Source organism: Coloeus monedula (genome assembly GCF_965178545.1).
Source record: "Coloeus monedula genome assembly, chromosome: 7".
Lineage (NCBI taxonomy): Eukaryota > Metazoa > Chordata > Aves > Passeriformes > Corvidae > Coloeus > Coloeus monedula.
The window spans coordinates 33,806,768-33,931,186 of record NC_138787.1 but is presented as its reverse complement, the minus strand read 5'-3'; the positions used below and the strand labels follow the sequence as shown (position 1 = coordinate 33,931,186).

Below are 124,419 nucleotides of genomic sequence, written 5' to 3'. Positions count from 1 at the left end.
CTAACCTCTTCGACTAAGAGTATCTTACATAGAGTCTGGACACCAAGAGCTGTGTTGCTTAAAACACTTAAGTAGCTACTTCCACCCTCTTGTTGAAATAGACAGCCAGAAAGAGCAGGTACGGCCCTTTCTGTGATCAGAGAGATATTGCATTTTAACCCCAAATTAACCAAAACTATACCTCTTCAATTTAAATTCTATTTTTTCTTGATGAGACACTGTTCGTAGCTTTGCATGGACCAAACAAGCACACACAGTATTACTGTACAGACCAAAGCCAAAAAAAGTCATGCAGGGAAGAGGAGCTGCTCAAGGAATGGGATTTTCATCTCCTATTTTACCATATGCAGCTGTACCAGCGTGTGTGACGTTGTGGTTGCTCTGTAGTCTGACAACGGCACAGCAGTGGCTCAATCTCGTGGTGAGATACAGATCTATTTATTAGATTTAGATTGTCCTGTAAAGTGTTGCTCACTTTCCATCACACATCTTATATATTACTTAATAGCAGGTTAAATGATCAAAGAATCTTGATGTATAATCAATAAAACTGGTATCTATTTTATACAGTATCTGTAAGTAACATTTGAAAACTATTTCCAGAATGTATCATAGAACAAAGTCTTCCTGTATAGCAGCCTATTAAACTGGATTCTCTGGCTATAGCCATTTTCTCTTTATTTTATGTATTCCAGGTCGGTTTTCACAACAGAGAATCAGTGTTGTTGCTTCTGTTTATCACAGGTGAATAAAAAATATGTCAGTCAACTGCAGAGATTGAAGTAAGATCGCAGTAAGTAGCTGAGTAGCTGGAAATGCCCATTTCCACTCCAGAACAATAGACTACAGCTATGAGAGTAGATGTACAATTAGACTGATCAGTGAGGGCTGTAGAGTGGGGACACTGCTATTTTCACAGGTATGATGTTAAAACTGTATTTCCCATCATCTGTGACTTGATCAGGTCTTTAAGGATCTCTAGTAAAAGACAACTCCCACTGATAGGTGTTGGAAGAGACCCCCCTGCAGTGGTTTCCCTGACCTGACAGTACCCATATGGGGGGCACAGTATTGGAAAGAGAACATGCCTTGCTACAGGATTCCTCATGGCAAAACTGCTGCTGCAGTTTGTTTTCACATATTTTGGATCAATTAAGTTTGTATAAGTATTTGTATGCAAAGTGTTGCTGTTCATGCTGATGCTGCTTGTGCCTTGCTGTCACAGGATGGTGTCACTCAGCTGTAAGGTGCCAAAGGAGCTACTTCAGAGGAGCATTCAGCAAGGACTCCAGAAGGACTGGAGAGTGTAGGAGCGCTCACTGTACTCAGCACAGGTGGATTTTTAAATATCAAATGCCACCCCAAGACCCTGTCTTCCTGCACAAGACCCTAATGTCTTATACTTTTGCTTTTCCCATTATGTTTCTCCTCTCACATCAGTTCCATGAAGGCAGCTGTGGAACTGGTATTTCCTCACTGATTAACAGTGTTTATCAGGCATCTTCAGCCTCAGAATCATAGACCCAGGGCCTGAATCTAGCAATATTAGACATTTCATGGGTTTGTTAATTTTCTTGGTACTGCTTACCCTTTTCCACCTCCCTGAGGGCTTTATTCCCACTCCAGCCCCATTACTAGGTTTGAGAATGACACTTGGGAACTACCCAGAAGTGTTGCTTCCCGGGACCATGCAGTCCAGCAGCCTGTCTGTAGCCCACTGCTGCAGAAAACTGAGGAGAGGGGACGTGGCTGAACTCCTGATCCAACCTTTGCCACACCAAAGTCCTCAGCCACTGAAAGTATGCAGGACACTCAAACCAACACCCAGCTCAAGCATTAAATAATTCTGTTAAAATGCTGCGTGTAAACAGGAGCACAGATGTGCTCAGGCATGAAGGAAGGTTAAACACTCAGTTAATGAAGTTTCACAGTTCATTCTGGAACTCTGGAATGCTCCTAGGATGTTTCTAAGTACAGATACCTGAAAAGGAGCTGTGGTTTAACAAGTTAATCATACTCTTATCAGATTAGTTTAAACCAATTGCAGAAAGTTTTCAGGTGCTTCAAAGCATTGCTGGTGTTAGCAGGTAAATACAAGAAAAGAACAGAAATACTTGTGAGACTTGAAAAAGTCCAGGAAAAAATGATTCTCAGAAATGAAAGCAAACAGTGATAAAGCCAGCTGGCACTGGAGAGATTCTGTGTGGTACGTGACAACAGCAGAGAAAATCCATCTACTGTGACACTGCTTGAGCCAGCCACCCTCAGAGAGAACAGTTTCTATAGTTTTCTTTATTAAATGTTAGTGCCAGTTGATTTTTTCCAACTATGAGATGGCAAGTGTGCTTCCAGCCAGGCTAAGTGAAGGTGGACTTTTCAAAAGCTGCAACAGCTCAAAAGCACTCGGACTAATCACCTGAAACTTGGCACTGGCCAACATAATAACCTGTCTGGTGATCACAGCAGCCCTCAGCACTGCCAAGGGCTCTTTGTTGTGCACAGGACGTGAGGAAGGAGCCTCAGCACTCACCCAAGGAACAGCACTGGCCAGAATGAGGCTGCAAACTGACACTTATTAAAGTCTGGCCAAGCTTACAATTGCAAATTAATCCCTGAAAGTGACTGTGACACTGAGCAGATGCTTTGAATCTGGCCATATTGTTCAGCAGCAAAGGGAGCTATCAAAAACTCTGTCAGGATTACACCAGCTGCAGTCTTGAATCCCCAGCCATAACCCACACACACCAGGTAGGCATGGGAAATGATAACGTTCACTTTTAGCTAAAAGCCAGATTTTTCTGAATCCTGGTAGTCATTAAAAAATCACCAGACTAACAGCTGCTGCTTATTTATTCCATTTTACTTCTAGCTATAGTAGGCAAACCATAAATAAGCATCATGGTGAGGCTCTTTTTCAACCATGGTGGAAAAGAGCCTCAAAAGACACTCCCTGATGTTCCAGGAATGAACATGAAGCAAAGATCCCAGACAAGAAGCTCCTCAGATGTGGGCAAATTCAGCTGTAGATACACCTGCAGCTGGGAATGTACCACAGAGGTGTTCACCACTGTCACTGCCACTTGTATTTCTGCAATCCCAGCTGCCTGGGAAAAAGTGTAGGCATTTCTGGCATTCTTTTTTGTGGGTCAGCTCATGGAGATGCTAGGCTATGGGAAAAGTGTTAACAGAATAGTTTTGGGTGGAAGGGACCTTTAAAGGTCATCCAGCCCAAGGTCATCCAGTCCATCTATTAAGCCTTAATAAATATGCAAACCAGGAATGTTTGTTCCCAACCTGACAATGCATTTTTCCTAGGCAGTCAAATAAAGAGCTAAGGAAATGCTGAAGCTCCTTGAACAGAGATTATCCCTGGAATATACAAACTTGTGTAGATGCTTCACACACAGGTTGCATATAGTTTTGCTGTGCTGGCAGTGTTTTCTCACCTCTCAGCCTGTGCTGTGTGTGCTGCCACTGAGAGGTGCTGTGAGAGAGCCCATCCCTGTCCCTCTGGATGTGTTTATCCAGGACCAGGAACTGCACAGGAGTAGCACACAAAAACACATTCCTGCGGCCTGGCATGTGGGGCCGGGTTATGCAATGTGAGAGCATAATTAATTCAAGTAACAGACCAGCCAGGGATATTTCCCTCTCCTGTTCCCCCCAAGATTGGGAGCTGCTGTTTTCCTTTCATCCACAGGATTGGTATTGGAGGTAGCACTGAACAGTTCCCCCTTTTTCCCTGTTTAGTGGGATCAGCTGCCCAGTGTGGCTGGCACAGCTGCTCCAGAGCCTCCAGCCCACTCACCAGGAGCTGCAGAAGGGAAGCTCAGAGTTCAGGTCCTGCAGGGACTGACACCAGCACCAACATGCAGCTGCAGGCAGGCTCAAAGTACATCTTCTTCCAAGTTAGTCTGGGAAGTAACTAGCAAACATCCCATTTTGTCAGCTCCCACTGCTGGCACCAAACCCAGCACCCTTCTGAACTCACCTCTTGCTGACACAGGCTGTAGGGATTATTGTCACCCTTCACCTCACCATGGAGAAAGGAGTGGAGGCAAGAGGACAAGTGACAATGCCAGCCGCCTCTTACTGGGCAGACCCATGGGGCAGAACCCAAGCCTGCAGTACAGCCTTGGGCTGATCACATCAATTCCACCCTCCTATGGAGGTGGGGAGGAAATTAAAGCCAAGAGGGGTCTCTAGGGATTTGGCAGCTTCCCTTCCAAGATCCCCTGTATGTACACTGGAAGCACCAGCTGTTACCTGCCAACCTACCAAAGGCTCTCACCTCAGGACATTTTCTGTGGAGTTTTCATTCTTTCACCATTTTTGTCCAGCACTGGTTTGTTCTGATGTTTCTCTCCTCACAAAGGTGCAGGAAGCTGGTGTCCCCAGCCAGGCAGTGCTTCCCTGAGATCCTGCAGGAGCAAGGACCCCCAAGCCAAGGCTCCAAAGCAAAGCAGGACACACAGTGAGACCGAACAGCTGGAGTCTGTTCTGTGCAAACTCTTCCCAGGTTTTTTTGCTGCAAAGATTTACTGCTAGATTTTAGCTGAATGCAATCTCCATAATCAATAAAAGAACAATTCCAGACAAGCATAAACACAAATTCAGGGGAGTGTGAGGCAGCAAAGTGGGTGCTCCAGCTCTTGCACACTGAAGGGAAGTCTTTTGAGAGTGGCACAAAGTCCCAGCAAAATGTTTCCATCTGTGGACTCTCTACCAGCTGGAGGAGTTTGACTAAACCCAGTCTAAACATGTGAGAGTTGAAGTATTCAGTATTTAAGCTCCCCCAAATGAGCTTTCCAATACAGCTGCACGGCATATTTTGATTCCAAGTTCCGATTTTCGTAGATTTTTTTTTTCTATCATGTGACTGCAACACAGCTCACATCTAACTCTAGCTGCTCACCATTTTACAGATGTCTCTTCAGCTTTTTAGATATCAAAGCTGAACAACAATTAAGGGAATGAAACAGGAAGGAAAACGTTTCCAAAAATAGGCAGAACAAGAGCCTGAATGAGCAGTGTCCTCCACTAACTCACTTTGATGGTAGGAAACATTTGGAAATTGTGGTATGTTGAATAGCAACACAGAACCAACAACGTTTTCACCCGTTTTCATCCAAGGGGAAGTATGCCAAGGACCATAAAAAGGGGCAACTGGTGAAGGATATTCACATCCTTTTCCTCACTGAAACAGCCATAAAAGGCTCTTGCAGCAGCACTGCACAGTGGAAAAACCACCCTCTGCATCCACAGCACACTGAACTTGCCAGGGAATAGACTGGATATCCAGACCCATGTCACAAACCCTTTCTCAGCCTGCAGGCATCTGTTTGACATCTTTATGCTCTTGCTTATGAAGGTGTGTGTCATTAGTTGGGACAAGGACAATACAAGGCATCTCAAGCTGATAGTTACTGACTTCTCTACTCCACTGATGCTACATTGCTCAGTTAAGTGTGGCCACAATAAAAACAAAAAACGAAAAGCTCAGCAAAGAACAAACTTGGAAAAAGGTAATGCTGGGAAAAAAGTGAGCTGTTGCTTCTCTCCAGTGTAGTTGTGGTTTTTTTTTTTTTTAAAGTACATAGCAACTGTGCTACAAATGGTTATTTTTGTACCAGATAAAGGAGCTAGTCTTCATTTGTTTTTTTTACTATTATTTTTTCCACTGCATACTCCTCCTGCATTAATTGCTCTATTACTCTTGGACACCTCCACCAAAACCTCTCCACATTCCCAGCAGCTGACAACAGAGAGCCCTTCCCTCAGTCTTGGCTGGGCTAACAAAACCTGAGGTGGGCAGAAAGAGCCTGTCAGCAGAATGGGTGCCCCTGAAATCCCCTGACAGCTTCCTTGGAGAAGTTTCACTCTGGACATTTGCATTTATTTAGAGCTGCCAAGGTGATTTCATGTGGCACCTCTCGAGTGCACTGAATGCACACCCCAATTCCATGTGGGCCAAAGCTTCGTGCCTGAGCCCTTGTTCCACATACAAACGTTTCATTAGTTCCTGAGTGCTTTGCATGTTAAATTGGATCCTGGAAGAGAGTATTCTCTAAAGCTGCTATTTTATCACTGTGTAGCTCTATCTTTCAGCTTCATAGTGTATTGTGTCAGTAAGTCTTGCAGGCCTGAGAACCACTGTGCAATTCCAGTCTCCCTTTCTCCCAAATTTACAGTGGGCTGTAAATTCAGTGAGTGCTGTAATTGCGTGTGCTGTAAATTTATAGGAAACCAGGAATTCCTAACTACTGCTGGTGCAGAACTGCCTTCCTGAAGGGAGGCTCGATGTAATTCATTATCCAACTCAGGTTTAAAACAAAACAAAGCAAACAGGTCATTACTCACCTGTTGTTCTTCTGGCTAAGGTGGGGACTTACCTGTGCAGAGGTGGGGCAGCAACAGAAACACCCAGCTGCAGAGTTGGAAGAAGAAGCCACACAAATGCAATTTGGGATAAAAGGCAGCTCACGGCATTCCCATTTAAGCACAAAGCAATCATAAATCCAAATCACACAAGAAAAAAGTTTATTGAAAAATAAATTCTCCCTAGTTTTTTTCTACAACAGTGAAAACAAAGCATTTTTCTATGCCATTAAAGTACAGACATTTACTGTTCTAAAAAAAAAAAAAAATTAAAAAAATCCCATCTTATTGAACCCCAGGAACTTGGCAGTATCTGAACCACTGCGTTCTGTTCTGTTTGAATCCAACTGCTTGAACGTAATATAGTGGAACACAACCATTGAAATAAAACAAAGGATCAACCTATTAGGGAAGAATTCAAACCAAACACCCCATAGTACCAGCCTGACCCTGAAGTTCTTGTGTACATTTAAACCCCCTCATCGACTCCACATTATTGTTTGCAAAAAGCAATATTTTATTTCCTGTGATTTCAGTAGGGTTTTTTTCCAATTTACACTGCTACAGGGCTTATTCAGACTCTGACCCTCTCCACCCATGAAGAGGGAGACTCCTCCAGGGAATGATGCAGACCAGAACCCAAAGAGTTGCCCCAAATTTCACTCTGAAGAATCTCCCTGCAGTGGTCAGCTCAGCAAGCTCAGGGGGATCAACGTCTCCAAGCCCAAATTAGCTTTGTAAATATTTCCTGATATTTTTCTTTTAGCTCTCTTAGAATCTTCAGGGTAAGTTTTCTCACAAAATCTACTCTTTTTTTTCCTTTGGTAAAAACTGCCATTTCCTCCTCCTCTGCTGCATTCTTTGCAAAAACCAAATTAAACCCACGACTCCTTAAAAATATTTTTCACTGTCACTGTACTGCAACAGACCTGTTAATGAACATAAATTAGTTCTGGGTATTACACTATTAAAATTAACTGCCCTCAGACAGCAATTTAGCTTGATTTATCGTGTGCCTATTTGATAGTTCAAACTACTTTGCAGCTGCTGGAGCCTGAGCCAGGTCGTGTTGCATGCACTGGGTGGCTCCAGGAAATGCCATGGCGTTATTTACATGCTCTCCTTAAAGCCAAGGATTTGGTGGCTCCTGCAGGCCCCAGGCTCTGCACTGACCCAGGGCTGGTATTTGCAGTGACAATACAGATGTGTTTTCGTGCACCAGAGGCAGCCACGTGCTTTGGTGGCCATGGGGACAGCAGGGTCCTCAGTGCTTCGGTCTGTGAGCCCTTACATAAGGTGACAAATTCTGGTCCCATGCACAGACCACTTAAGTAAATGGCACCTGCACTGATCTGCCCAGCAGAGAGAAGGGTTTCAATCACTTGAGCACAACTAATTTTTTAAAGCAGTTTCTGCATGTTGAGGGTGAAGTTATTACTCATTTTATCAAAACTTCGAGGACCTGGTTTTATTTACTCATTTAATAAACAGGTGGCTTAGTGCTCTTGAGAGAGGTCTGCTGAATTAAAGCACACTTTTGTGTGTTCCTAATTACATGAATATGCAAAGGATGACACCTATAAAAATGGATAGGTCCCAACGTGCAAGGCACATCAGCAATGGTTGCACTTTGTGGCTTTTCCTGGAAGAAAGAACAATGAATGATGCCTCACACCTGAGGCACTCTGGGATCCAGCCTCTGGTATTTTCAGCACATTCCTACAGTAAACATTTTACACTTGATACATTGAGTGTATCAAGTACACATTCCATTTAAATATAATTATATTTGGAAATCATAAACTAATTTACAAAAAACCTCTATAGAACTGCTTGAAAATGTGTAGATGAGATTTAAGTCACTGCCCATAAAATGGTATGTTTTGATGTTACATTTACAGTGACATTATTAAAGCAGATCTCAATAAAATCCTCCATGTCCCTGGCCTTTTTAGCCCCAATGAAAACATATATCTGTCAGTGCATTATTTTCCTTGACTTTACAGCAATCCCTACAACAATGGGGCCAAAGGAAAACTACAGATGGAAAGAGATCACAAGTGAGAAGCTGAAGGTATAGCAGCTGTAGGACAAACATCGCAAGGAAACAGCCATGCCAAATGTTAGCACCCCTGGAAATCAGAAACTGGTAACTCCTGGTCTCTCTAAGAATAAACAACAAAAGTGCCATCCCTCAAACTCCCAACTGTAGACTGAACAGCAATTTAACCACATTTTGAATTGATACTTTAATAATGAATCAGTAACATCAACTTAGAGCTGATTTAAGTCATTGCAGCAAGAAAAACTGGCTGTTGATACATGTACAGTATGTCCTGTAAGTGTTTGGTCTTTATCATGTAAGATCCAGTGCTTCACACTTATTAAAAAGGGCGGGCTGATTTTTTAATTTCAAGAAACATTAATGGAGGAGTTGTGCTATCACTGAAGCCAGTGGGAGTCATGAAGTTAATTGGGCTTGGACGAGATTGTATCCAGCCTGATTCATCCCATTTAATTTATTTTACTAGCAAAATCTGGTCCTGAAATGAACTCTAAGCAAAAGACATACCTGAGAAAGCAATTTGGGTTTTGTTTATGTGAACAGTGCTGCAAACTCATAAATCAATTCAGATGGGCCACACACTCCTGAGAGGGGAGGGCATGTCTTTCACGTCAAGGACAAATTGAGGATGCTGCCTAGGATTTTAAAGGACAGTGGTACAACAGCTGATGATATCAAGAGAAATTTTCAATGAGTCTGAATTCCTGACAATCAGCAAGGTGCAAAAGCGACACAAGTAGCTGGGAGCAGAGTGGAGCTGGGAAGGTGCAGAGTCCTGGCTCTGGCTACAACCCCATCCCAACTGAAATCTGATCAGCAGCTGTTTTGCAAAATACTATTGCAGAAAAGCAGTAGCATAAAAAAGAAAAGCCATCTGCAATAAGCTGAGCAGTCCCTCCCCAGCGAGAGCTGCCAGTTCAGCTGTGATAAAAGGCCTGTATTCTCTGGGAGCACCAGGAACCGCCCTGGGTACATCCATGCAGAGACATCTTTATCTGAAAAGCCAACACCTCACAAACCTCAATGTGGATCCTCAACTTCCCTGCCCATCAAATCAGATATGGCCGTTCCTGGAGGTTTTCTGTTATCATGGTCTCCCTGGGGAATGTTAATGGCTTTCCTTTGCTCCCTGGTCATTGAACAGACATCCCGTCCCAGCAGGAGCTCTCATGCCGAATCACAGATTCTCAGTAAATTGCATTCTGCTTGCAGAAGCAATGTTTTGCAAGAATTATTAAAAGTTATAGTATCTTTTATCTTATTAAGCCTTATAGTCTTAGAACAGATTTCTCCACTACTTAAAAACATTCAAAATTTACACCAGTAAGTTGTAGAGTCATCAGCACACTTTACCTGGAATTAGTGTTCCATTATACTTGTTCAGACAGTGTCCATATTCCAAACACGCATCCAAACCCCAAAGAAAGTAAAAAAGGCACATAAACATTAAATATTTGTAGAAACATAATCTGAGATAAACAAGCAAACACACTGCTGCAACTATAAATTACAAAAAGAAACATAGAAACTAAGCAAAAAATGCAAAAAGCAACTCTATTTATACATGTGCAAATCAACTTGCATATATGAAATAAATGAGGTTTTTATTGGCATTTTTAAACAGTGTGTATTTACCAACTTTACCTTTCAAAGGCAAGCCTTTTATGTTAATTTTAATAAATATGTAAATGCTTCTCTCAAGTTTTCTAATCCCGTAGGAATAAGATTTTTGAAAAAAACTAGGTCACATACAAAAATACAAAATTTTAAAACAAAGAATGTCTTGATATGAGAGATATGTTTAAAAGCTTGTAAAATGGTTTTGTATTCAACTTTTAACATTTTTTTCCCGTCAATCGCAGAGCAAAATATTCAAATGCAGTCATGCAAAAACCTGACTTCTGAGCAAAGGAAGCTGCAAGCTCTACTGTCAGACTGAAAACAGCAGCACGGTCCCCTCTCTGATGTCCTTGCTTGAGTGCAAGGATTGGACTACACCTTTATTCTTCAACTAGGAAAGAAAATAGTTATGGAATTTGGACAGAAAGCCACCCACTATCCTGTGGATATCTACTATAGGCTTTAGCAAATAATTCAGACTTTTCACTAGTCCCACATGGATTTGCCTGAGTGTTTATCTGCAGAAGGAGTCTCTGATTTTGCACTGCACAAGGGAACGCGGCTGTGTGACGGGGAGCGTGTGTGGAGCTCAGTGAGCAACGCTTACAGAGTCTATGCACTTACAGTTCTCATGATAGTCTCCTTTTACAGGAATTTAGACTGAAGCTGTAGGTCTTGACTCTTTATTCTTCAAGCTAAATGAGTCTTCTCTATAAGTTTCAGTGGAAATAAGATCAGAGACCACTGACTCTGAAGCCAATTTGGATGTTCTGCCCTGGCTGAAACGCAATCGGTGCTGCTGTTTCATTTTTGCCAGAATGCAGTAATTCAGTTCAGCAGACTAGAAACAGTGCTACAGCATGAAAAAACAGAGCTTGTAATAAACTCTCCCTGCTGTGGTAAAGGCAAACTTAGCATTGAGCAAAGCACTAGACCAGAAAATCTTATAATAACAAATACCAAACCCCTCCCATCTTTAAAGGTTTAGAGGCAAAACCGAATGCAGTATGTATTGCCATGTGGGCCTTACAGCAGGGGAAACCAAGCAAACACGTATTTACAGCAAAGAATTACACTACAGCAAAACCCACATGTTTTGCATCCTTTAAGTGCACACACACAAATCTTTGTTTCCAACAAAATTCTGTGATATCCCAGTTCGAAATCAATTCCTGCCTGAAGAAGCTCAGGCTGAACTGGTGAAGACAAGTCCTGCTGTTGCCTTTGCTTTCAGCACCAGCTGGAAGTTCATACGCTGTGATAGGCAGGATTTTCTAGTTGCACAAATATGCACAGGTATGCAGGGGATATTTTATATAAATACAGAATGAATTGTTGTGCCTGCTCAGACCCATTTCCCGTTGTCCTCCCCCAGCTTTTCCAGGGCACTAAAACTATGGTAAACTACATTTGTGCTGACTGAAGCAAATGCTGAGCTATGGCAACGGGAGGGATTTTCATACTGGTTTGCATTTGTTTTCTTTTCATACAAAAATTTTGCCTCCCATTAGAGAACCCAGCTGTTCTGTTTCTGGAAAATTAATCTGAAATACAGCAGATTTTCACATCATCAAACCCAGATCCTGGTGACCCTGCTGTTCAACAGCTCCCCCAGACCCTTTTTTGGATACTGAACAACCTCCCAGGATTAGGCTCCTGTGTAGTGCAGAGCGATGTTATGGAGTGTTACAGGGTAACACTGTCAGGAGTGTTGAGGCAGGAAACCAAATGATTGAAAAGGCTCATTCACTGCTTTTAAATTGAAAGTTAAAATGTAGACTGTTCTGGAGGATTTATCCACGGTGAAATAGCATCTCTCTTGCCTGGTTTTTGGTAGGTCACTAGGTCCATCAATATTCCCACACAGATTACAAGAACACTACTTACAAGAAAATTCTGAACCAACCAGATATGTCCAAGAAAGGAAAATGTAAAGCATCTATGCCTTTCATTACTACCTGGTAATGTTTATGAAAAAAATATTTGTGCTGATTTGAGGCCTTATTCCAATATGGTGAGAGCGTATCCAAATTGCAAACCTGCAGACTCTGACTGCAGATTTGTTTCTCACTAATCTTAACATGTAACCTTCTGACTACAAATGGTGCTGTCAAGCATGTCACCTTCTGCTGAAAATAACAAAAATTACCTCTGTAAAAAGAAGGCAGTTTAGAGGAGTTAACTTGCTGCTCTCAAAAAAAGAGTTTGATTTGAATTCTGAACTCTTGAATTGTTTTCCTCTAAATTTGTAATTGGTGGGCCTGCTAAAAAAAAGGGAAAATTAAACAAACAGCCGCCTAAAAACAGAAGACCAATCAAAGAACCCAAGAGGACTGATTGATTCTTTTCTTTGCAGTTCTTTATCTCCTCTTACTTGTTCTCTAGAAAAATTTCTCTTTAAAAACCTAGCTAGTTATGAAGACATTTTACATTTCTACCATACAATAATTATAGTTAGCTTAGTTTAACCTTTCTATGTCATTCAGCAACACTTCAACTACTGGAAGCCGTAGCAAACTGAGGCTCTAATGATAATATTGCTCCAATGATGCTGAATACTTTTTGCTTCACACAGTATTTCTAGTAGACAGACTACAACAGAAGCGTGGGCAAATTCCAAGGATTACTCTCTAAATGGGACCAGTAAACTGTGATGAGTCCATTCCAAAAATGGTTGTGTGGTTTTTTTCCACACTGAAGAATGCCACAACCCCAGTGAACTGTGCAGTCACCAAGATGTATCACACGCTGGCAACTGCCTATTTGCTCATTTGTGACACTCTGCTTAGGCTGCTCTGGTGCAGCAGCTGTGATGCAGACAATACCTTGTTGTATACAAAGATTTAATTTAAAAAAAAGGAAAAAAAAAAAAACCAAACTGGGCCCAAATAACCCAATAGGTTACAGAGTACAGGGTACAGAGCTCTCTCATTCCAAGTTCTTGTGAAGTAAACCACTTTTTAGCCATTTGAGTCAAAGCTGTACCCAAACCAGTGCACCTTGAATAAAATGTTAGTCCTCCTTTCCCAGCATCCCCTCCCTTAGCACACTTTTTTCAGTTTTCTACTGGAATGAAGTTGAGATCCTTTAGCTAACCATGATGGGGGATGTCCTAACTCATTAAAAAAATAGAAAACACTTCACCCAAACAACAAAAACAGAAGTTTGATGGGTCTGAAAATTTTCTACAAACTATTCTGTGCAGTCATCTTCAAACCATTGCAGAACATGAGACTTGTTTCTCTTCGCAAACAGCTGAAGGAATCTGAAGAGTGACACTGCAAAGGTCCTTACAGGAAGAAAAGATCAGTTATAGCTGTTTATTATGAATCCCTCCTCTCTTAGTAGATAATTCTGCCCAGCAATGATAGCTCTGCCTGCAGCGGAAACCAGGACCAAAGTGCAGGAAGTATGAAGTAATTCTCCAAACTACTCACGTTGTCCCCAGCTGGGAGCAGCCCTGCTGCTGCTATAGGCAGTCCTTGCAGAGTGCAACCTGCCCCTTGATATAGTCCCTGCAGGGGCAAATCCTTCTGTGGGTGGGGTGGGAGCCTGCACAGCTGAACAGTAACAGGTCACCTTGGAAAACACAGTGCTTCCTCCTTCCATCAAAAGAGGGAACCAGGATATCATTTGCAGACTCCATGGTGAGACATTCGATATTGTGCCTAAAAAGCAAAGCACATGATCTAAATCACACCTGAGTTTACAGGAGTTTGGTACAGTTTTCATCCTTCCTCGCTAAAAATAAAATCCTTGCTCTATTAGATCCTAAATCAAGTGCATTTACACTTGCAGCTTTCCAGAACGTGACTTTTCTCCTGTACAGATTCTCTCTGCAGAGGGCAGTGCAGCCTTTACAGCTTTACTGTTTTCTAAGGATTAATAAAAGAAGTTAAAGAGGAAAAAATCACTTTTGACTGTTCCCCAAAACCTAATATTTAAATACACCATGGATTTTCAGTAGGACAGATTCAAAGAATCTGAAATCAGGAGATACTGTCTTTGATTTCAGGAGGACTCTTCCCCAGGGAAGCCCCACAGAGCCAGGCAGCCCTGGGCAGCTCGAGGTGGGTGAGCTGGACTGCAAGGATGAGGGATGCTGCTCCTGGGCTACAGGGAGCAGGGTCTGCAGCTCCCAGGAACCAGCCAGCACCAGCCAGTGGAAAAATGAAAAATGCCAGTTGCCATTTTCTGACCACAAAGCTTAAACACAAGGGTAGCAGTTCCAGCAGAGCCTTGTTTTTCACTTATCCTGGAAACACTGGTAACTTTCAGCATTTAACAGAGGGTTTTTTTTCCACAGGATTATGATTTTGTCTAGACAGCTAGAAAAGAAAGTTTTTATATGAGCTGCTTCTGAACTCCACTGGAAATTACAACTTTTCAAAGAAAATACAAACCCAAAAATCTTCTACAATGTAATTTAGTGAAAAGTGGGGATAGAAAACCTGGAAAGCAGATTCCCTAGCAGTCATTTGTGGGAAGCTGGTTTTGAGGGCTTTGTTTTCACTCTGAAAGGAACACAGACACATTTCCAGAGAGACAGCACCCGAAAGCAGCATTCCTTTCCTTAATGCATAGCTGAGTTTTATACATCTGCACCAACACCTCCAGTGTACCAGGGTTCACAATTCTTTACCCAGGACAATACTGACAGAAGGTTTTTGGCCCCCTGTGCTCCTGGCACAGTGCTCTCAGCAGTCACCACTACCATACAGTGCACAAAGCACTGCCAGGCCCTCACTCACAGCTTGCTTCAGCCAGACAGAGCTTCCCTCCCCACCTTCCCTTCTCACAGAACTCGTGCTTTAAATTCCAAGTGTGGTAAAACCCAGTGCAATAAAGAGACCAAACAACATATTTGTGCTATAAATACTTACCTAAGCAGAGCTTTGTCCTTGTTAAGATGCTGGAAGAAGGAAGGCTCACAGATGAGCTGGCTTTCCTGACAAACTTGCTTACAGGATTTTCCAGGTTCAGCAATTTTTACTTGAAGGGCACTTAATGGGGGCCACATCACCTGCCCGTGACAGAAATCCTGCAGTGACAGATCATGTTTTATTATGAAGTGTTCAGACAACATTTCACAATACTCAGAGTGTATTTTAACATTTGGCAACTCTCATCAAAAAGTGATCAAATAATTTGGGCCTGATCCATCATGGTTTGCTTTCTCTGGACAAAACCAAAACTTGTGTGAACTGATCCCTCACTGTGACCCAAAGCCCCAAATCCATTTACCAGTTCTCAATATCAGCTTGAGCTTTTTTTATTCCGTTTTAATTTCCTCTGCTGAAGGAGGAGGTTTTTATACTTCCAGGTCTAACCACAAATGTAATATTGTACAGTCATGAATCACAAAACATCATGGGTTGGAAGGGACCCACAAATTTCAAGGTGAGACCAAAGGGGTGTCCTCCTTCATCTGTCTTTTCTTGGTCTTGGGTGAATGTTCTCACTCCCTTTGCCAAGCTCTGGGGCTCAGCTGAGTCTCTGCTGAGCCAAGCCAGTTTTCTGACCTCATAAGAGTCCTGCCCCAAACATTTTCTGCTGGGTTGTCAAGTTCTCTGCTTGGCCACATCTTTCAAAGTCAGTGTGTCTGTTCCATCAGCACAGCCTGCCTCATCCAACAGCTCCCAGATTTGCAGCAGGGAATCCCTGCTGTTTTGGCTGCGGTTGCCTGGCTGCTCCTTTGATGCCAGTGCCAAAACTGAAGCAGCCCCCCCCCTCTGGTTCCCGGCCTCTGCTGCTGCCTTGTGGAGCAGACACAACTGTGTGTGCAGCCACAGAGCAAACAGGATCAGGGCATGGATTCACCAGATGGCAGGGAGGCACCAAACAGCCACACTGGGCACTGGCAGGACAGAGCAGCTTGGAGACACAGCTGGTTTAACCCAGCTGAAGGTGGCACTGCTGGGTGTGAAACCACAGCTCACAGCAGTTCTCTTACCTCCGACTGTAAAGGCCTTCAGCCCAGGTGTTGGATCTGAAGGTTCAGGGAATTCACTAAACCTTTCTTGTGAATATTGTCCTCCCTCCTGACCCTAAGCCAAGGCCCCAGAAGGGGAACCCTGGACGCCTCCTTTAAATGCTACAGTTTCACTGTCCATAGAGTGACTGGTGGGAGAGAATATCTGAACACATCCTCTTCACACTCAAACATCCCCTGAAGACCTCACTGTCATGGTCAAGGCACACAGCCTCTGAAACAGATCAGCTCTTCATTCCAGCATCTTTGTTCCCATTTCAGGCTTGCACTGCTTTCTCTGTTCTTCCTGCCTCCACCACAAACTCATCAAAATAAGGTCTCAATCTTTATTTTTGCTTTTTATTTTTGTTCATCTGACATGTTAATTTGGCAAAGTGCTAAGCACATGCAGCTAAAATTGTGCTTGAACATCCTGGGAGCTGTGAAACACCACCAGCTTTTGACAATTAGTCAAAGCTGAACAAAATGACAATACTTTGTGGATTTCTGAGAAGCACAAGGCAGGGCTTAGCCCTTGGGGGAAGGCCACAGGTTTAAGCCACAGGTGCCATCTCTTGATTTTCTCTTTTTCTCCCTTACACTGAGCTCCATTTCTTCCTGATTGACAAAAACTCCCAGTTATAGCTAACTTCGGTAGAAGAATCAAAAGCAACAGAGATACTTTTACAGGTTTTGTCATCATTACAGCAGCAAAAAGCTTAAAGTGTTTACTGGCAGGAAAGTGGAAATAGTTGTGCGGTGTTAACTGCCCTTCTGACCTGGAGCTGTGTTATTCTTTAGGACTGTCTTTAATAGCACCTACCTTCAGAAATACAAGTACAGACACATGTCCAGTGCCCTTGAAAGAAAACCTGGCAATTAAATGACATATCAGAGATAAAGGTTATTCCTATCTCTCTTCTGCAGCAGCCAGAACAAAAGGCAGAGCTGGCTACTGCAACAGATCTGGCTTGGGCAGAAGTCCAAGCAGGCACACAATTTCTAGAAACCAGGATCTCATGTAAATCTCTGCAGTTTATTACTCCAATTCAACATCTTCTGCTGCTCTCAGCTGGCAGTAATGCACAGGGACCAAAAGTCCTCTAAGTAACTAGGTTCCAAACCATTTAAATCTTTATTGATTGAAACTAAATACTTGAAAAATTTGCCCAGAGGCTGCAGCCCGACTGCAATTCTACCAAAAAGCACCTCTGTGTTTGAGTGATCCTTTGTGATCCAAAGCTTTTTTGTGTGTACACAGCTAAGGAAGTCACATACACACTGAAAAAGTGCTTTGCCTTTCTGCTTTCATATAATAACAAGGTCTGCACAGCTACTGTTTCTACTTGGACAGCAGTGACACTGAGAAGCTTTAAAATGGAGATGGTCCTCCCTTTCCAACATAATCCAAAATTCACCCACAATAGAAGTTCATACCTGTCTTTCAATAAAGGCGTTCATCCTCTGGAGCATTCCCTCACAGGTAAATTCGTAGGGCAAGTAAGGGTCAATCTGTGGAGAGAGTGTGTTAAGGTTAGAGGGGTTTTTGTTTCAATCAACTTCATGGTGTACTCTGTGCCAGCAGCTTCTGTTCCAAATACTCCATTATAGCTCAAGTAGCAACAAAAGATACAAATAAACTTATTAACAAATAATAATTTTACAAAACCATCAGCAGTTTTAGTTGATTTTTGCTCCTTTTTAAAGGCAATAGGAGTTGCTCCTTGACTATCTTTATGGAAACTCGAGGTACACTGCAAAGTGGCAGATGTAAGGCTAGTCTGAGACCCTCTGGGATTCCAGAACTCCTGTTTTAACTAAGTTTCAGTTCTGAACTTGAAACGACAAAATAGAATGTGATACCTTTGAAAATTCCTTCAAACTCTTCCCCCTCTTGAAGTACCCTCATTACCATTCCACACTGTAAGTGCACAAGCACTTCTGTGGGAATGTCAGGGCTACAAATTCAGAGCTGAGCAGGGCAAAGTCTGCAATGCTCTAAGAATCAACAATGAAACTTCCTCACTGAATGCACAGAAAACACAGATTGCTGTATAATTCACACGTGAAATTCTCATTTCTATACAAATTCACCCACTCGTTCTTTTCAAGTAAGAACCTGACATATCCAGTACTAAAACATGATAATTTCGATACCATTGATATGCAATCATTTTTTCTTCAATATCCCACTAAAATGCAGCACTCATTAGACTAACATTAGGAGGCACTCTACATGCAGTACACACTACACCCTCAAGTGCTGATAGCAAATTGAGGACACATTTCTCACCTTTTGATTCAAAATTGATTTCACAGCCTTCTCAACCTCAGAAAGATCATTGATGTCCACAGTCCACACATGGGGCTTCCCAATGTAAACTTCAGCATAGGGATGCTGAGATGTCAACTGTAAGAAGAAATTATACTGGTAAAAAGTAATGTTCAAGATAACCTTGATTCTCACTCTCTTTATTAGACTTTTTGGATGAAATGCACTAGGATAGTGCAAAAATTCAGTTAGAACACAACAGTCAGCATCATTCCTTCTGAGCTACCTTTCAGATTTTCTCTTTAAATTTAGAGAGTGAATTTAATTGGAAAACTGAAAATCAGATAACACAGATCATAAATAAGATATGGGCACCTCTGTTTGTGGCTTCAATCTTCCCAGTGACCCACATCACAGAAGACTTGATTACTGAAATTACTTGCACCACGACCTTGCTTCCCCACAGCTCATTCACAGAGCCACCCTCCTTCTTCACAACCTGTCACTGCCACAAGTCCTGCTTATACTTGCATTATTGCCTCCCAGAGCTGTCATCCTCACCCTGAGTCCTTCAAATTTCAAACATTGCCAGAGTTCTGTGAGCAACAGTGAAGAAAGAATAATTTCTATCACAAAGAATGAATTCTGACTCTCATGGCTGAGAGTAGAAGAGTAACCTGACCTCACCAAGAGTGTTAACCAGTATTTTGCCCACCACTTTGTTAGAAAATAATATCAATGAATACCCAAGAAGGTACCTAAGAAGAGCTGTATCAGAGCTGCTTTCAGAACTACCAGGACAGCTCAGTAAGTATTTTTGTGACAGGTCACCCAAGAGTGAGAACATGCACATGAAGACACAGAAGCAAGCAAAAACTACAGAAGAGAGGAGTGGCCTCAGAGGAAAACTGCCCTTTCAATAAATGCCAAAAAACCCCACAGGACAGGTTATTTATAGGCAATGTTTATACAGCTGTCTCTTTATGCTGTCTTTACAATAAAAAGACGTTGCAGAAGATCTGAAGCAGGAAGCAGTGTTTGTTGGGAAGAACTTTCTCCTGCATAGGCATACACTGTACCTGATCTTCTTCTCAAGTGAGTGCAAGAAACTGTTGTATTCACTATTAAAATTATTAAAAACCCCATTAAAAAAAAAAAAATAGCCATTGCATTTTGTTTGTGGAGAAATAGTAACTTGCAAAGGTTACTTTACAAAACTACTTGACACAGACTTCAAATTCTTGTATGGATAATCATGTCATGGAACTACACAAGCTCTTTTTGTTCTTCTTTAGCACCTGAAGAATGGAGAGGAGCATTTAAGGACTTTTTTAATCTCAAAGAACCAGCACATGGATTACTGTCAATCAGATCTAAATGCAGTTGTGAGAAAAGGTTACTCTCAGGATAGGTCAGCAGGGCATGTGAATGCAGCAATATTCCTAATGGATATACACTATGTACTTTGGACTAGAGCAGTCAGTAGGGATTATTGTTCTGTACAAGTCAGGTGCACAGCATTTCTGTTAGCGCTGACACATGCCGGTGGGATTTACCATGGCATTCCAAGCCCTGAAATTCCTACTAAGCACTTGGATGGCTTCAGATTATGTACTGAGCCTGACCAGTGATGGTGTTTGGGCACAGAACAACTGGAAATGAGACAAAAACTGAGGGACTCACAGAAGAAAAGCTTTGAAAGGTGCCAAGCCCAAGGAGAGAGTTTAAACCTTTATTCCCTTATTGCTGTCTCCTTTGTTAGCAACACAGACTGAGACAAGGGACAAGCTTCAGCTTGTACAGGAGATGTGTATAACAAGAAAGGCAATTACAGTTGTGGATCACAAAATTATAAGGAATTTATGTTCCTGATTGAAAATGGGAAACTGTCTTTTGTTTATCAACCAGCCAGTGCTGCTCAGGACACAATTCCCATGGCCCAAGCATAACCTGAACTGGAAGTGTGGCTGTGCAAGGTTATCATCATCTACATGTTACCTGAGAGCTTTCCCTTGATGTAAATACATAAAGAATATAGGTACATACACCTGTGAGCAAGCCATGGCCACAGACACAAGTGCTAATGTCAGAAATGGCTCTGTGACTATTAAGTGCCTACAAGTATAGGCTGAATTTTACCTACACTGAAGGAAAAAAAAAAAAAAATCCAAATTCAGGGCCAGGATGAGGGGTTAGTTTACCTAGCCTCAGTTTTCTCTCACTAGAGTCTAAACACACAGACTGTTTTGAATGCTTGGAGTTTGGTTTTCCTGTTTTCCTCAAGAGTCAGTTCTCCAAAAGTCTTCAGCTTCTAACCACAAACACGGTGGGTGACCATTAATACCTTAACTCAGCAGTGCCTTGAACAGGTCTTTTCTGAAGAAAACAAAATCCCAAAGCACACGCACTACCACCCACAAATGCCATTTTCATGCTTTACTTAAACACCTGTTTACTTCCCGCACAGTACACTGCAATGTCTGTTTCTTCAACAAAATAAAAACCCTTTCAAATGATGCATCATGTATCAAAACAACACGATATGTTCCTGGGCAGAACACCAGGTTTTCAAGAGAAACTTCAGTTTATGATGTCTCAATAAGAAGTAGCAGAATGTACCCATAAGTAAATCTAGAGGTAAGGCTTGAAGTCTGCTAACAAAACCACTTTGATTATACTATAAAAATTAGGACTGATAGTCGCACCAAAGGCTACAGAAAAAAGCAGTTGCACACCTCTGGCAATAAACCTTGAACATTAATGTAATTTTTCCTACACTCTGTTACTAAAAAGAAACCCACAAGCACTTTCAATAAAAAAATTATCAAGATTGATAGAGCTTACCTCTCGAAGTGTAGGTTTGCCTTTGAAAAAATCCGTGTTTTTGCTACTTTTTGGTGGGTTAAATCTTAAATTGAGGAAAGCACATCCATTGGCAATAGCCTCCAAGGGAGCTGGCCCCTCATACGGAAATCCAAGACCAACAAACAGCTGTAAAATAGAAAATGAGGGATTTCTTAATTTTTGTTATTCACAAAAAAGCTAAGAGCTAGCTTAAAACAAACAATAACCTGTTCTAAATGTACCAGCCTAAAGAGAACGCAGTGCTAAGAAGAAAATGGGAGAAATTCAGCAGTTCACCCCCTCCCACCCAAGCAGTAATGGAATGTCCTGTAAAACACATCTGACAACCATCATCTGTAATGAGCTGAGGTGGTTTTTCATGGAGCTGAGGAAACAACAGTCCCTTTCATGGCTTGTTTTGGGGGGGGCTGGGGGGAAATTGGTGGTTTGATTGGTGCTGAAGTGGAATTTCTGGGGCTTTCCTACAGGTACAGGTTCTAAGGCAGCTACCTCCAGGAACAGCTGCACCAGTGTTTTCCCCACTCCCAAACCAGCCAAGCCGCTGGCTTTGCCAACAGGAACATGCGCCTGGCACACTAATTAAGCCTCCTAATTAAAACGGTAGGTGGCAGCAAACAGCAGCTCACGACACTGGACCGAGGCAGTCAGAGCTCGCAGGGGCTTCCAGAGGGTTCAACGCCTCCAAGGGAAACCGGAGCAAAAATCCATCCCAAAGCTTTTCCTGCACCTGCTGAGATTACAGGTGCTCTCGAAAAGGCACTGCTCTGTGCCAGTGAAACACATTAAATGGTTTTTTCGGAGTTGTTGGAAAAAATCTTGACCCCTTTCCTGGCCAAAGATAATGAAACCCCCTGAATTAAATACAGGATTCTTCATCTTCATTTGAATGTCTGTGTATGATGGGAGAATCACAAGCTCTGAGCTGGAACAGCAATTTCTCAGCACTGCTGCATAACAATGTGTACATATATATATATATATATATAGCTACTGCTTTTATCAAGAAAATAAAGCACACCCTTCATAACTATGAGAATCATGCAATCAGGACACATATTCAAAGAGGCCAAGATATACTATTCTGCATTAAATCTTCTGCAACACAGAAATGAATCCCAGTAACAGAACATTCACAGCTGGGGGCTCTTCCTAGGAGCTGATCCTAACATGGAAGCATAAACTTGTAGTCAGCCCTGACGTGCACAGGCATTGCAGCATCAATCCTCCCCAACCCATAGCAACAACAGTATAAATTCAGAGTTGGCTCATTTTAGAAAAGCAAGTTAACACTTCTTAGCATAGCTGAGGATATACAATTTTCACTGCATGGAGCTGAATATTGTAATTTCAGTTCTCAGCATTCAGGTTAAAGAAGTTGCCTACTTGCAAAAACTTTCTCAACTATCTCACACATTTAAATCTTACAGAAACTCTCCAGTGGCTGATAATAAAAAGATCCAGAAAATGAATTCTACTAAAGACAGATAATCTAAATTCTCATTTTATATATGGCATAAGATAGCCCACCTTTCAGTCAGAAAAAAGCATGCTAAATATAATCTCAAAAGAGGCTGAATTTACAGCAAGATAATCTCTTGGAAATAACGAATTAAGGACATGAAACCATTTCATGCAGTCTGCACGTAAAATATTATTTATTTAAACTACTCCTTAGTTCAGGCAGAAAACCAGCTGAGAACCAGCAATTAAATCTATCTGAAGTATCAATTCTCCTATGATCCTGTGTTTGTCTGTTATGTAGGAGTGCTGGGTTGTTTGCTTAGTTTTGCACTTTTTTAATAAACCACTGCTGTGCACTGCTGAGTTCTGTGTCTGACTGGTCCATTTATTTAGGAGGAAGCTCCATGGGAAAAGAAACATGGGTTTATGTTTTGACAGCACAGAGCACACTACCATCACTTAATCTATAATAAATAGCTTACCACCTGTTTCACATCCATTTTCCAACCTCACCTCTAAGCAGCACTGTTCCTTTGAAGGAAGAAAGAAGGATGTGTCTGATCCCTAGAACAGGGTGCGTGTGTGTGTGCTGCCTGGTGGCCTGAGGTTGCAGCCTGGCTCACAGCTGCCTGCAGCCCCTCAAATCCTTCTTTCAGCCCTTCTATCACCCTCCAGCACATCATCATCAAGCCAGCTGAAATTCCCAAACTCAATCCAGACCCTTCTCCACAAAACTGTCCCTTATAAAGTGTCCTTGCCCATGGCAGGGGGTGGAACTAGATGATATTTAAGGTCCCTTTCAGCACAAACTGTTCTGTGAGTCTCTCCACGATTAATGTTCCTAGGTTAGGGAGTCAGTATTTTTGTCTGGTATAAAGAGCAAAACAGAAATATCTTACATGCCTCAAGAAAGTCACATTCATTACGATTAAAAGAGCAAGTATTAGAGAACACAGGCCTTTTCTGTAACTCACGATGCTCTCATTTGCTAATCCTTTGAATTACATGCTTGTTATTTCCAGAAAGGCTAAAACAATCTGTCAAGGTACTCCCTAAGAGTATGCAGCAAATACTGCAAGTCACTAACTGAAAAAGAGCTGAAAAAAAGAAAAAAGTCGAAACAACAATCAACCACTTTCAGTGATGCAAACATCCATCCTCAGTACAGACAAGGCTGTGGGGAAGACAAGGCTCTGTCCCACAGAGTAGATTTAGACCAGGCTGTGTTTCCCCTAATTTGTGATGTAAGTGTGCACTGCTGCCTCCCATATGGAAGGTGCTGACTATGGCTCTTAGGGTGATTTCTCATCAGATGTAGGTCTGGTAACCCAGTCCAGCATGGGGAGGTACCCGCACCCTAGGGCTGAAGATCCATATTGCAAAACTCCAAATGTGACTGTGTTGGTAACACCACAGTGGGCACATGTGGCTAAAAATATTAGTCCTGATCTTACCCTGTTAGCTGCAGCAGAACTGCTGTGCAGAGTGGAATTTATGCTTTATGATTTACTGGTTGATTAGTGCTTGGAAAAAATTCATATTCTGTTTGTGAGCATTTTTTTCACCTTTCCGATGTTTCTGAAAGCAAAAGCCATAATTTTTACTAGAGAGCTTTAAGTGGGCACAGGGCACTGATGCCTTAAGAGGCCTCCTAGAAACAGAGACTAGACAGGAGTAAGGGAATAAAGCAGGTATTTGTTTGAAAGGCCTTCAAAGGTACCCCCTGGGGCCAGAGGCTACTGCCAAGGCAGACCCCAAGATGGACCACAAGTCACGAATTCTTCACACTTTAATAGGTTTGGTTAATTTGCATATCAGGATTAATTCTCCAGTTAATTTAATTCAGTTTAATGATGTAATTTCCCCTCTGCTTGCCTCCTTAGAGGCTCTTTGGTTGATACTTTTTGGGCCTAGGACAGTCTGGGTGTCCTTGAAGAGCGGGCCTGGAGATGGTTTGTTATGTCTAACTACCATGAGAGAGCAGAAACTAACAGGCTACAAGAAACTTCAGAGTTACACACTAAGCAGTACAGAATTTGAAAAATATAGTTAAAACCTAAGGCATCAGCACAGCCAGCTCTGCACATTGACACCCCACAGAATGTGGTGATTGCCAGAAGGAAGTTACACTGTAAAAGTCTATCTAAAAGAGATAACTGCCAATAAATACAGAAGTAGAATGATCATGGAAACAGCAGTGTGGGGTTGGTTTTTTTTAACCTGCTCCTTTTTAGTAAGGTCTGCTACCCATGTGTGTCTGTGCCTGTAAGCCTGCATGGACCAGAGAAAGGGATTTGTGTCTGCAACATCACTGGCCCAAATTGAGCAATGCAGGTGCTGAAACCCTTAGAGTTTCATTTTCATAAGAAAGGCTCCTCAGGAACCTTTTCTGCCTTTGTAATGAACTGAGCCTCTGGTTTGGAGTGCCAGACTTTTGAGTTGGCCACCCAGCATCACACCAGCCAAGACACCACTCTTGCTGCTGTAATGTAAATGGTCCTCTCCCAGTGCAGTAGCTAAATGGAGACATCTCTGACACAAAACGTGACTCACAACCCCTCTCATGAAAAGCAGTATGTTTTTTGCTTTTTTTTTTTAGACTTTCAACTAATACTAAGCAATTTATTTGTGGAGTTTACAGCACCACATCAGACTACTATTAAAATAAGTAAGTAAACAATCTTTCTAAATTATAGCCAAAAGTATAAAATAAGGAGTGAATGCTTTACTTCACTGACTGTAATTATGACTAGCTGAATAGCTAAGAAAAAAAATTCATATTCCAGAGACTAAATGCTGTAGTTCCATGCACAGGAGTGTTTATCTTCTCCTCTCCCCTTTCTAGCATTACTGAACTTTATCTAATTTATTCTGTCAGGCTGGTAGGTTGATCACCACTTTTATATGCCTCCTTACTGAACTTATATATTCTCTTCTGAACTCCAGAAAGAGGAGTATAGCAAAGGTTAAGTGTCTTGCCATATTGTGCTCAACAATACAAAATACTTTCTGCAAAAGCCAATCTCAAGTCGTTTGTGATTCAAACAACTTGAGAATAGAATCACTAGTTAAATGTCTTTTCAGCTGATTTTATGAAGTGTGTGGAAGTAAATATATATTCCTTCATAAGAGGCAATATGAAAACAAAGTTTATTTGCCTATGTCTGTCTAAGCAGGGTGTTACTTTTATTAATCCCCATACAGAAATTGCAAACCCCACTTAATAAAATAATTCAAACTCTCTCAAAAATTCACAGTGACTTGAAGGAAGAAGTTGCATCTGAAACTTTTTTGAAAGGAGAAATATTTCTCAATAATTCAACACTGGTTCCTCCAAGAGAGCCTGGTCCAACTCCTCCAGCTGCCCACTTGGCAAGGAGCCCTGTGAGTTGGCAGGAAGGCTGCCAGCTCGCCTACCCCATTCTCCTCCGACGTGATGAATGGCTTTACATCTCCTCATTAGGAACTGGAGACATGGCTTGTTTTTGTCATGCTCTACACAGCTGAAGCAGCCATGATGAATCTCAAGCAGCCCCTCCTGCCTGCAGAACTCACTCCCTCCAAAATGTGCTGCTTTATAGTGCACACAGAACGAAATGGCAGCTGCATGCTGCCCAGAATAACTGTGTCCTACCAGCTACTGCAGGGACCAAAGACATTTTGGGAATGCAAAGCTCTGATTAAGAATCACAGGGCTGAGCTGTCACCTATTGGTATTTTGCTGTCTAAGGACAAAGTGAAGCAGTGCAGCATAAGCTGACACTTCTGACTAGGCTGAACCACGTGATCTGTTAAATTATTATTTAGCTCTCCCTTTCTCAAAATCAGAACATTTGTCAGCTGACCTAACAAAAAACTGCTAACACAGTGTTGAAATCACAACCAATGACAGACAATCCTTGCCCTTGGTCTCAACACATCCGAAGGCTTCTGGAAGTTTAAGAACAAAGGTTGCTGTCTCCCTGTGATGCTCCAGACGAGCATTGTCTCCACAGATGTTCCCAGCCCAGAGTTATGGCCCTGATTATTCACACATTTGCAGCACATGGACAGTCTGGTGACAAAACCCCGTAACTAAATTCATTAGGGGGCTCTGGTCATGTTGCCTAGTGAATAAAGTGATTATGATTAAAAATTGTCCTTGAACATCACTGCATGCATGTGTACACACACACACGGGGCTCCTCTGGGCACAAAGCTCCTATCCAAGTCAGCCTGATTTTTGTGAAAAACCTGCACCTATTTTAGCAATTCAATCCATGATCCATCTGATACAAACACAATTGACCCACACAGACAGCAGATGGCCACCAGCGACAGGTGAGCAGTGTTTTGTACTAAGCTGCATTCAAGTATTGCCTCTTAAAGGGTATCAAAATCTGGAACTGTGAATATATGGGCAGCAAGAAGACTTAGAGCAAGTGTGTCTGTTGATCAACACTGACAGGTAACCATATGCTGAGGCAGAACAGCCAGAGTACCTAGGAGATACTAAGCATCAGCCAGCAAAAAAAATAAAAACCTCACCCACTCCCCCAACCCCCCTCCAACTGAAATGGTTCAAACAAATTAGATGGGAGATCTCAGTTTCCACTTTCAGTTCCAGATGCTGCTGTTTTACTTTTTCTGTTCAATTAGATATATTGAAACTGTATTAGACAGGAATAATAAGCAAAATGCATGATGCAATAAGCCATATTTAATTTCATTTTGTTGCAAAATCAGAAATACATTGCACCCTCATTTCCCTGACATATATTACTAATACTTATGTATTAGGAGAAGCAGATGGACTATTAACAGCTTATCATCAGGGCAAAGTTTTTTTAGCCTGGCTGTATCCTAAATAAATAATTTCCTAAAAAGAAAAACAGCTTTTGTCATTTGCAAACCTGCTAACAAAAGTTCAGAAAAGCCATATAAAAATACTGTTTGGAGATGTAATTTTTAAACCCCTGACTTTCTGATACAGGGTTCTGAAACATATTGATGATTTTCTCAGTGCCATCTACTAAGAAATGCAGCAAATTATGAAAAGGCTTTTCCCCAATGTTAAGAAAGAAAAAAAAAAAAATCAACCATAACCACTGAACAACAATAGAATAAAAATCACTAAAATCTAAAATGCTCCAGGACTCTGACAACAGTACAGCACAGAGCCATACTTTTCACCAAATCCTTTTTGTGGAAAATAAGCAACTTACTGTCTCAGGAGCACTTCACAATCCCAACAGAGTCTATTCTATCTGATGCTACAATTACTACTCAAATTCTGAGCGAAACAAGTCTGCTACCCCTGTGTCACAAAATCCATATTACTAAATTGCATAACACATAGATATCAACTTGAGTTTGTCCTAAATTGAATGTCTTTACATTGCATCTTAGAGCAAATATAATCAATAACAACTAGATGAGAGATCTAGTTAATACTGAAAAGCAAGCTTTTTAATGTGATACATGCAAGATTGCTGACAAAAAATTAGAGAAAGACTTAGTTAAACGTAACTATTATTATGAACTGGTATTTGTATAGGGACTTCAGTAATTCTATAGGAAGTCCATTTGCTTATTTTACTATTTCAGTGAATAGAACACATGTTTTTTTAGGAGGTAGTCACTGTTCACGCTCAGGGTTATTACAAGGTCAATATTCTTCTCACATTATGATGAATGCAGGGATTTCATACTCCACACAGGCAAAAGCTGTGTAATCTCAGATTATCTATGATGAAAGCAAATGTTGACTTTTTAATATGCAACATTATGTGTGTCTGCATGCATCAACACACAGTGGGTGCCTTTAAAAACTCATAATTTACCAACAGCTGTCACACAGAGATGTCAAATTACCACCATTTGCCTAAGTACTTAAAAAAAGAAGATCTCTGCAGTTGTGTGGGAAGCCTAAGAGGTGCTTGCTTTTTTCTTTTCTTTTTTTTTTTTTTTTTTTTTTTAAGAGATTTTTCTGTGAAAGTGCACAGCAAGAAACTATCAACAGTGGTGCACTTCCACCACTGTTCCACCATTTAAAATTAGATTTTGCTAATTTTAAACATACAATCCCCTTCTTTCACCAACTTGAAGTTAAACATCCTATTTAAATGCAATCTACTGAAGTGTTTTAGTGCTGCAAAGTGCCAGAAAGATAATGGGAAGGGCACAGAATCCAGACAAAGCTTTCTAACTGTGGGGATGAAAGTTTATTTCAATGTATATCCCATCCCTTATCTTGAGTTCCCTTGACTCTGGAGCCACAGGCAAAGCACATCACGAAAAGCCACGCTCTTCTGCTCACTCTCTGTGCACAGCTGAAGCAGAGGAAGGACATGAATGGCAAATGAAGTGCAGCTTTGCTTTTCTCCCTGAGAGAGCAGGGTTGCTCTGGGTTAAAGTCATTGGGAGGGCAGAGCAAGCATGCAGCTGTACAGCTTTTGAATGTTACCTAACGTTGACCTCAGGGATGTAAACTAGAGCACACTCTCAGCTGATAATCTCCTTGAGCTGAATATCACATTCAAGAAAATGAAAAATGCATTTATCCCTGTTTCTCAAGCTGGTTGTTAAATGTGACTGTGGGTTGTCATCCCAAATTTCTAATTCGAGCTGTCAATCCACCAAACACGGACATGATGAGAAACGTATTCTTGGCACACAACTTAAGCTCCTTTACACATGATAATTTTTTTCCAGTGCTTTTAAATTAAGAGCTTATTCATAGGAGGTGAAATGCATGCACTTCAGACACCCTCTATCTGGAGCTATTTTTTGCCACCACTCCTGCTTGACGAACTTACTTTGGTTTCTCTCAGCAGAAATTGCAAATCCCGCCCACTGAGTATTCCATGGTTCTTTACATAGCCAGGAATGTACATGGTGCTTGTCCCATGAACAGTCCCATGGACCTCCATATAGGTGTGGATGACATCCAGATAAGCCTTCTTGTCCTGTAATGGCAAGGAAAAAATATTTTCAGTCATTACAAATTTGAACAAGCAGTATTTAATCAGAGCTGTTCTTTATCTCCTGTACCACAAAAGCCAGGAAGAGAAGAAGTTAATTCATTCCTATTTGATTTCTATAATATTTGATCTTTCATTATTTTATTAGTTTGGTTTTCTACTAAACCGGAAGAAAACTGCAGCTTTTCACTCATAGTCGAGGTATAAAGAAATCAATACCAAGGCCCTCTTAACTTCTAATTGGACAAAAAACAGGACACCATCAGACAGCTGTAATCTCTGCATGCCTCAACAATACTTGGCTTAAAATTACAGAAAACTCATTTTGAAATATCAAATTTTCACTGATTTTGTCAAAGATGCAAAATAATTATCTTCTTTGTGAAGAAAAGGGTGAATATCACCTTAGTCAGATGCAGTCTTGCCAACTGAATAACTGAACACACTCCTTTATCTAAATACCCAGTGTTTGAGTTCCATGAGAGACCTACAAATATTCCACCTACCTAAAGTTTTGGAGGCATTTTGGAAAAGACCCAGAGAAGAACAATGGCTTTAATGTTGCAGTAAAAAAAAAAAAAAAAAAAAAAAATAGTACACCATCCTAGTTTGCACACAAGAATTACTTTAATTTTCAGTGCCATATGTTTTTTGAGTTTTAAAGACTACTGGCATTCCAAGGCAATTAGCTGAAGACTGTATTTACACGCAGTCTGCAACACAGATCAGAAGACTTTCCTTCAATATTTGCACATAGTCTTAGTAATAGCTCTAAAATCAGGCAACAAGTCGCCATACTTCTTGGCAGCAAGAGAGTTTTTACAAATTCTACTTTCACTCACTATTTTTGTCATGTAAATTCTGTGCAGTGTTCCTCCACAGCCCTGTGGGAAACCTGGCCAACAATTGTACTGAAGTTCATTCAAAGGACAAGTTAGGCTGATGAAAATCCTGTCTTTTCCAATCCTGGAGGAGCAGATATCAGGCCTAGGTGGATGAGTGCTACTTCTTACAGCTTCCTTGCTGAATTAGTTGTTGCAGAGGGTATTTAATGTCCATAACAATGGCTTCTCCCTTCAGCCTGCACTGCTGGTGACCTGCCTGTGCTGGGGAGGATGGGCTGACTCATCTCTGAGTGTCCCTCCTGGCAGTTCTGCCAAGGCTGCACCAGCCAGACACTGTCCTGGCCTAAGTGTTACATAAAACAGCCAACAGATAAAGATGCTTTCTTGTTCAATGTGGCTGCTGTTGTTATTAATTAACACAAATTATTCAAACAACTGAAAGGTTGCTCCATTTTTCACTTTAAATTTGAATTACTCTGTAAGACATGTTCTCACGTAATTGTTAAAATACCATAATTAGGAACTTTGAGAAACTCATACACTTTGTCAAGAGAAAATCCATTTAGAACTTTTTTCTTTGGAAATGAGCAGGAGAAATATGAAAGGAATGGCCTGGTCTTGTTTCCAGAGGATACTTTAATCCTGCCTGCCTGGCTTTTAATATATCCAGAACTTTGGAGTGTTCAGGGTTCTGAATGGAAGAGAAGGCAAGGAAGCAACAGGTACTACTGACATGATCCACCTGCAGCAACAAGATCAAGGCACTTGCCTCAGATTTTACTGGCTCATGACACAAACCCTGGTGACACAAATGCACTCTAAATCAAGAAAAATTTGACAAACAAGCAGCTTGAAAGAACAAAACCAAGATTACCTAAAATTGCACTTCTTTTCAAGATTGCAATGACAATTTTACAGACCTTTTACAGAATATTTAGCTGTTTTAAAATGACATTAACCATGCACAGCCTTAACTGGGAATATTGCTTAGGCATATGACTGAGTTCTTTCCCAATTCAGAGTCTAAAACCACAGATAAAACATTTATTATCCTAGACAGAATCAAAGCCCAACCTTATTTACTTCTAGTCAAAACCAGCTGCTTTCATAATCATCTATAAAGTACCACAAAATACTATTACCACCTTATACTTTACCTCAAGCTCACCAACATTTGCCTCCTTTTGCAATTAAGTAGTCCTGAATTTCCACATTCTTTGCAGACAAGTGTTATTTTGGATCATAAAAGTATATATTCTAGGAAGCCACCTCACAAAAATAATCAGGACACATAATCAAATTCTAGACATTGAAACCAGTGAATTAGAAAATGAGAGAGTGCAAAAATGGCATTTATAAATAGAAAGGCTACATGTAAATAAAGCAAGGAATGTGACTTGCAAACGAAATATTAACATTCCTTCAACTATTTATCCACTTCCTGAGTTTGCTCACTTGGGAGCAGATATAATTATTCTTTTATCTTAAACCACTTGAACTTTACTTTCTCCAAGATGAATTCAAAGAGACAAGGTCATGAGCTGCTGGGGAGTAATGCAAACCTGACATTCTCTGCAGTTTGTATCAGACTGCACTGCTCACCCTGCTGTCCATACTGCAAACCTAGACTTAGAGGATGGAAGATAATCACATTTAAAAAAAGGCAAATTATTTCCCCTCAGAACCAAAATGGAAATGTAACAGTGAGTAACAGCTACACAAACCTTTTCTGAAACAATTTTTCAGCAGCTAAAATAAACATGCCATTCAGGAAAGTACTTTTTGTTGATCACTGACTGCATAACTGTTATTACTGTTCATCAATCATTTCCACCTACTTTTAAAAGCATCATGATAAGGCCTTTCTCAGCAAAGAAATCAAGTGACAACTGTTTGAGAAGTCTTTCCCTAGGACAATGTTGACAAGAAGACACAGTATGAAGAGGTGAAATTTTAAGTTTGGTGGGTGAAAAATTTAAATATAAAAGCTACAAAAATATGTGGTGGAAACACAATTCATCAAGAACTAAACTCTGCTTTTAGTTCTCTCAGTGTAGTAGCTGGTGATAATTAACAACTCTGCTTTACCAACAGTTTGCCAGTCCAAGGTAATGACAGTATTTTGTAATTTTGGACCATTCAGGTGCACTCACAGAACACCAAAAATTCAGCACTTAATGAAACCAAGCACTGCTACAGGCCAACTACATAGAGAAGAGCTTGATTTAGGGTTCTCAACTGCTTTATGGCTTGAAAGTTCAGACTGCAAAACATATGTAAAACAGCCCATATATCCAGCCTCGCTTCCTTGCATTGAAAAATTCAGAAGGCAATGGTTTTATAAAGCTTGACAAATGTAATTCAGAAAAGCCAGTACTGGGATACATCTTTGTGTGTATCCTAAAAGCATACTGTTAGAAGTCTTATCATTTGGGTGCTTATGTGTGGAAGTGTCAAGTCAAAAGTGAGCCAAAATGCAGTGTATGTGCCATGTATGACAATCGAGATTGTGACACAAACATAATCTCTGCTTGAGAACTGTCACCCTCTCAAAGACTTCTCAAGACATCCCTGAATAAAGAAAATTCTGTCTACCAGGGAGTTAGAAGAGAGCACAAAGGCTGGGGAATATTAAGAGAGTCAAATACATACAGTGTTTTACAGGGGTAAATCACAAAGACTAGATTAATTCTCCTGGAACTCAAATATGAAAGTTTCAAACTGCCCTGAATTCATAAATGGATGTAGAGAGGATTTAGTGATTCATGGCTAGCAAGTATGAACTCTACACTGAACAAGTTATCTGAAATTTAAATAAAGAGTTAACTATGTAACCACATAAACCCATCAAAATTACAGTAGTCAGTTCTTCCTGTCCAAGGAAATCCTCTCTCACCAAACTGGTAGTGTTCTCTAAAGAAGCCAATCAGCTTGTAGGAGTTCTTTGAAGTTCTTAAAGGAATTAAATCTCTTGGAGAGAGATTGGGAATCACTCTTGTGAATTAACAGTCATCATGTGAATGAGAATGGAGAAGTGACAAAAGCATGCTGTCATTATTCACAGTAGCAAAACTCAAACTAACTTCAAAATGTTGCATAAAAACATCATAATATTGAACACCTGGGGCTTTAAAGCTTTTGAAAAAGTCCCCTCAGTAATCTAAGGGACAGAGAGACTAGAAAAGAGACTAGAGAGTTGATAAATTCAACTGTCACCAAACCCGGGAATAAACTCTCCAAGCAGTTAGTCAGGTTAGAAAGCTGACATTACTTTATTAACAGCACTGGATGCATGGGGAATTCTCCCCAAAGTATGCATGCCCAGTAACCTAAGAGACCAGATTATATTCCTGAAACTAATACATATTCATTACATTTTCTAAATACATGTACATGTGCTAATTATTGCCATGGACTTGTTTGGATATGGTTCTAGATCTTTTGATGAATTTTTTTCTCCTTGAGAGTATCTCAAAGATGTCATCAGGTCACGATGTAGTTCTCTTACCCTTCTTTTCTCTAACACACAACCCTCATTCCCAAAACTATGATATCAGCTAGTACATATTAATCACTGATAGAAATAAACAAGGAGGCATTAGCTGGCACAAGATTTATTAGTCTCAGACACAGGGAGTTAACACAAGGCCACATTAATCTCTGGCATTTGTACTAAGCACTGTACGGTACAAAACTAAGCATTAACCATGAATGTGAGGATCACACACTATGTGCTAAAGTTAAAAGAATTTTCCGACATTTTTCCCCATTGCTGCATAGACTTCACAGAAATAAAACCTGTTTGCTAACATAACTAAAGTGACACAAATGTTAAAAACCAGCCTTCACTTCAGGTGTGGAAAAAAACTCCTGAGCTAACCAGTGTTACTCAAGAACAAAGACTTTGCATTATACTAACATATGATTATGGACCATGAAGAAAATCAGTCCATTGTTCAGTAGCAGTCAGTCCACCCACCAACCAAGTAAATGATAGGAATTATTTGGAAAGAAATTCAGAAATAAAGAGAATATTATTGAACTATTCTATAAAAAACATTCTCTCCCTCCTCACACACTGCTGCACTTCTGGTCCATTTTCTCAAAAAGAAGCTGAAAACATTGGACAGCGTTCTGAGAGGGGTAAGAAGGATCCAAGATACAGGACAGTGTCCACTGTTACACACAGAAATCTGCAAGAAATTCTTTAACAATTCCTCAGTTGAAAAAGACAAATTGTCAGAATATGAGGGAGGTTTACAAAACCACAGTTGGCATAAAGAACATGGATAGTGTGACTGGCTATTCAAAATGTCCTATAGAAAGAAACCCAAAAAAGCTCTTCGGGGGTAGGTTTAGAAAGATGCCCAGGTTAGCAGTTTCTCCTGCAAAAGGTCATAGATTTGAGGGACTCCATTACAGAGAAAGTTGCAGAGGCAAAAAAAGTTTGCATAGGTTCATAATCAAACAAACACTTTGAAATCACCTCTTACTGAGATCTCAAGAATGCGTGAACAGACAGTTTATCAACAGAGAAACAGATTCAGGAATTACCCCAAGTTAGAAAAGCTGGAAAGAGAGAGAATTTGCAAGGGAAGTATTATATAACTTTGCCATGCTCATGCTCTTCCTGAATGTCCATTTATGGCTTCTTTTTTAGGCACCATATATCTCTGAATAAAACACACATTGGCACATATTAGTTTTGCACAAACAATGAATAAAACATCTCAGTGAAGACTCAGGATTTCTGGCAGAGCTTGAAGAACCCTATCCAGTTCCCTATCCTCATCTTTATCTTTTTCATCCATGAAGGTTTGGGATTTTTTAAACACCGAGGTTTTCCCAAGATTTGACAAATCTCATTGTCATGCAATGCACACCAACACCTAGGCAGCAATTTCCTGCCCTTTGAATGGAAATTTCCAGAACCAACAATGAGATATCCTTGTGCACTGTAAGTGCTGAAGGAGAAAAGTGAAGGAGTACAGTTGAAAATAGGAAGTGGACCACAGGAAGAAAAGGTTGTGTTGGTTTTGTGCTAGCCAAATAACAATAGATGATTGTGTTAATCAGTGCTGTAAGACCTCATGAATTCATTTTGCAGCTGAAGAGTTCTGCAAAGTGAGAAGCTGATCACTGACCTGACAGGTAAATATCCACAAAAAAGTAGTTTTCATTCTTTCTTCAAAATAAATTAAATTCTAATTTTCATATTAAATGTTAAAGAATAACCCTTTAAAAGAGTATGCTTATTTACTGCAGTCATTTGCTTTGATTGACTTGTTTCTGATCCACACTGCTTTCAGAAGGAAACGGTGAATTTCAGAAATGTTGCTGAACTAAAGTGTCTGGCTCATTTCAATTTGTTATATTTGTGGCATAAGGCAGGACAGTGCTCCGGGTGCCAGGCCTTAGGGAAACTTTTGATTGATTGATAAGCCCCCAGTGTTGCTTCACATTTTTGGAGGAACATAAGATAGTACTATCAAGAAACAAGTTTGTGAGTGCACTGACCACATGGGAGAAAAGGTGAGAAGGAACTTTTGTCCCTTTACTTATTTTTCTTTTATGCTGGAATGAAATATTTATTCAAAGTACAATGCTAAACATGAAGTACAAAAACCAACCAGAAGGAAGGGACTTTCCACCCACTTCATGCAAGAGGGCATATGATGGGGAAATTACATTTCATTACATGTCCCCTGGAGCTATAAAGAGGAGACATTAGTGTGAACAGCCTCGGTGATGGGCTTTCCCATTGAGAGCAAGCTAAAGGTAACCATTTCCAATGCAGTTCTTCAAAAGTTGCTGTGCAGGCAGTATGTATTTAAGAAGAATGCCCAGCTTGTCAAGTGGCATTAGTAAGGAACTCACGCATTATTTTGCCTCTAAACATAGAAATATTTTCAAGACAGCTCCAATAAACTATAATAAAATACTAAAGCAATACACTTATGCATTGATACCTATTTTCTGATACAAGCAACCTTCTGACTTCTCTCACAGAACCCTACAAAAAAAAAAATAGCAAATACTGCAAAATGAATCTTGACTCTTTCTGTCTTCTAGGATTAAGGGTCAAATTAGTGGAATAGTATAACAGTAAGTTATAGAAAAAAGAACAAAGACTTAGAAAAAGGAGCTAAGGCAACATGAAAGGCTTCAAACATTCTCTTTTAATTGGAATGTTCTGTAATTAAAGCCAATTTTGATAATGGAGAGCATTATGGGTTTCACACACATTTTATTATCTCCTTTTTTTCCCCTCACTTTGGCATAGATAGGACTCTCTTGTACTGCCAAAAATCTCAGACAAAACCCCAAACCTTTAATCCCAACAAACACTTTTCCAAAACTTGGCAAATGTTGCCCTTCGTAGCTTACCTCTAAAGATAACCTTTAGAAATGTGGCAAAATTCTTTACAACCTCCTGTCTGTAATCCTTAACCCACCTAGGACTGATTTAGGCATTAGAGGGAAATAAATCAGATTTGTCTTACACCCTCTGCAGCACATCCTTCCTGACCTCAAGAGGTATACCCAGACTTGGCCACTGTGATATGGGATAGATGGCACTGGGCTCAGGCACAGAAAAGGATCCATATCCATGCCTATATAAACCCATGGTGGTTTATATACCCCCAGGGAGAAGAGGCCCTGTGCATACTTCAGTTCCACTTCAGCCTGCTAGGTTTAAAATTAAACAGTTGATTTGCAGCTGCTATTCCCCAAAAGCACCACAGTCTGGGGATGGGAACGCTCTCTCCTCCATGCTGTGCTCCTCTAATGACTGATCAGCCCCAGCAGTGACACGTGTACTCTGTGCAGATTACACTTCTTGTTAATTGGCCGTGTTCAGTAGAGAGAACAGGAGCAGGATAAATAGATTAGTCTGGTTCCATACAAGCCGTGGTGGCAGATGAAAAGAGCACTGAACAGGGAAAATGAAAGAAACGTGGAAAAAGCAAATTACACAGACACAAGATTAGTTCAGGCTTTCCCTTGATCACAAGAATTGGATTTTATCACTCCAGATAAGAAATCCCACACTGTAACTGATTCAAAGTCTATCTGCAGTGATTTGCACTTTATATACCAGTGCATATGGGCATGACTGCAGTTACAATCTGCAAGTTACAGTTTTAATGTGCTCGATGTTACCAGCATACAGTACACATATTAATATGGCCAGATACCAAATCAAACATCTTGCAAAAACAAGACAGGCAATACTGATAGAAACACAGCAGTAACCTGAAAAGCACCACTTTAAAAAATGATACAAAGGTCTTGGCTGAGAGTTCCTAATGGTGGAAAGGGGACCTGCCTAACAATGAGACAGTATTTCCTTTTGGATTTGGTGCTGGTATGGCCCACGTGCCCTTTGCAAACATTCACATTTCAAGAGGAATGTGAATAATCTTGACAGGGTTCAGAGAAAGCAGACATGTGAGAACACTTAAGGATTAGAAAGCACAAAGCTCTCAGGGGTTCAGCATATACAGGCTTTTCAGGAGATGACTATGGGTAACTTTGACCTCAACCTATATATTCCTAGAGGGCAACAGAACAGAAGCATTATCAGTCCAGTTGAGAAAGTCTATAACTGCCACTAAGATGGGAAACAACCATATGGAAATGTGTACCAGAAATAATGCAAAGTCTTAAGGGAGAAGGCAATTATTGGAGGACTTCACCAAAGGAAACAGTGGGCTTTCCAGTGTGCTATTTAAAAATCAAGACTGGATGTTATTTTCCAAAAAGCTGTGTTTTAGTCTTAATCCATAAATATGCTGTGTGCCATACAGAATCTGAGACTAATCACTGATCTTTCCTCTGGGCATATAAACTATCAATACATATTTCTGAATCCATGCAGACTGAATAAACCAAGGAAGGTATCTGTGTCAGTGAGAAACATCCCAGTGACTAAGGAGCTGTCTTGCTCCTTAAATCCAACTAGTATTCAACAGGTCCTTCTGCTGATGTGCACTGCAAGTCAGTCAGGAAGTTTAGATGATTATTCCATGCTGCTGTTCTTGAGAGACTGAGATCAGTCATAAATAAAAGTACAAGTAGAGTCACAAGCAAAAGTAAAAGAGCCTAAGCTCAAAAAGTCTCAAAGAAAGGATCCCAGCTCTGCTCCAGCACTCTGCAGATATGAGAGACTGTAGACAGGTCCATGAGCTCTATACCATGAGCCAAACAGAACAAATACTTTCATAGTATTTACTATGTATTTTTCTCAGCGCAGTAGCCAAGAAGCATCCAGCTCTACCTGTTCTGCTACCACTGCCAACATTCTACTGTTTCTATCAAGTTTTAGATTTGTTTTGTCTCACAGATGGACTGTTTACTTGTAACTATCATCTTTAGACAACTCATTCTGTATAATCTCAGTCATCAGAATGAATGTTACTTCTGTGGTTTGAAAACTGTGCAAGATCAATATTCTCATGCCAATAAAGAGAAAAGGCATGAAAATGTGAGACCCAGGTGTTCTCACACTGTTATATTGTGTGGTCCTATGTATGGCACTGATAAGTTCCTTTTTCAGTTGACAAGAGGCTTAAAAATAAGGTCTTTTTAGGCAGGAGGGAAGGCACACAGAGGATATGGGCATGCAGAGCATTTGGGCAGACAGAGCTGGAGGTAACTTGGAAGAAATCCAGTTACTAGTAAATAATCTCTTTGAAAACTGCATGAGAGACTCATTCCCAGGTGTGCCAGCCTGGAAGAAGGAGCCACAGGAAAGGACAGTGGGTAAAAAAAAAGAGACCGCCATGACTTAATAACACAATCTACTATAACTTGTTAAAAATATAACCAAGCCTTGGTGGTGTTATTCTGCTGCTCTCATCTGCAGATGAGAGAAAATACAATAATGGCAATATTAAAGAAACAAAACACTGATATTATTACAGGGAGATAAAATGAGGTTGCATACTTCTAGAGCCTTTAGTGAAACAGAATTTCCACCTCAAAATGCAGCACATTTTTGGCTGTAGATATAAGAACAGAAGTAATTGAAAGACAGGTTTGCTTATGATTGATGAAAGTTCACACCTTCAATTTTCCATTATGTTTACCAGCCTTCTGCATTTTCCAAAATTACTGAGACATTAAGACTATATTTTTTATTCTACCACAAAGGTGTACAGAAATAGCAAAGGATCCACATCAATCTAGATGGAAGTTTCCCTAACAGAAAGACTTCAAAATGTTCAATTTAATTATTCAAATACATTTGTTTCCAGAAAAAGAACTTAATGGGTTTAGACAGATGGGACACTTTAAAATTTCTAATTATGCTTTATTAGACTTATCAATATAAATTTGCTCAGGCATATGAGTATAAAAAACTCACCTTCCAGAAATTATCTACTTTGCCATAAACGAGAGATTGATTCTGCCTTTTGATGTCATTAATGTGTTTAATGTCACTGGAATTCAGATGCTGCTCTACCACAAATCCAAGGAAACTGTTATCTGGAGTGTGAGCTGTAAAAAACAGAGCAGATTCAGCACCTTTGAAAATATCAGTTAATGCTACATTAGAGTGAATGTTGTCAGAAAAGAGTTATAAGTTGCTATGCAACTGATCGCCTCCTTCTTATTCATACTGGAAGACACATTTGCTTGCTTTATTTTCCAAAATAGTTTTTAATTTTAAGTCCTGCTTCATATGCCTACTGAAGTAAGCAGCTATTTTCTGGCTTGTTTCTGATAATAAAAACTCTGTAGTTGGACTGAGTCCAATGGTAATGAATTTTTTTGACTTGTGTGCTAAGCTTTATTATTAGCGATAAAAGAAACAGAAGAAATCTAGCCTGACAAATCTCAGAGATGCAATACCAACAGTTTGAAAACCCCCTGGATTTATGCTTGTTAGCAAAGCTGATGTTGCTCAATGGCATAAATAAATTTCAGCAAATTTCTTGGGTCCACCTCTTACACTGGAATTACCATCACCAGCCATCCAACTCACTGTGTATTATGTATCCATACTAATTACTGGCCTACCAAGTCACACTATGCAAATCAGAATACAAATTCCATTGCCTAATTCACCCACACATAATGGTCATAAAATATTTAAAGGTGGCAAGTGAAGTTGGCAAAACTGTTTTTAATCCAATCCAGAAAAAAAAAAAAAAAAAAAAAAAAAAGTGTGTGCAAAGGATATGTAATTTACTCATAGTTTTCTATATTATTTTTAGCCCCTGTTGGTCTTTTTTCCAGCAGTGCTGGTCACTGTTCTCCCCCTATAAAGATATTTAGGCTCATTAAAAGGAAGGAGTTTTGTTGTTTTGGCTTGTTTGTTTTTGTAGATTGGGTGTTTAATTCCAGTGATGGACTACAACACTCAATGCTTCAGGTAAAAATCCATCCCTACTATATAAAAGCTACTCCAACATGTAGGATTATTATTTTCTAAAAGCTGCCATAGCCTCACAAGTGCATATAGAAAAAGGCTGCAATGAACAGCAGGATCTCCTCTCTAAGCCTCCTGTTAAATTCTGGCACACAAGCTGTCAATTATTAATCACATTTTGAAAAACTTAAGAACTCAAAACAAAACAAAAAACCCCCTAATCCAAAGATAATGCTCTAGGCATTTTCGATACATGCAATGCTAAATCTCTAGTAGACTTATTTAAAAAAACCCCTTCTATTGCAATTATGAGGTTTTGCTTTTTGGTTCCTGAGAATCAGCCAACTGGATAATGCAGGAGAACAGAGAAACCATACACAGTGTACACGTCCCTCTGCCATTACATTTAGTCTTTCAAATGACAATTACTCTTTTTCACAAAAAATGCCTCAGCAACAGCCAGGCACCCACTTAGACCCAAGGACTTTTTAGAATTTTACATAGCAAACAGCACATTGCAAATATGTCTGAAAAGGGGCATTTTTCCATCCTTTGATAGTTTTGGATGAGAGACTGCATTCAAAGGAGAGGCAAGGCAGTATACACTCAAAAGGAAAATAAACCTTTGTTAAAGTTAGAACTGGTGGAATTCAGTGCCTCAAACTATACTGAGAGGAAGCCCTTAGATGGATTTTTAAGCAAGACCATGCACTTTTAGAAGTACCAGTGCTGTTATTTCGCACGAAAGTACTTGGATTAAAAGCACGGAAAACATAAAAAAGGGGGAAAGCTCTCACACTTCTGGAAAACTCAGAGAACAGTCAAGCACTTGATAATATGCCACAGGTTTGAATATGACTTGCTTGTTGCTCAGGAATAATTTTCTGCCCTTATAATCAGAGTTCTCAAAACATAATAGAGTCTGTGGATCTTGGGAAGCTGTCCAGGGTTCCAATCTGCCATAAAATCTCTACTGATGCATAATATGCACTTTTAATCACAAGCCCATAAAGATGGTGCTATCTCTGCAGCAGAGAACAAAACAACAAATATAAACTTTAAATATCACAAAACATGTTGACTCTTCTGCACCTAATCCCCCCCCCCCCCTAAAAAAAGTAAAATCCTTGAATAAACCACAGCACTGGAATCACTCATGCTTCAGAATTAGTTTGCCTGCAATCTATTTACCACTTTTCCTGCAGAGGAAGACCCACAGTCATTTCCAGCAGCAATAATTGGAAATGGTTATCTACTAAAATTCCAATACAGTCATACTCTTTGGAAAATTCATTATGAAGCGATTTTCTCTGCACAAGAGACTGTACCAGTGTCACAACAGAGATCTCTGGAGAGAAAATTTCCTTTCTTCTGCATTTCATGGAGTGGGACTGAGTAGTGCACACACAGAGCACACAGCTGTACCACCAGCATTCATCCGGCAATTTTCATTGAGTGCATCATCACCCTTGGTGCTCTCTTGAACAGGACCTCACATCTGAATTTCCCAACAGCTGGACTACTTCAACAAAGCACAATTGAGTTCCTTTTCCATTTAGGACATAAACCAATAAATATTAGCAAATGTGGATACAGAACAAGCTCTGCTTACTAATATCCAGACACAACCTCTGCAACCACTTCCAAGTCACATTTCACCACATGTTTTGTTACTTGCTTCCCAACAACTGTGAATACAGCCTTTTATCTCTTGAACAACCTTCACTTATATTTCACTGGAAAAACTTGCACAGCAAATGTTGACAGACAAAATATGCCTCTCTCAAGAATTTTACAGGGCAACTAAAATCAAAAGCATGTCAACCTGACAGCAGCATGTATAATTCTGCTGTGAAAAGCAGGGAAGTTTGAAAGACTGACGATGAAAGCTGATGAGAGAGAACAGAGCCCTTAATGGTCTTAATGTCAGACAGGGAGCAGCACCAAACTCTGAAGGTGGGCTGGTCACCATGAAGTGTTTCCTTAGACTTGGGCTGAGCAGCCTCTGCACACAGCAGAAGGCACTGCCCTGAGCCTCCCTTACCCTCCAGCCAGCAGCAGTGACTCTGCACCTTTCAGAGATAACACACTTGAACTGCTGCTACAACAGGCAAGAGAGAGATCCCTTGATTCTGGAATCTACTGCCATAAAGTCAAAGACTAGGTGTAGACCAGGTCACACTAATAATTTAATCTGACCCAATTTATAGAGAATTTATACCTTTTTTTGTGCCTGTTCTGTTTCTTTTTTAGGTTTGGCTGGGGTCACTTCATATTACATTAATATCACATATTTATCGATGCTTGAAAGATCTACAGCAGTGCTGAAATCTACTACTTATTTTTTCAATAGCTTTGTACACTGCTGGCAAATAAATGTTACTCAATTCACCTGAGGATAAATACTCACAATATGAAAACAAGCTACGTAAAAATTTTTACAAAGCCATAAAAAAGTAGAGACAAAAAATTTTTGCTGAATGGTCATTTATTAATCCTAAACGCAAAGAAATAGTGAAGGGATGGTGCTGCTGAGTTGCTGAGGAACAAAAGCAGAAATACAACACTATAGCTAACATAGTTCCAAACTTCAGTTCAACATGATGAAATGCAGAAATGCAGTTTATAAAAATGTAACCTAGGAAGTTCCTCAGAAATCTGTTGCTTCATAGTAAGATTAGAGAAAGCAAAACTAACAAAAACAAACTCCCTGACATTTGAGGAAAAAGCCAAGCACCACTTTCCACAGGTACCCAGAGCATAAAGTTCCCTACCACTATTTATATTAGCTCAATATTCTTATTTTCTCATTGCTGGGTGGAAGAACAATAGAGCTTTTGCAGTCTACAGACACTGATACAATTCTTCTCATTTAGCAGCTGTATTTTATTAAACTGTGAATTTGTCCTTCATAATAAAAAAAGTCTTCTCAATGACAGCATTTCTTTTTAAAGCCCTAAATTATTTACAAGCACAGAGGTACTTACGGAACATTGTATAAAACTGCTGTGGATTAAGGTTCCACTTTCCCCATGGTGTCTTGTGGCCTTTAGACTGGGCATAGTGGGCATGGTTAAACTCTGGTTCAGTTCCAAAGGAATCCAGAACTCTCAGCATACACCTAAAAGAGATAAACAAATTTACTGTAGGTACACCTACATATGTATATACAAGAATGTGTGTATATATACACAGTTATGATAATTAAGATGTGTTTTGTCTTTGTGCACAGCTGTGGAGGATGTATAAACTGAAGGTACATTTTAATTTCAAACATTTCTGCTTATATTACATTCACAAAGATGTTATGAACAGCGAATTTAAGGTTATATCAGATATTCAAATAACAACCCTGGAGCTTGTTTTGGGTTCCTTTGTCCTTACAGAATGAAGTTATGCTTTAAAATCCAAGTAGAACTTATGGGAATGCCACAGTGGTCACCTGCATTTCCTAGGGCTCTGAAGTAGAATTTAAGCAGAAGATGAGAGGATTTTCCATCTGTTCTCTAAAGTTCTCAACCATTATTACAAAACCAAATGCAGCAGCCAGGGGCAACATGCCAATAAGATCAGAGCAGAACAGGACATTGTCTTTAGACAATTGTATTTGTTCTCCCGGTTCTGACTTTTAGACCTACTGGAAAAGCACTGAAGATGGTTTAATTTGCCGAGTTCTTGCAGTCAGATCATTTATTTGTTTATGAAACATTCTGTCACAGACTTTTGAAGAAACAATATGAAAGTCAATTACCTGCATCAACCTGCACACAACAGAGAGAAACCCAGACACTGGATTACAAAGGGCCTGGGATTAGAGAATCACACTCACCCTTTATGTAAAATCCTATTAATTTCTTGAAAAAGAAATCACTTTATTTATGAGCGTCTCCTTTCAGAAAAAGGGCCCATAGTGCATGACAGGCAGAAAAAGGGTCAGTATGAAGACAGTACATGTTACAGGACAGAGATTCTAGAAGTCATGTTTCCAAAATGCAGCCTGCCAAATCTTTGATATGACTTGGATGTACAGATCACTGCCACTAAAGTACATTATAGGGCTCCAGAGCTGCTGGCCCTGCCATTCTTCACCCCTCCACAAACAAAATTGCAGAAAAGACTTATACAGGAATTAAACATCATGTGCAATTGTGTTATAAACACATGAACTCTTATCACTGCATATTGTATCACTGGGTTCATATGTGCTAAGGATGGGACACAACCTCATGGGTACCAGAGAAGGGAGGTAGCTGCAAAAGTTACTATTAAAAATGTCTTTTTTCAAATGTTTTCAACATTTCCCATGCTCCAAGCCTGTATATACATTCTGTTCAGAAAAACACCAGGATTTTGGCTTTTATATGTGAAAGAATTAAGTTCTTTCACCTTTTGAGGGCTAATATCCAACCATTTTTCAGCTTTAAAAATAAAAGATTTTGGTCCCCAAAATAAATTTACACATTACTTATATATTGGTCCTTTCCCAAAAGTATTCAATAATTTGGGAAATAGAAAAAAACCCCAGCAACTTTTAAACTCTTATATGAAATACTACCTTTGTATTTTAAAGTACAAATTGAGCAAAATGACATGGTTTTTTAAACCTTCACAGAGATCTTTCAAACAAAAAGAAAGTCAAAATATACAACACATTATGATTCACCAAACAACAAAGCTGACAGATCAGTTTCTGTGCAGTGTTTTATGTCAACTGTTCTCAATGAAAATATTTTACAACAGTGGCAATTATCTCTGCATCACACAAAATACTCCAGAAGGACCAAAACAAGTTCTGCGCTGATGAATCATTCAGCAATAAAAGCCCTCTTATTTCTTGGCAACACTTGAAACAAAATTCCTCTCAAGTATACAGCTTTTGGCCAGGTACTTGAGCACAGGAGAATGAAAAATACGAGAAAGCTACTGAAAAACTGCAACATTACTGGAGTTTGTCAAGCGATATATGTAAGGAGCACTCCATTGCTTTGTTGCCTCTCTTTTTCCTGCATTCAGATGTAAGATAAGTAGCACTACTGGTTCATTGGGATATGTGGAACTATGTTCAATACACACAAGGTCTCTGAATCAGGACAGGCAATGTGATGCAACAGAAATCTAAACCAGAAAGCAGGAAAACAACAAAAAAAATTATATAATTTGGCACAAACTAAGTCAGAAGAAAGATGACAGCAAAAAGTGCAAGTGTGTGCAGGAATGGTATGAAAGATCAAAGCTTCAAGTGGTGAAACTAATCCCTGAAATGCAGCAGAAAAGAGTTGGTAAAGATTTCAAATTTAGAAATGAATGCAATTAATACCAGTTATGCTGAACTGATATTTTAATATATATAGGAATGCCTTGATTGTCTACCCTCGTACCATATTCTCCATTTCACTTAATAATTTAAATGCCTTCAATTTTTTTTTATTTCTGCATACAATGCATTAGCATTTCTAAAGTGAAATAATTAATTTTGAAAAGGACAAAACACTTTTTTTTTATAAATCAGGGATATATTTTAAATTAAAATGCTAATTTCTTTCACTTCAGTTTTCCCACCCTTCCTTCCTAAAATGTCACCTAGCTTTAGCAGTGAAGCTGCAGAGAATTGCAGCATGTCCTGAAATTGGTGTCAGACTAAGTGTATTATCTGCCTAATTAAAAAGAGGACTGGTAGGTAGCAAATTGCTTTAGTAATATCCATATTAGTCTTTTTTGTCTAACACATTAGAAGTGACAATTTTAGGGCTTAAAAAAAAAAAACGAGACAAAAAGTAAGCCAGGATTATTTAAAGCGAGCTTTTCCCCCCATAAATATCAGGCAGAAGCACAATCTTAACAGAGCTGACCTAGCAGAAGTATTTACACACATTTTTTTTGTATCCTTCTCCCACTTCATCAGGCCACTTAGGACTTGCATTTAAAATCTTAGGACAGAAAATAACCCTCCAAAAACAGATGAATCCGAGAGAACACGTATGAAGCAGGAATGTTGCTCATTTTTCAGGATAGCTGCCACGTTAATTTATTTCAAGAAAAAAAAGCCAGTTGGATTTTTGGCATATGGGAATGAGTCATTGCTACAGACTGTGGAAAAATGAAAAAAATACCAGATTCTTATGTGCTGCATGGAGGATGAGGGTACTAAGAAAGGCTGCACTTCTTGAACTATATTAAGCTATTAATTTGTATGTTGATTCATTGCACACAAACTGCATTCAAACATCCAGACCTCAGAACTGGAAAAATCCAGCACGTCCAGGCATTGTTCTGCTTGGAAATCAGGTGCACTCCAAAAAGAGATGTGTTTTGCTGTGTTCCTGCTATTTACAGCACCAATTATCCCACAGATAAAGCAGGTACTACCAAAAGTCACTGGTGCTCTGAGCTGTACAGAAGAGTCTTTCAAAAATACTCACTCCCAAAGCAGCAGGGTCATTCTTTCGAGCTCGCAGTTCCAGAAACCTGATTTGCAACTACCAAAAATTTCCTCAGGGCTCAAGTTCACCCAGAAAGATTATATAAAACACTCTTACCAAGTGACTGTTCTGAAGGCAGAGGCTTATTCTGCCACTCTATTCTGAAGTGAATAAAAATGTTTTAATTCATTTGTATCTGAGTCTGGTCTGTATGAACCAGACTGAGCTGACCTGCACATGTCTACTGAAAAACCCTTCTTTTGAGACAACCCGTTATTCCTACTGACATTAAATACAACTGAGAGAAAAAGCAAAGTTTGTAAAGAACAAGGGCTAAAAAGCAGCTTTATTTGTGATAATGTTTATTTTATTGGAATTAAACAGAAATGGATGCCTATGCTGTTATAACACACTTAGTGGTTTTAACTTCAAAACATTTAAATGACAAAATTTATGAGGTAACTCATGATGCTGAGAGAAAAAACAATGATTGGAAGAGGATCCTGAAATAGGAGCAGCATGCATGCAGCTACAAATTAATTCTCCTGCTCTAATAAATTCTGTAGTCTCTGCTAGTCTGGACCCTGTTTTGTACACTGAACTTGAGAGAAATTATCACATAATTAGAGAGATTCACAACAAATGCAACAAGTTTCATGAAAGGTATACAAAAGATGAAATGTAAGTAATGGTTTAAACCCCTAAATTTATATATTTTAAAAAAGCAAATTGAAGGAAAAGCAGTATAGAAGACATACTAGGAGCTGGCAGAGCAGAAGAAGGAAGTAATTTATTCTCCATAACCTTATTAGAATAAGCAGTAATGGGCAGTTTGCAAGAAACCAGGCCAAGAAAAACACTTTAAGAAAAGCTTAACTATACAAAACAACATGTTGGGGGCATCTTTTCCAGTCTGCAGTAAAAGATGAGGCAAAAATCTCTCATGAAGGACAAATGCACCATTATCTGTTTTTCAGTCAGGCTATGGACTAGATGAGACTCCCTTCCAGTCCATGAAATTTAATGTTGTAGAAGACAGGCATTAAGATAATTTTTTCTCCCTCAAAAGCCTCAAAAAATTCTATACTACCTAAGGCACTTGGAGTTAAATGTAATTCTGCTCTCCTAAACCAGAAAATGCTAGCCATTACCACAAAATAGTAATCAATAAGAAGCAGATTGATAATTCAAGATTTAATGATTCTATGAAGAAAGAAAAATGGAATAGCTATCTATAATCTCAATATATATTTCCATACCTTTGTTACAGGATATACCAGACAGGAAATTGCAAGCAAACGGGAAGAGACATTTAAAATTTATAAGAAGGGTTTCATATCCTGACCACAATGCTGGATGTGATCTCCTAGTGACAATTACATCTGGCAGACAGACGAGCAACTGTTGCTCAGTGGAAAATGGGATTATCTTTATTAGCAGGCTCCTAAAAACTAGAATATCCGTTTACTCCCCTGCTTCAAAAAAGAGATTAAGAGTAATCTAATCTGATATGTTGATCACAGTACTCTCATTTAAAATTCCACTGGAAAGATCCAATGCTCTAGAAAATCCTGAGGCTGAAAGAAGACAGTTTCTCTCCGTGAACACCTTCCAATGCCTTCCTTCAAGTAGGATTTACTGGACTTTCTGGATCATGAGACACAGCTAATTCAATCAAAGTATAGAAAAATCAAAGTAAGTAATTTAGATTTGGGTTTATTTCATGCTGATATGTATTTGTACAACACATGGGAGGCTTAATGATTTAAAGCTATCGACAAAAAAAAAGAGGTTTTAAAACTGCATACACTAAGAAAAGTGCACAAAGTCATTTCTTGTGACCCTCATCTTCTAATGGAAAGAAGTTTACAGATTACAGAAGCAACAATAACTGCAGTTTATTCTTCAGACCTGTCCCTGAAGACAACTCTCTTCCCAGTATCTTAAGGAATGGAATAGAAAATTGCACTGCAGTTGTTGGGCAATACAATTAGAATAGATAAATCTCCACAATCACTGATCCAGTGTGGTTACAATCACCAACAAAAAAACCATGCCTCTGGTATTCCAACTAAACAATAAAATGCAATAATCTCTCAGCTCATCTACTAATTTACAGAAAAAAAAATGGGGAGGAGAAGTGTGGGTAAAGAAAGGAGGGAAAGAGGGGCAAAGATGATGATTTATCAAGAGGATAATTAAGATTTTTAAGATTAAAAATGCTTGAACCCAAGAATCTCAAGCTTGCTGGGGGGGATAATGATGGCATGCAAATAACAAGTAATAGCCCCTTTAATCCTAAGAGTGAAAGACAACAGAAAAGTGCATTTTCACTTTTAAATAATTTCAAGTTCATCTGAATGGATTTATTTCAGTACTTTGACAAGTGTTATTCAACAAAAGCTCTTTAAAAAAGCAGTTTAGAGGGCGAGTGAGTGTTATACTTACTGGTAATGAACCCATGATGGACCAAGAGTTTTCTTAAACTGAGTCAGTCCCACAATATCAATGTAAATGAGTTCTACAATTTTATCCCCCTGGGTAGGGCAGCCAGATCTGTTACCTACAACCTTCTTCATAATCCTAAACAAAAAGAGAAGCAATATGAAAAAGCATTACTTTCCAAATACCTTGAATTGATGCTGTAATAATACTTACTCCAATAAATCCAGCTTCAAAAAAAGTTTTACTCTTTTCCTCTGTTTTGAAATCATGAACCATGTAAGAACTTTCAAATGCTCAACATTTATTAAATGTAAAGCACTAATTTTCACTAAAAACCCCATCTGGTTTAAGCAAGAGAATAATATGTTTGAAATGCTTAAAAATAGTGTGCTTTGAAATTATCCAAAATAATTTCTGGCTTCTATTGACAGCTTTATAGTATAAGAGCTCTCTATAAAACAATGTTGTCATGTTTGTAATTAAGAAAAGAAAGCTGCAGAAAAAGTACATGTGCTCAAGCTTCAAACAGATGTTTTATGTCTGGTGCTGAACTAGTTGGCAAAGCAGGACAACGAAGAGCGAGGAGCAATTTGACCTAACACAAGCAATTAACTACATCAAAAGTAACATGTTTAAAGAACTTAAATCTTTATCTTAAAATGAGATACTGAGTGAAGAACAACAGAAACTGAAGCAGAGGACACAGAATTAGGCTAGTCTGTAACATTTCCCATTGCAGCTGGATAAAGCACCTGGAATGTTAAAGACTAAGCTGCTTAGTTTGAATTTTACAACATTCATTTATGAAGTCCCAGGAGCCTGAAGCTACAATGAAAACACATTATCCTTTCCATGGCACATATACTCAGCTCATGAAAATAATCTTATCGTCTGTTTAGTGAATTATCACTTTCATTTTATGCTTCAAGAAATTATATACTGTTAATAGAAGCTTCAAGAGTTTACAATTCTTTTCTTTTAATTCCAGTTTCAAAAGCGAAAGTAATCTCCTTACTCCTTGAGCTCTGCCAGTGAAGCTGAAATCCTGATGTCATGGCCCAGTAAGTAGAGAGATGTAATTAAATCACTCCACTGGACTAATTCACCAAGTGGGCCACCGCTAAACGCATTTTCTGCAATCTTGAATCCAGATTCTTTTGTCAAAAGCCCCAAATGAACAAGGATCTGGAAAAGAAAGTCATACGTTTGAGTTATCACCATTAAACATGCAACTGTTGTACCTTACAGCAGTTTTTCTTCCCATTAAATTCCAACTATAGGAAAAAAAAAAAAAAAAAAAAAAAAAAAAAAAAAAATCAATGAAAACAATCCAGTACTTCCACCCAAATAATTTAATTTTGTAATGAATGCAAGGACTGAGAATCTCCAGCAAGGAGCTGAGCCAGCCAGGCTTAAGAGAGGGTAGAAATATGAACATATTTCTACATATTTCTATTCCGCTGCCACTCAGGACTGGCTCCAGGAATAACAAGGCAGGAAAGGAAACCTGTTGTCGTGTTTGCAACTTGTGGCTTTATCTTAGCTACTTGAGGTAGTTAAAATAAAATAAAAATTAAATCAAATGAGCTACACCTTTTCACTTCAAGCATCTCATGGCTTTAAAACCGAACCCATTACAGGAGGTCTAAACTGATCCAGTCCAAAGTTGTGGTTAACTTTAAGTCTACTCAAATCCAAACCCAAGATAAATCGTTTAGAGTCTCAATTTTGGACAACAAAGATGTACAATTGTTGTTTCCCATGACTACATAAAACACTCCAGTGTCATTAGCTTGCAGTAAATTCACAGTTTCTCCCTTTAGAAACATCTACACAGTCTCTATTTTATCCAAAACTACAGAGGTCAGGAAACTCACTCCAAGACTGACTCATACAAAACATGTAAAATTCCCTGTAAAGCAAACACCCATTGCAACATAATTTCAAACAGCAAAATACTTCTTGAAAAGAGGCACAAGTATAAACACGACCCTTTTAGACATATTTTCTATTTCCACTCTGAAGCTACATCTCGAACAAGAAGCTTGAAAGAGCCCATATAACAGCAAGTGACAGGAATAAAAATGTTCTCATTTACCTTTTTTCGTTTTCTTTTCTCCAAATTTTGTTTTTCTGCAAGAGATTTAATTGCTTCAATCCAGGTATCAGCCATTCGTCTGATGCGCAACATCATCCACCTGAATTCCTCATGCCTCGACATCATTTTGTAGAGATTATCAAAGTTGATACGGATTTCAGCCTTCAAGCAAAGCATTAAGAAACACCCCAAACATTAGTTATTCTTCAGCATTCTTTCCAGAAGCGAAAAAACTGCTCAAATGTGAGCTCTGGGCTTTATATCCCTCTTTTTAAAAAAGAAATAGGAAAAAAGATGCACTCCTAGCACAAGTTAAGACTTTAGTTCAAATATTAAAGATATACTTAAACAGACACTTCTAAGCTACGTAAATGACTGTTATTTTTATTAGTAGTACTTGATAGCCCAGAATACGTTCACAATGTTTCGCAATGCATTTATTTCTGCAAGATAAGATCTGGTTTTGTTCATGTGCTTCAAAATGAGGTAAAGGTATATCTAAATCACAGTACAGAACAGTAGGCTCAAGATTTATGTATATCATGAATCTTCCAAATACAAGGAGTCTCCCATTATACCAGAAATGAAGAAACATTACTAGGGTATAAATTTTAAAGGAAATACTCATTTTAAAGCTAGACTGTTCTAAGATCAATTGGTTTTACAAAATGAGACAGTCTATATCTATATTATGTAAGTGGTGCTCATATGCAGCCCAGCAATTATCTTAAATTATCTTAAAATCCTAATTGCTACATAATTAGGCTGTAACAATTTAGAAACAACTCTGTGTGCTGTATAGTTTTTAAAGGGAAAAAATTAGTAGTAATCAAAATGTTACTACAAACCTGAAACGGATATAAGCCTTTTCCATTAAGGCAGTTTTGTAAACAAGGCCCAGATTTTTGGGACAATAAAAATGGATATTTTCACATATACTTAACACTGGTGAGCAGTCTGTGGATTTATAATTTTTCTCAGTATCTGTGTACAGTGTTTCATAAATTTAAACAGAAAAATGTTTTTAATGAAAACCAACCACCAAGACTGGATCCATGAGCTACACATGTCAAGGAGAATACCTTTCAGCCTTGAGGAGTAAAATTGTAAATTCTAGTCTTTTTAGCATTTATGTGGCACAGGATTCCAGGGTATTTTGCATGAATCACAATTACTGAATTATTTCTCATGTTTTCTCTATTAAGGACATGGGTGCTCTTACCACTGTTTTTTGATCGGTTTCTTCATTAGGATTTTTTGCTCTCCAAGGTAAACGAGGACACCAATTTTCAACCTGTAAAACAATCACATCAAAATAAATAATTCTACTCTACTCTCAGCTACTTGACCAAAGGCTCCACTCATCACCTTTATATGACACTTTTATGTTAACCTGATGGTTCAAATAAGGCATCCGCTGAGAAGGTGATCACTTCAAGGTAAAACTGCTTTTTTGCAGGAAAAGCTTAAGATGACTTTTTGCAATTCCATGCTCTTTTAACCCAGCAAATTTGCAACCAAAAGTCACAGTTAGATATTCATTCATGATAATGAAAATGGAAGATCAAGACAGAGGTCAGGTGTTAAATGCTCAAAATACAGTTTCTCTGAGCAGTTCTTAAATGTTTTCAAGAAGTTTTTTAAGCTTCTAGGCCTTACAAAAATATGTATTTTGGAACATTTCCATCTCCCTAGAATATCTTTTTATAAAGACAAAGCCTGCTAAATCAAAGGATCAAAGTTCTACCTTGTAGCAATTTAGACCCAAAAAATAAAAATCATCATAGAATCAAAGCCACATGTTTGAAGGCTATAAATAAGGTAATTATAATGTCAGTAACAATATTCACAAGCATCAACAGCTGTGATTCTTAGAGAAAAATGATCAATGCACATGGAATACTTCTACTATTGTCTACTAGAAAATAAAAAAGTACAACAGGAAATAGTCAGTGAAGAAATAATAAATAGATGCAAATCACTGAGAGCTCCTCAGCTTCCCCAGGGATCTTGCCCATCGTGCAGAATCCTTATTATTCATGTGCCTTAAGAAATTTGACCATTTGCCTTGGGAAAAGAGGAATCTCAGTTTTGGAGGCAAACCCATGAAAACTGAAACATGACTGTACTGTGAAATAGGGGAAATGTAAAACTATATCAGCTGGCTAAGATACCCCATCATTACTGATTAAGTTCACAACTCCCAGAGAATTGGAAGTCAGAGTTGCCCTTATGGTTCTTCCAATCACAGACCTGTCAAAACACACTTTTAGCTTAATCATACTGCAGCAGTAAGCTTGGAGCATTACAGATTAAAGGCTGAAGATTACACCATATGATTTCCTAGAAGGCCAATCACATGAAAATAAATGAATAGCCATCCTAACCGCATTAAAGAGAAGAAATGGATCAATCTTGGGTTCCTCAGACAAATTATAAAAAAGCATTTTGAATGCTATGACTTAACCTACTCAAGGTATTTAATACAATGTTTGAAAGCAGTGACTTATCCACCTTCTTTGAAAACATCTGATTCTTCAGCGGTCTCCAGCTGTGGAACCACACCAGAAATTGTAGCAATTATCAATCCTAACTTTTACAACTATAAAATTGTGGCACAAAAGAGTTTCAAGCTCCACGTTACAAATCATGCACAGTCACAAACTCTCTCTGGTTTTTTTGTTTGTTTTAATAGTACAAATTTTGCATTATACCTAGCATTAGAACTGATCTAAATTGAGATATGACATTTCAAGGACTGTTCGTGCCCCTTTTCTGACTTCATGTACTTTGTATTGCACCACAAGGCATCCTAAAGGAATTGCAGAGTTTTCAGGGCTGCCAAGGACAAATAGCTGCATGCCACACTGACTGAAAAACAAATACAGTTCTTTTGTGCTTTTAGAATTATTTCCTCTAGTCTAAGTTAAATTACAGTAGTTCTCATCACAAATAAACACTTAAGGAGTAGATTCAAAGTAATATCAGTGTCTGCAGTTGGTCTGGCTCTCATTTTTTCCTTATTGATCTTTAGCACTGATGGCAGCAAGGATTAGGATATCACTAAAGTGGGTTTAGATGAAAACTCCATCGGAAATACATAAATACTTTGGCTTTGTATTTGTTTCAGTACAGAATATCTACATACAACAAGCCCCAGTTTTGAGCAAGCGCAGTGATGCTCATTTGGATCCTGCTCTTTAACTTATTCATTTGATAATTTAAGACCAAACACTAAAGTTGCCTCTGAAGAAGGAACCAGGACTCCTCTTCCCCATTTCCAGCACTACCTTCCTCTCACTGGGTTACCATCAGTTCTTTCTCCAGCTTATTCTCTCCACGGCAACCTACTGTTGTACTGTCATGTAAATGATTAATAGGAAGGACGTGATACCAGACAGATTAGCACTTAAAGACGACTGTTGGGAAGCAGCAACTGCATATTTGAAGACAGACCATTTTTTGGATGAGTGACATAAATGCTAAGCTATTATTCAGAACACACTATATTTATCTTTGTACTGTCATATTTTTGAATAAGACCAGCTATGCCTCCTGTTCCTGGTACTGAATTCAATGCCAGTCAAATGCAGTAGGTAGTATTTGATCTTGCTCAGGAAACTGTGTCCACCTGAGAAGTCAAGTGTTCCCTGCTTGGTTTGGAATCACATTAGTCACAGCACTGCCTGGAGTATAAATAGCCAGCTCCTTAAGGTTAAGCTGCACAGCAGTTTAGAAGTTCAAAATTTAAGTGCTACATGATTCCAGATACTTGAGAAAAGCTGGTGTTCTGAACTGCTCTGAGGTGTAAATGGCTGGGTTTAGGATGAAAAAAAAACCCCAAACAAACCTAATAAATTTGAAGAGTACTTGCTTTATAGAAGCTTTGCAGGTATGTGTTCCAGTGACTCTTGCTCAGACACACTGAAACCGAATGCAAGGCAAGATTGCAGCACTCGACTGTATTACAGAGCAAGTACTTCAAGCAGAGTTTTAAGAACCTGGCAACATCTGTAGCACTGGAGTAGTCTGAGCATCTTCCAAATTGAATCAAGGCATACTCTGCCAGCAGCTCTCCACATCCAAAATGTCAGAAAGACCTTTATGTTTTCAAAGAGTCGCAGCGGGAGTTGAATAAAGCTGGAGCTGAAGCGTACTCTCTGAGCACTTGGGATAATCTTCATTTTGGACTCTGCCAAAGTGCAGGTGCAGCCCATCCACAGGGAAGCTAAGATAACTTTCTTTGCACACCAGGTGAACACACTACTGCTCAGTGTACTTCTATCCATGGTACAGTGCTGCTGCTAGTGTCTTAAGTCAGTCCCAGAAGGAAGAATACACAAACAAAAATATCCACTGCAGTATCTGTGGAAAAAGGTGTATCTTTAAATTTATTACGCAGTATGAAGGCAGGCAGAGAACTTGTAATGCTACAAATGCCTTTGAGAATTTGATGCAAAAGAACTGCTCCCATTGGGAAGGTGACTTTTTCAACTTGGCACTTCCTCAGTGACAGAATCACTTTGAAGGGGTTACAGAATCTGTGGTGTGCAAGATGACTGCCTGCTTGGTGAGTGAAATGGAGTAGGGTACAGGTAGGTTTGGATGTGGTTGTTTCCAAAAGCAGTCTCAAATGTTGGGTGTGAGACACCCACAGCCCTGGTCACACAGCAACACAACATCTCACACATAACATCAATCAACAAATGGCCTCTTGTCTGGCTTCAATAATGTGCACTGCATTTGCTTCATCTCAAACACTGGCATTTATGTCTTTTCCAATAAGTCATTAAAATACTAATCCCAGTTTAAGGTAACAGAAGAATTAAAAATAACTTAGCCCAAATCATCCAAATTCAGACCAATACACCAATAGATAATTCAGGGACAAAGTGCTGACTATCCTTAGCATTTCAGTTTCTTAGGGACATGTGTAAGATGACTAAATAAGTCTGAACTTTTGCCGATTTACATTTCCGACAACAATGCTGGTTTTGTCAAATTTCTAAGTATTTGCATAGAATGGAAACAAGCTGGTTTGATTAACATTACACTGAAGAAATGCAAATCATTAACTCAATGTCCAGGATTAGCAGCAGAAGTTGTGGAAAGAGGACTTCCCCATAGATATGAGGAAACTGCAGTAAACTAGAAAAACCACAAGGATTTAAGGAACCTCTGTAATTATGATTCCCAGGAATTTTCACGAAAATGTGCCTCAGACTACAGCTTGCATGCTGGAAACAAACCCATGTTCAAAATCATCTTTGGTTTGTGTTTTTCTGCTTTAGCCCTCAAAGCAGGAGTGTGAAGAAAAATACTCCCATAACCAACTATGCCTTGTATTTCCATCAAGTCTGAAGGACTGAAAACAAGAATTCTCTCCAGCAGTGTATTAGCACACGTGCAAAAGCTACAGGAGTCTCAAAGACTGGAATTTCAAACAGTTTTAAATCTTTGGAAGTGTTGGATTTCAAGGTGGGTACCAAAAATTATGCATGCACCTGAAAAGAGAGCTGGAGATCCAAAGCATGGGATTTTAGGGAGACCTGCCCAGCTCCAGCAGGTAAGCACCAATGTAATGGGAGGTGATAACTTGCACCACAGCTACCAGTTGACCACCAGGCACAGCACCAGTCCCACTCCTGCATGGAAAGTAGTCCTCTCAAAGAAAGACATATGCAGATAAAGAAAAAGAACGAGCTATAAGCCCCCTCCACTTTTTTTTTTCTTAAAAGCTTGAAAACGGTGTGAAAAACTCATTTTCTAGAAGGTATTTTTAAAAGCTTCATTCCTAAGCTGCAAACTGACATTTTGCAGTGAAATATATTTTTGTACTGCCTAGAAATTAATTTTTCACATTTCTCCCCAGAGGCAATGCCACCCATGAAAATGGTAACTGTGCCAATGCCATTATAGTGTTAAACAACTGTCTTTTTCAAAACTAAATGCTAAGTTTAAAATAAAGTAACTCTCCTCTGTGGGCATCATGGTTAAAAGGAAGCAAGTTTAATTTGCTTTTTAATGTTTGCTATTTCTAATCCCTGTCTGGCTCTGTATTCAAGAGAAAGTAAATCTGGTTTTGCTATTCAGGCCATTTGTATCTCCTCCACTCTTCAAAGACTCCAGCAAATTCGTGTTCTGAGGATCAGAGGGTGGTGAGGCCCTGGCACAGGTTGCCCAGAGAAGCTGTGACTGCCTCATCCCTGGAAGGGTTCAAGGTCAGCTTGGACAGGGCTTGGAGCAACCTGGGATAGTGGAAGGTGCCCCTGCCCAAGGCAGGGGGTTGGAACAACATGAGCTTTAAGGTCCCTTCCAACCCAAGGCATTCCATGAGTCTATGACCCCACAGTTGTGTATCACACCCCAAGAATGATCCAGTGCCTGCAGCAAAACAGCAAGAAAGAAGTGCAAAAATTCTTTCAGTTTCACCTGCAAGTTTGTACAGGGGACAGCTTTAAATAAAAGACAGAAGCCTGGAGATGCTGGGCTGCTTCTTGCTTTCCTTGGGCTGCCACACTCGCCTCCCATTCTGCTCAAGCAGCCAAAACACAAAGCAGTGGAGAAGAGCTGTTCCTGAGTTCCTGCAGGAGTGCCATCCAAAGCAAGGCAGAACTGCTGATACCTGCACTTGTGCAAGCTCTTCAGGAGAGAAGACCTGGGGCAGCCTGGATTTTGTCAGCATTGTTTCTATTTTTCAGGCACTCATGGGGGAAACATAACAAGAGCACATGGCTGATACCCAAAGGCTGAGGTTTAGTCCAACCTTTTGTTTCTGAGCTTTTACATACATTGTGGACAAGTTACTTTGTGTCTCTGTGGTTGGGACCCATATTGCACACCAAAATGAAATGTTTTGGGCTCCTTTGTTTACAAGTTTAAAATTCCATTACAAAGAGTACTGGATGAGCATAATGTAACATCCTAACTGAACCACTTCAGAAGAAAAAAAGTAGATCCCAGCAGAGTATGAAAGAGCACAGACACTTGTCACACTAGACTGCTGAGGTGATTTTAAGAGTGAAAGTAGATATACACGTAATTTGATGCACATCATTTTTCCAAACTGAGCTTGTACATGTGATACATTTATTGCCTTTTGAAACATGCACGTACACAACCATCTCACTCCAATAGTCTAACCTTGAAGTAAAAAAGAAAAATCTTAACAGTAATATCCTTTCCATTACCCTAATGCATTTTAAAATTTTAAATCAGCAGTTCTGACTCGAGAGCTCTGTAGATGCATTTATCATTCAGCTATGCAACCACGCTATAAACTGTCAACTCTTCATCACTGTCCACTTTGACAAATTACTCTTGCAACAGCATTTCCAAGTTATCCCTAGCAGCCAACACACCTCATAAATCCACATCATTGTAGTGTTATTAGAATTTCATTTCATGCTTGCATTCGCAAACATTTAAGCTTTCAACCTCTGCTGCTGGACATTAATCATGAAATTAATCATAGGATTAAGAATGCCAAATTTAAATTCAAGGTTACTAACATACTCACCCAATATTAGTTTAACATTCTGTCATAAGAAAACACTCTACAAAAAAAAAAAAAAAAAAGGACAAGACCTTTTCCCGAAGTTAGGAAATATGCACACAGGCTAATTGCACTTCTTTTCCTTCATGAAATGAAAATTGACCAAATTCAATATTGCTGCTCAAAGAAAAATTTCAAATCCCAAGACCCTAGAAAAAACAACCATTCAGCCTCTGAAAGTCTGCTCACAGTTGGCCATGAAAGATCAATTATGAAAGAGCTAACAGCACCAACTGACTTTCAAAACTGATGATCAGAGAAGATTGTCATGTAAAAAACTGTGATTTAATAGAAATGTAAAATAATAAATGTCATTGAGAACATTAGGTTCTCACATTCAGTTGAGATACATCATCATTTTTAAGATATATCTGCATTAAAACCATGAAGCACCTGCTGGTTGACAGAATACTAATGACCAGGCATAACTCTGCTGATGCTAAAACAAAATCTTCCAGTAGAAACCTTAGATCAACTTCAGATGATTATGAAACCATATCTCTAGCTTCTGTGATAAATAACAAGATAAATAATATAGTCCTCCTGTACCTTTTCCTTCCCCAGCTTCACAGCCCATAAATAAATCAACACTCAGTGCTAGAAATGGAATGAGTCAAAACTGTGATTCAACCCAGCCTTTGTTATGTCTTCAGATAAATGTTTTGGATATGCATTTAACTACTGCTGCTTCAAGCAACACCCCCAGAAGTTCAATTACAGTCAACTGAGTAAATCAACAGAAACTGCTTTGATTACAACCACGTTATTTCTTATAACAGACTTACTGTTTTAATCTCAGACACATAATTCAAAATCCCAGCCTAACCCTCCCCATCCCACAGAAGCTACAAAATTAATATTAGTTGCAATCCTGCAGCCGCATTGGCTCTTGCACTTCTTTGCAAGCAGTGAGCCACTGGATATCCATACCACTTCTAAGATCAGTTGCCCTAAGTTATCAAAATTTTACTTGTAAGAAAGAAGAGGCCAAGTGATCAAATACACCTGCCTATTTCTGGCACACACACTTCAAGCCAGTAATAGAGCTCATGATAATTGATTGACAAAATTAATTCTTGGGAAACAAGTGTTACCCAGGAAATAAGAAAAAAACCACACCAGGACAAGCACCCTACTCAGTTGTGTACAAAACGGCTTAGGTTGTGCCAGGTACCAAAGGCTTCAGCCAATATAGCTGCAACTTCACTCAAAAATGTGACATTCAGGTTTTTTTATTTTCTGTTAACAGATTTCACAATTCACAAACAGTCTCAGAGCAGGAAGTGGCCATACTGCTTAGGACCATGTACCGTCTAGTTCCACTTTCTGAATTTTCCATTCCAAATGCTTCCCTCAGCAGCTGCATTAAAAGCAACAGAAAGAGTGTTTAAAGGCAAAGATCTCTGACTGAACTTCCCACCCAGGTTTAACAGGATACCCAGCATGGACTCCCTGCAGAGCTGCTGCTTACATCACTGCAGTTACAAACATGAGAATTCTCAGGCTAGAAACCCCTACAGAGTTTATGAATAATGGCAACACACTTAATAACTCCGTTACAGTAACTTTTTCCTCTTTACACAATTTTTCTGAAGAAAATGATGATTTCTTTCAAGAAAAGTACAGTTACCAAATCTATGATGGTAATATGATATTCCCCTTCTGCAGATTGAAAGATTACTGACCTCACTGAGGTAAATAAAAAAGGAGCACGTGGACCCATCTACACCGTAACTTGCATAACAGGGATCTGATCGCCACATATCTTTCATCCACTGTAACAGAAGAAAAGACACAAAAGTCTGTTAGGTTAAAGCACAACAAAATAGCTGTGTTTCACACCCAACCCAGGAATAATGGAGGAAGTGGGAAAGTGACTACAAACATCCCAAATAATAAACCAGAAATTTTATTAATAATACACACTGCATCCCTGCGTTCAGTAATGCTGGGGAAGCAACAACATAGCAGATGTGAACACAGCTTATACAAACCAGCAGCCAGGCAAGCAGAGACAAATATGAAAAGGAAAATAAAACTGGGATCCAGACATATAGCTGTGGCTGGAGTTGAATGCGTTGTGTGTTCCCCACCATGATATGCTCCCTCTAGAATTTCAAAGATATTTCAGTTACCAAGACTGAAATCTGCCAAGAATCTGCCATGTCTGCAGAAGCAAATAATTAATTTCAGTTCATATTTTAATATTCAAATAATTTATTACATAGTCACTATGCAGCCAGTTTGCCAAAACAGATCAAAACACAGACCAGAGATTCAAAACGTAGAGACTTTTAATTTCACAACTACTTGAGCATTTAAGCAATCAGAAATTTTACTGTTGTCCCCCACTAATCACATAGAATCACAAAATGGTTTGGGTTGGAAGAGAGCTTAAAGATCACCTCATTCCAAGACCCCTGCCATGGGCAGGGACAGCTTCCACTAGACCAGGCTGCTCAGAGCCCCATCCAACCCGGCCTTGAACTTTCAGGGATGGGGCATTCACAAGGATAAATCAGTATCCCTTACATTTGAAACATATCTTGGGGAAAAAAAGCCCTTAAAAACCTCCATCTCTGCAAGTTTGGTGGAGTTTCTTCGGGTTTTGTTGCCTTTTTTTTCCCTTTCCAACTAAAGTCTGATACCTTGTAATATTTAGCCTTTCCAACTGCATTATTAGTAAAATACAGGATTTTTGTAGAATCCACTGTGAATCCCAAAGTTCTGGTTGCACACTCAGGCACTGCCTGCTCGTGAGCAGAAGAGGCAGAATGCTTCCAAGAGAAAAGGGGAAGAGAGGAACCACACAGAGCTGTGGGCAAAGAGAGGAAAGAAGTGCAAAGAAACATCATGATGAAAAAGGGGCTGGAGTGAAGTACCCACATAATCACAGGCCTGGGGCAGGGGAGCACCAAATTACTCATCACAGGGAAGAAAACAGGGCTTTTTCAAAAGGAGAAGTTTCTGAATAACAAGATAGCATTCAAATAATAAGGCATTTCAGTAAATAATATAGCATTTTAATATCACAAATTTTTCCCTGTCTTGTCAAAATTTGTCTTAAGAGGATGCCACTTTATTTCTCAGCAGCAGTAGTATTAAAGGCTTGAGGTGAGCAATGCTGCAGTGACACACAGTCAGTCCCAAATAGCCTATTTTTGACTTAGTTGTCCCTGTTTTATACCACTGAGTAGTGGCCTCTTGAAACATAAGTTCCATTTTTAATAGAATGCACATAAGATTAAAACCAGTTCACTTACCTTTATTTTCCCTTCACAGTGAGGAAAACCATCCATAGGAGGCAATTCACACTGTTCCTGGGCTCCATTTATGAGATCTAAAGAGAAACACAGACCATAACTGAGCTGCATTTTGCAGTTATGACAGAGAGCCTGATGAATCCTTCCTTTTATTTTCATGAATCTACAGTCCAGACTGACTGAAGGGTCCTACTGGGTAATATTTGTTATTACATTAAAACTGAGTGTGCTCCATTTTGACCATAGAAGAAAATGGTTGCATAGATTTCAACACTGACTTGAAGTAAAAGTGCCGAATTACAAAAACCAATCTATGAAGACTTAAAAATTAAGCTAATCCATACTGAAAATAACAAGAAGAAAATACTTTCCTAATCAGTGTGCTTAAAACTACTAAATTGCAACAATTTGTTTTCATTTGTCAAACATTTATAGGATGTTTATTGCTCTTAAACATAAAACTAGTTTTTCAGGATCTGTTATCACTTTATCAAATACCCACAATTTGAAACATGGCACTAGATATATATGACCCAATTAATAAATGTTGCAATATGATCTAATTTAACAACTGAGTAGCACTACATCACATCTCACAAGAAGTATTTCGTATGGTCTCCCAAGATCTTTTTTCCTTCTTTTTTTGCCCGTTTTAATATTCTTTCATTCTAGATTATTGCAACGCATTAAAGAGTGTAATACAGAGTAAGATTTCTAGCCCATGAGCCAAGCAAAAAGCAGCAGTTTTAAAGGACATTACCCCTTCAGCTTCAAGGGACTTTCTTCTTAGAAGAACCCTCTAATGCAGGCCTTTAAGGCAAGAAAAATTATTACCATGGAGGAGATATTCTTGCCAAAGGCAGTGGGGGATAAGGTTTTCAATTTAGGTAGCTCATCCCACAGTTATCTAAATTATACCTGCATCATTTCTGGCTTTTCCTATCGGCAAGAATCGAGATCATTAAAGTCAGCCAGCCATCAACCCAGGAACACTTTATGCTGTGGCAGTAACAGTGCACAATTTCACCCAGAATATGCTAATTAGGGAGCCCAGAAGAAAAAACATAAAAAAGGCTGCAGTATTAGAATAGTGACAAAAATCTGTAGGTAAAAGTTAGAATGTTGCATTATATTATTATACGCAAACGTCACGACCTGATCTATCTACTTTCCAATTTTTTTGCAAATAGCTTCTTTTAAAGATAAAACTTGTGATGTGAGCCAAGCATTGCAAAGTGAACTTGATGGGGGAAAGAAGAATCATGCCAGGAAGTCACCACTTCTTTGTCAGTCTCTGCAGTGGGAGTGATTTGACAAACTGAGCTGTACTGCCAATGACAATAGCACTGAAGCAAAGCAGTTTGTACAATGACTTTGTAATTTCAAATCAATAAGCACTTTCAGAATATTCTGCCTATCTTCCTAACCTTGTGGGATTCTTGCAGACCAGACCACCGACACCTAAGGCTCTGATTTCTGCTCTGAATAAGAGCATACAGAGCATGAATACCGATAGCAGCAATTTAAAAGTATATTCTCAATTCAGTCAGTACAGCTACACAATAATAGGACATTTTGCTTTACTGCAGTTCAGGAATCAGACCTACCACTTGAATCACACCAAAATCAGTACCTGAGATCAAACAGTAATAAAAAGGCATTGTTACTATTACAGTAATTTTCAATAATCAATATAATTCCATTAGAAAGCTTTATGGTCTAAATGGGTTTGTGGGCTTTTCTTTTTTTTTTTTTTTCCCCTAACTCCTAAGTCTGAATGCAAAATAACAGCTTTACATAAGGCACATAAAATTCAAGATCTTCCTAGAACAAAAAAGACCTCTGAAGTCTCTGGTACAATATCAGAGATGCAGCTCAGCCATAGGGAAAGTTCAACTTTCAGCATCATACTGCATTTAGGGTGAAAATGCTGAATGTCTGGGTATAGCTTGCCAACAAGAATGAGCCATGATTTCTGTAATTTAAAATTAAAAAATGCCATCTATCTCAAGTTAATTATGCTATCATATGATGGCTTTCCTCTTCAGAGGGTTAGTCAAGCAAATCCTCTCTTCTTCTTAAGTCCTATTAAGTACAGGGTAATACATAAGCACAAGCTCTAATTCTTATTTTACAGCACACAGTGCCAAGTCTATCACTTATACCATATTTCATTTTAATGGGGATCTCATGGCCTGTTAAAGAAAGAAAGGGTGGAGGAAACACCCAAAATATGGACAACAGCCTGATTTTTGGTGGGCACACAACTGCAGTCTACATGTTTGCTTTTGTCATGTGTAAACATATTTTCTGCATCCCAGTGTGTTTTTGTAGATGGGCAGAGTCTTTGCTACTGCTCATTTCTTGCAAGGTCTTACAGGAACTCTGTATTTGCAAGATCTATTTGCAAGAATAAAAACCCTCTTCCAACAGTCACACATTGCACCCACCTCACACTTCCACAGCTCCCATCAGCCGTGGCAGTACCACACGCAGATACTTCCCAAGCAGAAACCCTCCCAGCCCTCCCTGTTCCTGTCCATTCCAAGAAGTAAAAAGTAAAAGACAGACATTTTTCTCAGCAGAAGCTACAGACTTTCTCAGGCATCTGGTCTCCCCTGTGGCCAGTTGCACTAAGGCTTTTCCAGAGCAATCCCAGTCTTGATCTTCCACTGGAATGGGTTACACACAAACAGAGCATGGATCTCTCCAGGATAACCTGCTCGTATAGGGAACACGGAACACTAGTGCCCACCTTTATCACCTCTGTCCATGCTGAAACACTAGTGTGTCTGGTAGTATTACTTAGAGTATCTGACATCTTTCCCCCTTCTTGCTGGCAACACTAAACACTCCTAGGATTCCCCTTCCTCAAAATGCTCATGTTTTTTCTCCACCATAGTCCACAGACACAGGAAATGCTTTACACAATCACCAGCTCCCCACTTCCGTCTTCCCGTTCAGCTTTACCATGGATCTATATCCCAAGCACCTACATCAGCTTTCACTTGCTTTATTCTCAGCTATTAATCAGGTAATAGCACAGTGAAAGCAATTCTACAAAGCTTAAATGTAAACTGTCCCAATAAACAATTTACATACAACTATTACCCAGAGCAGAAAAAAATGCAGCAATATGTACATACAAGAGGAAATGAATGTCAAAGAATAGGAGACAGAACACAGAAATGCAACTCTGTTCCATCTGAGTATTCCCTAGAGAAGCAGTCTTTCCTCTGTGCCCATGAACAGGAAGCCAGCTGATGCAGTCAGACTGGAAACACATCTACATCAAAGACTGCTGCCCAAAGGAACAACTGCCTGCAGAAATGGGCAAGTCAGTGCTGGTTTCCACACATAAGCCTGAGAATTCACTGCAGAACTCTGAATTCACCTGTGAATAATCCTGACAGTTCCAGTCAACTACTACTTGCCCTGGTTGTATCTTTTCTTCTTGGCCACAGCCAGTGCCAAGTTCTAGGCTGAGAATCATCCCCCCCCCCAAATTTTTTTTCCTCAGTGATCAGACCCTGTACAAAGAATTACATTTCTGCTCCTCTTGCTGCTTATTTTAACTCAGCATGGAGGGTGTGCTGGAGCCTGCTGGTAACACCTCATAGCTGGCTCCTCTTGAACAGGAATCCAGAGCTGAACAAATCTTGTGTTTCCCACGAGCAGCTGAGACCAAGCTCAACCAGATACCAGCAATTTACACTTCTGAGTGTGATCATAAAGACACGGGAGATAAAGAAGTGGAACCCTGGGGATGCCAATCTACACATGAGGATCTTCCAAAACGTGAAAAGCATTAACATACAAGTCAAGACTTAGGAGTTTTTCATCATTTGGAGATAAAACCCCAAACCCTAATATCTTATGAGGATTCTTCTTAAAAAGTCTGGATAGATGTCTTAATGCTGTTAGCAAGTTCACACTGGATAATTCTTTCCTGAAGGGGAAAACTTCATTAAGCCAGACATTAAAGTTACTTTTGTTGGAAAATAGTATTTGAGAAACCACAGGAATTTTTATCCTCATTTAGGATTTATGTAATTTAAAATGCAAGTTCTGAAATCTCCTTTCCCAGCCAAAACTTTAACTTAAAGCCAAAAAGTTAGAAATACAACTGTCAAGTTAGTACAAAGCAACAGTAGTTAATAAACACACGTTTTTCTCGTAAACTTTGTGAGCCATTATATTAATTTCTCTTCTACACACACCTAAGTATTTTTGAATTCATGCATAGCTTATCTCCTCTTGACTGCTGTTATGAAAAGATGTAATTATTAAACACTTATCTCTTATGATGTTACATTAAAAGTCAATGCACTGACAAACTAAAAACATGAACATAGCTTATTATAAATCTAAGAGCATGCAGTTGGTACTGATCATCCTGGAAAAAAAAAAAAGAGAAATATTGATAAAACACCAACCAACTGCAAATTTTAAAAATCCTCTTTAAATACCGTGTGAGGTCCTGGGATATATAAAATATAACTAACAAATTCCATCCTCATGTTTAGAAGGAAGCCATATGTTCCCTTCACAAATGATCTACAGCTTTGCATCAGACATCGTTAGAGCACAGCAGGTGAACCTGAACTTGTGAACAGCCCTCAGTTGTTTCAGTGCAAAGTCTGGCACGTTGTAAGATTTGAGCTAAGCCACCAACCTTGCACTGGAAAAGAAGCTTCCCTCTTGTTGCTTGCTAAGAGCAACTGCACCTGCTAAAGCTCCAGGCCTTCAGCACTGCTCTGTCTAAACACCAGTTCACAGACACAGGTCTTCATTGCCTCCTGCATTTAAACTCCATGTTCACAGGTTTTATTTGTCATAGTGAAGGTTTACAACACCCACGTGAGAATTATGTGGTTAAAAGCACAGTCTGTGGTAGGGATTGATTTTTGTTTGCTTCAAAGTTACTCTTTAATAAAACAGTAAAAATGAACAGTAGTGAGTGCTACATGCATATTTTCTCCCTTTCCTATATTGCACATCCTTCAAATAATGTTCTTTGGAATAGGCTAAAAAATTCTGCTTCAAGTTTTCTCCATTAGACAGTTAGGAAGTCTAGAAATATTCCACTAAGACAGTACACTGAATAAGGGTTATAATTAGTGACTCAGCAGTGACTGCTGTTTGATAGGTGCTCTGTTTGTCATAAGAGTTTTAAAATAGTGATATTGGTTAAAGCAAATGAAAAGGCTGCAATACAGCTGAAATTGCAAGCTGACACCAGCAGCCTACCTTCTCTGCTAAGGACCAGCCTGGTGTTCTTCTGAGAACAGAAATGTATTAAGAATTTAACATGACACTAAAAATGATGTACTTTGGAACCTTGAGGCTTAAACTCTGATTTTCAGACTAGTGCACATTAAAGTATTTTTTGATGATATATAGGACAGATAATAGCTCAAGTCAAAAGTATTCCCATCAGCAGATCTCATAAAATACAGAACCTCTCTAGTATTATAAGGTCAGAGTAATCACACCCAATGAAATCTATGCACCAATTTTATCTCTGTTCTCCTTCTGGTTTTGATCATTAAATATAAGTACTATTCTAACTTTAATTCATGAAACTGTTCTCTTGTTTATATTTCAGTCCTGAAATCTGGTATCTATGGTTAGACACAGACTGTAGTTAAGGCTGGTTTAGTTTGTATAAGGTCTCCTTTCCCTTCTCCCCCTAATTAACACATTCTCAATTCAATTCACATTTTTCATCTCCAGCTGGTAAGATTTCTTTAAAGAGAGAATTTGCAGTGTGAGCTGAAAGCACTAACAACATATTCAATCAAACGAGCTAAAGGTTTCAAGATTTTAAATGCAGAGCACAAAATGCTTTCTACTAACATTTTAGAAACTTCTGTAGCAAACTGTTGGTATGATTTAAAGAAAATGAACTTTTCTACCTCTAGTCCATCCTCACACAAGCTGTGCTGCTGTGTTCCATTAGCACTACTGAAATCAATGCAGTGTTAGGAGAATTCAAGTAGTAGTCAAGTGGTTAATCAAAATGCAGCCCAGGGGACCACTAAGAGCCCCCTTCAGCATTACTAACACAGCTTTGCACTGCAGTGGAAAATATTCACCTGTGGTCTTCTGCACACACAACACTGTGCTGCGACAGCCAGGTTTGAGGGCGTACAAATCTCCCCAGCTCCACACTGCTGCCTTTGTGGGAGGGGGAAAATCTTAACACATACACATATACAGTGTGGAAAAAGAATATAATGAATAAGGCTCAATAAACATGAGTCACAGCAAAACATCACCTCGAGGAAGCTGCAGTCTTGACTATCAGAGCCAGGGCAGTCCCACACCCTCTTACAACTGGTAGACACTGGTGCTCTGTGGGGACAGCTGGTTTGCTTTCTGAGGCACAACACACCATATTGACTGAAGAAAAGCCTACTCTAGTCCTCTTAAGACAGGAGGGCAGCTTTGGAATTTAAAACAATATGCAGCATCTTAGCTTTTTGAATCTGTGCAAGTACAGGACTGTGGTGGAACTGTGGTTGCAGACTGCTAAAACTGATGAGGCTGTGTAACAACATTCATCAAAATTCATGGAAACAAATCCACTGATCCTGAGGTTACCTGAGTCTTTCCATCCCACCTAAAAGGCCTCAGTGTAGCAGCCCCAAGTCTTCAGGAATAAGGACATGGAAATACCAGGACAAAGGTCCTTCTCACCATAGTAACATTAAAAAAAAAAAAGCCTTCTTGTAGCATTGCCAAAGCTGACTTTTCAGCCTGCCTTGCTACATATTCACGAAGGATGCCAGATATCTGACAGGCATCCAAGCCGTCATGTCTTAAATGACAAGTATACACTGAAGTCTGCATCTTAATGAGCGAGTTTAAAGATGTTAAAACTAAAGTTGTTAAAAGGGAACTGAACAGCCAACACAGCAGAACAAGTTAATGCACAAGGCAGAAAAGCTATAGAAACTTTGAGCAGATACACCAGAAATGTCCTCCCTCCCTATGCAGTGTTGTATGCAGCACCTGAGCCTGGGCTGTTCTTAGGCTTAGCAAGAGCCCTCCAAGCACCAGCTGTGCACAAAGGGAAGGCTGAGGAGGATTTAACATAAACCTTCACTTGCTCATTTTTGTGGGATCAAAGATACACAATTAAAATCATTCAAAGCAGCACTTTTCAAGGCAAAAGAACATTTTGTAAACAACCAGTCTGGCAGAGTTTTCAGTACAATTTTACTGTCTGGGGCATTAGATGGTCAAGCTTATAAAAAATTTAGCTTTTCACTGAACAAGCACAGAAAGAGCGATGACAACCTCTAAAGAAACCCATCCCACAACACAACACACTAACCCCACCCCCACTGCTTACAAAAAAAAAATCACATGAAGAAAACAGAGATCAGATTCTCTGATCATGTTTGTGCAAGCAGAGTACCCTATCTGATGAACTATGATAGTGCAATTCTGTCCCAGAAAAGTCAAAGATTTATTTTATCATTGTCTTAGAAAAGCACAACTGTTAAATACCAAGTTGCCTAAACCAAACTGATCCTGTGCCTGTCACATGGAACCAATGATGCAGCTACAACAGTAGAGCCCTGTAGACAAGCTCTCCTTGAAAGTGCCATGGTTTTGTATTTCCCCATTTCCGTTTAATCATCTCTACAACAGCAACTTTAAATTTACTTAGGGTGTCATTTGCGGCAGTGCCTCACAGCTTCCTGTTCTAAAGGCTGATGAAAACTCTTATCTCCTAGACAACCAAAGTTTAGATTAATACTTTCCGGTGTGTATGGGAATATATTACTTCCCACAAATTCAAAAAGGATGGCTATCAAATATCTCAGAAGCTTTTCAGATAACTTAGATTAATAGAGAGAGAGAAAAGGAAAGACAGCTTTATTGCTTTCAAAACCAATCAGCCAAAGCTTTACAAGTATCTTTATTAACAATTCACTCATAAACAAAATGGAGGTTCTGAAAAAGCAGTTGAAAATTGTCAGGATCGAAACTACCAGATTGTTTGATGGTTTTATGGAAGGAAGAAGAAAAAGCAAAATCTGCTTATGATTTTACACATGGATCTAAAAAGGGGGAAAAAAAATGTAACACCTAAGCTCCCACTCAAGCTCCCCACGTGTTCACAGCTTTGCTTTTTAACATATTCTCTACAGCCTCACCCTGTAGCACAAGTCCCATCCTCAACTCCTCTACGATTAAAGATATTTATGCTACTAAGAGCTCATGCCCTATTATCCTGTCATACAGCCAAAAAGAGAAAGCAAGCTGTTTTGCCCTTTGCCCTTAATGAAAGATTCCATGAAACTAACTTCAGAGGAAGAACTAGGTGTAGTACCACCCTAAACACACTAAAGCTGAACACAGTAAGGGTATGAATACACAGGACAGTCTACATATACATAATTAGATTGAGAGTCACCAAATCAGACACTGATTTGGGTTGGCAGGCACCTTAGAGACCATCTTGTTCCAATCCCCTGCCATGGGCAGGGACACCTTCCACTAGATGAGGTTGCTCCAAGCCCCATCCAGCCTGGTTTTGAATGCTTCTAGGGATGAGGAGTCCACAATCTCTATGGACAACTTGTGCCAATGCCTGACCATTCAAAGAGTTTGTTGTTAATATCTAATCTAAACCTGCCCTCCTTCAGCTTAAGGCCATTCGCTTTTGTCCTATCACTCCACGCCCTTGTGAAAAATCCCTCTTGTACCCCCTTTAGGTGCTGGAAAGGGCTCTAATGTCTCCCCAGAGCCTTCCCTTCTCCAGGCTGAACAGCCCCAGTCTCTCAGCCTGTCTTCATTAGGAGAGGTGTTCCAGCCCTGTGATCAAAAGTCAGGATTGAATCACAAGAAAGTTTGAGTTCACCTACTTCAGAGACAGTTAAGTTACAGTCTGCTAAATCTTCAATAATTTCAACTACTGTTATCACTTTCTTATCATGAAGGAGCATAATCCAGATGGATTTTCTTCATATCCCTTTATCTGCCAAAACTCCACACCACCACAGAGTGGTATTTCCATGGCAGATTTCACCACTGCTGCCTCAGTTCTACACCACACTTGATAGCCAGATGCGGAACAACTTAAAAAGAAAAAAAACTTTCTTTCATAACTCAAAACAAAGATAGGTATTTTTTTCCAAACTGCTAAACAACTTGATTATTTCCCATGCCAGTGCTTCCTTTTTCTTCTGCTGTCAGGCTCTTTCAGAGAAGTTCCTGCTCATTCCTTCAGGAAGTAGATTACAATGGATTATAAACTCCAAGTTTCAACATGTCCTGGCTCAACTCTGAACTTCCCCAGATTTTGTGGCCCACCTTGCCTTCAGTCAAGACTACATTCTGTTTTGTTGAACACTGTTTAAAAAAAAAGAAAAATAATCTTTGATATTTGTTAACTCTATACTTGCAGAGGGGCCTCAGAAGGAGAAATGCTGATTAATCATCATAATTTCTGTTCTTCCTGGTTTGCACATGAGTACTAATTTTTTTTCCCATGAAAGTGTTATCAATACTTAAAGTACACAATGAAGAAAAGCTTACAGTATATTCAGATTAGCCAGTCTAGCCTGCCATCATAGTCAGTTTTAAATTGTAAGAAAAATACTATGTTTTGCTCTTGAATTTGTCATTAGCAGCAGTGAGGATAAACACAGCATAACCACCTTCCTGTCATTCTGTCTTATTTTATCATTCCTATCTACTCCAGTAGTATATAACCTTTACACAAGGTCAGTGAGGACAAAATGCAAATCTCAGGATGATTTGTGACTCCACTCTTTACTACCAAGGTTTACAAGCAGTGTCAATAGATTCCAGGGTGAACATGAAGCCTCACTTATTTCAGAAAGGCTTTCCATAGGTAAAGGGGCATGGCTGTACAAATTACAGGACTGTAGGTCTCAGTGCACTGTAAAATCCCAATCCAGAAACAATAAATGCATGATGTAGCTCTACTGGAAGCAAGACTCTTGTAGGACAGTCTGCTAATGACATTGCACTGTTTCACTGACAAATGAGGCTATAAAATGCTTAATTTACTGCAGAGTTTTAAGCAGCAACTCTTGAGGCAAAAAAAAAAGTAAACTCAAGAAGCCTTCAAAAAAGATTACCAAAATTATTAAACATGATGTTAATCAGATGCTCCACAAACACTACAGTTGTCCAGACAGAAAGACCAAAATTATTGACAATAATTAACATGAATTTGTCTAAAGTCAGCATTAAAATATTACAACTGCTAGAGAGAGGAAAGGTAATCCTAACATGCTTGCTTTGTGATCACAGTGTAACAGCTGAATGTTATAAAGAAAAGTATTATCTGTATTTGTATACGTACGTGTTTCAACTTCAGTAAAATGACAAATTGTTGGGTAACAAAATGCCTTTACCACAATTTTCAGATTACCTCAATTGCTCTAACACAATATACAAGGGATGTTGTTGAAATATTATAGACAAAACCAACACTGGTATTGTAATCACAATGTCCTCACCTAGCTTATTTTCTGAACAATTCCTTCCTAACAGAGAAGATATTTATATTATGATTATGCTGGAATCATATGGCTTCCAGAGTGTGCTGTCAGGAAACTGCCACAAAGGAAGAAGTAGAAACAAGTTTTTCATTTCCATTTGGCTGCCTCTGATCTGAGCAATTGCCACTGATTGCTTCAAATGGATGAAGAGCAGGCACTTAACACAGGGATTAGCTTCAAGCTCTACTCTAACCCTTGGTACTATCCAGCCTGGAGGTACCTGAGCAGTGACATTATCTAGTCATCAGAAAAATACATTAATCAAACCTTAAGAAACTCTTACCTAAGGGTTTTTCCTGTTGCTGCTGTTAAATGTTCAGACATTTTAAATTCGGTGTACCAAGAGTCAAAGGTAAAAAACCTGCAGCTCTAATAAGAGGAATTGTGTTTGCCACAGAGCAAGCCTCAGGCAGCACTAAGTACTGCAAACACTGCAAATGGAAAACTCTGACCAGTCTCCTTCAATGTTGCTCCTGAATACCAAAACTGTGAATCTATCCCACTCCAAGAATAATAAACAACATTCAAATCACCCTAAGAACTGATGAAAGACATTTCCTATTCAGGTAAGAACAATGAACCTTTGCCTATAAACTTTAAAGCAACAACATGAGTATGCCTGTTCCAATTATCTGCAAGTCTAAGGAAATAACAGCACCAAGTGTCTTTTGTCCAGCTACGAAAGGAAACATACAGGGATGTTTTTCATTTTATATACGGCCCAGACACTCTTAACAGCACTGTACTTGCTCACTTTCCATCTCAGTAGAAGTTTTTCCAACCAAGATCTTGTGCTGGATGCTTTGTGGCAGGAACGTGGTTTACCCTGTCAGCACCCTGCAGGTGCTGCACCTCTTCAGGTATTTGTTCCTGATCTGCCTTCAGTTTAACCAAGACAAGACAGACGGGGGGAGGGAAAGGTCTGTCTGACCAAGAGATAACATGACTTTAGCACCCTGGTACAGACCAATGCAGTTAGGACTGAGCAGCTGAGAGCAACTCTGCTGCCATACTGTCATCAGTCAATCACTTGCAAATCTGCTTTCCTACACTTGTTCCAGTGGCATTTTCCTACCAAAGGTAGCATTTGCTTCTCTATTTTGACCAATTTAAGCAAGTAACACCTTCTCAACAGAAGTATTTGTTTTTGCAGGAAACCCAAGGACAGACAAGACATAGGAGCACAGTTATCAACTTATTTGCCAAGTTGCCTTAGCTTTTCTGGTCTGTTCTCTTTTTGGGTCTGTAAAGATCATCAGACTTAGACTCAGACCTTCCTATGAGTCAGGACTGCCAGTATCTGTGTCGACTTGGTGGCAGAACAAAACAGTCCATTCATTGAAGACAAAATTAGTGACTTCAAATGTCATCTCAAAACATGTTTTTATTTTAACTGAAGTTACCAGGTAGGTGATCTCTCTGTGTCAAATCCTAAGAGCCATTAAACACTGTAGGGGAAGACATTTTTAAATCATGATGAACAAATATAATAAATGTTTTCTTTCCATTAATAACCAATAATGTGCATATGGTAGAATGGCAGAGTAGATTGATACCAGCCAAAATAGTTAGGCTTAGAAAGAAAAGATCTCCTCAGTTTCATCATTATGAAGTGCAACCATTTAAAGCATGAAGCATCTACTATAAATGGGTAGACTATTCCCTTTAGCAGAGAATCTGATTTTTCTAATGTGGTCAAGTTAGCACAGAAGAAAGATCTTCCTCTGAACTTGGACTTCAGATTGTCATTGATAAAGCTGACTTTGAATTTTGTTTTCTAAGACATTCCAAATATCTAACACTGAAAAATCATGTTATGGTCAAGAGAGAAAAGGTTCCAATTAAACAGCCCATAAATAATTTCAGTAATTGCTGTACACACCTGCTACATTAAGCTTTTCAGCTGCTCCTAAGCTGGGAGCAGAAGTGGTAGTATTGTTGGTCGAGTTTGCTCCTGTTCCATTAAGTACAAGATTTTCCACCTTGGACTCCAGCTTCCCAATGCGCTGCAAGATATTATCCAACAGGACAGCAAGTGTCTTCTTCAAATCTGCAAATGAAAAGTTAAACTGCTTAATAATGCAATACACACTTGTCAGACAGAATCAGAAAATAGATACAAGAATGAGACTGGAGATAAATATATCTAGAGAGAGAGAGAGAAAGAGAGAGGGAGACTTTCTCAGTGCAAATCTTTGCTATTACCAGCTCTATACACTCATGTTCCCTACTTTGTTCAGCCTGAGATACAAGTTTCCCTGGCCATGGAACTTGTCAGCCTGTCTATTTAACAAAGTACACTGCAACTCATATAGATATTCAAGGTGAAATGTGAGTCTTTATGGGAACAGAAAAATGCTTGGTTTGCAATGGCTCAAGTAATAAGAAGCTGCTTAAATAATAGTGAGTCTAAACCTAAATCCGTATTCAAGCACCATCAGAGGAACAGTCTGTTGATACTCAGTCACGAAGGGAACAAAAATCCCCTTCCCAGAAAGGACATCTTTGAGCCAGCACAAAAACCTTCTCCTGCATCTCCTCCACATAACCAGCTTCTGAACTGGCAAATTAAAACAAAACAAAACAAAAGTTAAGCTCAACCTTTCTGTTGTAATCACAAACCACCAAAATCATGTTTCCTTTCTTCAGTCTGTTGGTGATTGTCTCTGTTTGGTCTGACACAGCACTTCCTTGGCATGGAAAGCAATGAACAGTAACAGGAATTTGCATATCAAATGACAAAACGGAAAGAGTTCTCTGATATTTTTTTCCTTGGCTTTTATTTTGTTCAGATTCCTTGAAGGAACACAAGACAGTTTGGCAAGTTAAAAGAACTGTGGGCAAGAGGAGTAAACTAGACCACTATCAGATTAAACTCTATAATTATAATGGCAACAAGCCAAAAAAGACACTATTGTCCTTTGTTCATTTATCCTTGTAAAGACTAAAGAATTTGGTATGAGAAATTTACATTATTTTTCCATTTAATTACATAAAATAATTGCATGTGTACTGGTATAATATATTTTCTGTTTTACACAACTTTAGAATCATCTGTAACAGAAAACTTCTCCATACATCCGTTGTATTTTTGCCACGTTCATTCTGTGCTTTTTTTATTTTTCCCACGACTATCTCAATTCTTGTGCAAATGAGAGACTAAATAAGGAAATGCTATTACTTTTGAAAACTCATAATTCTTTTCTCCAAATGAGAGTTATATTTATTCCTTGATGCCATAAAGAAAGCCTTTCTCATTGTTACTGTGTTTTCCTTTGTCCCGAAAAGATCAGAAGATGGAATCTGAAGCACTAGTCCACACATTCGGACTATTTTAAACGGGGTCCAGAAGTCATTTAATGCCATAGTGCAGAAGAAAAGGGAAGAATGGACTTAACATGAACAAAACCACAGTACAGAAGGAGGAAAAAAATCTAGGAAAAAAAGTAGTAAAAATAATTTAGGAAACAGTGAGGAAGAAACATAACTTACATAAAGGCATACACAGATCAGAAAGACAGAAAAGGTAAAAATTTATTATTTTTTAGTTCTGATACCAAAACACTGATATGAGAGACAGCTTGTCAGAACAAAAAGGCAAGTGGAGGCTAGTTTGAGAAGGGGAGGGCAGAAGCACAGATTCATAGAATTTTTGTAAAAGAACTCTTTACTGCTATAAAGAAAAATCCAATATTCACTGTGTATATCTGAACTATACCTTTTGAAAGGAAAATGTTTGATCCACCTACCTGACAGGTAGAAAGAAAAAGTGAGAAAGTAAACAAGCTGTGCAACCACAATAAGGAATGACTGAAAACCTTTCAGGTGGGTAAAAGCAGCCAAATCAAGTAAACATTAAATTTATTCCTGAACATGGAAATCATGACTTTGCTCACTTAAAGCAATCAGAGGATAACATTAAGAAAAATAAAAAGGCTAAATAAGCAAGAGCAATAATTTTCACAGAATACTGAAGAAACCTCTACCAATTATTATTAACATCCATCATTAATGTGCTTATTTCTGAAAAGCTAACCTGATTATTTGCTGGCAACAAGTCATTTGGTATGCCAAACAGGACAAATTAACTTATTAAGTAATTACCTTACCCAGTTTCATAAAGTATTATTTAATATGGCGTTATTCACTCATCAGAGTGCTTTTCCCTGAAATATTTCAAATAACTGCATTACCATTATTTTGCGTCTTTCCAAACTACTTTGTTAAAAACACCTGACCAAATTTAAAGTCTTTAATCTTAAAAATCTTCTCAGCCATGGACTTGAAATTTCTACACAAAACTTATCTTTCCCTTCACAGAAGTGTTAGAAAGTTATTTCACCTGCTTCCAAATGCAGTTTAACTTCTCCTCAGGATCTTGACCAGTGTTTGGAGGCAAGTCAACTATTCCTCAGCAGGATTTGGAACAGGAAATTAATGCCACAGGCAACAAGCTGCAGGGGGAACTTAGCTTATGGATATCCTGTACCCATATTAATGCAGTTACCTTCAATATCTGCAGCCAGATTGTTTGGGGTTTGTTGTCTATTTTCTTCAATTCACCTACCATCAAACACCCTTGGCACAGTAACAGGACACTGGTGATGGCTATACAGCAGATAAAGTTTTGTTTTGAGCCTAGTCACACAATCCTCTAGGGATCTCTACTTGCTTGGACAGCCTCAACTCAAGTATTGATCTAGTACCACTGTTTTGCTTGTGTTGCTTTGTAAGGCTACAATTCCATTGTAGTTCAACATGCAGCCACAAACGTGGAGGTACAGAATAAGGGCAGGTTGTTATTAAAGCAATGAAGCAATATAATTGTTAGCTATTGGGGAAAATAATCTCAGGCTTACAGGCAAGCAAAAGCACACAAACTCTAAGATTTGGTTTTTAGAGGAAAAAGGAGTGGTGACAGAAACAAGACACAGAGAGAACCTTCCAGCAGGATGTTTTCATTGCATGAGCCAAAAAGTACAGAGCATTAAGAGAAAACTGGAGAAAAAGGTGCAGCTTTTCTATCTATCTGTTGCATCCTAGTCTATATTCTTTGTCTAAGCATACAAAAACTATCTACTCAATTTCTTCAGAGCTGAATATTAAGACAACTATAAAAGAAAACAAATCTAGATGACTGATTAGTTTTCCAGACAGCCTGGAAGTGCATAGGTAAGTAGGAAAGAAAGTGAGTCTAAAAACTGCTAAACAAGTAAGGTGTATTATGTGATCTTAACAGAATGGAAGGGAACAACACGTAACCTGAAATTTGATTATTTTATTTAGTAATATTTTCTGGTAATAGGCTTCATTCTTTTCTGCTTGCTTTGTCTGACACATGCACAAAAACTTAACTCTCCTGTACAAACTGGAAGAGAGTAAGCATTAAAACCTATTGCCAAAAAAAGCACTTAAATTCACGGAGTTTTCCGCCCTGAGGCAAATAGGATATATTTAAGCTTAATTTAAGATTATACCAGATAAATAAACTTAAACATTAAGTAAATTGACTGAACAAAGAAGTTAAATGGGAAAGAAGAAGAAATAAATACAGCAGGTCTCCATTTTATAACTAAGGCAAGTTTTTCCACAGGGAATTTCTTAGATCACTGAAATGAAAACTGAAAAGCCTCCCAAGTTTCTTGCAAACACCAAAAAAGTTTTTTAAAACTGAGTTCTAACAAATAACGTAAGGCATATTAGATAGAGCTACTAGACAGATGCAATAAAAATTAGCTGACAGCTTCATTTCCAAATGATTGGAAACATAAAATTTGTCCCACTTCATACTTACAACGGAAGAGCATTTTCTCCATCTGTACAGAAAACACACAGGGTAAAGTACTGCCAATTGATCGGCATTATGAAGTAAAATGTTTGGACAATTGAGGAGAAAGCCTTAATCAGATTATCAAATAACCCAGAGAACACACTTACCATATGCTGTCACTGTCCCAACATAAGGCCCATCAACAACATTTTTATTTTCTTCAGCTAACGCTTTGATGTATCTTTTGCTGAGATCCAAAATTTGCTCACGCAGGACTGAACTGCTTTCGTGTTGTGTTTGTTGCTGAATAGTAAAATGCAGAAGCATCATTCCCCAAATAAAACCAAATGTCACCAGAAAAAAGCCAAGTTTCTGAGAGGACAGCTTCCATGGAGAGAATGCCATGATTCCAACAGCTTCACACAGTTACTACAAAGGTTCCTAAAGCATGAAGACAAACAGCAAGTTCATGGTCCAGGTATATAAATATCACAGAGCAGGACTCAGTCTTATTCCAACTCCTTTGTCAACACATATCTGTATTTCAGTTCCATCCTGTTGCAAGAGAAGAGAAAAAAGCATAGTTAGCACACCTGAAGTTTTTACTGGCCACACTAGCTCTTCCCTCTAAGTGGTACAAACCAGGAGTAGACAATATGCTTTCTTTGTAAATGCTTAATTTGCATATCTCATCATTGTACTGGAGTAGCCAGAGCAAAAAGAAGCTGAGAAAAGCACTGGAAAGACAACAAAGGAGGAGCAATACACCTGAGCAGGAGGAGAACATCTCACAGGATCTGGATCAAATTCCCTGCCTGAAGAGGTTTCTAAGGTGTATTTCAAAGTAGGGCTGCTGTTACATATTTATTTGTGTGTGTGTATGCAAAACTTTGCGATGTTGCCAGTGCAGCAATTTAAGACAATTCTCAGTGTAACTCAGTTCTCAGAAAACAAGTAATTTTAGCTGGCAGTGACACTGCTCAGGGTTCCTGGCAAGAGCTACAGCATATGGCTAGATAGGTGATCAGGAAATCAGACTCCCTCAGGGGTAAAGAGGAAAGAAGAAATCTACATTATTTAAGCCAATACACTCTCGTGGCTTCCACTGCAAGCAGTTGGGAGGCTGCAATAATGTCCTGCTCATGTGTGGCCTCTGCTGTGCATAGTTACTCCTCATCCATAAAACATCCTCCAACAAGTTTGCTCTTTGCAACTAAATTGAAAACACAAACTTCTGAATGCTGCAACACGTCTTTTGTACATAAACTAATATTCTCAGAGCTTTCCATACACAAGGGAAAAAGAATTGCAATAAAGGCCTTCAAGATACAGTAGGACCAACTTTTCAAGGTAAACTTAATTATAAAATCTGGCATAAACAATCCAAAGGCAAGAAATGGTCTGTGATGAGAGTTAGAGGACGGGTCCTTAGCTTAAAGTCCAACTAGAAGGGATGTAATTAAAAGGTAATAAGTGTAACCTATCATGTTAGAACACAGATTTGGTAAAATGTTATCCTTTTAACTTCATAATGCTCCCAGACAGGATTAGAGAACATAATGTTCCCTTCCATTCTGCACTTGCACAGATAATGCAGATGTTGCTCTGCCTTAATAGGATAACTACTCAGATGCCCAGTGCTCCCTGCTTGTTAAAATTCCCTATGGATCTTCTGCTTCCAGCTGAACCAGGAGTTTTGCAGCGGGACACAAATACTTTTGGAGCACTTATCTTCAACATGTCTTGAGTGTGCACATTTCACATCACTGATTGACTGCAGAAGTGAAGGTGCGTTACTTGAACTAAAAGCAGGCAAGGCAGACACTGTCCTGCGCACTCATGTTGCTAAAAGAACAATCTGCAGGCATCTTTTGCTTAAGGAGGAATGGGGCAGAGAAATTAACTGCAAGTACAATGAAAAACATCATAAAGCCCTCAAGCAGACTTTTTTCACACAGAAAGTATCTCAGTAAAGAAAAGGAACAGTCTCAACAGGGAAAATTAAGGACTCTGTTTAATGCTGCTCTCCATAAATTTCAGTTAATTTTCCAAGAAATGGCAGGGAGAAGTTTTACTTCTTTCTGTTTATTTAACTATAGCCTTGGAATATTTTTGGGCTGACTGAATGGTAGAATATTGTTATTTCATTAAAAACTGAAAGTTCTACTATTCTTTTGCAATATGGGGTGTGATAAAATATAGAAAATTCCATAGTTTAAAATAACATCACAACTTTAAAAAGAAATCTAAAATATTCAAGATAAACTCCCTCAGTGACAACTTTAAGTAAGCACTGACAGCATCCTCTACAGCAATAAGATCTGTAGTTAAACAGTCAGTATTTCTTCCCCAATTACCACTTGTTTGTGAAGCAGAAAACACTGAATAAGAAAGTAAACCTATCACCACCATATTTTAACAGACAAGTGTTAATGATTATTTATGACTAGTTGTTTAGGGAAAAAAAACCAACCTCTGAACATAATTAACACTAAAATCAGCAATTAAAAATGCAAGTATTCCACAGTCTTCTTTTTAAAGTTCTAGAACTGAAACAAAGATGTTATAAGAAACAGCATAATGACACTGAACTATGAGAATGATTGACTTAAACAGAGCTGTTGACTTTTCTGTTCTATTTATCAACAGAAAAATAAATCTTAATTCCACTCAAAAACAGTAAGAAGGTAGACAGCAAATATTAAGCTTTTGCCATAAGAAAGGACTAAAACTCATTGACAGAGAGAAGAATGGCCCCCACTATTTCAACAAACAGAAAACCCCAAACCCAAATGTCACCAACCAGCCCTATTTTTCCACAAGCAATTCCAGTGGCCAGCAACTTGAGTGCTCAACAACAGGTAGTTAACTAATTAACTTTACAGCAGTGCTGGTGGCCATGGAGGTTTATAACGTGCACAGCAGAATCCCTGTGCTTCCCAGCCCTTCCATGGCCAGCTGAACTGATTTGGGTATATATTTAATCCCAGATTTGACAGCTGTCAAGGACTGCAACACAACTATTCCCCAGTAAATGATTACCACGTACCTATAATGAGTCATTATTTGGTATCTAAGTGGACAGTGGACAGAAGGGGTGATGTGGAATGCATGAAGACGGCAGCACAGAAATGTCTCTGTGTATTTCTGTTTTGACAGGAAATTAATAACTGAACTGAGCAAGAGCTGAAGCAATAAACACACATTTGTCTACTATAATCATTGATGGATTTTGACTGACAAATTATCTCTCTGCCCATACCAAGACATTCCAAAACTTCAGGTGGTGGTATATTTCCCTTATTCTCCCGCACACCTAATAAATGTTCCCAAAGGAGGCAATCCTGTTAACTAGTAAGGCATCTTCCTAGTCTAGTCTCCAGACGCACATATCTAAAGAGGATATGGGAAGCTCTAAAGAATGACAGGTGCTTTTTTTGCACCCACTCCCCACCCCTTTTTTAAGCTTTGGAAAGACGTGGTCCCACTCTAAGACATCTCTTGAAATAATTCCAGCCACCCTCTGGAAACTGGATGTTACAGTGTGAGTTTGTTTGTGAAACTGTTAGGAAGAGAATTCCTCCTGACTTAGTCAGAACAGCTAGTGTACAAAAACTAAACAGAAAGTGTGAAGAACAGGATGAAAGTGAAAGGATATACAAGGCAAGAACACTTCTAATAAACAGCATCTTTGTTATGTTTTTTCTCAAATTCAACTCTAACCAGCCAAAATCCCACCACAACTGAAACAACATACTGGGGGATGGAAGGAAGGAGGTTGTTTGGGGTGTTGGGGGTTGTTTTTAAACAGTCTAGTTACATCTTCTGTGAAAAACATGCCACAATTTACAACACAACTGCCCCTACCCTGAACAAAAATGATTCACTTATTTCTTTGAAAAAGGGCTAACCTTATACCCATTTACACAGGCACAAGAATTTTAAAATACTAAAAGTACTATTATATAGCTTCATTAGAAACACATTTTCTCTATTCTGTATTTAATAAACCCCTGTTCAACAGCTGGTCAGTTCACTAGTTAGAGAGGATGACATTACCATGCTGATGTCATTGGTATAGAAAAAACCTCACACTATTAAGAATCATCTCAGATAAGTATTCCAATGTTAAAGTGATCCATCGTACATCAGGGGTGAAAAACACACATTTCACATTTCTCCGCATTGTAAGATTTAATTTTTTTTTTTAATGCTCAAATTAGAGTACAAACAGCTCATCTTCATGTGAACAGATTTTGGTGACACATATCCACATATTCCTCTTTAAGTTTTAAAAAGGAGAATTAATCATCTACAAGAGATTAATCAAAGTCTCTTTATAAGTATGTACGTAGACCCAGCTTGATATTCTCTGTCCAATCTGTACCTATATTAGAAATAGTACTTAGGGTAAGCTTGGAATACCACTATCCTCAGGATACTCAGGATTAAATCAGGATACTCAGGATTAAACTGTTCATGAGTTGAATGCACCGTTCATCAGTAGTTACACAGTTCTAAAACCTTAATTGTCTGTAGTCAAAGAAGAAGCTTTTGCACCCAAAAAACCAGCAGCTTGAGTGGAATTTAATTATTAGTTTGTTACAAACTCAAACATAAGCAACATTACACATCATGACTAGTAAAAAAATTATATACATTTTTGTACCAAGTGGCTCAGTAAAAATAGTATTACCACTGCCAGGAAAAGGTTTGCATTCCAATGCCAAACATGCAAGCCCCAAATTCTGGCCTTTTATGCTTAAGAAATTATTCCAGGAACAATTGTATGAGCTAGAGCTGTGCACCAGGTGCCTCTTGTTACAGCAAACAGCTTAGACATGAGATAAGAACCAAGGGCTGGAAAACATGGGCACAGGTCAAAAGGAGAGGTCCCAAAACTGTGAGCTACTCAGTGATGGTCAATCACTAGTCACTGATGGGGTGTAACCCTGAATTTTGGAAAAAAAAATCTGCTTTTCTTTTAATAGGAGCAAAAGCTGAAAAGGAGGCATAGGATTGCTAAGCAACAAGAAAAGGCCCATCAAGGCCTGTGGCACCAGTTCTGTGGTACCCTCTGCTCACAATTTATGGTGAGACTTTTACAGACTAATTGCTTTGACTGTGCAGTGGTAATGAGCAGGAATGAGTAAAACCCAGCCTTTAGCAACTTTAGCAGTTTTAAAACTGCTTTGTTTCATCAGCCTTCTAAACCTTCAGTCACAGCAATCTCTCATTCTCCTCTTACATATATCCATCCAGACACAAAAAATGTGTATTCAGATGCAGCCTCACGCCACCCTGCCTGACTCTCCACAGTTTGTTATTGTCTCATAACCAGCTCCAAGAGGTGCTCTTAAACCCCTCACATCAGGATCCTAATGAAAATACTGACCTATTTTCCAGATTGTTTCCTGAAGAGGGCAAGCTGCCCTTCTGTTTGCAGCTGTTTGATTCTGTAGGACAAGTTGTTACAGACCAGCCAAGGACAAACATCAAGACGTGACCCTCCTCTATTCTTACCAAGGGCGTGTTAACCTAAAAGCTGATGATAATTCAAGTGTGAAGCCAGTGGGCTGCCAGCACACTGGAGCTACAGCCAGCAAACACAGGGTGAGTGAAAACACCTGCCATATCCCTGACCTCCTCTGCTAAGGGATGCCAGGAGTCATGCCTCATGCAGAAGCTGATGCAATACGTCCTAAAATGGATAGGCAATACTCTAAAACCTCTTTTCCAGGAATAATGAGTCCAAACTGGGAGTGCTACGTTTTAAGAGTTTAAGCCAGACAAACTTCCAGTATACATAAACTAGAATTCCAGGCTGATGTTAACCACAGCCTTCTACTGCAGCTGCATTGCCTAAACAGATGTGCACCATAACTCAACTGAATGCAAATTAATGGATTTCCTGGTATTGCAGTTGTTTATTCCTGCGGGAATATCCCAGCTGATGTCTCACCCCAGCTGGCCAATCTGTGTTCTGAAACAGTGCAGTCTGTGCTGTGATTGTGAGATGTTGGCTTCCCTTAGTCCTTTTGGAGGCTCAATCTACCTTTCCTTCTTTCAAAACACAGCATTAACAATGGGATAAGCTACAGCCTCCTACTTAATGCAGGCGAGTGAAATCAAAGAACAGTCACATGCTCTGTTGGTAGAAGATAAGACAGGATCAGAGAAGAGAAAAAGAAGCCTGATTTCTGATAAGATTACTTGCATTTAGACACAATGTGTGCTCATACCATTGTCAAGTGTCTTTGTACCACACACATTTTGACTCCAGTACTGACACTGCAATTAATTAACCAATATAGTTAGGAAACATACTCCACTAACATTAAACTATCCACACCTAAACAAAACTTAGGGTCCTCAGTTACAAGGAGCGTTCAGAAGCAGTTTAGCTGCTGTTCAGCCACTGACCATGTCAAATGCATAAAGCAGAGGTCAGACAGCAGGACAACCAAAGGCCAAATCCACACCTGCTCAGGGTGCCACGTGCTGTATCCTGCCTGACTGGGTCACAGAAACAAAAGAACATTCATTTCAATAGATCAAGTCATAAATTTGAAGGCACCTCAAAGCATTTTTGTTAATTCTAAAATAAACTTTCTTAATTCAGTTGTGATCAGTCCAATAAAAGTCACCTTTTCTGATAGAAAAGGTGATAGAATGTCCTGGGAGGAGCAGAAGCATACCATCAAAGCTGATAATACTAACTCAGATCTGCACGTCCTAAGGCTAGGTGAGGGCTTCCAACTGGTTGAAGCTGTACATATTCCCTACACACCTCACAGGCTCCTCAGGAAGAAGAGGTAGCTGAAAAAATCATGCAACTATACCAGATTTATGCACACATTTGCTAACTACACATTTTATAATTTACATTCCTTAATATAGAAAATAAATAAATGCATGAAACCATTTCCCTTAACTGTATTATGGAGTCTTGGTTTTGCTGTTCCTTCTGCTGCTCAATGTTATTTTCAGCAATGTTTCTGCCAACCCATTCTCTTCCTCTAGCTGACAGATGTCACTGTGTCTTCTCGCTCACCACCCATCTACAGCTGATGTGGCACCATGTACTGTGCCTGAAGAGGCAATTTGGGGTGTAATCCCACGAAGTGAGAAAAGCAAAACAACACTGGGTCACAACAGAAGCAGCAGGACAGATGGACTGAGGGAGAATAAGAGTATAAATACTCCAGGTTTGGGGTTTTTTTAGGTTGGGGGGCCATGTTTGCTTTTGTGCATGTGCATGTAGTACAAATTGGCAGGAGGTGGTGGGATGAAAGTTGAAGGAAGGGAAAGCAGTCTCTGATAAGGTGCCATAAAAACAAGTAAATATTCATCTTGAGCAAGCAGCTTTCCTTCTCTTTCAAAAATAAATTCCCCCACTTAGAAAAAATTTGGGAGGCATCCCACCTTAATTCCCTCATGTGGGTCTGTGCTTTCGCAGAGCACTCTGAAGTGTTTCCAGTTTTCTACCTAGCACATCACTTGCTGTAGTTCAGTCCTACAGAAATTAAATCATCTGATGTTCTTCCTTTCATGCAGTTTGCTTACTGTGATACTTCAGGGAGGAAAGAGCAAAAAAGGGGAGAACACAGCAGATGAAGGGAAAAAGGATTAGAGGAAAATCCGTAAGGAAAAATCCTTATGCATTGAAATCCTTATGGTACACATACTTTTTACTGGTTAGAAATGCTCCAAGCAATGCATTTAAGAACATAATCACAAACTCACTGGATCTTTCTATAAACCAAATGAATGTTAGGACTAGGAATAAGACTTCAGTGAACTTCGAAAAATCAGAAACATTCCTGACCTTGAACAGGCAAAAGAAGTGTACATTTTTACAGCCATTTACAGTCAAAGGACAGGGAATATTAATAACCTTCATCTTGCTGCTGCATTAAAACCATATGCCCAAAACAGCATTTTCTCACTGAAAAGAACATTTTGGTCAGCATGCTGACCGAGAGATTAAGAAACAGTTTTTGGTTTTTTCTGGGTTTCGGTTGAGGTTTTTTTTGCAAGAAAGTAACTTACAGAGCCTGAGAGTCCCAGTCATCATCTACAAAATCCCCAAAACCAGTGAAAAAAGTATCCACGAGACATGCTTTCATGGCTTCAAGAGTCCCTGAAGTCCACTGCACAAACAAACCTTTAAGCTACTTCATTAATTTTAAAGGACTCATGGCCAATAAGTTTTATCATATTTCTAGTGTGCATAAAGTACATTTATTTTTCTCTTCCCCTTCTTGCAACTCCCCTCACTCAAAGACTAATATATGACATCCTCTTATGTCATTCTCAATTTTACATTTGGCATTTGGCCTCTGAAGTGCAAAACCCATGGCACCTGGAGAGAAGCAGGGCCTCACACTTTTCAGATCACCTGGATGATCTCCAAAGTCATGAGCAAAACATCCTTGGTTCCTACACAGCAATCCCATGTGTGCTTCTGGTAATGCTCTCCCATTTCTTTAGGGCACAGGGTACCTGTGCAAGAGCAAGAGCTGCAAGCATTGCTATGAACTTATGCAGAAAACTTTATTTATTTTTAATGAATAATAAAATTAACTTCAGCTTATAATCAAAGCAACCAAATTATGAGGTACTCCAAGAACAACTAGGTTTATTATATAGAAATTGGATCCATTAGCTAATTTCTTGTGTCAAGCTGATACTCCAGGCTCCAATCTCACCCTCTGCTATTAACCACAAATCAGCCTGTTACATCACATCTTGTGGTCTGTCCAAGAGGAAAAACAAGCAACTCTCAAAAGGAGCTCTGTCCAACTCTCAGAGGAAAGTCAAAACCCTCTTTGTATTCAGCAAGAAAGCTCTCATCAATGTGGATGCCCAGGTATCATCTCTTGTCAAATCCATGGTCAACAAGCTAAATGCGGTCTTCAGCAATTGTGCTGGACCCCAGACAGACAGCCAAAAATAAATACAAGTTCCAAGGAAAGATCCAAACATGTTCATGCTCAAAATACTCACTATACCTTATGAAAAAGTTTTTCAAAAATAGAAAACAGATAATATAGAATATAAGTACATCTGTGTAAAAGAGTTAACTTTCTTGAATTTTCTACCATTTGTTGGGAATTGTGGATAATCAAAACAAAAATAAATTCTCATTAAATTGCATTTAAATTAATTTTTGCTACAGGGTTCTACACACAAACTTTTTGCAAAGGACAAACACCAAGGGAAAAAACAGCAGAGTCATATTAAAATAGAGGAAAGCAGAAATATATATATAGAAATTTTTTATGTTTGTACTATTAAACAAGTGCATATCAGATCACAGGGAGGACAAAAAAAGTAAACAGCTAAGCTAAACATTAAAAAATGTTCAGAAATATTTATCTTTTGTTGCTTTAGAATTTCTTGAACTTGGGTCAAAGTATAACATTTCTTCCAATGGATTTGTTCTTGGCAAGCATGTTGAACGCATTCCAGCCTCTGTGGCTAGACAAATGGCTGGAAGTACAAGCTGCATCTCCAGAGTAAAAAATTTAATGGAATTAAAATTTCAACACTGTCACCTGTTTGGAAGCAACAGTGCTGCTGATTATTCCATCACTCTGCATTTAGGACCTTTGCTTTATTATTGAAAGGATGAAATTGTAATTTGCTTCATATCTAATTCAAAAGTTAGTAGGGCAGCAAAATATTTTTAACCTCTTTCCTGCATATATCCTGTTGCTCAACACTGATATTTGTCAACAGCTGTTACCACCAAAGATTAGAGAAGCACTTTTAATTGAAATGAAAGAATGAAAACTGCCAATATTTCTAATTTCTCTTTGTAAGTAGCAACAATCTGTCACACAGAGATGTTAAAATATTTAAAGAGACATAAATGGAGTTCTGTACATATGCAATGAAGCCCAGTTAGAAACCTACAGTCACAGGACTTTACAGCAACGGGCTTGAAAATAATGTCAGAGGAAGCATTAGACAAAAGTTTCACTATCTACACAGTTCTGATCCATCCATCTGGCCACAAGAAAACAGTAATAACATGAGACTTCAAAAAACAAAACCTCTCTGCACATGATTCTCGCAATGCTGCTATGCATTTTAAAGCTTTGTGAGAAAGTACAACAAATATTGAATGACAGTATTTTCAAAGGAGAGCCAGTGAGGGCAAGCTTGACCACATTTTAACCTGTCACTGACTATAACCACTGCACTGCTGGGAGGGCATCAGCTTTCCAGCCATGTGCAGGATCTAATAAACTACACAAGTTTCCTTTGCAAAAGAATCAGCTGTACTTAGTTTATCGTAGGGCACAACTTCTGAACTATTTTGAGTAGGTGGAAAACAGCCTCCCCTCTTTCAGCATCCCTAGACAGCTGTAGAACAACTTGTACTGGCAAACTCTGAGGAATAGCTCTGTTTCAGATGTAGCTCTAACAAAGCTAAATGGGGGAAAAAAAGAAAGAAGTGCTGGGTAGAAAACAGCCGGCACAGGCAGCAGAAGGAAAATGAATTAGTAATAGGCCTTTGTGGTTTCTCTCCAGACTACTGCTACGCAGAGAAAGGCAGGACAACACACAAGCCCACTACCACGATAAAAAATAATGTGAAAATGTCCTAGCAAGCAGCATGGGTTTCTGATATGATGTTTTACACAAGACAGTACTAAAGGATGCATACAGAACCCCCTAAGCTCTCCTCATTGCTTATACCCCATCATTAACAGCAATGTTCCTCTTTTTAGCCTCTCTCACTCCCAGGTTTTCAGGTTCTCTAGATAGTGATAATCTACTCTAAAAAGCTATTTATCTGCTGGTTCTGGTCCACAGTGCAGTAATGGCTTGGGTAATGAACTTCCTTTAATGCCTCAGTACTTTTTATAAATAATCCTAATTACTAGAAAGGCCTCCTTTCCAAAGCATGCTTTGTTGAAGCTATTATCAATACTCCCATTCGAGGTTTGGTAGCAAAAGTAGCTTCATTTTCAGTGCTGAAAGCAAACCTTTATTCCCCCTGCAATGCAGTTTCAAAGTAAATGTACGTTAACATCTTGGAAAATTTAATTATTTACAATACTGAATGCTTGAATAGTCATGAGTTTCCGCTTCCTTCTCCAAGGTTCTAGTTAAACTCAAATAGGAGAGTTATCCTTAAGTAGACCAGAAAATAAAGTCTGAGGTCTGTCTTTAATAGATAGAATCACACCTTATCTCTTGAAATCTCTCTTTGTGTGAGCAAATATCACAGCGGAACAGGAATACATCTGCAAAAGAACCCAATAGGTTTTGAGGATGTGACATTCACACCAAAAGCATTTAAGCTCAGACGTGTGGGTGTCAATACCGGGAGGACGGTGCTGTGGATTGTATCTATTCTGGTTTTAAAGATGAAATACCAACCATTCGAGGATATCACTTGCATTCCTGGAATATTTTCATTACAGAGCAACTCAATTTGTGCTCTCCAAGAGTACTCCATTAAATATACATATATATCTGTATCAATATATCTATATATCCATGTGTTACCAATTCACTTCCAAAAGCATGTCTCATGCAAACCTATGTTTGAGAACATGTTAAACTTCTCTGAACTACAACACTCATTCACGTTATAGATATGCATCAAGGAAATCGCCAAGGAAGTAAACTCATAAATCAATTGCCTGTAGTTCTTCTCTCTAGCAACATAATGCAATTTGTAATGTTAATGGCCAAGAAGATATACAAAACCCCTATCACTTCCTTTACACACATTTTGGTTATAGATCAGCACACAATTGCAGATTTACAGAGACTGAACACACTTGAAAATAGTTTGGCTCATGCCTGACTGAGCTATAACTTTATCAAAAAGGGTTTCTTGTGTTCCTGCAGCTCTGTAACCTGCTAAGGCTGCCCACACCAGCTGTGCTCCATTTTACAGCCCCCTAACCACTGCAACAAAATGCAAATACTGCAAAGATGAATACCAATTCAATTTTCTGCATTTCACTTTTTTCCACCAACTCTTCTGATTCCCTATCTTCCCTTACTGTACAAGCAGAGGCTTACTCAGCCAGCTATTAGTTCACAGAAAGCTTGTAGAAATTTCACCACTGGTTTGATTGAAATTCCAATGGGAATTGGAAGTATGAAGGAAAAAATTGGATGACTGAAAGAGCCTTGTTTCTTTGGGAAATCAGAATAGAATAAAATCAAAGAGGCAGAAATTTTGTATTCACACATTCTAGGTATAACAGATTACAGATAAAGAATTATCATCAATAGGAAAACAAAGCTCAGGTCTTCCTTTTAATTATGAACAAGAACTTGTAAATGTCATCAGCATCTCACTGATGCAGTAACAGATTAAATTTCAAAATAGCAGATAGGAGAAGAAAGTTGTAGAGAAATCAATAGGTAAACTTGAAAATCTGACAAGTGGGGAAATCACTGTAAGAAACACAAAGTATTAAGCTGGTAAAGAAACTGAAAAGTGAGGAACGGAGAAGAAAAAAAAAAAAAAAAGCCCTGAATGAGATGAGGCAAGAAAACATTTAAATGCAAGTCTAAGAGAGAGTAAAGAAAAATAATGTTAAGCAGATGAAAAGGTACTAAAAAGAGCAGCCTGACAGACAAGGGCTACACAAACTGAATGGCTGAATACACTGGGTCAGGCAAGACCAAGAAAACACAGAACATGAAATAATGCTAAATCAACATTGTGAGGGATTTGCCAACAGACACAAAGGCGACTACAAGTGCAAGTGGCAAAGCATAACTAATAAGCTTCCATACACAAATGGGACTTTAACTATTGATAGAGAATACAGTTTGCTTGTCAAAAGTTATCGCTGTTTCCTGATACACTTCAGCTGCTAAAACTTTCATCTTGAGTGAGAAACAGGTGGAGCTTTTAGGTTATGAGAAAGTCACAAACAGTGACTAGAACTTCCTATTTCAACACCTTCCTTAAATAAAATATTTAAGATAATGGGAAAGTCGTTCAGAACTATTCCTCAATATTACCATTAGTCTTATCAATATATCAACTTCACCAAAAAATTAACTTCTCATAGGGTAAGCTCTCTATGCAATTTATCTTCCAAGCACTTGCATCGATTCAAACCATAAGCACCCAGTCCTTGGTAAATAGGGTTTATTTCACTACAGATATATACATTCACGAGTATAGTAACTTCTACAGCTTTCAGTAGTCCTCAGGGACAAAATGTAACATCATCTTTGCATAAGACATTATGGGTATATGTTAATGTTACTTCATAGGCAGTAAGAGGATTCTGGAGATATACAGTAACAGGAAACAAAACCACAGATGCTGCAGGAACATATTCAAGATCTACATGCAGGATGATGAAAATATTTGGTAAAAATGACATATTAAGCATTTACAGCTCAAGAAGTCCAAGGTCTAGGGTCCCATTAATTACTTAAATAAACTGCTGAACATCTTCCCATGTGGTCAGTGACAATTCAGAGCAATACTTTCAAATGTTCCAAACCAGCCACCCTCTTTAACATATTTCACACACTGAGTCACACAGGAGAGATACTCAGAAAAACCATATACTCACACAGCTAACCACAGGTGACAGAAGAGACAGAACTAACCATCCTTGATAGACTTTGGCAATTTCCACTGGTTCCTCTGCATTTATTTTCAGAATAAATTCCTCTCAATGTTCTGACAACGCATAATTAATTACATTTATTGACACTGAGGCTGGAACATTAGTCAAGTGTTGTCACATTAAATATTGCACAAGAGTGCCATGAGGCTTTTTTTGGTACTATGAAATCTGAAGATGTCCAGAAGAGATGTTTTTAAACCCACCCTTGTGTAGAGTTGTTTAAGCAGTTTTTCAGGAGTCAGCTGGCAGCTCAGTGTCTGTTACTAGCACACCACCACCTCCCAGCCCATGTACTCCCTCCAAAATTTGTATGCATTCACTTGATCAGGCTTTCAAATTGTACTTTGCTAACAACAGAATATGCTTCCTGAAGGTTGGTAAACATGCTTCATCACCAGCAGCCACGCTTTAGATCTTGCACTAGGAATCATCCATGTTTTAACAGGTGGCTGCGTAGTGAGTGTCAAGCAAAGAAACACTCCCTTGCATAACACCCTTTTTGCATTTTCATATAAGCACAAACCAAGAAGCACATACTGCTAGAGAACAGAATGATTTTGCTGCATATCAGATTTTTCAAATTTCTTTATCAAGTATGATTTAAATATCTCATCTTTTTCCTCTTCCCCTTTGCTTATATGCCATTGGAATTTCAAACTCCAAATCCAAGTAAAGAATAACCCACCAAATACTTGGTACTTGGCATAGGTTTATAGAAGCAGCAATTCTCATTATTTAGCTTTTATTATGCACTAGAGGCAAAACTTAAGTAGAAAAAAAATCTCATTCTTCCCTGAAGGTCAGCCATTTCTGAGGCAACTTTCAACAGTCAGATAGGAACACTTTCATCACGTTAGAATAATAAATTTAGTGGGGCAAAAAAAAAATCAATAAATGTATTTTTGACAAACATACACAACATATATTGCGTATGTGTATATAGAGATTAAAGAGAAAAGCCCATACAGGACTTCTTGCAAAATCTGCTTTACAAAAATACAGAAGAAAACCATGTTTCAGACTGCATGATAATGAAAAAAACTCGTATATTGGCATTTTTCCCCATTAAAGTCAACATTTCAATCTTTTTAGAAGATAGGGAGAAGAAAGGATTTTGAAGGACAAAGCAGGAACTACAAATAACCCAGATCTAACATTAGCAGTGGGTGAAAGATAAATGCCTAAGAAGTTTTATGAGCAAAACTGAAGTGACATTGTAAACACTGCAAGCAAATGAACATCAGGAAGATCAAAAATGCAAGCAAGCAAGACTTAAAGAAATGTCAGCAAAACCACTAGCAAAAACCTCCCCACACTTCAGCCAATTCCAAGGAAGTCATTTTTAAAGAAAAACAGCAGAAAGTTTTTCCCTTTCAAAAAGAGAAAGTCACCAAGACATCCCACAATTTTTATTCAAGAGCCTTGACAAGAATTAATTTTTAAAATTAGTGTTGCATAACTACAAAAAAATACTCATCCACTGAATTAAATAGATTTTAAACAAAAATATATTCACTAACATTTTCTATTCTTCCTCCTTTGCTGAAGTTTTTTTTGTATTGCAGTATGACAAGAAAGTTTCAGAAGCTCAGGTTTGGAAAGAATATTAAATTAAATACCTGTTGTGCAATTTTTCAAGAAAAGTAAATAAATGGGACCAGCTAAAACAGAGTAAAACAAAAACCAGCCCAAAAAAGAATGAATTGAGGCAAGGAAAAAATGTAGCAACCCCTAGTTTTCAACAAAACACCTTATCTTGTGTACCATTTGTAACAAAAACAGAATTCAAAGAAAATAAAATTAATACATTTTGCAAGAAGATAAGATTGATTACAAATTCCAGTGACACAAACAATACATTCATCTCCACTTGACCTAAGCTTCCAATTAAAGCAGGAGGGGAAAACAAGCTTGTCCAGTATTGTTAAAGGCTAAATTCTCAAGAGGTTTTAAGCCAATATATAAAATGCAATTACAAGGACACACCACAGCTCAAGTAACACATATATGCAAAATAATATAAACATATAAATGCAATTCTTGTGGATCACAAAAGCCCCACAATTCTGACCATATTTTTCACAAGTCAAGTTGCAACCCTTATGTGTATTCTGCCTGGAAAGTCGGATTCTAGATGCATCAAACTGGACAGTACAGAACAACAAAAGAAATTTTAAAAAGAAAGAAAAATTACCACAGCTCCCTTGTAGCCAAGTGTTGGATTTTGCTGGGGTACATAGTGAACACCTCCTATCATACAGAAAGGATTTTTAAAGCCAGACCTACATCTCCAGACTGGTATTTGCACTGCAGTAAATCCCACACAGGGATTAGGAGACCTTGGTCTCTCTGATAGCAAGGACAAAGATCTGTCTTGTGCCGGCAACCAAGCCATGCAAAAAGAGAGAAGAATGAGTGGATGGACTGGACACACAAAGAAACAAACCTCAGGAAGTACTGCCAACAAGAGAGAGAGTCTCATTTCCTTTTTGTCCTGTAGTCATCACAGCAAAGCAGAGTTTTCTGAAGAGATCTGAGAACGGTGAGGCTTTGCTGAGATTAAAGGGAGATTTCTCAACTGCTCTAGGAAGGAACAAGGCAGAAAGCAAAAAGATGCTTTTCACAGAGTCTGTCTACAGGCAAACCTACCGTGGGCAGAACGTGGCCCCGGGGGAGGTAGGAAGTAAACCCTGCTGGAGGGGGAGGATGGGGACAGGGAATGTAAAGAAAAGACGACGTTTCAGTGGGGTAACAGGAGGGGAGCAAAGGATGGGCAAGGGGAACATGGTCAGACCAGTGTGTACAGGACAACACAGAACTTCAGAGAGCTCTCAGCACAGCAAGGCCAGAGAAAAATCCTTTTACACTAAATCGAGATTAGAAAGGGGGGAGGTGTGTTTGCCTGTTAAAACATTTATGCTACATGACAGGATGAAAATGGCTATACTTCACAGAAAGTATGTCAAAACTCTGCAAGACTCACACTCGGGGATTTTTTGCCCCTTTTTTTTTTTTTTTTTGGGGATATTCTCACATTCAGAATTTGGAAAGAGAGGCTGACACCATGGCTAGGGAAGACTGGGAATGGAGACGAAAATTACTTTAAGAACATGAAATTTGATTTATTAGCTTAATGCAGGCTTATTATACAATATAGGAATTACATGCAAGAGTATGTCACTGCTAAAATAATACAAATTTACTGGGTTTTTTCTTAAAGAAAAAAACCTCTGTTACTATCCACATTTAATCACTAGGACTATTAAGGAGTGAGAAAAAATTCTGAATCTCTGCCAATACCAACATTTTCCTTTACTACAGAAATGTGCTTTAAATGGAAGTAACACAAAGAAAAATAAGGGGGTTTTTGTCAGTCATGCCAGATGACTGTCAATAAAAAAATGCTCAGAATTTGTAAACAGCTTCTAAAATATTTTTCCTTCTAAATTTCAAAGAATAGATGTCTCAGAGGTGTATCTACAGAAGTGTTGTTTTTATTTTAAAAAGGCTTCTTTTTGCATTTATCATTAAGACTTTTAAAGCACAAAAGGTCCTCTTCCTGAATTTTAATGTATCTAACAGGTTAAAGAATCCTAGAGAAATCCTTCATGTTATGCAAAGTACTGTCCTTGAAAATTTTTGTTGTTTCTACCCTTGATCCCGCAACATTAGGATTTCTTTTAATTAACTGAGAACTATAAGGCAAGCTCTGAAAAAAAAAAAAAAAAAAAAAAAAGAAAGAAGAAGTCACTTTAATTACAGCAACTGTCAACAGCACAGCAAGAATTTTAAAGAAATCTCAATAAATATGCAAAGAGGTGTCTAAGAGATTTATGAACATGCCCAAATACCCAACTCCCACAGCCCTTAATGAGACACTCCTGGGTACTCCTGTAGGTGTCTGAACACCTTCTACAAAGCAGACTCGGGGTATGGCTGAGCATAATTCACACCTGTAGTCCCCATCAACGTCAGCGTGGTGTGGTGGGCTTTTGGCACCTCCAGAAAAGCCCACACATTTAAGTCACTTCTGATTATCTCCATCTGGGCACATTTATTCCTGTACAAAATTATCTCATCTCTGTTTATAGTTTAAACCTCAAGCTTAGACCTCGGGCTCACACATGGAGACAGGAATACTAACAGCAATTTATAAAAGAGTAGGAGTGAGGCTGGAATTTTTCAGCACCATCTTTTTTTTCTTCTCCCTCCCTGCACCCTTAATGTGTTAAAGAGGGAGGGAAATAAAAAAAAAAATTCTTTAGGATTTGGAATATTATACTTGCTACATTTGGAAATATAAATCACAGCTGTAACAAGAATTCATGAGAACAAGAAAATTTTGAGATTGAAAACTGTTACTGGAAGTTATCTTTTCAGCTACTCTGAGATTTGCTTAAACATGGAAAAAATTGAGACTCATATTTTAAGCTTTCCATATTCCCAATTTTCCTCATAACAAGAAATCAAAGTTTACAGCTCTGCTTTTTATATTGTATCAGTTTAGCACCTGGATTTAAGGTATTATTATAGTAATGCATTTTATATTTTTATATGTTATTAATATAAATACCTTCATAATAGATACTATGTATTAATAAAAACAATATACAGTATATTATATAGCAAAATAGACTAACATCATGAATGAAGAAGAATCTGAAGAGAAAGGAAAGATAGATATAGAGATATATAGATATATATGTGAAGTCATTTTCCAGCACTTGGCTTTTGAGAGGGTGGTCAAAATCTGTTTAATTGTGGTATTCAGAAAAAAACTTTATCAGTTCAAGGACTATCTATTCCCATAAAAATTGTATATATTTAGTAAACTCTTTTTGGCATCATCTTCAGAACATTCATATTAACAGATGGAATAAAAATGTGGCTCATAGGCAGGACAGACTGACCTTCCAGGCCAGGACTCATTTAACCCATGGACAGATGGGACAGCAGAGTTTAGGAATACTGCACATTTCTGTGTCCAGTTAGTTCAGGAAGAGTTCGTCTGGGTCAGTCACTCAAACCTGAAGACCTAACAGTGTTATAACTTCCTCAGGTCCTGCAGATTCTTAATAAATTCAATAAATACAGATATCACAGCCAGGACTTTTGCACCAAAATGCTGGGCCCTCTGCAAGGGAATTTATTATTGTTCCTGGAGTTCACATTGCTGAGAAACGTGGCCTTCTTGAACACAGGACAAGCCTGGTAAGGACCCTGCAGAGGCTGCAGCAGGCAGGGACTGCTGCTGTGCTTCCTTGAGACTCATCAGCATTGCACAGCTGACAGCACAGTGACAGCCCACAGGGACCTAGCACAGGCTGCAGTCAAGGTAAGGAGAAAAAGATGAGAAGACAAACCTTGGAAATCCTTTTATCCTTTGCAAACTGAAGTAGATTTAGTTAACAGTGGAAGCAGGTGAATGGGTTTTCACTGACAGGGTTGTCAAGCACTGGCACAGGCTGCCCAGGGAAGTGGGGGAGCCACCATTCCTCAGGGATGGAGAAGTCACATGGATATGGCTCTAAGGGACATGGTTTAGAGGTGAACTTGTCAGTTACCAAAAAAATCATCGTGGCTCGCAGCACTTTAAGAGGGCATAATTTCTATCACTCAGAAATCCTTCTCGATGTTACTCAAAGTGCATTCATTTCCCATACTGAGAAAATGAAAACTACTCTAAAATCACCTCTACTCATGCATTTTTGTTTCTTTTTTTTTTTTTTTTTGTTAAATAGTGAAAGTAGCAGATAGTTTCACTTTGGAAAATAAAACATAATACACTGAGTGGTTACAGTGACAATGCTTGAGAAGAAGCTACTCACTGAATGCACTAGAGTGTCTTTTTATAAAAGATCATTAACAAAGTACTCCTTTGAAGAGCTAAAAGAAAAAGTTTGACCCAAATTCAGCATTTCTCTCTTAACATTTCTGTTTTCAGCATTGTGCCTGATCTCTCCATCATCCTTAACCCCTGCTGCAGTGCCTGGCAATGACCCATTGTTACAGCCTTGCAAAGAGACTGAGCAACTCTTTCAATTTCTGTTTTTGAAAAATAAGATTGGGAAAAAAACCCAAAACCTACTTTCAACATCTTCAAAAATCATTCATTTGACTGGACATGGACAGGGTGTTTCTCATGACAAAAAGTGTCCTTGTTTTCCAACACCCAACACTTGTATAAATTCAAGACTACTTTTGACAGTGTAAGATTTCATATCCAGCTTTTAAAATGGCAGTTGACCTCCCCTTGCCCCTCCTAAGTATTTAATTGCCTTAGTCTACTGACACACTCAGCCACCCTCACACAAATCTCACCCAACACACATTCGATACTTCTACTTTGATATTTACTATTAAAATGTAAGAAGGCCTTTTATCTGTGTTCTCGTTTTCTACTCAGATCACATGTTTTTCTCCACTGATGTAAAGTTTTTATTTGGTTTTGCAAGAGATTAATAATTTTTTAATTAAGGCCATCACACAGTTCAAGTAATTCAAATAAAGACTACAAGGTTTGTGATAGTATTCACTGACACAGACATGTATCTGGAATACAAAAGAAACACATAGAGAAAATTTATCTTTAAATATTATATTAAAGCAGCTTGCCTTTTCATGGAGCACCATCAAGAGGAGTCTGTCCCTGTTTTCTTTACACCCTCCAATCTGATGTTTATAAAAATTAGTAAGATCTCCCCAAAGCTTCTCTTCTCCGTGCTGGACAGTCCCAGCTCTCTCAGCCTCTCCTCCCATACCAGATGCTCCAGTCCCTTAAGAGGCATAGCTTCTCCAGTCAAGAGTTAAGTAGGTAAGGCAACTTATTTTGACAGAGTTGAAAACCACTCAAACCTGAATATTTCAAACCAGACACACCACCCAAAGTGGCACACATTCACATGGGAATTCAAGAAGTATCCATAAACGCTGTAGAAGCAATTCAGTTAATATTCCTGTTAACATGGCATCATCTGTGAAAAACTAAATACTATTCTTCACATAGATATGGTACCTGAAATACAGAATAACATAAAATGCTAAGCATAGAATGACTCAGGGGTTAAGGACAATTTACAGTTTCAACTGTGTTGTTAACTGTGAAGGTGTTTTAAATAAAACAAGGTATTTTAATGCATCTCACACTTACTTGAAGAATTGTACTATTACTACCATAAGCCTACATTTGCCCATCTTGATCTGCTGTAAGTGAAATATTTTCAACACAGTTGTAAATACCAAAGAAGAGCATCCACATTAGTTTATATGTAAAACTCAGAGCTAGTAACAACAACAGCAGTAAAAGTCAACCAAATGAGAACACACACATTGGAGACACAGTCCAAGGTACCAAGCTGGCACATTGTATAGGCTCTTAAAGGCTTTCTAAAACTTCAAAGAATAAATTAATACATTTCACACTTCAAATATCTATTCCAAGCATCTTACTTGATTTATGCACAGTTGGCTTTTACAAACAACCCGTACAGATAAAGAATTTTGGAGCCAATGCTACAATTCTTGCAACCATTTACTAGAAAAAAACCATTAAAATCTTGCAAAACCTTTTTTTTTTCCTCCAACCAATAAGCATTCCGTCATCATCACAATTTCTAATATGCAAGTAAATGTATTTTGGCACAAACCTTGGCTGCCTTTATCTGAGTAAATGATACAAGTCTTTTGAAAATGCTTTGAAAGAACTGGATCTCCAGTATGAAAGAAAGGATAGCTATAGACTCAACAGCTTTCTATAATGACAGCATTTTATCAATTAAATTTTATGCAGGTTACTATCAAGCCCATTCTGTTTCCCAGACAGTCCCAGAATACATTGCAAAATATCACTAAGCAAGTGTGTGAAAAGCCTCTGCTTTCATCCTAAGTGATTAAAGACAAGCTTGGTCAATTCTCATATTTAAGTCATGGCAACACCAGAATACAGTTCACCGAATTTCATGTCCCTTTCTAAAGATCTTCCCACTGGCTCTTTTCAGTAGTACTTTCCTCCAGGTACCTTCATCCTCAGAAAAGGATTCTGATTTTTCTGAGTCACCTTATGAGTAAGACTTCAAAGTTCTGCTTTAAAATGCCTGCTTACCAAGTATCCATGTACATATGCACTCCTCAGGAATTCGCTGAAAGTGAATAAAACTTGACTAGCACCTCTTAAATCAGATACAAGTCTGCCCTAGTGTAATGAATGTGCTCAATCCCATGCATACACATACAAATTAAGTCAAAACCATTCCCACAAACAGCCTCCTTTTGATACCACAAAATCTGAGTTGTGTGATTAAAAATAAAATAAATTAATTATCCAAACAACTTGAGTATCTAGGCAGCATTGTCTCTTCCATGTGACTGCTGCCAGGTAACTAAATAGCAGAAAGCTGAAGCTCTGTGTGATTTATACAATATTCAGATCAGCTGCATACAAATTATTAAGTTTACCAAATCTCTAAAATTTCAGCTTTTTCAGATTTAAAAAACACAAGTCAATTAAGTTCTGCAGATATTTGATATTATTTATTTCTATATTGTGGGAGTAAAAAAAACAAAAAAAACCCAACAAATGATATAGGGGAACTGAAGAGGAAATAGGAGGGAAAAGGAAGAAAAGGAAGCAGATGTGGACAGTTGTTAAGACAGTTCTGAAGGGACAAAAGAGGCACATAAGGCCTCAGTGGGAGATAATGCTCCCTCTACCCCAACAGCTGTTTGAGAACAGCAGCTGAATCGGTTTCTTCCCTAAACACACCCTCAATAACACTCAAGAGTTGCTGTAGAAGGCAGCACAGGGAAAAATGCCCTGCAAAATTTGTCTTGATTTGTGTGGGAGAGCTCCTGGGACCTGGCTGCTGTCTTTCACTGCTAACAGTGAAACCAGAGCTGCACCTTTTCTGCCTTCAGAAGACAGGAGCATGACTCTAACTGGGTTCTAGGATGCAGGGATGTCATAGCAGGCATGACATCTCCCATGTGAATGTGACATCCTCCTACTCCCCTCCCTTTCACTTCAGCTCTCTTTCCATTGAGATGAAGACCTCACCAAGCCACTAGGGGAATTCTTTGTGCAATGGGAATGGAAGAGGTTTCAGTACACAGAGTATGCATTGTAGCAGCTCTTTTGAGACAGTAAAACTTGGGGCAGGGGGACCCACAGACGTTTACATCAAGCTCAGTCCAATATGTGTCCTTTCACTGAAATGGGCAAAGCCTATTAATATTAGCATGCCAAGCCAGCAACAAAACCCACACAGTTTAATCAGCATTGTCAAAACAACATGGCATTACTCATACACTTCACACTTTTAGTACAAATTCTCATTTCTCTACCTCCGTATGGCTTCCTTTCCCATCATAAAGGGCATAGAAAAAGGAAACAAAACAGCTACAGGAGGTAAAATCCTCCATATAACATTCCAACATTCAAGCTACAATGGCCTTTATTTTTCTGCTTCCTTACACTTCTCACAAAGTTGAATAAAATTCACAAAGGCAACCTCATATATAAGGCTGGCAAAGCATTATGGTCTCAATCTGCAGGAACAGGTGACAAAATGCTTACCTTCCAAACAGACACACACAGCAGATGGCAACCCCTCCCTAAGTGTGGGATTGAAGAACAAGGCTCTCTCTGCAATACTAGAAGCACATGAAAGGTACTGCTAACAAGGAGAAAAACATCTGGAAGAGAGTGTTTGTATATGGAACACAGTTGTTGAATAAGCAAACGGAAGTGTGAATTAGCATTTGTTAGTTTAGCTATAGTCTGGCTGCTTTGCAAACAGCTACAAGGCAACATAAGGAAAATCCAGACTGAAAGGCTCAGAAGATTTTTGGGGCAATGTGTACACAGTGCTTTCCCATAACTCTTTTAGAGCATGTGCAAAACTAAGCTTCAATGGAAGATTTTACTTTTGTTTAAATATTAAAGAAAACCAGCATTTTTTTAAACTTGTGCACACAGAAAATCATCATGTAGCTGAAAGCCACAGCACAAGACAGTGTGAAATAAGCAATACATTGCTTTTTCTGTACAATTTCCGGTTGTCATTCTAAAGTAAAACAGGAAGAATTTAAAGACCTGCCAGTTTTCAGATGAAAATCCTATACCTAAACAGGATTAGCTGGTAACCTAAAAATATCAGTCAGTAATCTCCAAAAGTCATAAGCTCATGCACCCCACAAGTCCTATACCAATCACTAACTAAAAGAAATTAGGTCAGAATCCAAATCAGATCACACTAGAGTAGTATCAATCTTCTTATTTCAGAGCTGTGACATTTTAAATCTTTCACACAATTTCAACATAAATTATTAAAAACAGAGGAGATCTGCCTCTGAACAGAGACTAAAAGTGACATTCTAGTTTAGTGTGACAGTTTAAAAAAATACACATTATAAAGTTTATCTTCAGTCACTTACACATCTCTAAATGCACCCCATTAAGCAAACAAAAAAAAAAAGCTGACAGGCTGCTTTAGTTTGCCTAAAATGGTCTGGGATCAGGTGACAGCTCTTCTGTCACTGCAGTGGACTACTTTCCCTGTACATTCCCATATCTTATTTTCTATATGTAAAAAATAATAAACAGTATATAATATCTGACAATTTTTGAAGTTTATTGATGTAAAGCCACACAATAAAATCACTTTCTGTCCTACAGCATGGTTTCCTTTTCACAATGACAACAGTCTTCTAAGATGCAGACTCCAGGATCCACGTAAAGTATTTGACCATATTACAATAATTTGCATCTGGAAGTCATTAGCTGCACTATTAAAGAAGTGGCCACTTCAGCTCACATTGTTAAGCTCCACATCTTGACTGACTGCCATTTGGGCAAAACCACAAATATCCAATGAAAGCATCTCACTGGTACTGTGTTCCCAGAAGTGGCATCACTGACTTACTGACAATTATCACAATTTTTAATGGCTTTTAACCTTGGTGCAGTTCACTGACTGACACTGCTGACAAGGAGAGGCAAGGAGTAGCTATGACCAGAAAATAAGTTTCATCTACAACTTTTAGATAGAGGCTGTCTCTTTCCATAATGAGAAGCAGCGTGGTACTCAAGTCCTATGACATTTTCAACTCTAAAATTCACGCCTTATCTACAAACTTGTCACCAAAGCCAAACCAACTGGGTAGCTAATGGCAGCAAGGCACTTTAATGCTCTTATTTTGACTAATTTTATGGTGACATTTATGAGCTGTAATAAGCTATATGAATCAGTGTCATAAACCCACATAACACATAACGAACTAGAGGGCAAAGTAAGTGGTTTGCCTGCTAATTAAACAATAGTTTAAATTCTTGCCATGTAGAATAAACCTCTTATTAAATATCATCTTTTTTGACTTCTTATATAACAAGTTTCTGTCTATCCCTGGCTGAGTTACAATGACAATCACAGGTCTACAGCAATTCCTTTGGGAAGGGACATTTATCAACTGCAGTTTGAGAAAAAATAGAAAATGTCATGTGAAAAGCCAAGAAAAGTTTTCACTCCTCACACAGAACACCCAAAAAAGCTCCAAAAACCCCCACATCCAAAAAACTCTAAAACAACCCCAACAACCAAACCCTGCCCAATGATTTAACCAGTAGCTGCTGCTTCATCCTTGCTAGTAGACAAAATCTCCACTTCCTCATGATCTCTGAGCCCATCAGAAAGTAAAGTCAGCATAATCTTGCACATGAACAGTGCTCTGTAGGCACAGACATTTGTATCACAATAATAGTTGTGCAAATGGCATCGAACAAGCAGGGGGTTTGTTTGTTTGTTTGACTTTGTTCTTGTTTTCTCTCCCTTGGATCAGTTTATTTGCTGTGGACCATCTCTGCTAATTTTAGCTGCAGTTCTCAGTCATTTTCAGCCAAATCCAAATACTTCTCAGGAACCCATACTCACAGGCATGTAACATCACACTGCTTAACTCTGACAAAGCAAGTTTGCATATTCTTGCTACAGGCAAAGTAGAGAAATCTGAGTTCTCCTCATACCACAGTCTAGCAGTGATGCATAAAAAACAATCAAACCCTGCAGTGAAGAAACCTTAACTTCATGCTCTCTTGTGATAGGATATTACAGCTATGAGAGCATAAAGCAAAAGCAAAACCAGCCAACACAAATTCAGTTTGAATGCAAGGCCCAGCAGAAGAGCTATGTGACCCAACTTACACAGCCTGTCACGAAAAACAGGCATGAAAGGCCTTTTTTTCTACCAAAGTGAGCTGACAAAAAGGTTTGCTAGGACAGTTAAATTTTCTTGCTGCCACAGCTGTCATAGACCACTCCTGCTTGGCTTGTCACTTGTCTTCAAAAACCAGAAGTTCCACAAAAGAAGGTAAACTTGTCTCTTTTCCTCTTCTCTCCCCATCTCCCCTAGAGCTACAAATTAATTTAAAAAGCTTAAACAACTATAAAAGCCATCAACAAGAGGCAGGGAGGAGTACAATTAAATAAAGCCAGTAATGTAAAACCCAAACTGCAGGCAGACAATTGAACACAGTATCCCTGGGTTGATTTCAATATAAAGAAGGTTGAAAGAGCATTGTGTTCCAATCTAAGCCTTAAGAGTAAATTTCTTTACACTCATATCAAAATAATAATTTTCTAATGCAGGAAAGAAAGCAGTTCAAAGCCCCAGCTGAAATATGATTGACACAGTAACCACCTAACCTTGTTCTCTGTTGAAAGCTTGATGGACGACTTTGTTAATGTTTATAATGTTACAAAGAATTAGGCCTCCATTAATTGCTTACTTCCTCATTTTGAAATGGGTACCAAAGCTGATGTTTCTTTTCAAGGAAAGAAGAAACTTCCGAAATATCTTGTCAGCTCTACCCAAATGAGGACTACAGAGCTCTTCAGTTCTAGAACATCCTACAGCTACTACTTATCCTTGAAGAAAGTACTGCCAGTGACACAGTACTGGAACTAGAACAACTCTAACATTTCTCTGTAGTTATACCATGTTTGTTATGAATCAAAACCATTTTACTAATGTTAATGTCAGAATTATCTTCTGACACAAAATCCACAGTATTTTGTTTCAACAACTGTAAAGAATTAATTCACTCTCACCAGCCTAACACTTTTCTTATCAACAATATTTAAACAAAACAGTACTACTTATACAAAGCACAGACAGCCCTTAATAAGATGTCAAATGAATCAACTTATAAAGACCAGGTTATCAAGTATGTGCCAATATACTGTGGACACCTCATCCTGAAAATGTATTAATGGCTGCACGCCAGTCCTACTTCAAAGAAAGCTGCCATGCAAGTCATAACTAAGTCCTCCTCCTGATCACAAACATGCAAATTCCTTAACTCTTGGAAACATGTATTCAGAATTTAAAGGGGAGGGTGGGCAGACAAGAAGAAAAAAAAAAAAAAAAAAACAAAAAACTCCCAACAAACCCATATGTGACTCATTTTCTGCTAAGGGCAAAAAATGCCACTGGGCATTCTCCAAAGGGCTGCAATGACTCTGAACATTTTAGAGGACGATGTTCTGGGCATACTCAGCAAAAATCCACTAAGAACTCAGAAGTCAGAGAGCTTCCACAACAATGATAATAGCTCCTTTGAAAAACAATTACCAGAGCAACTATGGAGGAAAAAGTGCATATACATAAGCAAATAGGAGTGAATAGAAGAAAATATTTGGCAGAATATCTTTAGATCCAAATTGGGAAATACATTTCCTTAATTTTCCTCATTTCTCTCAAGCTGTTAGTAACCTGTAACATATTTTGCATCTTTATAGTATTGCTCTTAAATTAACTAGGATTTACACCAAATGTTATAAGTACATATTCTACTATTAGATAACTTATTCCAAAACAAAGTTAGTGGGTAGTGAATATTAGTGGGTATTTTTGCTATCACTGTTACTAAAATCTGGGAGAAAAAAATAGCCAAACAAACCCAAGAAGAAAGGCTTTTTTGTAACCATAATAAACAATAGTGAGGTTTTGTCTCCATACTTCTTTGAAGGTCTCATAATGAGCCATAACGACGGAATTGTTATCACCTAGGTTAAAATCTGATGAATTGTAAATAAAGATCACAACTGCGTATATTTGAGCTAAAGTACTTATGCTGGAAAAAGTATACATCCACCATCTGGTGCACAGTAATTACAGAAATTAAAACCACATTTCTGTGGCCTGCCTTTAACAATTTTTACTGATACAGTAATACTTGATCTTCTTAGGGAGCGTAATCTAAACTCATGCTGGTAAATGATCATAAGACTATCCAGCGCATGGCATAAGCAGTTCATTAAGCTGGAATCTTTTAAAACACCCAGAACTAACGGAAAGAGTTCCTGTAGGTTCACGTCACGCCATTCAATTTAATCCACAGTCAAGGCAAGTTAATTTCACACCTGCTGAGCGATATTGTGATGGATGGCACCACAGCAGGTCATTAATTTTGTTTCCTTTTGATTAATTTCACACCATACACTGGACAGTCTTTTGAGCTACAATGTCTAAGCGCAGCGCTTAATGCCTGCAAAGGGCTGAATCAAGTTTTGACTGCTTGCCAAAAGGCAAAGAACCCAGATGTGGTACAAGTGAAAGGGAGCTTCACCTGACTTGGCACTGAACTCTGACCTGGCTACAGGTGTGGCAGGACACTCTCACCCAGCTGTATATTTTAAGTGTGTTGTTCTCGAGCATAACCATAAAGCAAAAATTCCGGATATACCTTACTTACAGTTGAGGAGGTAAAGTTAGCTTTATTTGCCACAGAAACCCTCCCACCATTTACTTCCTGATGATATACCTAACAAGGTATAAAGATTTACTAAAACTACTATGTTTCCTGATTTCAAATTAAAAAAAAAAGAAAAAAAAAAAATCAACATTACACAGGAGAAAAGAAGAGGAAGGAAAAGCTAACACTGAAAGATGACAACAGCAGCCACTGTTGCCACCAGAGCAGAAAAGGAAGCTGTGGGTTGTTTTGTCACTCTGTAGTCAGTGAAGACATCTGGGGCCCTTGGAGGCCTCTGGACCCACAGGAGAGGGTCCAGGGACAGCAGACAGCTGAGCTGAGCCAACAGCTCACGCTGAGGAGCAGCCTAATCTCACCCCACTTATCCTACTGCTCCAAGGCACTCAGTCTCACACCCCCCTTTGTGCTGCACATGCCAGATCAACAGATCCCTTGAAGACCTGATTCACATCATGAAAACAAAAGAAGCCTTTTTCTTACATTAGCTTTCTGCTTGTTTCACAAACCAAGCTGTCTAACAGATGGGTCAGGTGTGTATCAGAGCTGGTGAAAATGAAAAGGAGAAATTGTATCTTTTGGTAGCAAAGAGATGTTTAGCTTAGCCCTTCTCCCCGTTTTAGGGAGTGATTCAAAGCAGCAGCCCCAAAAGCCTCATCCTCTCTATTGACTATGGAATTAGAGCTTCCTAAACTCAAATTAAGATGTGCTTTCATCCCTTCTTTTCCCTTTCTCCATGCACCCCAATATTCTACAGCACAACCAATATCAGGGAACCATTACTGCTTGTAACTTATTCAAAGCTTTCTCTTTTTTGTTCTTTCTTCAAAATAGTACTTTACAACATAGTATGAGCAAATTTTTAGTCTCTTTCTGATCATGAAGAATAATTTAGAAAACAGAAAAGTGCTCATGCACTCATGCAGCCATGTAAGAGAAACTATTGCAGTGAAGTCAAAATAGAGGAGAGAGTGACAGGGAAAATGGTTTTGTAATTTGACAAACGGAAATGAAATGGGACGTGATTCAGTATGCATGGCTTAAATCTCAGTGTGACAGGCACAAGTGAGGAAGACAAGAGCTATTCTGAATCCATCTGTGCCAGCAGACTTCTACTTCTCCAACCAGAAGTCATTGCCCCTGCACATCTGCCCATGAAATTAACCTCAGTGTCCCCTAGACATTACTGCAAAGTAAGTAGGGCAATAATTAATTTGCTATTTCAGCTACAAATCTGGTCTTGGTATTTTGATTAGCATAGTTCAAGCTGCATAGACTGGCCCTTCCATCAAGATTGCAGGAATCTCTCCTACAATCATCCTGTTGTCTTCTTCTGGTTTAGCACACTGACATCATGGCTTACTATCAAGTACTTGATCAAAGGCTCCGCACAAAGCTTGAATAAATGCTGATTTGATGTGCTATAATGGTTACCTGTTTATTTGCCAACATGTAATTTTCAGCCTGAACTGAAAAATTTTACTGTCAACTCCTATAAAGAATCTAAACATGGGAAAAACAAGAGGCTGGATTAATAGGACTTTAACGCTGTCTGCGTTACTAATTGTTGTCTTCCCTGATGGGGGAGACGTTCAGATTTTTGCCAGGAGAAAAAAGGAGGCGAATGGGACTTCATGGCTTCTCAGTCTCCAGATAGGTGTTTATTAATTCTTATCTAAGGAGTACAAGCCACTGGCGTGGCCTAGACATAGCACAGAGCAGGGAATGCAGCAAGAAGACAACTTATCAAGATCTCACAGCCTTTTTAAAGGTAAATTACCCAGTGAAACTTAAAACGCAAGATATTTTCACTTTTTTACCAATGTCCAACAAGTTCCTAAATCCTGTAGACAGGAACTGTGGAATTCTTTATCCAATCATCCCAAACCACTATTGCTGCAAAATATGGAGTTAGTGAAGAAGGAAGAAGAAGCTTTTAACTACAACTTATCCTCCATTTTGAGGTTTTCTACTTTTATCTATTTACTATGCAAATAGACCTAAAAACTCTAAATTTTTCACCCTGTGATAATCTCACATAGTATTCTATCACCTAATTCACACCATTGTAGATTCAAATTCTTCCCAGAGGCTAGGCAAATTTTCCCATGGACAAAGGCCAAAACCAGTACTGTCCAGGGGGGTAAAACCCCTTCAAAACAGGCAGAGAAATATTCTCTGCATTCTGGGTTCCCACAGGACTTAGCTACTGAATGGGAATTCAAAGCAAATTACCATCAGAAGCTGCAAGCTGGATTTTGTGGATGCAACTCCCATTGTTGGTAACCCATTATGACAATTCTGACAGTCAGGAGTACCAAAGGAAGAGCTACAGCTTCAACATGATTTGCAGCAGTTGTTCTTGCTCATCACCATCACATGGTTCCCACTATGAATGGGAAAGTGAACATTTTGGTCCTTTTCCCAGTTACCCAAAACACAGTATAAAAATTTTTTTTGAGAGAACTAGGTTTTTAAAGTTTACATTTTTGGATGTCTAAAGAACACCTAGGTGTACTTCCCTTTGTATGTCTCAGTTCTAAGGGGCTGCTGAAGAAGCCATTCACTTTCTATCCAAGATTTCTTTTTAGCTGAAAAAAACCCAAACAATAAAACCTTCCCCACCCCATTCCAAAAAAACCCCCACAACCCAAAACAAAACAACACCCCAAAAACCCCAAACTGAACACCAACCAAAATCCCTAACTAAGCCACACAGGCCACACTTCTCAAACAACCAACTTCTTATTCTCCCCTGAAAATGGTGGTACTATCAAAAAAGAGAAACTTAATCTGTTTGTATATCATTTGAAATTAGGAAACAAGAGAAGCCAAACTCTCAAGCCAGGTCTTAAATTAGTTTTTTTCCATCTCACGCAACTAGTAAATAATTAAGGTGAAATTTCCCATAAGTGCATAGATTAATGCTTACCAAATCTCTTTAATTATTACAGCAATTTGTGAACTTAAAACCTAAGTGCAATAAAGAATGAATTTGAAACTGCTATATGTTTGCATATATTCATTATGCACATCACCCTATGTCAGGCAGAATCTCTGAAGGTGAATCTCAAACAAGTGATTACCACTGAAACAACATGATGGAGAATAAAGTAGACAAGTGATATTTTTAGCTTTATTCTATCTTTGTCCCTAGAGGAAAGCATTCCCTCTAGCGTGGGAAGGGAAGGGGAGGAAAAAAGAAAAGCCTAGAAAATTAAAACATGTTTTTCCCCAATACTAATGACCCACTTTAAACAGTCTTATGTAACTCAAAAATGAGATTATATTTGCGTTGTCATGGATTTAATCTTATATTTTTCAGTCTGAAGCATATCAGAAGGTCATTTACCTCACCTGCCTACCACAGTTTTCTGAACTTCCTCAGTTTAAGAAATCCAGTCCCTCTCCAACCTTTCAAATCAATTAAATAAAAAAAGGAGCAAACCTGGTGAGGTAATTTTGCACTTGTCTGAACTGTGCAAGGTCTATACAATCTGAAGCTATGTAATTATGTTAAATACCTTCTACCTTCTTCTTAAATTTTCAGCAGTCCTGGAATTCCCCAACGTGTGCTCTTCGGTGTGTTCTCAAGCATGCACATTGAGCTTTCCCCCTGCAGTGCTGGGAACACAAGCCAGTTCTTAGAACACATGGTTTAAACTGAAGTACTGTCATTAAATGAAATGGTCTTCCAAAAACAAGCAGAAACTGGTCCACTTTGGTAACTGTTCTCTAAAATGTCACATAAAACTTAGCATTCACAAATCTCCTTGCCACTCATAGTTGGATGGATGGAAGAGAAAAAAAATGTTCCTTCTAGCAGAAAATTTTGCTGTGTAGCAAATAAAAGCTCCTTCACACATTAGATGGACATTAATACAAATTGAAAACACCACATAGGTACAATAAAATGTCCATATATTTGTCAAACATTATCTGAATAACAGGGATAAGATCTACAAGGCAGTTAAGTCAGACTTCCAAGGTCCACTCAAAAACATTAGGTTCCTATTTGTTAGTTCTCCTGTGTTTCAACAATACAAACACATTATAAACAATAGAAATGTATACAATATAAATGTAAACATCAAGGCTTCCTTCCTTCTTCCTCAAACATTAAAAAAAACCTCCAAAAAATACCTCCTAAATAGCTTCCTAAATCCAAATGGTTTCCAGAATCAGAAAGGAAATTCAGTAGGCAATATTGTCCATATCTAGAATGGTGACAGTGAAAGCTCTGCATTTTGATCTAACAAGTTTCTTGCTAGAGCCACATTCATATTAGTTAAGTAAATGTACAAGACATAAAATAAACCCAGACAGGAATACTCATCTATAAATGTGTACCCAAAACCTCTACTTTCAGACAATCCATTTGAAAATTATTACAATCCAGCAGTTAATGTAAATGCACAAAGCTGCCAAAAAGATCACTTACAACTCTGAGAAGAATGTAAATGATCTTGAAACAGTACTGTAGTACCAGCAGAGAGGAAAACAGAGACCACTTTACTGACACTACCACAGATGAATGGATTTCTTTACTGTTTAGTCAAATCTAATGAAGAGAAAAAGAGGCAGAGACAGAGAAATAGATTTTCCAATATTATGAAAATACTCATTCCTCTCAACTCACAGGGTAAATGTGCTGGCAAAGACATCCTAAAAGTTGATACAAAAAGCCTTTCTCTTTTAAATGCTCTATCACTGGGCCACACTGGCTTATCTTTGTAACAACCAGTAACCTGCAAATAACTATTTAAGGTGTTATCTTAGCACATTGCAACATCCTGAGCAGGCCATTTGGTCTGTAAGCTACAACCATGAGGATCCAACACAGACTATCCTACCATGGTGTCCTATCTGAGCCTTACAGCTGTGTTCCACTGCCTGAAGTAGGTAAATGTGTACTTGAGCCACGAGCATTCATAGGACATCAGTGGCTCTGATTGCAGGGGGGACACACCAAAACCCAAGAGCTGTCACTTCAGCAGTGGCTGGAAGTGCCCAAGGCCAGGTTGGATGGGGGTCTGAGCAACCTGGTCTAGTGGAAGGTATTCCTACAAAGGGGGTTGGAACGGGAAGAGTCTTAAGATCCTTTCCAACAGAAACCATTCTGTGATTTTACAATTAATTCTATTATTAGGTCTGGCCTTAGAAAGGAGAACAGTTCAAGCTACTAGCCTGACAAAAGAAAAAAAAAATTTTTTTCAATAACATTTTCCTCTGTATTTCAGAGGAATATGATATTTCTTTCTGCAGCTTTTATCACTTAATAGTTTCCAACTTAAGCTGTTATTTTAACAGCCTAAGAAAAGTCGTATCCTACAGTTTGAACTCTTCATATGACTTCAGGTTCAGCTCTAAAAGAAGCAGCTTAATTACAAAATGACAATAGTTAGCATGGATTTACTGGACATTTCAGAAGATAAAATTTTAAAAGTTGTCTAAATTAAGATTTATTTGCTGCCTTGCTCTTCTCAGCTTTCCTACATTCTAACAGACCACTGAGACAATGTAAAGTATCAGACTTGTATTTTCTCCATAATATTTTCATTTGCTTATCCTGACAAGCTTCTTTTGGGAGGTATAATGATAGCCTTAGATGAGATTCCCACACAAACATTTAGAATAATAAAGCCAAATATGTTATTGCAATAATATATTGACTATATTAGCAAAAACATGGAAGATAATTCTGGTGCAAATAATCCCAAGGGGAAAAAAAATCTGCAGACCAGGACAAATTACTGGACACTCATGGATTTCCCAGTTTTTCAATGTGCTACTTTCATTTTCTGTGGATTCAAAGCTTTCACAACTTGGGCAATGAGTCAGACCTTCAGTAAAACACGCTCAATCATTACAGACATCCTGAGGTCACTTGAAAAAGCCTCATAAGAAAAAACAAACCAAAAAAGAGGATCTGTGTGGAAGAGGTATTGTTGTGACAAAGAGAAAGATGCAAGATCAACTGGTGTTCTGAAGGCATGTGGTAAGAAATCAATGCTTGAAATCATCTGTTTTCATAAATAGGTAATGAGCAACGCAACAGACAGGTACAAGATGAACTAGAACCTATTTTTAGCTGATTACAACAAAGATTCAGCACAACTGCACAGATACCATTCAGAGACTTCATCAACTCTGACTTAATTGTACAGAAAAAAAAATCCATCCAGGCTTGTTGGGTGGGTGGAGCAGGATGAAGAGTTCTCTTTTAGCCCAAGAAGTCAAGGAGTTCAGTAAATAAGGGCATTTCCTAACTGGTTTAATAAAAGATCAGGTTACAGGAACTGAAAAAGAATTTCAGAAGAATACTTTGTGGGATGGGAAGGAATGCGTGAAGTAAAGCTTATGTTTAATGTGTGTTAAAAATTTCAAGTCATATGGTGAAATCTCATCCCTGAAGATGAAATGTTTGGAGCAAAAAATGACAAAAGTCATTCAGAAGTCTGGATTAAGATGGAAATCATGCTTTTTTTGCAAGCACAGCAGAGGATACAGAAAGCTCTCCTCAAATATAACTGAAATCTGGCTTGAACAACCTCTGAAAAAACCCACACCACCAAACTCAAATTATGCATACTTAGAATTGAGAGATTCCCATGACATTCTAAACAAATTTTAATAAATGAAGACCTGAACACCGTAATAAACTGGACAATGGTTAGCAGTGCACTGAGGCACACACACAACACAGGTCAGAATGTATTAGCAAAACCAAAAGAAGTATGATAGTAACATTTGAAAGATTTCTTTCTCTGTTTATGAAATGCAAGGATGACAGAGCTGGTCAGTACAAAATAAAAAATTAAAAAGGCTATAATTCTGCATTTATGTGGCCTGGACGAACATCTTTATCCTGAGCAATGCACTTTCTCCCCATAGTACAGGCAAGGTAGACACTGTAAGGTTCCTACAGTAATTTCTGCCAAACTACAATGCTGCATTAGCAGCCTTTTTAATTAAATATCAATTTTTAGTTAAAGAATAAGGTGGGTGGCACAGTTAAAAATATTCTGTAGCTTGTCAAAGGGCAAGAGTACATCTTCATTAAAAAGCTCTTTTCATAATACACATCCAGAATCAATACTGTGCAATCTGAGTTGTTTATCAGGAATTTATACAGTGAAGAGGCTTTTTTTTTGTTTTCAAATTTGGATAAAAAAACATAAAAATGTATATTGATAGTAGGCAATGGAGTTCAAGTTTGCCATATCCACCAGGAAAAATATTCAAGGGTAGAACAGACTTGATGTACAAACAACAGTCCAAATAGAGCCCAAGACAATTCTAACAAACCAGAGTACTAATGGTGGATGGGGAAAAAAATCCATTCTTTAAGTGCACGGGATGAAGAAGACTTACGCTTCAAATGTAGGGGAAAAAAGAACCCTTGCTAGTTAACATATTTTTAAACCCCAACTAATGAGAAAACAGATGCTTCAGATCTCCATCTAACCCCCTTCTTAAGACTAAAATATGAAAAATTGATGTAGAACAGCTTTCCACATGTAGTTAACAGCTTTCCACATGTTAAAGTACAATACTATTTTTCAAGTACAGCTTTTTAAAAATGAAACTTTTTTCCATTTATAAGGGTCACAGTTTTCTTTGCTCTGGAAGTGGCCACATACATGCCAATATCTCAGTATGTAAGAAAGTGTTCTTGGACATGTTTTAAGTAACTCAATAGTGGCATTCTGTGACATTACACAATGCAAAAGCTATGCAACCGGTGCATATGGAAACTACGACGCCAGGAAATGAATCAAGGTACAAGGACTTTAATAGAAGCTGAACAGAAGCTAAATCTGTTACAAGCTTTTGCTCTGTATCAGCCAGCACAGCCCTCAAAGGAAAGTTTAAGTGCACACTCGGGCCTCATTGTGCTGGTTTCAGTATACAGAGCCAGAGGTTTAAATAGCATCAACTCAAAAAGAGCTTAAGTAAACTGCAATATGCCTTTTACACCGGCACAGAACTTCACCCACTGCGGTTAAACTCTCCTCACATCACTGTAAAGATCCAGTCCTTTCACCACAGACCCGTGGCAACACTGAATCCCTGCTGGCAACAAATCAACAGTGCTGCAACTATTGCTCTCTTAACTGGATATTCAGGAGCCAGCTTGGATCATCTACTGAACGGGAATTCCAAACTTCCAGTGGGAAAGTACTGTTTCCACAGAATTTCATCTCAGACACAAGTACTCAGAAATTTGTACTGGACACCAAGCCCTCACGCATCTTCCAGCCTGAAGCTCCTCCTTGCTCCCTCAAACATTCTCTAACTTACCTTGGGGAGAATTTTGCTATTATAGGTCAGGTGAAAGTTACTGTAACCTTTCCCTCAAAGGAATCATGAATCGTTCCATTAAGTTATCAATCCAGAACCCAAGGAGAGTCATTTCTGACACTCAAAGACTTCACAAGAATTAACAACTGGGGCCAAAACCTGGTATCAGTAAACTGCCTGAGAGGCTTCAAACCATCAGGATGTACGTTCAGTCATAGGTCAAATCACTTTGTGAAACCAAACACTCCTACAACTTCGTTTCATTTCTCACATCATTAATACAGTCAGAAGTTCTTATTTTGCTGATTATCCAATTTCTTGAACTTATGAATGCCAAGCTACTGAAAAAATTCAGGAAAAGTACTCCCATAAGAACTGTGGCTTATCTATAAGCATAGTTCATCTTTCTGTTTCAAGAGAAGTTAAGCTATCGAAAGAAAGATTTTTTTACTATTATTTTTGATTTCTAAAAAAACCCTATTGGTATTTAAGAAAATGTCTATTAGAAATAATAAGCTAATATTTTATTTTGAACTATAACCATAACCACATTTAAAGTATAACCATAAAATACAGAAACTTGATTATAGGCTCTTAAAATCAGACTAAGTCTACAAAACTGGTTGATTTTATCTATGGTAAAATAGCTGTTAGCTTTAGCAGAAAAACCACTGGAAGCTTTCTCCTCCTGTGTGCTTTTTTGCAGTCTAGTAAAAGAAAAGTAGCTGCATAACACGAACAGATGTGAAGTGAAAACAGAATGATACTGCCTTTCACCATGTTCTTGGAGGATCAATAATCCTGATAGACAAACTGCATTTAATGAAAAGAAATTCAGGGAAGTAAACTGCTCATTTTTACAAGAACTTAGAAAACTAAATCAATATGCTAAGGGACTAATTGGAACAAGGTAGCTTTAATAATGTGGTCAAATATCCTGTAAAACCTAGGCTGAAGTCTGTGCGGTAGAGATTGAGAAATCTCTTTTTTACTGCTCTACAGCGTGTTCCACACCCTTTTCCTATACTGTCAGATCAGGAAACACAGTTACTGATTATGTTGACAAAATCTTGCCAAACTACAAGGGTGACAATTATTAATTAAATCTAAGAAGAAATTAATAATAAATATTCTTATTTGGCTACATGTCTACTCAAATTTAATGCTCAAGATCTTAATTTAGTTTTACTTACAGACAGCTTGAGTGCTTCAAAAGCCTTTCTCAAACAACTCACTTTGTTCAGTCTTCCAAATATTTTTTCAGATTTTTCCTGATCTCTCTGGAATTTTTTTTTCACAAATCCTGCAATACAGGTACGTATTTGAACATTTCCTATCTTGTTTTCCATCAACACATACAGACTGAGATATTTTCATTTTTTTGCTCTTACACACTGCTTGCAAGCAATGCCTGTAAGACCTCCACAACCCCTGCTTCAAACTGGTGCCTTATTTGGACTGCTTACTCACTTTTTTTTTTTTAGCATCTTTTTGCAAGCCAAGAAATAGCCATTCATTTTGCAGCCCCTCCTCGTGCCAAAATCATCCCTAAATGTACTATAGGTCTACCATTAGCCAAAAGCATTTTTGTCAGCATTGTAAGAGTGTTTCAAAAGCTGAGATACTGGAGGGTTTTGGAGGTGTGCCTTGATTATTTTGTGTGTGTGTGCCCCTGTGAAATAAGTAGGGAAGTTTGTATCCACATACAGTGTATTAGAACCTCCAGAGAACACTGCTGCAAGCTCCTTTACCTTTACAGCAGGAGTTTGCCAAATAGGTGTGAAAATTCCTATGTCAAGAATATTTAATGTATTTCCTAGGTATGAAATAGAAATACATCTGTCTGTCTGCTTAGTTTCTCTCTCTCTTTTTTTTTTTTTTTTTTTTTTAGGGAGAAAGCTCCTCTGCCAGGAGGCTCAGAAATTCCCTGATCAAGTTAAAAACCCTAAAACCCAAACAAACACACAGGAAAATAACACTCTCTACTCCTTCTAGGGAAAGGGGGCCCATTTTTAGGTACAACTCATACTAAACACAAGACAGTAAGAAAACTCAACCCGAGAATCTGAAGATGATGAATACATTGTTGCTGCTGTCTGAGGAATGCTTCTAGAGATATTCTATGTTTCCTGTATTTATTGCTATTTTAATTATTAAAACAAGCTTTAATTACTTCAAGACAGAAATGGGCAATTCAAATATAGGGAGAAACTAAGAAAAAGGTAATGAATTGGAATGCCTGATAAAGAGGTGTAGAGGTGCAGCATGAAACTTTCTTGAGCAACTTGGAGCTGGTATTTTCACTCTTCTAAATCTACAATATGGAAAATTAAGTGATTGCACAACCTGTACTTGAACAGAGCCTATCAAGAAAGACTCACAGAAATTACTTATAGCTTGTTAGGAGGTAGATTATCTGTTCAAGGATTTTTATTATGAATACTATACCAATTTTCAAATTCACTGAATGAAGTAGTTATGTATATTTTTTACTCATGTATATTATGCAGACAAGGTTTATGTGTCTAAGAAATGTTTCAGATAGACCATCTTTAATCAAAACACATTTTATGCTTCATTTTACAAAAAAGAAGGTCAAAATAGAAGAGAAAATACAAGTTTAGTTATGTGGGTCCATAAATACTCGAAATTGTCTTCCAGGTATATTACATGCATTCTGCAGAGTTCAAAAAGTGCATTGAAGCTCCATTGAACAGTAATAGCTCTCTGCAGAAAAGCAACAAACAAAGAGAAAGGGTGAGAACTGGAAAAAAAAAAAAAAAAAAAGAGAGGTGAGGGATAAGACACAGCATTCAAACTCAAGAGAACTTCTGCCCAAGGGAATTTATGCAGATACAGAAGATTCTAATTGCTAAAGAGGTAAAAATGTGTTAATCCACTCTGGTCACACATTTTGCAGACAAGAGGGCTATGACACAATGTAGTAAAATCCAAGTGTTCAGTATCTTCCAATGGTCAAAAAACACCCAGTTCACAAAATATAATCTTGGGCAGGAATGGTAATTCACTGTAGCTTGTACCTTTCATGAAATCTTAGAATTATAAAATCTCTTATGTTGGCAAAGGTACTTGAGATCATAGAGTCCAAGAGTTTACATGGCTTTTAAATACCTCCAGGGATGCTGACTCAACCCTGGGCAGCCTGTTCCAAAGCCTGACAACCCTTCTGGTGAAGGGATTTTCCCTATCATGAGATCTACTACTTGATTAGCAGCCATCTGAGAATGCTTTGCTAGGACCTCAATTCAGGTTAAATAAAAAGTCAGGGTGCACATAGGAAGGGAGGAACACAGCCTTAACAGGCAATGGGAAACCAGCAGCAATAGACTCTATTGCCTAATCTAACAAGAGTGAAAAAGAAAGGTTTTAGTTGTAAAACTATTCTAGGGGAACATAACCATAAGGAATAAATTTTATGTCAAAAATTATATATAAAGAAATGTAACAAACTACATGACCCATGAGCAACAACCAATAAAAGTAAAATCAGGTTCAGCATGCTACTTGTAATCTAGGGAAATGCCTTTGTCTAAAGGACAAGGTCAAAAGAGGTGGTTGGTTGCTTTCAAAGATTACAGGATTTTATCAGGATGTAAATATCAGTAAGACAAATGTCAGCAGGTTATACTAATAATCAAGGTTAAACAGTTTGGAATGCCTGTGGGATATATGAAAAAATACAGTTAGCTAAGAGGAATAAGAGGTCCTTGTGAGACTCAAAGGGCCACGATCACAGGATTCTTAACTCATACAAACCATTAATAATAAATCAAATGAATCACAGCATTGACTTAAGCTTTCCTTGTGAAAAGGACTTCGCTATTTAGAGTACTGTAAGAGGGAATCCCCGTCCCCCAAACTATTTTCTCTTTGTACTTTCACTGCAGTGTCTCCCTAGTACACAAGCTGCCACACCTGTATGGAAATGCCATCTCTTTAGCAGAAGTTTCTCAAAGGACCTGCATCCTCGCCTGAGTGCATGCACAGACCTTGGGCTTGAATGATTGACCTGATTAAAGCAGACAAGACTTCTCCTTGTGGGAAGGTAAAGAACAAAACCCCACAAATTCATCTCAAGACAGCTGAACTATTCCAGTTTGAATAAAAGAATAAGGCTGCCCACTCTGACAAAAGTCTGCATTGCCACAGAAAGCCACTGCCTCACAGCTGGGAGGCCATCTTAGCACCTGCGTTGTCAATTCTTCATCATTACGGTGGCTCCTCCACAGATGACATCCAATTTAGAGGGCCTATGTCATTAACCAAAACCCTCCACTAAGTGTGTCTACTAACTAGTCTAAGTTTGTAGAAAACTCTACTCACCCCTTCCTTGTAGGCATAAATTACAGTAACTTATCAACTCACCAGAACAAGGAAGAAATAGTAAAAAAAAATACGGTCAAAAGCAATGGAAATCAAGCCACTACCAAAACATGATCTGAATGAGATTTATTCCTCAGAGAAATTATACTTCATTACATTATAGGTCTGGGCTCTTCAGGAAATGAAAGTTAAATAGATAAGGAAGCCTTCAAAGCTTCAATAGTCTATGCCAATAATAGGAGGCTTATAGAGGAAAACAAGAGAGTTTTGAGTGTGCAGGCCTACAGAGGGTTGCAAACACAAAATTCCACTTTTTCTTCTGAAGAAGAACAAAAGATTTGTTAGGTTTTGGTGTTCTGGTTTTGGTTGTTTTTTTTTTTTTTTTTTAAGTTCACGCGTGTATGTGGTACATGAAATACAGAGATACACAAATCTTAATTTGGCAAAAGTAGAGAGGAATAAAGAATGACCTTATTCCACTCCAAACAGTTTAGAATTATTTTGAAATTGAAGATGCAGTAATAGCAAAGCTGCTTGATTCCTGAAAGAGTTTCCACTCATCGGATTCCCAGCTGATTAGCACTGTGCAGTGTGTTCATTTCCTTAGCAGATGCTTCCGATGTTTTTCACCAAGAATTGCTGCTGGAGTGCCCTGGTTCCAAAACAGGCTAAGCAGAAGAGTTCTGCAGACACTTTGGGAACTATGTGATGTAAGTGAAAATACTATCAGAACCTGGCACTTTGATATTCATCAGTGTATTTCTTTCCACATCTACTTAAGAGACTGAGCAAACATGAAGTCAATCTGTTGGCAAATTAACAATAATGTTTGCCACTGGATCTCCCTTGGGACTGCTCTTCCTAACAAAAAACCTGAACTAATTCTCCCATTCTCTCATAAAACACTAAGTCTCCTTTATATCTCAATCTTCTCAAAACACGAACACTGCATTCACATAAGCCTTCAAAACACCTACCACACAGCTAATAATCAAGTTACAATACCTGCTAGGGGCAGTTAATGTCAATGACTCCTGAAGTTCTATTAAAATTCTGGAGCCAAGATGAGGAATGAAACTGCATGCTAAGCTATTTTATCCAACAGAAGCAAAAGCAGAGTGAACTTGTTAGAGGATGGCAGCATACAACGCCAAAAACATAACCCAGCAAAGGAAATTAAAAAAAAAAACAACTTCAAACTTGAAGGGAAAGGAGTGGTGCTAATAAAATTCCACATATTATCTGAAGCATAGAAATTAACAATACAAAGCTTTCTTCTTTTTTTTTTTTTTTGTTATACAAGGGAACAGAAGGGAATCTGGTTGGAGGGAGATGACTTAAAACTGGAGAGCAATTGTCTTTATTCTAAGTCATTTTAAGAATTCAGAACACTTCATTATTTTGCCAGATTCTATTTCATGAAGCAGATTAAGGATTTTACATGATTTGCACCCAGTGTTGCTGGCTGCTTCCCAAGTTTTAGGCAGTCTAGTTTGGGGAGCTTAGACAACCTGATCTTCTTATATTCAGCATTCAGTCACTTTGTCTTTCAGCATCTTTTCAACCCAGGCTGTATAAGCTGCCTTCCTCCGGGACAGCAAGATGGATTTATCATGCAGAAAAGATGAAGCATATGTTCTTATTTAATCCTTATTCTGTTCGTACAAAATAAATCCATATTCTACATAACTGCAACAGAAAACAGCCTGCATATGTTAAATCATGAAGAATAGACATTTCTTTCAGTAAACATACTGTTCCACGGGCCATTTTAAGAGTAAACTACTCCCTACATTCATCTCAGACAGGTATAGAACAGAAAGCAGAAGCGAACATACCTTGTATGCAATTAAACCACCAGAAAAAAAGGGTTTTCCCCCTACTCTTAGGCTTGGTACAACCAGCAGCAATTATGTGAACCGTGGGTGCTGCAGTAAGCAGAGTTTCTCATGAAGCACAGTCAGAGTCATTACACAGAGATCAAGAAGGAAAAAGGTAAATCACCCATTCAGACTAAATTGAACTTCGTGTCCCCAGGCAAAATGGTTTCAATAATACAGAAACCAAGAACTAACCGGTTCCTCTGTTTCTGAAAGCTTTTTATGAAATGGCAAAACTATTCTGAAAGAACTGAGATCATCACCTCATTGATTTGGGAGCAAAGACATACCCCCAGCCTGGAAACAACTCGCTGTCCTCCTGAGGACAAAGATTAGCAGATGAGTACCAGCGACTCCCTCCACCCTGCTTGCATTTTCTACACACAAAGCTGTTTGCTGAGATAAAGCACTTGCACAGCACTAAGTCAAAATTCATTCCTGTATTTAGGATTATGAGTCATGCTGTTGAAAAAGCCATCATACTATTTCATCGGGACAAGGTGACAGAGCTTTTTAGACAAATAAGACTGTATAATAACATGAATCTCAAGAGTGAGCCTTCATTTAAAGAGTGTTCTATTCTTGCTGCAGTTATCCAGAGAGATTGATATAACAAGATCTAGTGCAAGAATTGAGAATTCATTTTCTCAGGTTTGCTGACCCCAATGCCAGAAAGAAAAATATGTTCTCAAAAGATGAGACCGATATTGTACCATATCTGGTAAAGATGGAACCTACAGACCCTTGACACTGGGGAAAGCCTCTACCAAGGTTTACTTCCTCAAAACTGAGTGACATATATTTTCTCCCTAAATATGCTAAAAAGTAACTTTGCCTTAAACAGTTGCTGAAACTCAAAGGAAACAATATAATACTTGTTCAATATAGGTCCGCACACCTATGCAATCACATCAGGTCAGTCACTGCTTTTGACAGAGAGAAATCCCTGCGATCAAACCACAAGGTGATGTTGATGTGTAAGAAACACCGAAGCTGGCAAATAAAAAGCACTGTTTTTTCCAATCCAAACCTCAATGCATCTCCGGCAAAAAAAAAAAAAAAAAAAAAAAAAAAAAAAAAAAAAAAAAGTAGTAGATATGGCAGCCCAAGGCACATTTGGCACCGAGAAGACAGCTTTCAGGAACCTTTTTTCTCAAATTCACTTCCTAGAGGTTTACCAAGCATTGGAGAGGGAAAGAGGAAACAAAACCAGCAAGCCGGGTGGAACAGATAGCTTGTAAATGGCATCATAAGGGGGAGATTTCAACAGACTCTCGCCCGAGGTTCACCCTCCCACCCGCGGCACCGCCACCCGCGCTCGGCGAAACCTCCCCGCGCCGCTCCGTGCGCCCGGGGCCGCCCCCTCCCCCGCAGCCACCGCCCGGCCCGGCCGGCCCGGGGGGCCCCGCCGCTCCCCCCGCCGCGGAAGGTCGTTCCGCAAGGTGACGGGGGCGGCCGGGCCGCGGCCAGGACGGGCCCCGCCGCTCCGGGGCGGCCGCTCGGTGCTCCCTCCATCCCCGCATCCTTCCCGCTTCGCGCCCACCACCGCGCCCGGGCAGGCGGGGGCGATGCCTCCCGGGCCGGAGGAGGGTGTTGGCGGGCACCCCCCCCCCCCCGCTCGGCTGCAGCGACCCCCGCAGCAGGGCTGGGTGCGGCGGCGGCTCCCGCCGGCCCCGCAGCCCGGTGCCGCCTCACCTGTCCGGGCAGCGCGCAGGTCCCCGCGCCGGGCGGAGCGCGGCGCAGCGCCCATGGCCGAGCGCGGGCGGAGGCGCGGCCGCGCCGCCGGGGGGACGGGCCAGGCGGGGGCGGGCGGCGCCGGGGAGCGTCTGCAAAGTGCCGGCCGCGCACGGGGGCGCAGCGCAGCGCGGCGCGGCGGAGCGGCCGGAGGGAGGAGGGAGGGGCGGGGGAGCGCGCGCGGCCGGAAGCGCCTGTGACAGGGCGAGGCAGAACGAGGGAGCGTCTGCAAAGTGCGTGCCCGGGCGCGGAGCGCGCAGGGGCGGCCGTGAGGGGGAACCGCCCGGGTGTGGGCACAGGCCGCGGGTACCAGGCGCTGGGCATTAGGCGCTGGGCACGGTCACAGCCGCCGCCCGCCGTGGTGAGTGTGCGGAGCCGGCTCCCGGCCTCCGCCTCCCCGGGCTTGTCCCCCTCCTGTGAGGGTTTCTCTCGGCAAGCCCGTCAGGCCGGGCGCGGATCCCGCCGCTGGCAGCAGTGCGGCTTTGCCCGCACTAAGCGGACGCGTTACAGCAGCCAACACGTTTCCTAAGCATTAGGAACAGGTATTTGTGTCAGTTCATCCGCTTAGGCTGTCTTTGAAACAAGCTCTACGCTCTACCTGAAGTTCGCTTCTGAGAGCCATTAGCGCAGAGGAAGCTGGTGTATTTTTGCAATAAGGAGGTGACTGCGTTTTGTAGTGGCGAGACAGTCTCTCGTTCAGCTCGGCTTCAGAATGGTCTGTTTCCCCCAGTCTTCATAAGAGCTCATAGAGGCTGGGTGACATCTCGTGGTCACTCTGCTCTTCTGTATGGATCGAGCCTTCTTTCATAAGGACAACATAAAGTAAAAGCTGTTTCTGGTTACCT

The 124,419-nt window shown here is 39.0% G+C and overlaps 1 protein-coding gene across 1 annotated transcript; it reads right to left on the bottom strand.

The window, feature by feature from the left end:
• Window positions 1-6,567: 6,567 nt before the first annotated feature.
• MGAT5 (alpha-1,6-mannosylglycoprotein 6-beta-N-acetylglucosaminyltransferase) lies at window positions 6,568-123,622 on the bottom strand. The gene is made up of 17 exons (XM_082284669.1): window positions 123,536-123,622; window positions 79,085-79,472; window positions 75,030-75,197; window positions 62,598-62,674; window positions 61,020-61,109; window positions 53,002-53,073; window positions 51,780-51,941; window positions 50,697-50,866; window positions 49,685-49,819; window positions 43,805-43,938; window positions 39,810-39,943; window positions 29,430-29,579; window positions 21,151-21,297; window positions 18,328-18,444; window positions 17,472-17,546; window positions 14,947-15,104; window positions 6,568-13,731 (listed from the first exon to the last, which is right to left on the bottom strand). Exons 2-17 carry the CDS (start codon window positions 79,320-79,322, stop codon window positions 13,533-13,535), a joined length of 2,226 nt encoding a protein of 741 aa, XP_082140795.1. The 5' UTR covers window positions 79,323-79,472; window positions 123,536-123,622; the 3' UTR covers window positions 6,568-13,532.
• Window positions 123,623-124,419: the final 797 nt, after the last annotated feature.

Bases quoted from the DNA above. Each gene is read 5' to 3' on its own strand.
- MGAT5 (XM_082284669.1), bottom strand. From the start codon at position 79,322: ATGGCATTCTCTCCATGGAAGCTGTCCTCTCAGAAACTTGGCTTTTTT. The intron at 53,074-61,019 runs GTCAGTAATCTT...ATTGTTTTACAG, and splicing joins TTTTTATTTACCTCAGTGAG to GTTGAAAATTGGTGTCCTCG. The intron at 43,939-49,684 runs GTAAGTATAACA...TATCTCTTTTAG, and splicing joins CCATCATGGGTTCATTACCA to GTGTATGCTGAGAGTTCTGG.